The 112,931-nt window shown below is 38.5% G+C and overlaps 8 protein-coding genes across 16 annotated transcripts; 3 read left to right on the forward strand and 5 right to left on the reverse strand.

Annotated features, from left to right (window-relative positions):
- The first annotated feature begins 22,930 nt into the window (after positions 1-22,930).
- On the forward strand, positions 22,931-68,967 carry LOC125233764 (glutamate-gated chloride channel). Of its 8 annotated transcripts, none has more exons than XM_048140318.1 (12): positions 22,931-23,000; positions 44,120-44,197; positions 48,340-48,452; positions 54,602-54,672; positions 57,975-58,044; positions 58,486-58,722; positions 60,482-60,616; positions 60,936-61,088; positions 61,570-61,744; positions 64,413-64,515; positions 65,608-65,783; positions 66,065-68,967. In XM_048140318.1, exons 2-12 carry the CDS (start codon positions 44,127-44,129, stop codon positions 66,102-66,104), a joined length of 1,344 nt encoding a protein of 447 aa, XP_047996275.1. In that variant the 5' UTR covers positions 22,931-23,000; positions 44,120-44,126; the 3' UTR covers positions 66,105-68,967. The 8 variants fall into 8 exon arrangements, with proteins under 8 accessions (XP_047996275.1, XP_047996207.1, XP_047995996.1 ...); XM_048140250.1 differs by lacking the exon at positions 22,931-23,000 and adding an exon at positions 26,861-27,081; XM_048140039.1 differs by lacking the exons at positions 22,931-23,000; positions 54,602-54,672 and adding exons at positions 32,626-33,350; positions 51,191-51,258.
- A 940-nt stretch (positions 68,968-69,907) lies between these two features.
- On the reverse strand, positions 69,908-73,843 carry LOC125234223 (adipokinetic prohormone type 1). The gene is made up of 2 exons (XM_048140453.1): positions 73,572-73,843; positions 69,908-70,044 (listed from the first exon to the last, which is right to left on the reverse strand). The coding sequence occupies exons 1-2, from the start codon at positions 73,722-73,724 to the stop codon at positions 70,009-70,011; spliced, it is 189 nt and encodes a 62-aa protein (XP_047996410.1). The 5' UTR covers positions 73,725-73,843; the 3' UTR covers positions 69,908-70,008.
- A 5,505-nt stretch (positions 73,844-79,348) lies between these two features.
- On the forward strand, positions 79,349-81,241 carry LOC125232008 (adipokinetic prohormone type 1-like). The gene is made up of 2 exons (XM_048137620.1): positions 79,349-79,555; positions 81,068-81,241. The coding sequence occupies exons 1-2, from the start codon at positions 79,394-79,396 to the stop codon at positions 81,104-81,106; spliced, it is 201 nt and encodes a 66-aa protein (XP_047993577.1). The 5' UTR covers positions 79,349-79,393; the 3' UTR covers positions 81,107-81,241.
- A 3,827-nt stretch (positions 81,242-85,068) lies between these two features.
- Positions 85,069-86,469, reverse strand: LOC125228208 (cyclin-H). Its single transcript, XM_048132687.1, has one exon. The coding sequence runs from the start codon at positions 86,361-86,363 to the stop codon at positions 85,386-85,388; it is 978 nt and encodes a 325-aa protein (XP_047988644.1). The 5' UTR covers positions 86,364-86,469; the 3' UTR covers positions 85,069-85,385.
- A 292-nt stretch (positions 86,470-86,761) lies between these two features.
- Positions 86,762-88,009, forward strand: LOC125229892 (probable 28S ribosomal protein S26, mitochondrial). Its single transcript, XM_048134834.1, is given in 3 exon segments — positions 86,762-87,326; positions 87,703-87,721; positions 87,724-88,009. Coding segments are annotated over 3 exon segments (636 nt in total). The 5' UTR covers positions 86,762-86,858; the 3' UTR covers positions 87,873-88,009.
- Positions 88,010-88,908: 899 nt separating this feature from the next.
- Positions 88,909-99,736, reverse strand: LOC125227093 (DNA-directed RNA polymerase III subunit RPC4). 2 transcript variants are annotated; one of them, XM_048131290.1, is made up of 9 exons: positions 99,489-99,736; positions 99,200-99,327; positions 98,867-98,985; positions 98,189-98,321; positions 95,761-95,841; positions 93,341-93,441; positions 91,826-91,915; positions 90,903-91,013; positions 88,909-89,359 (listed from the first exon to the last, which is right to left on the reverse strand). In XM_048131290.1, the coding sequence occupies exons 1-9, from the start codon at positions 99,653-99,655 to the stop codon at positions 89,201-89,203; spliced, it is 1,089 nt and encodes a 362-aa protein (XP_047987247.1). In that variant the 5' UTR covers positions 99,656-99,736; the 3' UTR covers positions 88,909-89,200. The 2 variants fall into 2 exon arrangements, with proteins under 2 accessions (XP_047987247.1, XP_047987257.1); XM_048131300.1 differs by lacking the exon at positions 95,761-95,841 and having other exon boundaries at positions 99,489-99,733.
- Positions 99,737-101,817: 2,081 nt separating this feature from the next.
- Positions 101,818-105,773, reverse strand: LOC125233078. The gene is made up of 5 exons (XM_048138940.1): positions 105,571-105,773; positions 104,581-104,813; positions 103,441-103,507; positions 102,664-103,052; positions 101,818-101,850 (listed from the first exon to the last, which is right to left on the reverse strand). Exons 1-5 carry the CDS (start codon positions 105,725-105,727, stop codon positions 101,818-101,820), a joined length of 879 nt encoding a protein of 292 aa, XP_047994897.1. The 5' UTR covers positions 105,728-105,773.
- Positions 105,774-105,778: 5 nt separating this feature from the next.
- On the reverse strand, positions 105,779-112,298 carry LOC125233086. The gene is made up of 7 exons (XM_048138952.1): positions 111,890-112,298; positions 110,953-111,099; positions 110,225-110,296; positions 109,200-109,286; positions 107,189-107,272; positions 106,319-106,800; positions 105,779-105,964 (listed from the first exon to the last, which is right to left on the reverse strand). The coding sequence occupies exons 1-7, from the start codon at positions 112,188-112,190 to the stop codon at positions 105,779-105,781; spliced, it is 1,359 nt and encodes a 452-aa protein (XP_047994909.1). The 5' UTR covers positions 112,191-112,298.
- Between the last annotated feature and the right edge of the window lie 633 nt (positions 112,299-112,931).

Raw genomic sequence — 112,931 nt, forward strand, 5'->3', positions numbered from 1 at the left:
ATTCAAGGACATTGATGACTTATTGAGATGCAAAGGTCGTATGAAAAACGCAAACTGGTCGTTCGACAAACGATACCCTATACTCATACCAAAAGAGTCAGATTTCACGAAGGAAATAATAATGAAAACTCATCAAGAGAACAAACATGTAGGTGTCAGCCACACGCTTGATAAAATAAGAGAAAAATATTGGATTCCTCAAGGAAGAAGTAAAGTTCAAAAGATATTAAAGGGATGCCCTGAATGTATGAAACATGATGGAGGGCCTTATAGACTACCAGAAACCCCTGCTCTTCCTAAAGAGAGAGTCAATTACAGCTCTCCTTTTACGTACGTTGGAACAGACTACCTGGGACCACTTCTAGTTAACAACGGGAATGGCAGTTGTAAAAGATGGATTAGCCTTTATACATGTTTAGCGGTAAGAGCCATTCACCTGGAAGTGGTAAAGGATCTAACAGCGGAAGAAGGTCTTCTGGCCTAAAAAAGGATGATATCAGCGAGAGGCGTGCCTACCTTAATTACATCTGACAACGCAGCTCATTACAAGTTACTTTCTGAAATTCTTCAAGACCCATATTGCATAGAAAAGGAGATTAAATGGAAATTCATACCACAACTAGCCCCATGGCATGGAGGATTTTACGAAAGGTTGATTGGCTTAACCAAGAATTGTATGAAGAAAACCTTACAAAAACACTTATTGAATGACAGCCAGCTGGCAACAACAGTTAAGGAAATAGAAGCAGTACTTAACACAAGACCTTTAACCTACGTGGATTCAGAACCTGACCACGTATTAAAACCCTCAGACTTTCTTACCATGGGTAAATGTATCGTAATGGAAACGTCGAGCATGGATCCTAGTACGTCACACGGGACAGTAACCAAAGACAATCTAATTAAAGGTTGGAAGAAAGCGCTCATCATTCTAAGAGAATTCAAAGAGATGTTTGAGAACAGGTATCTCCTAAATTTGAGAGAAAGATACTCCCATCATCCTAAGGAGCCTAGAGTGACTTCAAAATTAACGCCAAAAATAGGTCAGATAGTGCAAATAAAAGGCGACACGAAGAATAGGATCAATTGGAAAGTTGGGAAAATAGTATCTTTAAAGGAAGGCGCCGATGGTTTATGTAGAGTAGCCACGGTCCAAGTAGGAGATACAATATATACAAGATCTATCGCGCATCTCTACCCGTTAGAGATCGAAGATGGAGAGGAACAGTGTAAACAAACGTCACACGAAGAAAGCGTAGAAGAATCTGTACAGGTTCCTGACGTCCCACATCCAACAAGAAGGGACGACGTGATGAAAGAATCCACTAACGACGTTCTTAAGACTTCTGAGCAGAAATCTTATCAATTAACAAAATTAAACGAGTCAGAAGAAATACCGTCTGATTCATCATTATTAGAGCCTGCATCTAGTCAGTTACACGAGCCTGAGCCTAAGTCCATACCCGAACCAGACCCACTCGCAGTCAAAGACATGACGTTCTGCGAGAACACTGATCCTGAAACGCACCACCTAGAGAACATCACGTCGACTGAACATCACGACGAGTCCAGACCTAAGAGAGCAGCGGCGCTTCGTGCTCTTGAGAAGATTAAGGAGTGGACACAGATCAATACAACAAGATGGCCCTTACAGGGCGACTCGCGGTCACCAAGCATACGACAAATCAGGTTTATAAAAGTTTGAACGCGTGCGACACCGATCAGTAGCGCCCAAGTATACGACCCGCTAACAGTGTCCGTGTCCGCTCGGGAAAAAATCTTAAATAATCAATTTTGGTTGCAAACAATGGTCTCTTACAGCATAAAGTGGTGTGGCAAGTCTTCTAACACTTCTACATGTAAAAAAGATGGAACAACATTCCACAGTTAAGTCAAATTAATTATTTTGTTGAATATTGTTTATTGTCCGCGGAGTTCATTTATACTGGTCAATATGGTTGTGCTGAGCGGCGCCGAGGCGCGTCCATCCCTCTTTACCGAGTTAACAATGTGATATGCTATCCCTTTCACGTAAACGACTAGGCATGGGGCCATGTTAGTTTATGTCTGTTGCGGGAACTTCGTACTGCCGTTCGTACCATGTGCTACCATTTTATGAAATATAAAAGAAAGCAGATTTGTAATAGTGAATAATTATCTAGAATCTGTAGTCTGTAGTGTTATTTCGTTGATTGATTAGTTTAGAATATTTAGTTGGTAATTTAACTTAGTAAACGTAAGTAAAAATGCACAGTTTAGTTATTAGTTACTAGAACGATTTTTATTGAGGTGCTATCACAATCATCATCCTCCTTGCGTTATCCCGGCATCGGCATTCGCCACGGCTCATGGGAGCCTGGGGTCCGTTTTGGAAACTAATCCCAAGATTTGGCGTAGGCACTAGTTTTATGAAAGCGACTGCCATCTGACCTTCCAACCCGAAGGGTAACTAGGCCTTATTATAATTTAATTATAATATTATAATTTGTTGCAAAACAAATTCACCACAGTACTGGTACCGGTACCATTGTCTATAATAGACATGTCTCATTCCCATCCCTACTGCTAATCATAAAGGCGCGCCATTATTTGAAACGACCAATGGCAGCACCGTGCGCGCCCGCCTCACCCCGCAAGGATTGGTGATTTGCGTCTCAAACAATATCGCTTGCATTTGGCTTCTAGTGGGGTGTTCTGTGGGAGTGGACCAGCAACTTAGTCGCAGTTTTGCTGCCTGTAGTGGGGAGTGTCGCGACCAACGCGAAACTGTAGAGCCCAAGAATATTCCCCTGCGGCAACACTGGCGGCGCCCTCTGGGTGGAGCCATAGTAAGTATCTCAAAGTTGTCAAACTACGTGCCACGTAGACATTCCACGAGGCGCGAGAAACGCGCCAGTACTTAAAAGTGTAACACAGTGAAGTGATCCACGTGCTATCCAGATATTGCAGAGACGACTAAAGCTAAGTATTTATTTATACTTGGTGGCTCGCAGTGGTGTAATGGTATCTCTTACAATTGTTTCCATATCTAACTAAAGGCTATTACCTCGATTATCTTAGTAACAGACAAGGCGCACTAAAGGTGCCACTAGGTGCCAAGTTGTCTATCTAAATAGTAAGTATGGTACTCAATCCTGGAAGACTAGTTCTCCAGAGGCGCAGCAGACAAGGCACGCTAAAGGTGCCGGTAAGTGACAGGTAGACACACTTAGAATAAGCATGCATGCTCAATCCTGGTGAGACCGCGGCGTGCTCAGCTCAGCCCGGAGAGACGAGGTCGCCGGGGGTCGAGGGGCACGTCGGCGGCGTACCTAGCTCAGCCCGGAAAGACGAGGTCGCCGGGGGTCGAGAGGTACGTCGACGGCTCACTGTTCTCAATCCTGGTAAGACTAGATCGCCAGAGGGTGAGGTGCAAGTCCGCGGCGTGCTCAGCTCAGCCCGGAGAGACGAGGTCGCCGGGGGTCGAGGGGCACGTCGGCAGCGTACCTGGCTCAGCCCGGAAAGACGAGGTCGCCGGGGGTCGAGAGGTACGCCGACGGCCCTCACTGTTATCAATCCTGGAAGACGAGTTCTCCAGAAGAGTCGGTATGATAGGTACGAGGGTGTTGACAGTTCAGCACGTCCTCACACCCGCCGAGCTCCAGACAGACGTGCCGTAGTGTAGCGGTGCGTCTCGACTATCCACTTGGGCGTGCAGGCGTCCGAGGACTTTGTATTTGGTGTACCCTGTCTGGTTGAATAAGATCAATCCTTAGTATGAGTAGTATGACGATGATGTATGTTCTAGGGATGGTTGTTAGGAGAATACCATATTCATGAGTACTTAAAACCCACAGATCACGGAGTGACAATCAGCCGCCGTAACATAAAAGCAAGCGAAGCAGATTAGAGGCTCACCTGGCCCCGAGAAAGTTGGGACAGCGTGAGCGTGGATGAGGAATCATCTATAGAAAAGTCAGGTATGTATACCATGCATTCTGTTTGGTGGTCAGTATATATATTGACCACACACACACACAAATAAGTTGCCATCCTTCTCCTTTACGGACTCGTAAATGTACCGTAGGCGGCTAGGAGAAGGGTGGCGACACCTATGACGACTGCTACCTACATTGAGTGATAAATTACCTTATTAGATCACTAGTTTACACTGCAAAAATATTGTTTGTGCTCTGCAGTCACAGGCATAGTTGTTCAGAGTGGTTAGTCTGTGGTCAGAGGACACACAAAAATTATGAAACCTTTACCTCCGGGTAAACCGTCCGTAGTTTTGTAACGTTTTCAAGAATCGGGCATTTTGTGCAATACGGCCGCGGGATTTTACATCTTGAGTTACAGAGACAAACTCATATATATATTTTCCCTGAACCTTGACATCAATAATTTTTAGTTTTGATGTTTGTAATGGATTACTCATCGTCATAATTGAGACTTTCTGGAAGTAAAGAAGTGCGGGTTTTTAATATACATAAATTGTTTACGAGTAGGTACAATATTTATTTTAGTACATAGTTTACTTGAAACTAAATACTAAAAGAAATAAACTAAAAACTCTCATTGCACACACCTTAATTTTCATTTTTCTGTTGCTATGATTGCCTGGTAAAGAATGCCATGACGAATTAAGTCCGCCAAATATACCTTTTAAAATGTGTAATAACTTAAAAAAAATACTCTGGCACGGCTAGTTTGCTAGTAAAAAAAAGACAGAATTAAAATAAAATACGGAAGGATCACCCTTAGTGCGTTTTCACATTATCCGATCCGATATCGGATGTCGGAAGGATTTCAATAGAAAAAATCCAAGATGGCGCCTGTAATGTATGGGATATCGGTCCGACATCCGATATCGGATCGGATAGTGTGAAAACGTACTTAAGGCATAAAGTTCTGTATACCTATTTTTGACACTTTGTCTGAACTCTGAATTCACAACTGTGTTGTTGACTGTACATATTGTTTCAATTTCCGCTGTAGTCTAACTGACAAACACACTCTGCCACAGTAAATATATTTGTATTTTTTGTTTTATTTTAGGATGGTTAAATGTCACACACATGTGACCTTATTTCGCGAGATTTGAGATCGGAGCAGATTTTTGAATGTCGACTAAAATCGCTGTCAGTAGAAATTGCCAACAATGTAAACAAACCATTATACAAAATATCAATATTTTAGCACAATTTTATTATTTCGTTGAGGAGATTTGATATGAATTGATTAAATAACACATGGATTTAGCCAGTATCTGATGAGTTAGAATGAAAATTAAAGACATTTTGACTACAAGGTTTGTTTACATTGTTCACAAATTCTATTGACGGCGACTTTATTCGATTTCGTGAAATTTGTTCAATAATATCTCCCCTGTTAACTATTTAAATTCTACTAACAGAATCAAGAACCACTGGATTTAAAATTACTAGCCGTCCTTTTTCAAAAATAGTATTTCGTCGTTTTTCACTTACTTTCGAACGGCGAAATCTTGCGTTCAAAATTCAAAAATCGGTCCCCCTAGCAGATATGACAATCGTTGTCACCTACAGTCGGTTCATCTTTACTTGTCCTATCATGTAAACAAACGAAACGTCTCATATGATTAAAGACAATTACTAGTGATTGGAAATGTCGATAAAATGATGTATTAACGATAATTTGTAAATAAACGCCGCTAACGTCATCAGAGGATTTTCAATTTTACGTCACACAACATCTATGTAAAAACGAAAATTGATTTAGGTTTCGTCACATTTGCAACAATCCTATGGAAAAGGCTAGTACAGTATTCATTTTATAGTACCTGACATTAACATTAATACAACAAAAAATATACTGATAGTAAAATATTTATTGTAAAGAGGTAGGAAATAAAACGTAACGAAGTCGGTTAATAAATCTGATAAATTATTGCAATTAATATCAACGCATTTTTTCCAAGCTATACAAACTCAAACGTTAATATCGATCGTTCATAACGATAAGTTGTCATCCCAACATTACGACTCATAGACAATCTAGACTTCGTAATGTCAGGAGTTTTTAATGTCATCCGTTCGTAATTATAATTATTGATGAAAATCGTTTTAGAAATGATATTTTTCAGTGTTTTTTTTTTATTGATTTCAATACTTTGTGAGTTTATTGAAGTGTATAATAACATTTTAAGTGATGGTTAATGTGCAATTCCAGAGAAAAGTGAGATAATGTTTTCCAGCAGTGTTTGTTTACATGATTGGACAAGTAATTTAAGGTTGAACTGAGTGTAGACGCCGATCGCAACGCAGTCTGGCTCTGTCGCGCCAATATGGAGAAGCGATAGAGAGTTACTTAGAAGCGTTTGTGCATTTAGCCAAGTATTATTTACTTATATAGGATTTACAATCTTCATACTAAGAATCGTACCTCGATTTTTAGCGCCACCTATTAATTACTATTATAACTATTTTGATAATGAGCCTACAAGTAAAAAATAAAAATACGAAAAAATATTAGGGGAAAATATGATTTTGGCCACTTCCAGGCTGCGAATTTTTAAGCCTAAAAAGCCCATGCATTTCAGGGGCACGCTTTTTTGTATGGGCTTTGTCAGTCCAGCACGGGAAGCATGGTCGCGCGATAGACGATCAGACGATAAAATATCGTCCTGCTATTTTATCGTCTATCGCGCGACCATGCTTCCCGTGCAGTATTAGGTATATGGTTCTTGATTTAGCTAAGTATCCTGGGTACGTAGCCGAATGGCACAAACGTTCACGAAACGAAACGCTCGTAGATATATATCTCTATCGCTCGTGCGTATTGGCGCGACAGAGCCATATACTACCTTCGCGGCGTTTCGTTTTCGTTTCGCGGCAGAGAAATGTCATTCGGCTACGGCACCTGGTCTAACCACTGAAAATGTAAAAAGCGTGAAAGTAAAACACAGTCTGGCGCGTGTCGCCCACTTTATCTGGAATAATGGAGCTCATCCGGTGCCGGATCCATTGTGCTGTCGGGCGCCGGCGTCCGGCCCGGGAGGACACCGATTTGGCGGCCGAAGTTTATCTTCAAAGACAAATGAACAATCTTGTACAAAAAAGGTGTAGAGCTCTTATAGCCCACTTACTCAAATTAGATGTTTGGCTTATAAAATAAATAAGATTTAAAAAAGGTGTAGAGCTCCATTTTGATGATCATCACTTTTTAAATGTTTAATTTATTTAGGAAAATTTAAGGGATTTCTTTTAATTATGTTTTTTTAGATAAAAATGGGACGAATCTTGATATATGTATAAATGTAACGCGTTGTTGTTTCTCAATAAAAAAAAAAACGTTTTCCATTTTGTACTAATAAATAATAATATACGTAACTAATAAGCCAGCCAAATTAAAAAGAGAATATTTCCACTAATCACCCCAATTTGTACGAACGTCACGCCTCTTTAAATGTTGGCAACACAATCACGTTTCACCCGCAAAGCGCCTGAAACTTTTATGCGAGCAATACTGCTATTCAGCACCTTACAATCTTTTGTGCAGGCGTCGAAATATGAATGCGATATGAAAGGTTGAAGAGGAACCGCAGGCAATATGAGTGAAGCACCGATTTACATTTTTATTCAAATTGCTTCGGTATTTACTTGCTTTCGATCTTAATATAAAAGGCGTGGAGGGTTTCTCGAGCACTGTTTGCTGCCAACTCTGTTTTAAATGCCATCTTTTTGGAACGCGGTTAACCGTTGAAAATGTAATTTGAATAGAAAGGTCAAATTTGTTTTCGTGCTTTCAGCGGTTTTCAGGGTCGCAAACAAAGTTTAGTACCTACCTTCGTTTTGAATTGAATTTCACTTAAAAAAAAAATTGGTCATTTTTCGAAAGTTGCCAATTTTCATTTCGTAGTAGGTATACTTACAATTTTTTTTAATTTAGTTAACTGTCATAATTACAATTTATTTGTGATTCCTGTTTTTACAAATAAATCCTACTTATAAAATCGATTTAGTCGTCCTTATTTATTATTACGATGACCTAATGAAAATCTTTCATTCATGGAGAAATACTAACTTTTGGATTAATAGTACCGCACAGGGTAAGATCATATTTCAAGTACACTATGATCTATGATAGACATTAAAATCGCAACTTCCGTCATTATTTTTTTCTCGATTTTAAAATGCATGCCAATTTCAGATGTCAACTTGAATCAAATATAATTTCTCTTGCCATTCAAAATTGTATCTAAAAATCATACAGTATTCCAATTTCAGTTTTAGGTGGTTAATCTCACGAAACGAAGCCTGCCTCAAGCGAGGCGAGGCAAGGCAACTCAATTTGTCGGTGACGCCGCCTGGCGTCAACACGTGGCAACTTTTTGTAATTGAGCACGGCTGCCGTGTGCGAGGTGCCAGGATTAGGGGGATAAGTGATCAGCTTACGCAGGATAAGTAAACAAGAAAAACAATTGTAGTGAAAAAAATATACTTTTGAGTTTTTTCGCTATATTTGCAGCATAAGGCCATATTAGCCAAAGTTTTAGGTCTACAAAGTCTACAATCAATAGTTATTTGTTATACAAGGGGGCAAAGTTGTATTTTAACGCCGAGTGTGGAATTGAAAAACGAGCAAGTAAAAGGATTCTATAGTTGAAGCACGAGCGAAGCGAGTGGTTCGAGAATAGAATCCTGAACTTGCGAGTTTTTTAATACACGAGAAGTAAAATACATTTGCACCCGAGTGTAACACAAAACTTTTCCCCTCACTATAGCGAGGAAACTACAATGCAAAAAATGCGTTTATCACTGCTTCCAGTAGTTCCACAGGTGGTAAATCATCTTTATTACTAGATTCACCTACTTTTATCAATTTTAAAGCAGTTAATTTGACTTTATTCAAGGTCAAATTACTTTACCCACTAGTGGATAAATTTATTTATTTATTACTTTTAACTTACACATTTTAGTTTCCGTTTACGTTTTTTGTGGCACCAACTTCTGTTCTCAATATTTTAACATGAATTTAGAAACTAGATTTTTACAACAAGAGACTGTAAACGTGAGTATTTTACGTGGTAAATCTCCTGCCTCAGGCGAGACGAGGCAATAGGCAATGCAACTCAATTTGCCGGTGACGCCGCCTGGCGGCAGCACGTGGCAAATTTTTGTAATTGAGCACGGCTGCCGCGTGCGAGGTGTGAGAGGGTTAAGTGATCAACTTACGCGGGATAAGGAAACAGGAAACAATCGGATAAAGTAATAAAGTTGCAGTAATACTAGCCAAATTAGGGGCAAAAAGTAAGGTTTTTAACTCCTTATGCTTCGTTTGTAATAAGCTCATACAGCTATGCGAGAAGCTCCTGAATAACTGAAGATCTTAGGATCGTAGGGGATCGTGCACAAAAGATCCCGATGGGTCGAAGTGTATCCGTAACGGCCCCCGCAGATTTAAGATAAGACCTATGCGATATTCTGACGAAAGGGTCCTTTTTGCATATGAAGCATTTCAACTCGACGCCAAACCTCGGACACTGGCGATCAAATATATGAAAGAGGCGCGTTCTAGCACACAGTCTAAGCTCGTGTAGGTGAACGCGTACCATGCTTGTATGAGTGACATATGACAGGTCGACTGTTCGCGTTTTTGACAGGCGGTAACTGTGAGGTAACCGAGAGGCACTTTTAGCGAGGAGCGGGAGTGGCCATACTGTACGATAGTACTCTTTATTATACTGTGTCGACGCCTTTCTTAAGATATATTATGATACACACTAATAAGTTTTATCCGCTCGCGTCTGTTTCTTGCGCCGTGCGGGCGAGGCGTCGAACTCGTCACCACGCCACACCGCCTTCTTACCTACCGAGCTATACCGACTTTATATTACTCTATTCACGTCCATTTCATAAACTTTTATCTTTTTCATCTAAAGAAAACTGGAAAATTCATACCCTTTTGGAATATCTATCTAATTTCAAAAATTCTGTAGGTGTTATTACTTGTAAACTATGTGAGGTGTGCAATAATGAGTATTGCATTGTATTGTATCACGGAAGGTACAAAATTATTCTACTCTTACGTGCCTGCCTAGTAATTCTCATTATAGACTTGGGTACCCAGATCATAAATAAATAAATAAATATTATAGGACATTCTTACACAGATTGACTGAGGCCCACGGTAAGCTCAAGAACCTCAGACAACGATATATATAATATATAAATACTTATATACATAGAAAACATCCATGACTCAGGAACAAATATCTGTGCTCATCACACAAATAAATGCCCTTACCGGACCATGACTATGTTAGATCATGACTTCAAACATCGTTATTTCGTTATTTTTGTTTGAACATTTTAACCTTAAACTACTTCGGATATGTTCTTTTTATTTTACAACGAACACAAAAACCGTAATCTACTTATTTTTAAAGTTGTTTTTTTTTTCAGTGTAATTTCATTTACAATTATGAATTCTGGTAATAATGTTTCCGAAAGGCAAAAATAGCAGAAGCGCGTCATAAAGCTTCAAAAAACTTTTCTGCCCTTTATTTATGTAATGAAGGGTTAAATGATCACCCTCATATTTTAAAGTGGGTTAATAATGTCTTTCGTCCCTGTCATCCGAAAACTGCAACTTTTTCAATTAGTTCCGTAACGAGGAGGCCGATTCGCATTTAGCATATTGTTGGAATTCATATTTTAATTTGATACGACTTTACAGATCGTCTATACTGATTGGAGAATAAATAAATAAATAAATAAATAAATATTATAGGACATTCTTACACAGATTGACTGAGGCCCACGGTAAGCTCAAGAAGGCTTGTGCTGTGGGTACTCAGACAACGATATATATAATATATAAATACTTATATACATAGAAAACATCCATGACTCAGGAACAAATATCTGTGTAATAAATGCCCTTACCGGGATTCGAAATGCGAGAATGAAAACATTGCAAAGATTTTTAGGTCTAAAAATTGCTACCAACTGGACTTGATATGACTCTAGTTTTTAACCCCCGTCGCAAAAACGACGGGCTGTTATAAATTTGACGTATCTGTCTGTCTTTCTGTGCGTGTGTCTGTCTGTGGCATAGTAGCTCCCAAACGGATGAACGGATTTAGATTTAGCTTTTTTGTTTGAAAGCTGAATTAGTCGGGAGTGTTCTTGAAATCGGTAGCTGTGTAGAGTTTTTATCGAAATTTAAATTTTGTGGTTTTAAGGATCCCTTCCAAAACGGTACTAAGGGAAGGGAACCCTTAAAGCGCGACGCGGTGAGTCCGATCGTCTGTCACACTGTTTATATCGAGAATAATCAGTGCCATCCTTAGTGCGTTTTCACATTATCCGATCAGATATCGGATGTAGGATCGATATGCTGTATACTATGCGCCATCCTTCCGGATATTCCTCGAGTCGGCTTGAGGCCGCGGACACGCCCACTGCTGGCCGTGCCGGTGTAATATTCTGACCCTATAAATACCTAACTAACATCAATTACCTATTTAGTTAACCTACATAACCATACAAAAATTAAAACTCTAAAATTTATTAAATAAAATTAATTACCATGAAACGAAATCAAACAATTAAGTTAATATCTTAAATTGGATCAGTATTTTGACCTAGTGATCGTTTAGTGTCTATGTAGAACCCATTGTTGTAGCCGCAAATAGTAACCAGTCCTTTTCACATATTATGAAACAGTAATGTCCTATTACGCCCTAATAACCCTAAAAAGTCAATAACCAAAATAGATGGAATAAGTCCACAACAAAAAAACAGAATAAATAATAAGTTGTAATTAAAATATGAGATTTAATCAAATATAATCAGATTGTTATAGTTAAATAGAACATAAACAAATGAGCATAATTATGTCAAAATTAAAATAACTAATGTTTGTCAGTAAATAATCTAAAATGTCACTATATTATTAGAAATAGAAAACCAATAGTAAATGTAATAAATTTTAAATATTTTATTTTTGGGGTTATAGATGTCGCTCCGCCTCCGCGACAGTCCATGGCCATCATCCAGTTACGGGTCAGACCCCTGCCCCAGTTCTGAAGGAACTATTTTGTGGTCCTGAAGGGACATCTTTTCATAATGACAGGACTACTTTCATTTGCCCGAGCCATTATGTTGTGACACTTTCATCACCATAGAGAGGATTTTCAAAGGGACAATTTAAAATATCAAATGCTGGTAGTAGAGCAGTGTATCTGACCACTCCAAATCTCCAGAATTCTGTAATTTTGTACATCATTGTTTTTTTGTAGGTATTTATCAAAATAATATTATCCAAACTGTTAATGTAGTCATTTTGTATCACCTTTCGGACCAAAATAAACCACGATCTTGCAACTTTCTGCCTCGATCCAGTCTAGACAAATCATTTATGATAGGTATTTGGAATAATATGACTTTATATTTGAAAGCCATTATGTAAAAATCACAGGTTCATAGATAACAGAATAGACAGACAAACTGCTGAGGGACAAGCTAATTAAAAATAATCATTTTTATTTTAAAACAAAATGAATTTACAATCTTACATTATATTGTGAGTTGTTTAATTTTATTATTCCCACAATATATTTATTTACTACCAGTAGGTATACAAGGGATCAAAAATATATATAAAGTCATAAATGTATATGTCGAGTTTGTCAATTGTCATAAATAAACATAGTTAATATAAATTCCTATAAGCCCTACTAATCCCAATTCAATAATTGAACATCATTAAACGCAAGCCTTCCTGAGCCTACCGTGGGATTCACTCAATCTATGCACAAATGTACAACATTCATTTATTTATTTATTTATAAATTCACTCACACAGTTAAAGTCTAACATATTAAGTAACCAAATCCCGTGTTAAAAATGTATAATTGAACTTTCTAGAAAATGAATAAAGACTTGAAAAGGAGAAAACAATTTTAATTCTAATATTTCCTATACCAAACAAAATCCTAGCCCTAACAGCTAAACTAACCATCTACTCTACCGACATATTAGCAAACTAGCGATCCGAATCGCACATTTAATTTACTCGCGTGATTTTCCGAAAGTGCAATGGAAAATCTCTAGCTAAAGCTAACTAAGACGGGCGAAGAATAACCCTTAGACCTGACTCCCTATTTCTTCACGTGGGCTGGTTCTCACACTAGGGATTGGGACAGCAAGAAGTCAGCCAGACGGGTAAATTAAAATAGGAAAGTTGGACAAGAACCTGGCAAATTTAAGAAGTTTAGATAACAACTCAAATCGTCCAGATTCCAGGAGCAAAATCCTGTCTTAATAAACGCAGGAAACTGCCAAGAGCTCACTTGGACTCTACTAAAATAACCCCAGAAATGTCCCTTGGTTGACTAGGGCTGTAGTTGAACACCGTTAGGTTACCCGCCCTATCCCTCCAAAAGACAGCAAAATATCAGACCAGTTCATCCTACTAAAATCATCTACCCCAATATTTATTTACAAAAGTTATTAATTAACTAACAGAACTAAGTAATATATGAAATCCTTCAACAAAGATTATTCTAGCGTAAAATAACACTAAAGCAATCCAAGCTAAAACATTTCACACATTAAAACACAATTAACTCTTTAACTAATAAGAAACACTCACAAATCTAACAAAACTTTAAAACTTTAGCAACACTATTGTTCTACAACTCTAAACTCTACTAGTACACTTTATAATACTAGCAGTGATCGAGCTCCAAAACAATAACAATTAAGACACTTAAATTTTACACCAATTAAACACTGAAATATACGCTTTTAACACAAAACTCTATATTATCCTCCAACCCCAACTATACCAGTATCATGAAATACTAGCAAAATCTAGGCTAGGGCATAATATAGGTAATCTAGATTTACCCAAATAAACCTAAATAGAACCAGTCTGACGGTCGAGCGGAAGGCTCTCTAATCCCCGAATGCCAATGAATGAATCCCATGCAATGCCTTGCATCCCATTTCAAACATCCCTTCCAAGACTCTGAAATCCCCACTAGCTCTCACTTCCTCACTCCTGATTGGTATTTCTTAACCAACGCTGAAATTCATAACTTCATACTATTTTTAAATAAAATATGTTTTATTTCCTGATTAGAATAAGGTCCAATTTGATCTACTCATTGGGTGGTGGTGTGGCCGAACTAGTTTTTTCCACATGTTAGGATTGGCTTACTAAACTTTTTTCTATTTGCACATGTTTTACAAATTGTCTCAATTAACGCTCTTTGTAATATGGTTCAATATGGCTTAAATTTGTTTTTATTGGCTAGTAACATTTATTTGTACAGTTTGAAATTTGACACAACTTTTTGTAGATTTGAATTTGACCAGGCAACATTTTCTTAAAACCCCTACTGCAAAACCTTTATGACTTTGAAACAAGGCTCAAATTGGGCTACAAATAAGCATCTAAATATTTTGGTTCACTATAAATCTCCAAGCTCTCCATCTCGTATTTCTAAAATATGATCTACTTGAGACAAACAAAATTTTAATTATCGTGAGACCGAAACAGGAATTTAATCAACTAAACAAAAATATAATTATTATGCTTGCATATGATGAAACATGGAAGCAAGTTTCTGACATGTTACACCGGCAGCGCGCACTGTATCTCACAGAAACTCGCCTTTACTTCGCGCATTATCGCTGCTTAATGCACTCTTGACATCAGCACCGGAGTGTGACTTGTTTGCATGCAGATGGGCGAATGTGTGCCGAGAGTGTCTGAGGTTTTGTGAGAAGATGGACGATAGGATTCCCAGCACTTGCATGTAAATTGTCTGAGGTTTTATTTATTACTTAGTTTAATACATATTCTGTAATTATAGTTGTAATTAGTTTAATTATTCGGTGTATTGGCTTAAGCTGTGATTGACATTTGCCTTTGACATCCTTCCTACATCCGATATCGGATCGGGATAATGTGAAAACGCTCTTAAAAGAGCCCGCACGGCGCGAAAACTAGTATGCAATTTTAGTTACATTGCGGACTGTTGGGATACATAATAATCATAATATACGGCAATGATATGAAAATCTCAAACGTTGTATCAAAACTAATTCAAAAAAAAACATTCAGTCGAATTGAGAACCTCCTCCTTTTTTGAAGTCGGTTAATTAAACCCAATTGATATAACAGAATCAGGTTCAGGTCTTTTGACACCGATTACAGCATGATTAAAGACTTGAGAAGCGGTTAGGAAGTTCTGAGTGATTAAATGCCTTTTGGGATAATGTAATAAAAATAACTAGGTTAATAGATTACTGAGGATTACTTTGAAGCTAACTGAGAGTTCTTAAAAGTTTTGATTTTCATACGGGTAATGCCAGAGAGAGGTTTGGCTGAGTACCAGCGCCAAGTTGGCTTAGTTTTAATAAGAAAGTAAAGTTTCTTAGTCGGCCGTATTTATAGAGAAGTAGGGAAATAATCAAATGTAATTTTACATAGTTGAGTCTGGTTGCAATATTCAAAATTGGCAACAGGGAGGGAGTGATTTTTAACCCCAACACAAAAACGACGGGGTGTTATAAGTTTGACGTGTCTGTATGTGTCTGTCTGTCTGTCTGTCTGTCTGTGTGTGTCTGTCTGTGGCATTGTAGCTCCCAAACGGATAAACCGATTTGGATTTAGTTTTTTTTGTCTGAAAGCTGAGTAAGTCGGGAGTGTTCTTAGCCATGTTTCATGAAAATCGGCCCTCTATGTCGCGGTCGGGGGTTTTTTCAAAATTTTAATTTTGAAGATTTTATTTTGTTGAAGTAGATGGCGGGTGGGCCTAATAAGTACTATGCCCAACAACATACTAAAATTCATAGCGGTTTACGGATCTGAACTTCCCATTCGATCATTTCCCATAAGACAGAGCAAACACTGCAACCTTGTCATCCAATTACAACCGACTAGCTTTTGCCCGCGGCTTCGCTCCCGTAAGAAAGAGACAAACTAGCCTATGTCACTTTCCATCCCTTCAACTATCTCCACTTAAAAAATCACGTCAATTCGTCGCTCCGTTTTGCCGTGAAAGACAAACAAACAGACACACACTTTCCCATTTACCTATAATATTAGTATGGATAACATGCCTTATGACTGGATGACATTTACAGTCTGACACAAATTGCTTGCAGCGGCAGACTCGCAGGAAATTCGATATGTTCACTTTAATACCCCACTCAGAGCCACTTAATGGTAACAACTCTCAATATGATGCTCAAAATGTCACAGGTCACGTTTGGAAAGCCAAGAACGATTTAATACTGACAAAACCCATACAAAAAAGCGTATACCCCTGAAATGTATGGTTTTAGGCTTAAAACTAGATGACGCTGTTCGCAGCCTGGAAGTGGCCAAAATCACATTTTCCCAAATATTTTTGCCTGTATTTATTTTTTATAAGAACAAATGACATATTTCTTTATTTTAAAATCATGATATCACGTCAATACACATTTTGAAAAAAATTGTAGGTATACTTAACATAACATACAATCACGCCTGTAGGTATCCCATAACGGGGTAGGCAGAGCACATGAACTACTCAAGTTTCAGTGCCACTCTTGGCAAAAAGGGGTTGAAAAAAAACGAAAATTGTGACATTGCAGTGACAGGTTGCCAGCCTCTCGCCTACGCCACAATTTAACCCGTATCCCACAGTCACAGTATAATAAAGAGTAGGTACTATCGTACAGTATGGCCACTCCCGCTCCCCGCTGAAAGCGCCGCCAACCCCCTCTCGGTTACCTCACAGTTACCGCCTGTCAACAACGCGAACAGTCGACCTGTCATATTTCACTCATACAAACATAGTACGCGTTCACCTACACGAGCTTAGACTGTATGCTAGGAACGCGCCTCTTTCATATATTTGATCGCCAGTGTCCGAGGTGTGCCACAGTCGACAGTCACAGTGTAGTTATGATAGTATTTAATAGGCGGCGCTAAAAGATCAAGGTACGAAGTATGTAAATCCTATATAAATATTATAAATAATCCTTGGGAAAGGTATAAAATACATATATCGTGTATGTGTACAAAATATTATTGCATCCGACCTAGTCGAAATGACAATCGTTGCCGCTAGAGGCCGATCGAAACATTTTAAACGCAGCCTGGCTCTGTCACACCTATACGGAAAAGCGATATAGATAGATAAAAGTTTTATTTTTACACATAATTAAAAATACAACACAAATATAACAAAAATAGTTGGCTACGATATAGTACATTTACGATACGAGCGCGAAAAAAAGGAAGTTCGAAACGAGTGGCGATAAATTAAAACACGATCAAAGGGAGTGTTTTAAATCGACACGAGGTTCGAATTTCCTTTTTTCACGTGTATCGTACGACGTTTTTCAGTACAGATGGCCCTCAAGTTTCGACCTGACAAGAAATGAATCACTTCTCGCACTAGTGCGTAAAAAACGCACCATCTGTACTGAAAACGATAGTATCGTTAGCGTTTGTGCATTCGGCTACGCACATTCAGGCCCCGTAGCCGAATGGCATTTCTCCAACGCCAAACGAAAACGAAACGTAGTCCGGCTCTGTCGCGCCAATACGCAAGAGCGATAGGGATAGATATCTACTAGCGTTTCGTTTCGTGAGCGTTTCGTGAGCGTTTGTGCCATTCGGCTACGCACCCAGGTATTTAAAGCGTATCGCTCCTGGGGGCCGGTTTTTGAGTCTCACGGCGTTCGAATTCAGAAAATTGTCACTGAAAATAATAGGCAATTCACCGTTTTCAACCGGTATTTTAGTGACAGTGAGACTCAAAAATCGGCCCCCTGATCCGTAGTCAACACTGACATATTTTCGATTTCTTAATCATCTTTCGATCCGGAGGTCGCGGGTTCAAATCCAAGCTCGTACCAATGAGTTTTTCGGAACTTATGTGCGAAATGTCATTTGATATTTGCCAGTCGCTTTTCGGTGAAGGAAAACATCGTGAGGAAACCGGACTAATCCCAACAAGGCTAGGCCTAATTCCAATAAGGTCTATTTACCCTTCGGGTTGGAAGTTCAGATGGCAGTCGCTTTCGTAAAAACTAGTGCCTACGCTAAATCTTGGGATTAGTTGTCAAAGCGGACCCCAGGCTCCCATGAGCCGTGGCAAACGCAAGGAGGATGATGAATCAGTTGTGAACCAAATACATATGACGACCGATCTGGCCTAGCGCGTAATAGTGACCCTGCCAGCCGCGATCCCGGGTTCAAATCCCGGCAAGGGCATTTATTTGTGTGATGAGCACAGATATTTACTCCTGAGTCGTGGATATTTTCTATGTATTTAAGTATATGTATATTATATATATATATCGTTGTCCTGAGTACCCACAACACAAGCCTTCTTGGGCTTACCGTGGGACTCAGTCAATCTGTGTAATAATGTCTTATAATATTTATTGGTGTGGTGACGCCCCCGCGTCACAGTATAATAAAGAGTACTATCGTACAGTATGGCCACTCCCGCTCCCCGCTGAAAGTGCCGCCCACCCCCTCTCGGTTACCTGACAGTTACCGCCTGTCAAAAACGCGAACAGTCGACCTGTCATATTTCACTTACAAGCACAGTACGCGTTTTTAGACTGTATGCACGCGCTTCTTTCATATATTTGATCGCCAGTGTCCGTGGGTGTGCCCGCGTGGTGACGGGAAATCGACGTGGGTGTTGTAGAAATCGACTGTGGGACATATCGCCACAATTTAACTCATAAGTTAAATTGTGGCGTAGGTGAGAGGCTGGCAACCTGTCACTGCAATGGCACAATTTCGATTTCTATCAACCCCTTTTTGCCAAGAGTGGCACTGAAACTTTAGTAGTTCATGTGCTCTACCTACCCCTTTATGGGATACAGGTGTGATTGTATGTATGTGTGTATTTATATGAAGACAAACCTATAGGTACTCGTGGATAACGGAAACTCTCAGACAAGACATTGTTTCGCAAATAGGTTCGCCTTACATGTGCATTACATTGTACAGGTTGTAATGTAATATACCTGCAATTATTGAAAGTCGAAGGTCGGGCTTTTGTCAGATTAGTTCCCGAACGGTGCACACAACACGTGCACATTTGGCATTTACGCGTAAAGGTCAACAGAGATGGGATCCTGAATAGATTGTATACACTCTAATTCTATTCTAACTGTGTTTCTGTGAAATTTTACCTCATTTTGAATATATATATACTATGTGTAGCAGATCGGGCCGGGTTACTAATACGGGTCACTTTGTATGGAAATATATGGAAAGTGACCCGTTTTCACTGTCCGTGATTGTATATATACGAAAGTACTATATTTACAGTTTATTTACAATACACAGGCACATCAGATAATATTATTTCACGGATAATATTTACAAAAAAGGCTATTTACACATAATCTAATTACAATAAATGTGCAAAATTATACAATTGAGCCTTGTTGACATTAAGAAACTATGAAAAATTAAACTAGTACTTACATAAACCACTGTTTGACAAAGTATATAAACTAAAAAAAGGATGCATATAGTGACAGACTTGTTTGACAAAGTATATAAACAAAAGACGCGCGCTGGCAGCGGCATCCATTGCGGCCAGGCTGCCAGCACGCGCGCACTGAGGTTGGTAGTTCTGTCGCCTACAATATGCTTACAAACTTAGTGCAAATACTCTACCATGTATATATCACTTATATCTTTAATGAAGTGTTCTGAGTCGACGCTGCTAGCGTGCGGGCGATCCCGCACGCTAGTAGCGCATATTTTTTAAACATATGGTTCAAAAGTTAGACCGGCCGTGCGTCTAAGAGTCCGATGGGGGGGACGCAGTGGCGTTTTTTTTCCTTTAGGAGCGATTATTTCCGAACATATTAATAATTATCAAAAAACGATCTTAGTAAACCCTTATTCATTTTTAAATACCTATCCAACAATATATCACACGTTGGGGTTGGAATGATAGCCACAGAGAAAAAAAAATATCAGCCCCACTTTACATGTACTTTCCTTTGCGGGGGGTACCCTAATGAAACATTTTTTTCCATTTTTTATTTTTGCACTTTGTTGGCGTGATTGATATACATATTGGTACCAAATTTCAGCTTTCTAGTGCTTACGGTTACTGAGATTATCCGCTTACGGACGGACGGACGGACGGACGGACGGACGGACACTAGACGGACGGACGGACGGACGAAGGGTTTACATGGCGAAACTATAAGGGTTCCTAGTTGACTACGGAAGTCAAAATCCATCCGGTGAGGTTGTGCAAATGCTCATTAAAAAAAGTGACTTTAATTCAGTGTACAGGTAGAAGCAGTTATAATTACTTCATTTCAATTAAATATTCTAATATTTAGACAGCTATTTATTACATACCGGTAACTTCAGTCACTAAGACAAGAGACGGTACAAATTTGCATCATAAAGACATTCGGCCATTCCTGTAAGATTGATGACATCCCCGAGATGATGGATGGCACTAGTATAAATAGCTCATTAGGTAGACAATAAAAGCTGTCTACTGTTATATCCGGTTTGATATATGAAATAATTTAGAATTTTCATAGATAATTTTAATTTTGTTCATATCCATTTTATACATAATCACAATCATGGTGCATCATACTTCCTATCAAATTACAAAAGTTTAATCGAAAAGGGACGAGTGGCGGGTGGCGGATAGGGAAAGCCAGGCAGGCAAGCATGCTGGTTGCTTACTTACAAATAGTGCGATAGGGACGGCCTGATGTTTTATCATTTATCGCGCGATATAGGTGCAGAGCTCAGCGGGCGTAGCGCACTAGTGGGATAAACTTTATCCACTAGTGCGCATCCCTAGCGCACTTACAAGTAGTCTGAAAAGGAGGGCCAGACGTTATATCGTTTATCACGCGACCGTGCTTGCCTGCCAGGTTGTTGGTTGGAATAAGTACGTGACCAACGCTCACAAGGATGCGAGGAGTAAATTTTTACTATGGGTAGCATATTAATAAACCTAAGCATGGACCTTCATAGTATGAAGTAGTATCAACTATTTATAAAATATTGTGGGACACGTTACACAGATCAACCTAGCCCTAAACTAAGCAAAGGGTGCTAGGCGACGATATACTTATATAGATAAATAAATACTTATATCCATAGAAAACATCCATGACTCAGGAATAAATATCTGTGTACATCAAACAAATAATAATTATTTGTTATACAAGGGGGAAAAGTTGTATTTTAACGCCGAGTGTGGAATTGAAAAACGAGCAAGTGAAAGGATTCTATAGTTGAACCACGAGCGAAGCGAGTGGTTCGAGAATAGAATCCTGAACTTGCGAGTTTTTTAACACACGAAATGAAATGAAATGAAATGAAATATTTATTTTCCAAGTAGGCATATTACAATGTGCTTATGAACGTCAAATAAAGCTACGCCGGCTCTAACCCTACGCCTCAGCCTCGAGAAGATTTCAGTTCCCCCTCAGTTGGAGGGGGGTATCCACTATGGGACCGGCAAGAAACTCGGCGGACCACTTCTTTTCAAAACATTACATCTTATAATTAACATGCATTAAAAAACGAGATACATTTTAATCAGCAAAAGTATTCATCAAAAAAAGAAATATTAAATTAACAGACTAGGTACCTACTCTTATGGAAATTCATTTCAATAAATTATACAAAGTACAAAGCTACTATGATTAATAAGAGATTTTAGAGATGTATAGTCTCTAAGTTTAGTGTTAAAGTACATCTAATAAAAAAGAAAAAATATATATGATGAAAAATATACATGATGAAAAGATGAAAAGAATATACACGAGAAGTAAAATACATTTGCACCCGAGTATAACACAAAACTTTTCCCCTCACTATATAGCGAGGAAATTACAACGCAAAAAATGCGTTTTCCCCTCACCAGCTCGGAAACACGTGTTTTGTCCTTTAATACTAGCGGGTAAAAACGCATTTTATCCACTAGTGGGTAAAGTAATTTGACCTTGAATAAAGTCAAAATAACTGCTTTAAAATTGATAAAAGTAAAGGCGAATCTAGTAATAAAGATGATTTACCACCTGTGGAACTACTGGAAGCAGTGATAAACGCATTTTTTGCGTTGTAGTTTCCTCGCTATAGTGAGGGGAAAAGTTTTGTGTTACACTCGGGTGCAAATGTATTTTACTTCTCGTGTGTTGAAAAACTCGCAAGTTCAGGATTCTATTCTCGAACCACTCGCTTCGCTCGTGGTTCAACTATAGAATCCTTTCACTTGCTCGTTTTTCAATTCCGCACTCGGCGTTAAAATACAACTTTGCCCCCTTGTATAACAAATAACTATTATCACTGCTTCCAGTATTTTAAAGGTGGTAAATCATCTTTATTACTAGATTCACCTACTTTTATCAATTTTAAAGCAGTTAATTTGACTTTATTCAAGGTCAAAGTACTTTACCCACTAGTGGATAAAATGCGTTTTTACCCGCTGGTATTAAAGGACAAAACACGTGTTTCCGAGCTAGTGGGGGGAAAATGCCTTTAGCGGGATTCGGACCCAGGGGGCTGATTTTTGAATCTCACGGCGTTCGAATTCAGAAAATTGTCACCGAAATTGCCTACTATTTTCAGTGACAATTTTCTGAATTCGAACGCCGAGATTCAAAAATCGGCCCCCTAAGCTGCGGCAGCTTAGCAGGCAAGGTGACTACCGACTACGCTAGACTGGTCGTCTATTAAAAAGTGTGTTTTTTTATAATCCTGCTTTAGTGCCCCACTGCTAGGCAATAGCCTCCCCTCATTTCCTCCTCTCAACCCTATCGCTTGCCCTTTCCCAACAATTTATATTTTTTAATAATTTTTCGATTAAAAATGGTACACGGTGAAAGCCTGAGTCCATATGATGGTGATAGGTCTATTTATAGCGGGGTCCAGAGGCTGCGCGGATCAATACGCCAGTACCGCGCCCGGGCCCGAGCGAGACACACGGAACATGGGATCGGGATAAGGTGAGTCTGGACCATAAAGAACCTTTTTTGTAGCCTTTTTAAATTAAATTGTGTTCTAAATTTAAAGTTTGATGGAGAAATTTAAAAAAAAATTGAGGGCGGATCGGGATAAGGTGAGTCTGAACTATAAAGAACCCTTTTGTGTAGTTTTTTTTATTAGATTATGTTTTCTAAATTTAAATTTTCATGGGGAAATTGAAAAAAATGAGGGCGGATTCGGTTAAAGCGTATTTTGAAGGACGAAAGATTTTTGGTCCTGACATTTTTCAATCAAATACGAGTAGCGTTGGATCCAATATCGATTAAGTATTATAATTATATTATATTCTAAAAAATAATCATTCAATTTATAATAATGGTGAAATAATAATGGTTATAAAGACTATGAATTGTGTTACTTATTGCAATCAATGTTTGCACGAAAGAAGGCTAAAAAACAATCCCACTTCAGTGACAAAACGTTCGTTTATTACATTTATATATTTATTTTATATCAAATAATTACAAGTAACAACAATTAATGTATGACGTTATTATATGAACACCCGCAAATTAATTATTCGTAGCTTAAAACATTATATGTAGAATGGCTTCGTTCAATCTCTATAATATTTTTTATAGTAACTATCCAAGATTTAATTTACTTTTCTCTGTCTATTGTTAAATTGTTTGTGTTACAAAACATATAACAAATGACAGAAGATTCCTGTCATATCAGTATGAAAGTTGTAAATCTATACAACGCCCTTAAGCTCCCCGGGCCCTGTCCTGACCTATACCATGATGGTTCGAAAGCCGCTGACAGTTGTATTATTACTTTATGGGTGTGTCAGATGGCTCTCATCGACGTCCATCTCTTTCTGACACGTGTGTAAGACAGAGATGGATGCTTTATGTTGTTTACGGTGTATTTAAGCTGCAAGCACGTCCAACGTCAAACGCCAGGCATTATTTTATGGTGACGATCGGTCTGACGTAGTGGGTAGTACCTGCTAAGCCGCTGGTCCTGGGTTCGGATCCCGGTGAGGGCTTTTGCTTGTGTAATAAGCACAGATTAGTTCCTGAGTATGTGTGTTATCCATGCATTTAAGAATTGTATATATCGTTGTCTGAACACAAGCCTTCTTGAGTTTTTTCTTGATCTGTTTAAGAATGTCCTATAATATTTATTCGTATTTATAACTACAGTATGAAACAGCATCAGTCATTTTCTGATTAATCATTCGTCACGGTGATATTATGTGATTCGGCCGTAATTTTCACAGCGCTTTGTTTTACATAGGAAAGCGCTTTAACTTTTTGCTTGTGTATGAAACTTGAGTTACTTACCTCAGATCGTAATGTACTTTATACATTACGATACAAGTACGGAAAAGAGGAAATTCGAGCGACAAATTGAAACACGGCCGAAGGGAGTGTTTTAAATTGGCACGAGTTACCGACCGTCGACCTGACAATACAATTAAATATACTACTTTGCGAACTAGTGCGGGAAAGAACAACATACTGAAAAAGCACACATGCGTGCGTAATAGGCAGTGCTAGTGCTACGAAACGCGTAGCGGCTACGGAAGGCTACGGCCCGTGAAACGTAGGCTCATAGGCTGAAGTTAACTACCCCGTAGTAGCGGCTATAGCTCCTGTAGTCCCTGTACCCTCTACGCACCTATGATATCGACTAGAGATGCACCGAATATTCGGTTACTGTTCAGTATCCGGCCTATTCGGCCCTTATTTTAATATTCGGCCGGATACCGGATAGTGACGTACTATCCGGCCGGATACCGGATGTGCTATTTTTGAATGAATGATTTTGGGTAAACAAATTAAATGTAAAAAAACAGTTACGGTTTATAATACTTATAATCATAGACCCTTATTATTAAAAAAATAAACATTTTATCAAAAACGGACTCCGCGCGAAATTCACTACGAAACAAGTCAAAGCCTGCACGACGCGCCCGCTCCCTACTTAAATTGTAGGTATTGTAGGTAAAATTCAGATGGCCGAACATTCGGCGGCCGGATACCGAATATTCGGCCGATGGTTGGGCCGAATATCCGGTATCCGGTCTCCGGCCAAACAACTATTCGTTGCATCTCTAATATCGACATATATTTCATACGGTATAACGGTAATACCTACTTCTTGTTCTCTGACTGAAATAGCATGACTTGTTCGTGAATTTCGTGAAAATACGAAGGAAACATTTTTCGTGCCACATCTGTACTTTATGTGTTTCTATGAGACTTATTAAATAGAAATTGAATTTGAAAAGAACTTCTATCCAAGTTTTTCTTATTGAGTTATTTCTTGCATGGTATAAAATATTTTATTTTTCAGTACAGATGGTGTTTTTTTTACGCACTAGTAGTTCATTATATGCCAGGTCGAAACTTCGGATGGCCATCTGTACTGAAAAACGTCGTACGATACACGTGCGAAAAGGAAATTCGTAACTTGTGTCGATTTAAAACACTCCCTTCGGTCGTGTTTTAATTTATCGCCACTCGTTTCGAGCTTCCTTTTTTACGCACTTGTATCGTAATGTACTATTAAGTGCCTACTCGTATGGTCAAGCTCAAGGTATCAAAAACACCTATAAACGACTTTATTGCTTACACGTTAAGGTTATGGATACATATATTTGGCACTTTGCCATCTATATTTAATAGCTTGACTGTACAGTCACCGGCATAAATAAGTGATGATTTCTGTACCTTGTCGCTTTTAATCATTTGACAACTTAGTATGAGATTTCAAACAAGATGTTAATGTGACAAGGTACAGAAATCATTACTTATTTATGCCGGTGTCGTAGAAGGCGACTATGGGATATGGGTTAAATGGTGGCGTAGGCGAGAGGCTGGCAACCTGTCACTGCAATGTCACAGTTTTCGTTTTCTTTCAACCCCTTATCCCTTATTTGCCAAGAGTGGCACTGAAGCTTTAATAGTTTCATGTGTTCTGCCTACCCCTTTATGGGATACAGGCGTGATTGTATGTATGTATGTATGTATTTATGCCGGTGACTGTACAACAGGCAAGTTCCCTATTGTATGTCAAGTGCTTTGTTGAATACTTTTTTGTTGTTGTGTAGAGCTGACACTTGACTCAAGTATCGTGCCAATAATACGATACCTATCAATACTTTTTCGTACTTTGCATGAAAAACGATTGGGCTTTGCTCTCATTGAAGTTAGAATTTATTTTTCTTATTTTTATAGTTAGCAGTTTGGGGAGACACTTTTTATATAATATCTTACATAATTACTTATTTCCAAAAAATTTACTTAAAGATAATCTGTCAAGACAAATTTCCAACACGGGAAAGATAGACGATAAAATATCAGGCCGTCCCTATCGCACTTACAAATAGTTCGATAGGGACGGCCTGCTATTTTATCGTCTATCGCGCGACCATGCTTCCCGTGCAAGTAGATAAAAAGCCATAAAAATGTCAAGGAGGAGGGACACTCTGAATTTTGGCAAATTTGAAAAATGTAGGGCTCTCCGGCCGGCCAATCATCTTCATAAAGCGCGTGCCTTTTATAAACCTTGACTTTGGTGGAACCATCATAGAGCCAAAATTGTTAGAAAAAGGTTTAATTCTCATAGAAAATTTGAATTTCGCGCCCTTTTTAGTGCCAAGATTTCATTGACCGTCTTTAAAAAATATATTCCTTTATATACTGAGAAACTGGGTGCGCTAGAGTATATATCTTTTTAATTATTAAAAAAACGCACAAAATTTGCATTGCGGATGCGCGAGAATTTTTTTCCTGCATCGGGCAAAGGTTGTTCCCATTCTGCCACCGGCGCTCCAACCGGCCAGTAACCGACTAGCTGCCAGCGAGGCGGGTCGCAGCCGTTCCATTTTCAAACTTTACGAAAACTAAATACCATAGACAGCTCTCTATGTTTTTAAATATCTGCATCGGAGTTATTTGAGCTATTTATACGGGTGCATTTGGCACGCTCTTGCATTTCGTTTATTTATAAATTATGCAGCTGGGTTTAGTGCAGTTTTGAAGATTTTCACATGTGTTCAATAGTTTTGGAGTAGCAGTGAAATAAAAGGTAGGTTTCTTTTATTTACCTGACATTTTTATCATTTAATATTTTTTATTTATTTTATCATTAATAAAACAGGAAATTAAACCGGACTAATTCCAATAAGGTCTAGTTACCCTTCGGGTTGGAAGGTCAGATGGCAGTCGCTTTCGTGAAAACTAGTGCCTACGCCAAATCTTGGGATTAGTTGTCAAAAGCGGACCCCAGGCTCCCATGAGCCGTGGCAAATGCCGGGATAACGCAAGGAGGATGAAAACAGGAAATTACTATGAATACTCACATGATTTATAACGTTGTATTGAGCGCAAACAAAGTTTTATGGGTTAACGAACTGAAAGAAACTTATAAATATCAAACTGCTCCAAAAATTGCGTAAACAGTTTTTTACATAGTTGCCAATTTTTACATCACAATCGACAGCGTGTTGACTACCAGACAGTTAACTATAGGCCGATATTATCTACTCTGGCGGATTTCCAATGTAGCTACTTCAAAAACTGTAGCTAGTTTTTTGTTGTAATTGTTGCTCAAGTGAAGCTTTCAATTGTACTTTTTTTTAACCAACTGTTACAATACTTACTTAGTTTTCATAAATTTAAGAAGTATTTTATTTTAATGATAAAATAGTAGGTATTTTTTACGTGACTGTAAATCTTTTGGACAAAGCTAGAAAATAAAACTTTAATATTTTTACAAAATCAGAAAGAATATTGAACAGAAACTCTAATTACTGATCTGAATTTCATCTGCTACATGCTACAGATTACACAGATTTTTCAAATTTTACAAACGCTAATATAAGATATCCTGTAATTATAATTAATTAATAAAAGAAATGCTTATCGAAAATTGCCTCAAAATTCAAGCTTACACTTAGCATTATATAATTTATAATGCTCAAAAAGTTATATAGCTATTTTATTAAAAACTATAGAGCAGAACCATCATTACAAACAGAACACAGGAACTTTTTAATAAGATCATAAATCGGTCCTTATCGTAAATGTAAAATATGTAACACAAATGTCCCACACTGTATATTTTGTTAAACTATATTCTGTCAAACAAGTCTGTCATTAAATAAGAACAAAGAAGACTATAGGTATCCTTTTCTCTAGCACCCTGAAGAAAAGGATGCATATAGTTTTCTTTGTTCTTATTTACTGACAGACTTGTTTGACAGAGTTTAGTATATTAACCCACTGTCCGCGTTGACGTTTGACAAATGGGCTACGTTATTGATGTTAACACCAAAGTGTACGGTAAATAACTAATAAAATAACGGTAAAATACCTGCATCTTCTAATGATATTAGATATTAATATCCGATGTTCCGCATTAAAATTTAGTACATTAAATATTAATAATAATTTATTTATTTATTTAAATTTTATTGCACAATTTTATCAATAAAAAGTACAAATGGCGGACTTAACGCCTTAAGGCATTCTCTACTAGTCAACCATTGAGCAAAACAGAGATAGTTTAGTGCACAAATTTATAAAGCCAGTATGAGATTATAATGATTAAATACGTCGATATAATTTATGTAAAGTTGTTGCTATACTTAAGTAGTTTTTTATGGTGTATGTACCTAACTATAGCTCAAATATATTTCCATGTACAAAAGTGCATGGCGGATTTATCAATGAATTCATTTATAATTTCTCCATAGTAGGTACCTTAATAATTAGAATATTATTTTTCCATTATCATTAAAACTGACTAATCAGGAATCAAAACAAAAATAAGAAAACAGTTTTTAAATAAATTGAAGACAACAAAACTCGAAATGGTCCTGATCTTCCGAGTTAATAATAATAGCGCAGTAGGAAGGTCCCAAGTAAGTTTGGTCGTTTTTTTTAACTCTTTAGTTGTCATTTTGCTTAAATAGGTAAATTAAAAAAACCAGGCCAGCATTATTGTGAAGAAACTCGTGCCAGTAGGTACATAATATCATTTCTTTTTTACTATATTTCTAGGAAGCTACTCGTTAAGGAGTTAAGTATAGTGGGCGAGTCCAAACGGTCATCGTAAAGAAAAGGCAGTAACTTTACATACGTTTCATAATAGTTAGTATATTGTAAATTCAGAGGCAACAATTGGTTCAATACTTTAAGTGGGCAAGTGAATAATTTAATGGTAGGTACAGTTGGCGCCAGTGACAGCGGAAACATCGATGCGCCAAATAAAAAGTTAATTAATTGTTGACTGGTAGAGAATGCCTTGAGGCATTAAGTCCGCCATTTGTACCTTATTTTGTTGAACAATAAAGATTAAATAAATAAAAAGTACAGAGCGTTTCATGAAACCTGTCACGCACGACTATAACTTTGATTGTACGAGTGACAAGTGACACCCGAACCGTACACAGTCGTAAGTGTCGTAACTCTTAACTGGGACTTCCGGTTATTCGAGCGCCATCTTAGCGGTCTCGTGTCGTGAATAATTTATTTTTCTTTTGCTCATTAATATTGTTTAAAGTGCAATATCGACAGATTATTGTGCAGTAAACTAATGTTGTAGTGAGAAACTGATGAAGAATTAATCTCGAAACGCGTTTAGCCACTTTTTTGTCGTCAACGGCCGGTAGTCCACGTGCTCTTGTAAAATATACCTAGTGCTAATTCACCGTACACTGTCGTACTTACCGTACCAAAATTAATAATAATTAGCTCATATCACCTTAACACTGGCGAAATAAACTCAATGGACTGAAGCCATTTGATTTTAAAAACTGAACTCTTAACTGTCAAGAGCTACCAATTTATTGGTTAATCTGTCACATACCGTCGGACATCGAAGCGGTCAAAGTGCTCACAAATATCTCAACAGACCTCTATTGTTAAGGCGATGGCGTGTTCAGATATTTTTACGGCTTCTCAGATATATCTGAGAGTGTGACTGTACTATAAGAGATGATGACTTGGTCTCTCGGCAACCAAAATGTTCGTCGCCACTAGGCGGCGAGTCGCCGAGTCACCTGGCCCCGTAGCCGAATTGAATGGCATTTCTGCGACGCGAAACGCCACTGAAACGCCGCAGAAATGTAGTTTGGCTCTGTCGTGCCAATTGGCAAGAGCGATAGAGATAGATAGCTACAAAAGGTATATTATCGTGAGCGTTTCGTGTGAGCGTTTGTGCGTTCGATTCGGCTACGCACACTGAGCAACCGGCGACCAAGTGTGTAATCATAAACTCAATAGTTTATGAGGGTCACAGTCGCCGGCGACTGTTGCCGGCGCATAGTCGACAGTGCGTAAGGCCTCTTAGAGTACATTTGCTACACATATAACTATAACTTTACTCAAGTGACTCTAAAACAACATTCCACCGTCCCCGAAACCCAGCAACTGCAGGAACTCCTAAAAGCCCGTTGTTTGCGCAGTTTCCAGGCAGGCGGCGCTAATGCTCACTTCCGCCGCTATTTCCGGTGACATGGCGGCCCTGATTCAATTTTCGCGTGCGTCGGGGGCTTAACGTACAAATATTTACGCGTTGTTTAGTGTGTTTAAGGCTTGTTAAGAAATGTAAGTCGTTTGGAACTGAGATTTTGCGGAGAAAGGAAATTATTGTTTTCTGACGACTCATATATATGAGTACGTCCTGATAGTTACCCCAATTACACGTCAAAATACGTCCTGATAGTGACCCCAAAGAGACGTCAGTAAAACGTCATATTTGTGACCAAAAAGGTACGTCCTGATAGTGACCCCAATTAGACGTCAGTAGAACGTCGTATTAGTGACCAAAAAGGTACGTCCTGATAGTGACCCCAATGAGACGTCAGTAAAACGTCGTATTTGTGACCAAAAAGGTACGTACTGATAGTGACCCCAATTAGACGTCAGTAGGACGTCAACTTTGTGACTAAAATGGAACGTCCTAATAGTGACCTTAATTAGACGTCAGTAGAACGTCGTTTTTGTGACCAAAAAGGTACGTCCTGATAATGACCCCAAACAGACGTCAGTAAAACGTCGTATTTGTGACCAAAAAGGTACGTCCTAATAGTGACCGTAAATAGACGTCATTAATGAAATGAAATTATTTATTGCCGGAAATACATTCCATAGATTATTACTAATATTAACATAATAAATTAACTAAATTAAATTTAAATTAATAAAACTAAAACTAAATTAATCTAGTAGGACCCGCGGTTTCGGGTCACCCCGACCCCGATCCCACAGGCCTGTGGTAGGCCCTCCAGCGCTCGTGCAGCGGGCTGGCGTCCCACTCTATGACCGCGGACAGAAGCGTGTTGGAGGAGGCGAAAATTGCCTTTCTGGCGGTGGCGCTCCTCATGCGCAGAAGCGCGTCCCAGCCCGGCGCGCGCCCCTCCGCGAACATCGCGCTCGCGCTGCACCAGCGCGGCAGGCGGAACAACGCCCGCCACGCGTTGTTGTATTGCACGCGCAGGTCTCTCACCGCCGCGCAGGTGTAGTCGGACCATAACTCGACAGTGTACACGCTTGTACAAAAACTGAGGAACAGCTGTCTTTTTACGCTGTCACTACATTTGGCGAATCTTCTAGCCAACATGTTTGCCCTTACTGCGGTGGCTCGCCTCTGCCTTTCTATGTCCTCCTGGTCTTTTAAACTGGACTTGTGTACTCGTGTGCACAAGTCCAGTTTAAAAGACCTTGTGTACTCTCCGCAATTGAACTCCATCAAGCAAAAGAGGTGGTACATGTGTGGGCATATGTGCTGCCTCCATGAGCATAAATTCAGACTTGTCCGGATTGTATCTCATGTTATGCTGGCTGGCGTATCTCTCGCATTCTGCGAGTAACTTACGCATAGCTCCCACAGATGGTGCTAGTAGGACCATATCGTCTGCATATGCGATGTGATTTATCATTTGCCCATTGATGGAGCAGCCAACCTCGGTACTGGTCAAAGCCTGCGACAGCCCATCCATGTACACGCTGAAGAGAGCCGGAGACATACTGCCTCCTTGTCTCACGCCACAGTTTAGCCCGCTGGCCGTGGACAGAGTTGACTTCCATCTTACTACGTTCTTCTGCTGGGAATACCACTTCTCCAGTATCTTAATAATTGGCGTGGGCGCTTTCCGTTCCTGTAGTTTATTCCACAGCAATTGGTGGTCAACTCTGTCAAAAGCTTTACTGAGGTCAAGGAAGCAGGCGTACACGGGTGTCTTTCTAGCTTTATAGTAGCCTACTGTCTGTTTAAAGGCATATATAGCTGAATTCGTTGAGACCTCACTCTTAAAGCCGAATTGGTTGTCGGCACTGTGCAAATATGGAACAGCGAGCAGGTGCAGCACCCTTTCCAGCAGTCTGGCTATTATATTTGCCAAAGCAATCGGTCGGTAATTACTGGCGCTTGCGACATTTTTCCTCCTGTTCTTACATATAGGTACAATGACAGTATGTGTCAAATCCTGCGGTAAATGACCAGTTTTAATTATAGCTGTGAACAGAATACCTAGCATATGCGACAATACTGGGCCGCCATATCTGATGTGTTCGACTGTAAGGCCTATCTAACCCGGGAGACTTGCCGTGCGTCATCTGTTTCTGCTATGTCCCTGTCGTCCGTCCGCCCATCTATATGCGAGGGATAGCTAGATGTGGGTTTTAAAATTTTATTCACCCGTTGCCAGAACTTACCAAAGTATTTATGATTTATTTCACTAGCAATATTATCCATTATTATTTGTTTGTGCTTATTTTGGCAAGTACGTAGTGCAGATTTAAATTCCGCTCGACATTGTTTACGCCGCTCAATCGCTTCACCTGTAGTGGGACAACCGGCTTGGTGCCACAGATATAACGCGCGTCTAGACGCCGCATACTTCTCCGCTACATATTTATTCCAACCCGGAATAGATCTGTTTTTCTTTTTATTTGTGTTCTTACGACTATGCGAAGCCGCTTGAGATCCGTTTTGCATTATTGACACTATATTTCTATAGCAATAGTCGATATTGGTCGGTATACTCATGTCGATTTTTTGTACCATTAATTGATAAATACCGTTGTAGACCGTACTTGTATACTTTTCAACCTGTGCTGCGGTACAAGACTTCCAGCTCCAATTAGGTGGCCTAATATCATGTACGTTATTGGTTACGGTCAATGAGTCCAACTTCAACTCGAGGTATATAGGTCGGTGGTCGGTCCAGTCTACCGATATGTCTACGGACAATGCAGTTATCGCACCGAACGCGCTCTCAGTCGCCAGGCAGTGGTCGAGCCAGCTCGTAGTGTGATGTGCGTCACTGACGTATGTGTATGTGTCTCGCGGTAATAGCAGTTTATCAGCGTATTTGAAGTTATATTCTGAACAAAACATCTCCAATTCGTGCCCAAATCGATGTGCAGGGTCCGCGTTAAAGTCTCCTAACACTAGGCAGTCGGTCGAGTTTCGGTCTTCAATTATTGAGTGTATTTTGCCTAATAGCTCGCAATATTCCGGAAAGTTATCAACACTGGCCGTCGGCATATAGACTGTGATAATAAGTAAAGTGGTTGCATCGGAAGTAGGTACTTATCTCTATAGCGCAGAGTCTCGGCGAGTCGCAGTCTATCGAGACCACTTTTAGTTTGTTATGATATAAAATGCCAACTCCGCCGTACGGTCTGCCGCGAAGTATACCTACTGAGCTGTCTACTGCTGACGTACCCACGCTGTTGTATTCTCCGTGAATAGTGTTTAGGTAGTTGAATATCCGTACACATTAACCACGTTTCTTGTAAAAGTACGATATCATTTTTAGTACATAGATCGTGGACAAATTTTGTTGATCGCCGTACGGATTTACAATTAATGGAGGCTATTTTTAACTTAATAATGATGTTTGCCTGTGATTACTCTTTCGAGTATTATGAAAGTATCTACCAATTATAACTCCCATGGGCCATACATCTGATTTTACAATGTATCAAGCCTGTCCCATGGGACTATTACTTTAAATTCATTGTAGGTAACTTTATAATTTACTGGTAGTTTTTCTACTCTTAACACAGACACGCCGACTTGTTTAAGGTAATCCGCCAGTTGCTGAGTGGTAACCGAGGCTTCCAAGTTCGCGACATAAACACTCGCAGTGCGGGTGGCTGCTCTTATCAAGTTGCTAACTACATTGGTTGCCGATCCAACGATGTTTTTGTTTCGAGACCGCTTTTTTCGAGTAGTAACCATTTTAAAACCGTCGACCGGTTCATCGCAGTCATTAGACTTTTGTAGTAGATCAGGGTTACAGGAAGCTGTTGTTATGACCGTGTTATCCCTGTTAGCGTGAGTTGCCTTCTTATGTCGCTGCCTTTTATTTTTCGGTTTTTTAGTAGTGACCGGCGACTTTTGAACCGTATCTGATTGCTTTGTTTGGGATTGAGTGACACAATGCGCAGAGTCTAAGGTCAGTCCCTCGACATTATTTAATTGTTGAATAGTTGCATTGACTAACTCTAGGGGCTGCGCTGTTTGTGTTGTTGTTAGATTAAAATAATCCTGTGTAGCACTAGCAGGGGGCGCTAATTCCACCCTGTTATCGTTTTCATGGTTGAAATCTTGAATGCCGAAGGGGCCACTGTCCTCTAACGTAGTTTTGAACAAATTAGAACTTTGCCTAGACAGGACCGCAGGAACGCTAGGTGCATGACTATCATTTCTGAGGAGGTTTACTTGTCTTTGAAGTGATTCTAACTGATCAAGTGGAGCATAGTTATGCTGAATATTTGCAATATCTGCTTTGAGTGACACGATGTCTTTTAGCAACCGTGTTACATCGATATGATCGAAGGTCACCGGTGGTAGAATCGAGAGCTTTCATGCGACGAATATAGGGACACTATCAGGATCCGCCGATCTTAGGAATTTAATAATATCTTCTAATTCTCGCTGCGATTTTCCTTCATTTCTTCTGACGGTCCGTCGTTGGTCGTTGGGGACCGCCTCGTAGAGAAGAGTTTTGGCAGTACGAATATCCGCTGCACTGAACCCGCGACTACATATTAGCACTATGCTTTCATCGTCCATCACATCCAACTTATTTTGGACGAAAGCTAATAGCTCGTTAATGATAACGTTACACGAACACTTTGTCATCTTAAAAACCGGCTAACGGTCGTGCGCGTCCGCCTCTCTCGGGGTAGGAGGGTAGACTGATGATAATAATTAAAAGATAGATAATATAAAAGAGTCCCATGGGAATAACAATCTAGGTCAAAAATATTGATGAGAGAGGAAAAACAACTTTTAAGTCCAGATTACTTTTATGCCATAAAGTAGAAGCCTTAAGTTTGGACATTTGAATAGCAATAAATCGGCAAATAGTATAGTAGGTACCTACAGATATGAATAATTTGAAAACATTTTCCGCCATTTTTCGCATTAGCTAGATTGAGATTTATGAACTTGTTACGTTTTTTTCTTATTTAGATACGATGTCTACGCTCACGCTAATTGTATTGTTTCATGCGAAAGAAAGTGCAAGTCGTCCATAAGCTATGCGCCAGTCAGCACGACGATCATTAAATAAATAAATAAATATTATAGGACATTCTTACACAGATTGACTGAGATTGGCAAGCTCAAGAAGGCTTGTGTTGTGGGTACTCAGACAACGATATATATAATATACAAATACTTATATACATAGAAAACAGCCATGACTCAGGAACAAATATCTGTGCTCATCACACAAAAAATGCCCTTACCGGGATTCGAACCCGGGACCGCGGCTTAGCAGGCAGGGTCACTACACGCTAGGCCAGACCGGTCGTCGAAAGATCATTTCACATCAAAACCTATTCTCAAACTATAACAATCAGTAATATTACCGAGTAATATAATCGAGTTCTTGGTCAAAATTAAAATATAATGTTTCCGTTTCTTAGGTCAATGTCTCCAACATTTAAGGCTTTGCATGGGGCAATTAGAGTAGCTCATTAGGAAATGCCCGACCTCTGTCAACGCGTTTTACCTACCCTCATTTAAGGCTGTTCGTTATGTATTACCCCTCCGGCCGTTTTGGCAACCAAGTTTCGCAACCAGTTGAACAGTATATTTAACCCTACCCTAATAATTAACACACTTGACCTAATTGGTAAGTCATTACGAATGATGTTGCTCTAATTATGCTAATTTTAAATTGTAAATGGTCTTATTTGACGTCACGTTCAACAAATAAATGTAGAGAACGGAACATTTACCCACTGAAACTTATTACATTCCCTGGCTGACACAAACGGTTGCTAGCAGGTAAAGCTTTTAGGTTTTAAAGCCTTTAAAGTTTAAACAAATTAAACTAGTTATTTGAGTTAAGAGACTAAGAGTCGCCACTGGTGACCGAAGAGCTGGTAGCTTCCTCGCTCAGCGTATTAGCTTGACAATCCAGCGAGGAAATGCTGCCAGCGTTTTCGGTACCATGCCATAGGGGCCGTTTTTAGATTTATAGTAGTTTAATTTTAGAATAATTTTAGATTTAGGTATTTAGTTTAAAAAGTTTAGTTTAATAATAATATGTCACTTTATTACACATTTAAATTTTATTAAGTTGTTTTCAAATAACCTTTTTACTAACAATGTTAACATTTCGATCATCTGTTTTTTTTTTGTATTTATGACGGACGGACAAATAGAATGACTAACAGGTAGGTGTAGTACTCACACTCAGTAAGATTTAATACTAAATGCCCTACAATTTTTACCTGTTGTTCTTTCATTTTATCCCTCGCGGCGCTTACTGACACTAACGCCACTAGACAGTTGGCACTTAGCACTTGGCACTTGACGCTTGGCACGCGCACACTCCCAGAGGATTCACTGTACTACAGAAAATAACTTCATAATACGAATTAATTCATTTCAAAATTTGATATAAAAACTGGATTGTTTCAATGACGGAGTTATGTAGAAGTTTTAATTAAAATTGTTGGGAGATTACATAATTAAAATTTTAACGTTTGTGTTTTCATCGGATGTGGGTTAAATTGCGTGTTAACATTTCCATTATAATTTTCTGTATTCCTTATAAGTATAAGTACCTATGTTGTATGTATACGAAATAAATATGAGTGTGCACGGGAAACCTCCCACTTTGTCGATTGCTATAAAGCCGCTTTGTCAGTTTATTCATATAAAGATACAAGTAAGTCTCGCCTTAATGGTAACCGGTAAAGTGGGACGTTTTACTAAACACACTCACAAAAGGTATCATACTTTTATTAAACATAGGAAGTTGATAAATTCCAAACTACTTCAATATTAATATGTCAAAACACGACCCACAATGCTTAAATATTCTACGACGGACTATAACTATAGGAATAGCTTCCCAATCAAAGGCATTATTTTCATAGATACACAACCTTTTAGTGCGTTGTCACATTATCCGATCCAATATCGGATGTCGGATGGATTTCAATGGAAAAAATCCAAGATGGCGCCTGTAATGTATGGGATATCGGTCCGACATCCGATATCGGATCGGATAATGTGAAAACGCACTTACAATGATCAAACCGAAATACCTGGAAATATACAATTTATAAAGTTGATTTGACACGAAAAGAGGTAAACAGTTTTTAAGCTAAAAAAATCGTATCTAGAGAACCGTAGCTCCTACGAGTAGAACCAAGATTCAAAGGACAAAAAGGAATTAAAATTACATCACAAACTCCCAAAAATATTTTCCCCTCACTAGCTTGGAAACACGTGTTTTGTCCTTTAATACCAGCGGGTAAAAACGCATTTTATCCACTAGTGGGTAAAGTAATTTGACCTTGAATAAAGTCAAATTAACTGCTTTAAAATTGATAAAAGTAGGTGAATCAAGTAATAAAGATGACTTACCACCTGTGGAACTACTGGAAGCAGTGATAAACGCATTTTTTGCGTTGTAGTTTCCTCGCTATAGTGAGGGGAAAAGTTTTGTGTTACACTCGGGTGCAAATGTATTTTACTTCTCGTACTCTCGTACTCTTCTCTACTCGTGTGTTAAAAAACTCGCAAGTTCAGGATCCTATTCTCGAACCACTCGCTTCGCTCGTGGTTCAACTATAGAATCCTTTCACTTGCTCGTTTTTCAATTCCACACTCGGCGTTAAAATACAACTTTGCCCCCTTGTATAACAAATAACTATTTTCAGGTCATGTAGGTACCAAACACCCTGTATTATAAAACATCTCTATGTCCTGTGAACTTTCTCTTATATTTTTCGATTAGATTCTTACAGGTCGATTTCCCAACGTTTCGGCCAGGTTGCACTGGCCGTGGTCGCGGAAGACTGACGTTAGTTAACCCGAGGCTATCCCACCATTTTATATGGAACTAGCTTTTACCCGCGGCTTCGCCCGCGTAATAAAAGTATTCATTAAGATTTTCATTTGGATCCGTAGGGACCGTAGGTTTCTCTGTAGGTATATTTATCTGCGATTATTTCGATTGCACATAATACTTTTGCTTGCAATGATTGTAGAAATATTACACATCGACCACAGCGTAGGTAATTCTATATACGCTGGGGAAACCTTTATAAACATCCCACATAGCCCGTATTTCGACACTATGATCGGTGGGTAAAAGTACTTTTTTCTATTATCCCTTACAATTTTTTACATTTTGCTTATACTTATCGCAAACGTAATCTTCAAGCAAGCAAACAACGATCGTCTTAGAGCACATTGATTGTAAGAGACCGCCGACCGATTATCCGTATCCCTCTAACGATACCCATATTATCCGTATCCGTATCCGTATCGCTAACTCTATCGCTATCGCTATCGCTATCCCTATCGCTATCCCTATCGCTATCCCTATCGCTATCCCTATCGCTTTCCCTATCGCTATCCCTATCCCTATCCCTATCCCTTATCAAGATGTTTAATGATATAACACTAAGTTCTCGCGCTTTGTACACAAATTTAAAGTCACATACAGGTCGAACGCGATTAATTAACATTATTTTTACCTTTTTTCCCAACGTTTCGGCCAGGTTGCACTGGCAGTGGTCGCGGAAGACTGACGTCCCAGCAAAATGTCACCGGAGATGTAAACAACACAAAACTACCCGATATTAATTTATATAAATGTTCGGGGTAGACAAATAAATATAATCTACCCGCTTTTAGTTAATGTTTATTTCCCACCATGTTTATTTTAAAGGTAAAAATAATGTTAATTAATCGCGTTCGACCTGTATGTGACTTTAAATATATGTTCAATGATTTCTTATCAAGTGCTAAAATATAAAGTTTCATGGTTTTATCATTTAAAATTAAGAAATCCCATACAAACTTTCAACCTCTTTTTCAACCCCTTCATCCCTTTTTTTCGAAATAAAAAGTAGCCTATGTTCTGTCTCAGGGTCTAAAGATTGTCTGTTCCAAATTTCATCAAAATCGGTTGCGTGGTTTAAGCGGGAAAGCGTAACAGACAGACAGACAGACAGACAGACAGACAGACAGACAGAGTTACTTTCGCATGTACAGTATGGATTTGATAGTTGACAGCCCACTAACCTTGAGTTAAGCGGGTGGTGCAAGTGGCCCTTAGTATAGCTGAGATGGTTGAGCACTGGGCTATAGCCATCTAGAGATCGCGGGTTCGTCTCATCTAAGACAGTCATTTCTCATTTTGAATTTTATGTAATTTCCTAAATGCTAATTGGCCAACAAACAATTACCTGAAAAAGGGCGAGCCAACAATTAGTGACACAGTTTTAGCCTTTGCTTTAAATGGCGGCCGTCCATGCGATACGTGTTATGTCGTGACGTGCTGTGATCACAATCGGTCCCCAAGTGGGATGTAATCGTTTCAGTATTTCAGTGATAGCAGATTGTTATTTAAGTCATTGGAATATATATTTTTATTGATAACACTTAAACTAGAATATACAGGGTGTTCGCGAGGAATCCGCATAACTTTAACCAGGCGTTTCTGAGGCCAATAGAAAGAAAAAATATAAATTTGATTTTTTTTTGCTTTTTTAGACGTACTTTCACATCAAAAGTAAATATTATTCATTCATTGTTTTTTTTATTTTTTTATAAAAACCTCATTTTTTAAAAGGTTTTTCTTGTCACTTCTTGGCATCTATGAATGAGGACTTTAACCCCCTTAGGATTCATAAACTTACACTAAAGTTATCAAGTCGATAAAGTTCGTTTCTCAATTTCCGACATATTGGTGTGATAAAATAAGGGACAAACGAATTTTATCGGCTTGATAACTTTAGTGAACGTTTATTTTAGCGCATTAACGCCGTTAAAAAGGCCTTTTGTACTGAGTATTTAACAATAAGAAGATGTTTTATTTGAATTGGCAATACCTACCTAACTCTAAAACTAGGCGAAATCCAGAGAAGTTTACATGACATTTTAGTCTTAAAATGTGATCACAATATTTGCGTCCTTGTTCATAAACTCTACATGTCGTTGGTGTGTCGGTGGTGTTTGACGACCGGTCTGGCTCAGTCGGTAGTAGCCTGCTAAGCCGCGGTCCTGGGTTCGAATTCCGGTAAGGGCATTTATTTGTGTGATGAGCACAGATATTTGTTCCTGTCATGGATGTTTTATATATATATATAATATAGTATGTATATCGTCGCTTAGCACTCATAGTACAAGCTTTGCTTAGTTTGGGGCTAAGTTGATCTGTGTAAGGTGTCCCCAATATTTATTATTATTATTTATTTATTACATATTCACATACCACATAATCATCATACCTACACATATTTACGCATGTTTCCTTATTACGCAACCCACTTACAATGGGAAAAGCTTAGGCACGTGTAACTCCACCTTTAATAACTCGTTAACGACGCAACTCTGCAATTAATACTACCCTTGATATGACCAAATTGAGTAACAAGGAAGTTATATCTACATCATGACACAAATATTAAGGTCTCTCTCTCTCTCTCTCTCTCTCACTCACTCGCAATATACACCGCGTTTTTTTGTTTTCCGTTAATTCGACATGCAGTTAGTATCATATCAGGAACCACTCGGTATAGTCGGTATATTGCTTTTTGTAGACGACCGGTCTGGCCTAGCGCGTAGTGACCCTGCCTGCTAAGCCACGGTCCCGGGTTCGAATCCCGGTAAGGGCATTTATTTGTGTGATGAGCACAGATATTTGTTCCTGAGTGATGGATGTTTTCTGATGTGTATATAAGTATTTGTATATTATATATATCGTTGTCTGAGTACCCACAACACAAGCCTTCTTGAGCTTACCGTGGGACGGACGCAGCAGTCAATCTGTGTAATGTCCTATAATAATATTTATTTATTTGTTAATTTCGAAAAAAGATATTTTTTCGTTTTCATACATAATAAATGAATTAAATTAGTCTGTCGTGTTAAAGTTAGTGTCAAGTGTCTGACATCACATATCAAAGCAAATAAAATTAGGAAGTGGTAATGGATGTCACACGTATGAGTTAAGATGATAGTTTCTTAGATAAATTAATTGTATTTGACCTAAAGAACCTTCTGCTAAAGTTAACGGAAAGTAATAAAAACACGTTGTATACTCGTAAAGCTACCAGGCTATCACCCTGCCGCTCGTTTTTCTTCATTAAAGGTATATGATATTTACGAACGGTGGAATAATATTGTAAATGATGGCAGGTGGTCGAGGCAGTGAGTAATTACCGCTCTGACATGTAGATGTCGCTTTAATCATTCTTGGCAGATGTGTAATTGTTCTACATATGCTATTTATCATTGTAAGTATACTCGAGGATAGTAATGTGTTGCTCGTTGTAGCTACAATACAACTAGTAGCTCTGGGAGCTGTAGACCTTTGCGTCTTGCCTAGAAAATGTAAATGTGATTTTTTTGTAAAAAATTCATTTTTGTCACATGCTTTTATCGCCGACTGTACCTTTCTTTCAACAGTAATCTACTGCTCTCCGAGACGTTTCTAAAAACCCCTTACTCGAGGGGGATACGACGTTTCATAACAGAGTTCCTATGACCACCTTTCTGCTCCATCATCAGATCAGCTCCATGATACCATAATATTGCATTATCACGTGGTTTATATATGTGTGCAATATTTTAGCTCAATCGGAATAGAATAGAATAGAATAGAATAGAATAGAATTTTATTGTATAACTGTGTACATGCATAGGTGTTTTTTTATACAAGAATTATCAACAGTTGCCTGCTAGGGCGTACAACCGAAACCGAAGTGACACCGAAACCGGGTGGAAACCGGGAAGTGGGTCAAATTTAGCTTCTACGTTTTGACGCACACTAACATACTAACAAGGCAAGTTGAATAAAAGCTTGTAAAAATATTTTGAAAGTCATTATGACAGTCAAGCCACGATAGTCTTAAGCGCCATAATTACACGCTCTTGACACTTAAGCACTTTTTGACAATTTTTCCATTTTACAAAATTTAAAAAAAAAAAAATTGGTTCGGTATAATTATAGAATCTGGTTACAAAATTTCATGAGAACCGGTTGAAAATTGCGACCTGTATGAACATCCGGACATACAAAAAGCATATCGTCACTACTTTAAAAAAAACTTGTATCTTCGTCTGTCAATGAAAAGAAAATTGTAGTAAGTATGTATGGAATGTATATAGACTTACTGCGTTTTAACTTTGAGGAACAGCGTGAGATACGAGATTTTTTAAAAGTAGTGACGAAATCGAGTTTAAACGCAGACCTACGCTGTGTTGTGTCGCTGCGGTCAATAATAATTAATATCACAAATAAGGTGACTTTTGAATCAAAGGTAGCAGACCTAAAGCCTTGGCTACTTCCACCCTTATAATTTCATTCATTTAAATTTTTGAAGTCTGTTTTCGAGAAAACTTTGTTGTATTGTATAGATTGTTACAGTTTTCTTGGCTACGGCGCAAAAGATTGGCCTCTAAGGCCCTCAGGCCTTCTTCCTTGGAATTACATGAACCTTTCACCCCCCAATCACCTGTTAACCCTAATTCTCGGTATCCTCATCAGCTATTAGGTCGAAGCCCGCTCTGCATTATAAATAAAGTGCAGCGGTCATCGACTGTCGGTCAGCTTTGACCGCATTCTCTATCTCCACTATTACGTATCACAATGATAAAGAAATCGTATTGATTACCACCTGTTCCTTCATACAAGCAAAGGAGTAGTCTTTACTTGTCTTCTTAGGCACTGAAGTATTGAATGAATTGGAATGATATTGGCATCGTTTGCGAATTACGTTTTTGGACGGGCGCCATATACATTAGACATGTTGTCTACGAGAGAAAAACACGTGGAATTTCCCTGGTAACTTTCTACAAGCACATACATTATACCTATTCTAGGTTATAAATTATTATTTGCAAGCATGATACGTCTTTCCTATACGCTTGTACGATAGTGAATACTAGAGCCTCTTGAGTCCTGGTGCCGTATCCGAATGGCATTTCTGCGACGCGAAACGAAAACGAAACGCCGCGAAAGTTAGTCTGGCTCTGTCGCGCCAATACGCAAGAGCGATAGAGATAGATATCTACGAGCGTTTCGTTTCGTGAGCGTTTGTGCCAGTCGGCTACGTACCCTGGAATTATTTGTTTTGTTTTTCAATTTGGAATATGCACAAAAAATTGTACACGAGGATTGAGAAAATATTGAGATCTCCTAACTAGATAAGAAACGGCGTGTGTGCTGTTTCCAGCTTAGGAGCTTTTAAGGGTTCCACACCCAGTCCCTTAGTCCCTTTGTTAGGCGCTGTCGCTTCTTACTTCTGACACGCCGTTACCGTTACCAATCTGATAGGCCTTTTATGCCGTGTGTGGGTAGGGTAAAGCAAATAAAATGTATGATCCGCATACACTCGGCCGAGCGAGATCTACTTTTTATCATATGCAGAAGAGGGGGAGAAATGTATTAGTGCTTTCCTTATACGCCGTGGCTTGCGTGGGCGACGGTCGCGCGACGGCGATGCGACGCATACGAAATCAAACCTTATCGATATGGAAGTATGAGATGCGACGGCGACGGTCGCGCGACCGTCGCCCACGCAAGACACGGCGTTAGTATCTTAATGGTGTGTATTGTTTGTTCCAGACGGAGGATGGACGTGTTGCGGCCATCATGCGCCGCCTTCTTCTGCCTACTACTCCTGTGCTTCACACAATTTACAGAGTGAGTACCTACACTCAAACTGCTGGCAAACACTTTCTCTATTTTATATGTTAATCGGAGCGGTGTTGAGCGGCAGATAACTTACACGAAGCTTACTTATGTACTCACTGATGTGACGGCGCAGCGACCCAAACAAATCTTGGTCTCTGAAACGAGTGATCAAGATACAAGGCCACGAAGACTCGTAAGAAACGCATCATAGTGGGAGAGACCTCATACCTACATTACAACTCCCATCAGTACCTACATGACTAGATATTTATTCTAATATTGTATTCGCGTCTACTTGACGAAATTAGTGCGTTTTCACATTATCCGATTCGATATCGAATGTAGTTAGGAGCGATATATACATTACAGGCGCCATCCTGGATTTATTCCATTGAAATCCTTCCGACATCGACATCCGACATTCCGATAATGTGACAACGGACTTAGGGTACGGCGTGTTTAACGCTAAGACATTTACTGACTAAAGTTATCTACATGTACTAGTTGTATTATACTCATTGCATTTGAGACTTTTCACAAATGGATAAGGTCACAAATTGCATTAATCTGAATATTTTCATGAACTCCTTTTATCAAATGTAGCAATCAGTTCAAAGAACACATTTGAAAGTGAATACGTAAATAACATTTTTTGTATCCGCCGCGACGAGATTATAGTTTAGTCTGCAATTCAGTCTCAGAGGAATTCGCAAAAATAGTTCTGATTTCACAAAACCTCGATGAATTCAGTGACACAAATATTTTTATTACAAACAGCACGGGTGCGATACGATCGACAATTAGGGTTAATTCGGGGTACAATCAACCCTTCATTTTACTTTCATGTTAACAATCGGGTTTCCCTTCGTTGATGTTTCCGTCCCGAGGTGAACAATAGTTTGTTATTTGCAGTAAGTAATACAATTAAAGGGGTTACTGAAACTCATACACGATGTAACATGGTGTAACATGAGATTCAGATAACCGAATAATTTCAACAGCATATTCCTGATCACATTTTAAGACTTAAAATATCATATGTATAGTTTTTCAAGATTCCTCGGATAAAACTTTTTTTTCCGTTGAAATTTACTTAAAGCTATATAGCATTTTTTTCCTTATTTAGACCTCAGAAACGCGTGGTTAAAATCTTTTGGGCTTTTAATGTTAGACTTCTTTTGATGTTAGAGGACGTGTCATACGGGCACTAACTGGTGATGACCTGATGAGATACGCTCTCTTCGCTAGCTCGTAATCACATGTGTTGATTCAGTTAGGAGGTCGAACTAGTTTCGGTTCTACCTCAGAGATGGCGGGGGGGCGCCAAGCCTTCAGTAATTGTGTCATTATACTTGGAAATTTCGACCCTTGCTTTCGTGATCCGATGGCCGAGTGGTTTTACAGGCATCCGTCCGGTTAACGGAGTACGCTGGTTCGATTCCAGCTCGGAACACTTGGAGGCCTTGGTCACTTTTTCTTTGTATATGACATTTATTTAATGTTTCTGATGAGATACATTCATTGACTCCTTTGTGCACGAATGCGAATTGCGAACCAAGCGTGCAAGCCAAGCATGTTATAGTCTATGAGACCAATCGTGCGTACGCCGTACGCTACAACCAATCGCATTGAAGCTTTTCACCAGGACGCATAAAACGAGAATTTTCAGTCGAAATTGTATGAATTGCCTTACGCCTTACCTTTGATATCTTTGCTTTGAAAAATGAATAGAATGTTTATGGGGAGGGAGGAGGAAGGGGAAAGATCTTCGGGGTTTTATTGATTGTAGTTTTGATAGGTGATGTTATGTACATTCACTTGCAAAAACTAAAATTATTTTCTACAAACAGTCAAATAAATCATATCAGTAAACTCTTACCTACTCTCTCATGTCATAAAATGTAAAAAATATCGTTGCGGACGCTCGGGGCATTTCAGCAGGCCTAGACAAATGGCGCGAGCATGCGTTTGACTTAAACTATAGACATAGACCAAAGACCTATATAACCTCGTATAGACAGATAAAGTCTAAGAAAAAAACGTACCCCAAAACCATACAGAAAAAGGTACAGTGAGCTAGATGGCGATACACCTTTGGGGTACGCTCGGCTAGATAGCGCTAATATTAATATTTGACATTTTAAAACATATCAAGCTAAGAATATGGGCCAAATTGTCAAAACTGAGGTTCAAAAGTTTTAAGCCTGTGTCGAGAGATGGCAGTCTATGCACTGTGATTACACATTTTACTTTGACAGTAACTCTCTTTAATACTCGATCCTCTTTGCATAGAACGACTCGCCAGAATCCAGCCACTAAGCACCGGATATATTGAGTTATCTTTGAATTTATACTAGATGTTCATCTACAGGAAGTTTTAACGTGGTGTTGACTGAAAGATAATGATTAAGATGTATCTCGGGATCAGTTTTGTGACACAAGACTTATACATTACGCGTTTGATACTTAATAATTACCACTTTATGACCACATGCAAAACTAGGTCGTTGAAGTGATTGTGATATCAATCGATAGCTGGACAACCTTCATGGGTACACGGGCCATTTTTTCAAAGTTGCCCAGCCCACTTTTTTGTAACGTGGGTATTTTTTACGTGATTAATATTCAGAGTTCTTTCGATCCTGATAGGAGAAAAAAAATGTCCCAAGATTTCTCATGCCATTTTTTCGAACCTTCCATTCCATTCCGTTACCGCCATACAAAATATATGAAAAAATGGTAACGGAATGGGGAAAAAACCTTGGGACCCTTTTTCTCGTGTCAGAATTGAAAGAGCTCGCGATTCTGAGTGGAAAACACATAAAAAATTCCAAATCCAAAAAAAGTGGGGTGGACAACTTTGAAAAAAAAATGGCCGTACACTACTCGTACTTCGGGAATCAACGGGAAAGTAAAAATATATTTATAGTAAAATAAGAATAATGTCAGGCTTGACTAACCCGTACTTGATAACACTGAAGTGTAGAATTGTTATCACGTTAAACTAGTAACTATAATAACAATTCGTTATTTCTGTCCACGTTCACACTCGCACCGCATTTCAGTCATGAACTAGACAGCATGCCAAAACATTTACAAGATTACTCACTATTTATTGTTTTATCGTTTAGTTGTTCATTTGTAACGTAATTATTTAACGTTTACACTTAAACAGTTGACGAATCCAGTTATTCTTTTTTTAATGTTTTTTACACCGATTAACTAAGCCCCACGCCCCATGGTAAGCTCAATAAAGCTTGTGTTGTGGATACCTTACCTAATACTTACATTAGGTCCATGAAAGACACAAAATAAGAACACACATTAACCTATATCCCATGCATTATGATGTTTATCGGCAGTTCAAATATACCTAAAACCTATGCCTAAAACGTTTAAGCAGTTCAATGAATTCCTCCGTTATAAAAATTAGACCAATTTAAATCTTTATGCCTACTATTCAATGAGTGTTTAATTCCAAATTTAATTCCGGCTCTCAAATGGACGAGTTCTAAGGTACCACACACTACACACAATTCATTGCCGGATTACACTCGAATTGATATTGTCCCCTTTTTAAAATCTGTTAAAGACACATTTCATAGGTACCAAGAATGTTTGTGCGTAGTTTTCCCAGCTATAAGTATTTTAACAAATAACTAGTCTAGTTAAAACCTGGAGACATGAGATATTGAACGAGGAGTAAAATAGAAAAAAGCGTTTGTAGTCATTTATCAGTCGCCACGCGCCCAAGATGGCGGCCGTTTCAAACAAAGCTATTTCTATTTGTTACTGCTAGTTATTTCATGATTTAATGTGTTTTTCTAAAGGTAAAGGTGCAAAAAATAACTCTGTACGAGGTAACAATATCAATATGAATCAAAACACCAGCAGATGAATGAAGAAAAGTTGTAGCGAACTTTGAGGTCTTTTATTTTCAATTGTCAGAAGTTTTCCTTTTTCAGGTTTGCATTCGAACGAATTTGATTCTGTATTAGGACTAGCAATGCACGGACGAGAAGTTTCCAAAGTTGCAGAACTTTCCTCGGCAGAACGATCGTAGGGGGTAATTGCACAAAAGATCTCGATGAGTCGAAGTGTTGAAGTTAAATAACCAGAGCATTTTTAACAATATCTTCTCTGTCCCACAGATGCGTGAACGCGAAGATAAACTTCAGGGAGAAGGAGAAACAGATTCTGGACCAGATCCTCGGGCCGGGGCGGTACGACGCGCGGATCCGGCCCTCCGGCATCAACGGCACTGGTAGGTGTCTTCTCTTGTTGCCTGAACTGTGTGGTACCACTACTACACCTAGCCAAGTGGACGCTCTAAACTTTGTGCGTGAAACACGCGCGGAAGCGAAGCGCGAATCGTGAAACGCTCATATAACCCGGAAACCTTCAAATTAAGGGTGGGCAGGCATCTTCTGGGCGAGCTCACTCCATTGTAGGCCCCGTCTTTTCCTTTGGGTAGTCTGTGGCCAAGAGTAAGCCCATTTATAATATAAAAACGTGAAATGTAAAGAGGGGTAATGCTGTCATAGCGCAAAAAATAGTTACACATTTTCATGCAATAGCTTCACGCCGTGATTTACACACAAATTTGGAGTGTTTACTGTCGTTGATAGAAAACTTCAATCAAAAACATAATAAAATAAACTATTTCAATAACGGTGGTAATTTGGCTATGAGAGAAACGGGTAAAAAAATCCGTTTGTGCACACGGTTATAATTTATTTACTACAATTAACAACTGTTTAAATACAAATTTATCTACCTATCATTTTAACAGTCTTCAATACAGAACCTCAAATTTTAAGTTGTACGTTATGAAAATGAATTTTAGGTAACAAAATATCTAAATTAAAAGGGCTTTTAAAACGGCTGACAATGCATGGGTACCTACTAATAAATATTTGTTCCCTTCTTGGAACTAGAAATGTATTTATAGAACATTTCTATAGCCCAACGCTCAACATCTGGAATAATAATACTGTTGCTAGTGACTATTTATACTGATTCAATGTCATAGGAGTAATTTAGAGATAGCTGAAATAGATTACAGTAATATATTCCTACAATTTCCGCTAGATAGGTACTACAATTATCTATGAACCTGAAAGTGAATCTAATGCCTAAAGTTACGTCAATTATAGTACTTAACCAAAATAAAATTCGATGACAAAAAAGTTGTTCTTAAATCTGTGTCATATATTTTTACTTTTATACCGAGACACAAAGATTTTAAATATACGCAACCGTCTGTACATAATACCTTCCGCAACATATCGGCACAAGAATCAAAGCGGAGAGGTGTCTTCCGCAATAACCTTTTAGTGGAGCGACAGGAAGCTACGCGGGAAGGCATTACCTTAAGTACCACGTGAAGGAACGTGAAAAATGCCTTCGTTCATTTTTTAGGTGCGGCTTTCATGTGCGTGTATCGACCTCTTTTTGTAAAGTAAATACTTCGATGAGACTAATAGACTTGATTTTTACCCTTCCTTGATATTCGAATGTGAAATATGAATTTCCTTTAATCCGGTATCTTAACTTTTTGTTTTCATACAATATTCGTGACGTTACTGACCTGAAAAGTTAATATTTTTATTGAAATATGTTCGTAAAGATTCCAATCACACGCACGACCTTGTGAAATACGTATTAGGCAAATAAATAAGGTATAAAGTGCTGTTTCGCTACCGTATTCAACTAGTTCACGGCAATTTATTACACTATACAAATTAATAAATACTCCAGGTACAATATAAAAGATGAAATACACCAAACAATTTGTCACTTTAATAATATCGCAAAAAAGATTGTAAGAAACTTTTCACGGCTGAAACGCTTTTCATAACTTAGTACTTATTTTCAGCCCCGTCATGTACCGACAAAAGCATTCCTTGAAGCAAGAGCTCTTTAGCAGAACTGCTTGTCATGGCGTCTGGTTATTTTTAGATTAATATGAGTGTTAGAGGATATCCTACACTTTACTTAAATAATGGATGCCAAGATGGATTGAAAAGATTTTTAGGTGTTGCGGAATTTCTTAGAAATAAAGCAGCCTTTTAGATGGAAAATGGTGGTTTTTTATATTACTAAGGTAATAAAATCAAAGTAATCTAGCTCAACCTGGCATTTGCTTGAGGAAATTTCGAGCTTCTAATACATGTTATTAAAAATGTTAAAAGTTAGATAACATCCTGGCCAGAACATGAAACATGTAGAAAAATAGACAGTCTATGATTCTCTTAGAACAAATCAAATTATCTTAATAGAAAATATTTAATTTGTATTTTTAGTAGTCACACTATTTACTATTTAATTATGATTCTCTTGAAATCATTCAATTATTAAAGTCAAAAAAGATGAATAGGTATGTAGTTATCACTACACCTATATCTTGTTATATTAAAAGAGTTAAGAAATTGCTAGTTAAATTGAGACCTAGTTAATCACAAATGGGTTTTAGTAAATTGATTCAGGTGGTTACTATTAACGCCGGTCGGGACCATTTGTCACGCCAAATGTCTTCATAATGCCCGCGTTGGTGCGTATCGATCAACCGCTTTTACTACGGAATTTATGACGAGACACTATTAGTTACATTGTGGTTTGGTTGTAAACGGTTTGTATGTTTTACATTTTTGACGGAGTTCAATAACAGAATCTTTCATGACATAGTTAAAGTGCAATGAATGCTTGGAGTTAACAATGTGTAGTACCTGACGGCTCACTCTAGGGTGGCAAGAGAGCACATCGCAAATATCGCAATACGGATGCTATAGGTACGCATATTTCTAGCGACGTACCACCGAACTCTCGCCGTCCTTACTCAATGGGCCGACGCCGTCCTAGGTACTATCAGCTGCAAAAGTGCATGGAGAAATTATGAATGAATTCATTGATGAATTCGCCATGTACTTTTGTTGCTGATAGTACTATTAATAAGGAACATTCTAAAAATACATTTTGCTGTTGTACTATGTTTATCGCCAGATGGACCCGCTGTCGTTAACATAAATATCTTCGTACGAACAATTACTACCATAAGCGACATAAAGATGGTTAGTAAGACGACATAATCGTTGTTCGTAGTCGGTAGAGCTTCACGAGAACTCGATAAATTGTCACCGAAACGTGATACATTCGGAAAGGTTTTGTAAGGAAAATTTAATGTTTAGGTGATATTTTGTAGAAATTTTTCGAGTTTTTCGTGCCTTAGTTCCGCACCGCTCCGGGCGAATGTCGGGGTGATTCAACCCAACAGGGACTGTTCAATAAATATTGACGAAAGGACTAGCCATTCAATCCATTCTACCGCAAAAAATACTCTGCGTTTCAGTTTTCTATGAAAGGTACGAGATGTACTTTAACACTATTTATCATATTTTGGAACTAATCCAACTTAAGTACAGACACATTTGAACACAGGTCATTATGAGTATTTCGTCAATATTGGGATGAACAGGCGGCTGGTTGAACCACTAGAGCATTGGTCGGGCGGTGCTACCGGTTGTGGTTGCCGCTCGGCGTCAAACACAACTGTATTTAGTAGTACGGGTTTCGATTTTCTGTGTTTTTCATCTTTCTGTGTGCTAGGAACACGGACTTTCAAGATGAGCGTTTGACCCATCGCTTATAAAATCATCTTGATCGTCTGCCTATTACATGATGTTTTTTTACAGATATTAACATTAGTTTTCACATTTAGTCAGCCTGTGAGAACTCTTGTTATTTGTAATTAGATATAAATAGGTATTTTAATTTTTTGTTGCTACGAACCGCTCGAGTGCGGGCGAGCCTGAAACACCAGAGAGCAAAATTGTATTTTCATTAAATCACAGAGACTCGGTGAAAAAATAAAAATATTTTAACGGATAACAGTCGTTTCTTTTGTTTTTCGTTCGAGTCAGCGAGCGAGTTCCCGGGGTTGTAAAAATTTAATTGAGAAAAACGGAAAAGACCGTTGTAATAAAAGGGGTTGTTTGTTTTTTCTCTGGCATTTAAATAAGCTTATTTTAGTTTCCTTGGGGTCTGTGATTTGGTATTTAAGGAAAAATAAAATAAAATAGATTGTAGTATTGGGTACTCGAGCGTAAAATGAAATAATGAGTTTTATGTAATCCGCTTAAACATTTCTATTTAATTCAGCCAAATGATTGTACTGACGATGCCACACGCTAAGTGACGTTCTGTAAACCTACTGAGAAACCCGATTCTAATGTAACCATTTGTTATGGATTTATGTTACACAAAGTAGATGAACACTACCTCTGATTGCTAAGATAAAATCTGGCGTGAAACACGTGTCAATTACAAAGACGACTGTCATAGTCGTGTCGAAATCTTTTCAAACCCATAACAAATTAGTCAACTAGAATCGACGTCAATGTCTACTAAGTACTAATATTTACTTGGGCATTGTGCATCGTCTGTACATAATAATCTGATACGAGTTCATAATATTCATTTTGTCATAATTAGTCTATTATTACAAAATACTTATTATTTCTATTCATGCAAACATTTCAAAATGATTGTTGCAATTAAATGTCCATGTCCAAACACTATCTGCTTCAAAACGATAAAAATGCAGTGCTATTAAAAAATCAATGTCAGGTTGTAAACACGCGACTTTTATCGAGTTCTATCCATATTCAGGTCCCTGTCACGTCATGGGTTGATATTAATATTCCAAAGTTCTGCCCTTAAACCGTGGAAAATGTCGGCTAATCCCGCCTGAGCCGTGTTATTCGTACTCGCGCGGCACGGGAACAGTAATTTCCGTTTCATGTCAATCTGGTTCATATCCGGATTCCGTGGAGTTTTCTTGACACGAGGCATCGGATACATAACACGAAACAGCCAATAACATAGGTGTTTGTTTACTCAAATGGAGCCGGAACAGAAATGTGTTTGATGAAATCGTAACTGTAAATGTAGCGCTTACTCGTTGCCTGATATTTTAACTGATAAGGCTTATTATACTCTAAGAATTTGTAGGATTACAGCGATTGACTCGGTTAGCGTGTACGGCTTTTTGATCCCTTTAAAGCTTTTCGTGATGTTGTAAATTTGCTGACAGCCCTACATTTTTCAATCTGAAGCCAGCGCACAGCTAAACTTGTGTAAATATGCCTCCGACAGCGCTCAGCTAGATGAAAATTTCTTTTCAATTTTAAGATTAAATTTCTGCTCTATTTATTACACTAACACAAATTCCTATAAACAAGCAAAGTCCGTCGATCGCTTCTTTATCCCGGTGTCCACCCGTCCACGTCCTGTTTTGTTTGAATTCACAGATTGAGTTCCGTTTCGATGTTTTGTTTCCATCAGTTCGTCTAGCCGAATGGCACAATCGCTCACGAAACGAAGCGCTAGTAGATATCTATCTCTATCGCGCTTGCGTAGTGGCGCGACAGAGCCAGCGGCGTATCGCTTTCGTTTGGCGTCGGAGAAATGCCATTCGGCTACGGGGCCAGGTGAGTCGTGGCTAACATGTTATTTTCAGAGCGACATCACGCAGGGCACATACAATCATTATCGTTTCTTTAGGGCTAGCTCCATTAGTCTGATAATTATTTATCAACCGATATATTTTGCTTGGTACTTAGATGGGCCTGCGGTTGTGAGCGTCAATATATTTGTCCGAAGTATATCAAAGATCGATGACGTCACGATGGTAAGTCTCCCGAGCGGACACACTCGTACTTAGCCTAAGATACCTGACCGGGTCGCGAGGTTACAAGTCAAATGAATGGGCAACTCTCTCCGCCTGAGGAGAGGCTTACCCGCGTTATGTGTAATGTTCATTTTTATATTTATTATTTTTATTCTTCTAATGAATCCCGTTTGGTGTTAACGACCAAAATCGTTTTTTGACACGCGTTAACTGTTCCGCGATCGGCTCCGTGGTCTCGGTCGGCGACCGGTCCGCTTTTCACCCTTGAGACCGTTCGAAGGGATTTTATCTTCTAGAACATAGATTTTTTGTTTATTTTAGATTGGCTGGTTGTCCTTATGGTTTCATATCAAGAGGCATTTAGCTCGATGAAATGGACTGAATATGTTCGGAGTTAGAGAATACGTTGGGTCCATTTTATGAAGGTGTGATGTAGCAGTTGGTTTTGATGTAAACCTACTTATAAAATTGTTGTACAAACTTACTATATTTAATTTACCACTAAAAATCGAAGCATTATACATAACTTTGACTGAAACCACCTGGTAAGATTGCACCCATATTTTTTAGCATCTGACATTAACTCATCACCCCTCAAAATCTAATTTTCCTTGACTGGTAGCGTAGGCGCCTAGGGCATACTACATGTCGCGTCGTGCTGGAGGCTAGGGCTAGGCTAACACAACCCCTATAAAGTCTAAGTTTGATATTTTTTGTCACTAAAGGCGAAGCTCCCACGTTAGTGCGAGTCAACCTGTATCTTCGATCCATCAGCAAAATAGATGATTATAAAATGGTGAGTGACCGCACATACCCAAACGATTTTAATTGACACTTTTATTATTAAACAAAGTCGATGAAAACTCGTCATCTATTAAAAGGCACTGCTTACAAACTAATGAACCGGTGTAAAATAACAGCATTGTGTCACGATAGGGATGGGTGACGATATTGTAACTTTGTTTATAATAAAACTGTAATGTTCTTTGGATATTTGGCAATTGCACTTTGCTGAACATTATCAAGCTACCGTGTTTGGATATGTGATTGTGTTTTGTTATTTTATTTACTTTCTTTGATTTCTTTTTGTTTCATGGATGTTTTGAGTTTTGCACTGTCTTTTTTGTTTGAAACTATCATACTGTACGTATTTAACAAAGAAGCGTTGTTGAACCTGCTGATAATTTCCTTGCAATTCAGTCCCCAAACTTTCGAAACTCGTGTTGAAGTCCCCGTCTGTAACCAGAACGTGTCGAGGCTCGGAAAGGGGCTAATTCGTCATTGTCACTTACAGTTTTCTGTTAAATAAAACTCGTTGAAAGTTGTAAGCGAAGGATGGAGTGGCCAATTTTCCACCGACGCACCAGCAGACATTTTATTTTGATTTCACGGTGCGGTGCCGTTCACCCTTTTGTTTATATCTCAAGTAACCTTTAAAACATTACTTAAATTCATTCTAAAATCACGACCGGCTTTCAATACAAACTCCGTTTCAACTGTTTTGGTTCGATTAAGTTTTTTTAGATTTATTTTTATTTATTTCCAAGTCACTTAGGAAATACACATGAATACAAAATTTTGTAAAAACACAAACTGATGGACAATTGGCACAGGTAGTGAGCACTGAGAGCTGAAATTTTATAGATAAATTTGAATAACGTGAGTTAAGGTTCGCACTTACCGGTTGGCAGGACCAATCCGGGCCGCACCTCGGGCTGGGGGCGTACAGTACCTATGTAGTTCACGTTGCTGCAGCCGCAGCCGGCACACGCACGCCGCTCGCAGGCGGGACTCCGCCAGGAGCGACCGCCGGGAGGAATCAATATCAATACACGGCTTGGGGAGCAACGCGGCCCCGCACCTTTCATCTCATGCTTTTATTTCCCTTATATTATTTTCGTATCATGCTTTATTTAACACCTTTCTGTTGTCATGCATTTGAAAAGGATATAAAAACTATTTTGGTCGTATAATATGTACGTGCCGTTGTTACTATTGTCTTGTTCATGTGAATTTGTGTTGTGTAAAAATCGGGATGTACGCCGCGCCCGCACTCGGCAGCTTGTGTCGACCGTCCGACGCTATGTGCCCCGCCCCAACGACCGCTAGACGTATCGTAGCTCTAGTTAAGCTGGCAGATAACCTGCATGCAGGTAACACGATTGACAAGCATTCCTTCGACGAGTGCTCGAGACGGTGAGTAGGTGCGCTTCGCTTCGTCGCACTACCACCCGCTAGCACACTTAAAGCATTTCTCCTTGGCTAGCTCCATTTAGATTGATTTAGCGACTTGTACAAGTCAGCGCACTAAACACTCTCTTGCCTGCTCAATACTTCCACCGACTGTGCAGGAAAGTGTTTACTGTAGCTTACAATGATTGCTACAATATCAACTTAAAGAATGTTTTTACTTACAAAAGGATAAATGCTTTCAAAAACACTTACCTTTTAGTGTGCTACAGGGTGACTCTTACACCTCAACACGCGGGCTGATCTGTCTTTTTTACACAAACTACACCCTCAATGTGCGAAAAGGATGCGATAAAACCGAGTGTTCGGTTTAAGAGCAAACACGGCGGCTTTAATTGATCCGGAGTGGCACTCACAGACGACACAATGCACTCGTAACACAATTACTCTGTGAACATCAACAGTAGAGCTAATGGCACTCGAGAACTGCCTTCCTCGTCAATTAAACGTTGACTTAAGATTCGAAACTACATCTATTAGACCTCTTGCTAAGTTGATGCGTTTGCCATTTGCATATATGAGAGAAACGTTGCTGCGGTGAGATTGTCATCGACATTTAGTCGTTTACCCAATCCATCTGGCAAAAGGGGTCAATGTAAACAAGGCATCAATAAAGATGTAACAATAGAGGTAGCTTTATGCAACGTATAAGCAGTACTTATTTGAACGTTTCGATTCTTCTTTCGTGATCCTTGATTCGATTTTGTCAGGTCTTAACCCTCTTTTCTAGCTTATGAAATATATACTCGTATACCTGTGTACCGATGTGGGAATTAATTGTGCTGCAAAATCAGAATGAAGGAGCACCGCCTGTGTAATGGCGCGCCAGGTACAGCCGTGCGACCAGCTGTAGCCTGGTGGTCACCGCTAGCTCGGCGTATGCACGGTATGAGCATGTGTTTGTGTGTGTATTGACAGTATAATGCCCTCGACCAGCCGTAGATTAGATGAAGGAAAGGCGAACGTAAAGGCCTCGCTGGCAACGCGCCAAATTGACTAATACATTCATGATCCCAAATTCATCAATGTCTACGATAGCATCGTCATGCCTCCTCCTTCCTATGAAAGCATAATCATCTACCTTCATTTGTTTACGTCGCTTGACCAACTTTTTTTTCTCGAATCGAGACGGAAAAGTGAGTCAAGTTTCGGTTATAGCATGACGTAGCCGTTGATTTTGCAAGCTTCGTTTCGTTGTAAAACTAATTCATTTGACTTGCTCCTGACGTGAGGGACGTGTCCTTGACGTCAGACTAAATTGTTGAGAGAACCTCCGGCATCCCTCCTCCCATTCTAGTGTCTGAAAATATGTGTTTATGTAACATTTGTGTCAATACGCGCCTCGCACTAAATTGTACATTGGCTATTAGGTGCGTTGCTCTTATAACATACTTTGAACGTATCTTAAATATCTGAATTGAATTATAAATATTAAAAATTTAATGAGAAACGCGCATAATAGTTGCACATATTATTTCATCTTAGATTAACTAGCTTGTCCATTGGCAACACATTTCAGTAGGCATATTATTGGCACAAATAACATCACCAGTGAAAGCTTTGCGAAAAGTGTACAAAAGTAGACATACATTTGGTATGTAATAGCTTTCTGCATAAACAACAATTAAAAAAGAATAAAAAGATAAAAGCTTCTAGACATTTGCACAATAAAGCTGAGAGATAATAGCGTTTAGTAAAGAAGAATGACTTAAGAAGTAGGTCAACATAGATCTAGACGAAACAAGATACCTTCAAGGAGCGCTTTAAAGTCCATTTGCTATTCGCCTTGAGGGTGTGTTGTTGTTTATTTTACTAAGAGCAACTGCTATATCTGTTTATGTGTTTTAGGAATACTCCGTTCAGCTGACGTTCAGAGAACAATGGTTAGACGAAAGGCTGAAATTCAACAACTTGGGTGGTAAGTCTCATAATGGATCGTTGTGTTTATATTGTACCAAAAGGTCGTCTCAAAAGATCTCGATATTTATCTTTAGTTTTTCATAGTTATGGCTGTTTTTGTTAATTTATCTTGTGATCTATATTTTTGTTTAAAAAACGTATATGTGAGTAGAATTTTTGTCTACTGTCATAGAAATAGGTATAGGGAACTTTATGTATTTTGTATTTGTTCTTTATTTGCTTTTCATTCATTTTGGGTTATCTGACGTTGACATTATCGATACTTTTGGGTTGGACTCAAAAAAGTTCCATTCTAATCGTAAATTTTTGCAAGTGACCCTGTAGTGGCACTAATAAATACATAGATCGAAAGAAGAAATTACCACAACTCTCGACCCCAAATTCTAGTAGCTTCAATTAACATAAGATTATGTAAATAATCTAACCGAGTTTCCCACAGGCCGGCTCAAATACCTAACCCTCACGGAAGCCAACCGCGTGTGGATGCCCGATCTCTTCTTCTCGAACGAGAAGGAGGGACACTTCCACAACATCATCATGCCGAACGTCTACATCCGGATCTTCCCCAACGGCAACGTGCTCTACAGCATCCGAATCTCGCTGACGCTGTCCTGCCCCATGAATCTGAAGCTGTATCCATTGGACAAGCAGACCTGCTCGCTCAGGATGGCCAGTTGTAAGTATACCATAGACTAACACATTCTGAACGAGTACTACTGGATCTTCCCAACGGCAACGTGCTCTACAGCATCCGAATCTCGCTGACGCTGTCCTGTCCTATGAATCTGAAGCTGTATCCATTGGACAAGCAGACCTGCTCGCTCAGGATGGCCAGTTGTAAGTATACCATAGACTAACACATTCTGAACGAGTACTACTGGATCTTCCCCAACGGCAACGTGCTGTACAGCATCCGAATCTCGCTGACGCTGTCCTTTCCTATGAATCTGAAGCTGTATCCATTGGACAAGCAGACCTGCTCGCTCAGGATGGCCAGTTGTAAGTATACCATAGACTAACATATGCTGAACGAGTACTACTGGATCTTCCCCAATGGCAACGTGCTCTACAGCATCCGAATCTCGCTGACTCTGTCCTGCCCTATGAACCTGAAGCTGTATCCATTGGACAAGCAGACCTGTTCGCTCAGGATGGCCAGTTGTGGGTATACCATAGACTAACACATTCTGAACGAGTACTACTGGATCTTCCCCAACGGCAACGTGCTCTACAGCATCCGAATCTCGCTGACGCTGTCCTGCCCTATGAACCTGAAGCTGTATCCATTGGACAAGCAGACCTGGCCCCGTAGCCGAATGGCATTTCTCCGACGCCAAACGAAAGCGATACGCCGCTGGCTCTGTCGCGCCAATACGCAAGCGCGATAGAGATAGATATCTACTAGCGCTTCGTTTCGTGAGCGTTTCGTGAGCGATTGTGCCATTCGGCTAGCCACCCTGTTCGCTCAGGATGGTCAGTTGTAAGTATACCATAGACTAACACAAGCTGAACGAGTACTGCTGGGTCTTCCCCAATGGCAACGTGCTCTACAGCATCTGAATCTCGCTGACACTGTCCTGTCCAAGAAACCTGAATCTATACCCGTTGGACAAGTAGAGTTGTGAGTACAGTCAACCAATTTGAATCCTAGGCCACTCTAGAACCCTCTCTCATTTAAGTCGTGTTCTATTTGCCATAAGAAGTCACATTGACGTTTAATGTACAAAGGTTCTACAGTGGCCTATGATTCAAATTGGTTGACTGTACATCATAACCTAAACCGATCCCTTTTTTAATTCCGAAGTCTCCCAACACAAAAATTGAAAATAAACCAAGTATTGTAAATACTTACCTTACTTTGGCCAGCATCTGCTAGTTCTTCTACACAATATAAGAACATGACTCTGTCAAAATTATCATAACTCGTGGTTATCAAAACCTGAAATCTTTTGTATTAATCATTCTATGGCATCATTTATGTTGATATCTTTCAGTTGGTGATTTATGCCGTAATAATTTGACAAATACCGGCTGTATTTTAAATAAAACGTTTACGACGATGCCGTGAATGCCGGGATGCCATATGGTGCCAGTGCCAGCCAGTTATTGCATCATTTGATTTACGAGTTTATTGCTCACCAGTTAAACAATCAGCTTTTAGAATACTAGTAAATATACAATCGTAAACAATGACAATGCAATAAGAAGTATAGAATTCCTGGTATTAGATACGACAAAAGTAAAAAGCAGGTATTAAAAAAATAACATTAGCGCCTGTATTTATTAAATTAAAACGGCACTTAATCTCGTAAAACTTACGTTTATATTTAACCCGATCCGATTTAGTTTTAATTTAATAATATGAGTGAAGATCGTGTTAGTTTAAATCAATATATTAGTGCCTTTTATAATATAAAATTGTTTTCGTATTTCAGATGGCTGGACGACAGATGACCTAGTGTTCCTATGGAAGGAAGGTGACCCCGTGCAAGTCGTCAAGAACTTACACCTACCACGCTTCACGCTCGAGAAGTTCCTCACTGATTACTGCAACAGCAAAACTAATACTGGTAAGTGTTATGGACAATTGTCTACTAATGTTAGTCCATTGAACCTTAATGTTACTTACTGGAATAAAGTTTACTATTTTTTTATAACGATTTACTGCAGAAACTTTACAGGATTTCCGAAACATCTTGTTAAGGTTTGGTTTCATCTACATCTTTGCCATCTTATATTTACTCGTAGATCCTCGCTTTACATAGTATACTTATATTTTTATTAAAAACTAGATGTAGATTTACAGATTTTGGGTACATCGTCTTTCCATAACCATGTGTCTTTTTGGGGTTTTCTTATGCTTCTTTATGTGTTGGTCCGCTATTCCAGGTGAATACAGTTGCCTGAAGGTAGACTTGCTGTTCAAGCGCGAGTTCAGTTACTACCTGATCCAGATCTATATCCCCTGCTGCATGCTGGTCATCGTATCCTGGGTGTCCTTCTGGCTAGACCAGGGCGCGGTCCCTGCCAGGGTGTCGCTAGGTAAGTCACACCAGACTCAGATCAGGCCTACTAATCGTGCTGCCCAATCGATGTTAGCCGTTTTCCACCCCTGGAGAGGAGCTTCTGCTAGTATAAACTAACCCTAACCCTTTGTTATGAAAATTTCTCGTTATTATTTTAAATTCTGCATTTTCTGGCTCTTTATTATTTTTCCCCGCTACAATCCCCAATCCTAAGCCGCTAAAGTATTCGCGTCTGCAAATTTGAGTTGCATATTAAATTATATCAATATTTAACCTGTAAGGAGTAACAACGCTCCTGACGATGGCGACCCAGTCGTCAGGCATCAACGCCTCCCTGCCTCCCGTCTCCTACACGAAGGCCATCGACGTCTGGACGGGCGTCTGTCTCACCTTCGTCTTCGGAGCGTTGCTAGAATTCGCTCTAGTGAACTATGCGTCCCGCTCCGATATGCACAGGTATGGTTCGGATGTAAAATGAACATATATTGTACAAACAGGAGTGACAACGCTCCTGACGATGGCCACCCAGACGTCAGGCATCAACGCTTCCCTGCCGCCCGTCTCCTACACCAAGGCCATCGACGTCTGGACCGGCGTCTGTCTGACATTCGTCTTCGGGGCCTTACTGGAGTTCGCTCTGGTCAACTATGCGTCTCGCTCCAACAAGCACAGGTATCGCTTGTACATATCAAATGACATGATAGTGCACTAAACAGGAGTGACAGCACTCCTCTAGTGACCCATTTAGACGGCATCGGCGCCTTAGCCTTTCCACGTAGAAAACCATAAATGTCTGGACTAATGCAGAAAATTATTCGTCAAATTACTTTTAAAATCTGGATTACCATACTATTCGAACGAATTCATTTATTAGCAATTTATGGTAATGTTTCTTGAGAATATATGCACAATCAAAAAACAAAAAGGTAATCGGCAAATACAAAATAATCATTAGTCTAGATCTCTACTAGACGGGAACTTTTTTTAAATTGCAATTTTTCGGTATCATTTAGTAAACGCTGGCTTGAAGTAGAGTCGCTCGATTGAGATTGGATAAAGCATAAGGCCATACTGACCAAAAATAAATATTTACACAATCAGTAATTGCATCGAAAACAACCCTCAAATTAGTCTTCCTTATTTATGCTGAAAATCAACGCATGATGGTAAAGACATCTATAGATTTAGAATAGCATTGCTAGACTAGAGAATTAGAGATATTCTGCCTTTTATCTGGCTTCTCATCATACCACAATTTTATTGTAGTATAGATTAGGTACATGATTTCATAGGGAAATCCGGCAGATACAGAAACCAAAACTCATACGCATTCAAAAACTGTATTGTCTCCGTTGTAGGGTATTTGCAGGTAAGTTTATATCGTAGTCATTGAAGTTTCTAAGAGAAATAATTAATGAACAGTTGAAACGAGGCCTCGGAGCCCCACCCTTCTTGAGAATAATATGAAGTGTTTATGAATAAATAGCAACTCCATCCGTAGTTCTAATACTACCCTAATTTCGAAATACACGTATCTCTATCTGTTTTATCTTACAATGCTTAATACTAGCATAGATACATTAGAAGTACAAATTTAAACTAGTCAAAGTTCCCATTTTGTCGCTTATCATAATTACGAGATTTGCTTGTATTTTCGTTGAATAACTTTGATACTAGTTGGGAAGCAAAACGTGGGAATTTTTGCTCGGAAATGACATAATTATAGGTATACAGTAGAAACATTTTGATGTGGATGACTTGTTTTGATCATCAACATCATGTCACTAGCTATTGTAGGTGCTATTTATTGAATACTCTGTTTGACTTTGACAAAATATTTGTAAAAAAACTTTCGTTTAATGAAATATTGATCAAATTTTCGGAAAAAATTGAAGAATAAAATATTGATCAAGAATTATTTAATAAAATATTAGTAAAATTTTCGGAATCTCACATTGTTAAAGTAATACTGATATCTGGTAGTCTATTTACCTACCAAAATCCGAAATCCAGCAGGTAAACGGTGGAATACAGATTAAATTAAATCTTTCTTAGAAGGAATTTTTTGTATGCCATTTCTACACAAACGAAAATTGAAGCGTAAATAGAATTTAACCTGGCATTTGTTTCTAACATAAGCATACATTGTAAATTTCTACTCAATTTCGGCATGTTGGAAATAAAGGAGAATATACAAATATTTTCTTGGTAGGCGATTAATAAAGGTTCATGTTACTGTTATTAAACCTAACTACCTATTCCACCTAGATTTGGGCATACATAATGCAATAATACTGCATCGAAATTGCTGGAAAATGTACAATGTCTGATTATAGATTATTTCAACTTCTTTCTTCTAGATAATTTAGTGGTTCTTATACAGATTTAAGGTTCTACGTTATCTTCCTTGGTTTTAATTGTTAATGACATGAGGAGTATTACTTTTAAATTCCCGTAGTTAATATACCTTTATGATATGTGCAATTTCTTAAAAATCAAGATTCGTGTCCTAAACAATTAAGATTAGGGGAAACTTTAACTTTGTGCACGACCTAGCTTTCAAAGAGTGCATGCTTCTGCCTTTGAACTAGCTAGCTGCAATCATAATCACGGGCGGATCCAGGGAAGGTATACTCTGTACTTTTAGGTATTTAAAAGAACGTAAACAAATAATTTGCATATTTTCGGATACTTACAACATTGATAAGATAAAAAGATAAAGATAAAAATCATTTATTGTATAAACCATTCTACATATGGCGCCTTAACCTACGTTACAAGAACAACTTACTCTCTAAACATTTAAGGTACTAGATACTGATTACACCTAAAACCAGTTACACAAAGATAAACGCAAAAATAGATGGTGCATCAGTAGAACAAAAAATAAAAATAAACAGGGATTGTGGAAGAAACATTGGCGCCTGTGTAGTGGCAACAAAAGGACGCCACTCAGCATATGCTATTATATGAATACCACAGCGCTGGTCTTCCGTAGCGCCCCGGGTTGAGGGGTAGCTTTAGAACTATTACCTAGGTAATGGCAAATCTATAATTGGTCGATTAATCAACCAAATACAAAAAATAAGTGGATCTCTCACTGAGCAACCTGTCTTTACCCTTTTTATTTGGTCGTGTAATGTTTTAAATTACCCTCAACTGGCATAAGGAGTATTTTGAGGATAGATTTTGTTTACATTTATTGAAATACCTAAAGGTACAGACTATAGAATTTCACCACTTGTTGATTTTGAGACTACAGTTTGAGTACAAAGTTGGATCCGCCCTTGATGATCCTAGGACCTAGGGTCCCGTAGTACGCTCTTGTAACTATGTGCAGGGAGAACATGAAGAAGACGCGTAGAGAGATGGAGGCAGCCACCGCGAACCTGGACGCCGCGTCAGACCTGCTGGACACCGACAGCAACGCCACCTTCGCGATGGTGAGATCGCATTTGATTTGAATAATAAAATATATTATGTAACCTCTTTGAGTAGCTGAACTTCAAACTCGGATAGGTATCTATGGGGCAGGATTTGGTCACACCTCGGTCAATGACGATCAAATATATGAAGTGTCGTGTAAGTGAACGCGTACCATGCTTCAGGCCCGGATTCAGGGGGGAGCGAGCCGGGGCCCTTGCCACAGGCGTCAAGTCATAAAGGGGTGCCAAATTCGAACTTCGTCAAGTCCAAGGGGCGCCACATTTGACATTTTTTAGTTTTTACCCCTCTTCGAAAAAAGTCTAGATCCGGTACTGCCATGTTGTGAAATATGACAGGTCAACTGGTCGCATTCTTGACAGGCGGTAATTGTAAGGTAACCGAGAGCAGGTGGGCGGCACTTTCAGCGAGGAGCGGGAGTGGCCATACTGTACGATAATACCTACACTTTATTAATACTGTGATTCGGTAGTAAGAATTCCTCAGGATAGATTTATCCAGGAGAGAGTTATCCGAGTTTGTATTTAAGCTTCTCAATATAAACTTATATTTGACATCAAAACTATGTAATGTCCAATTTCCCTGCGTCTCACACGCGTGAGGCATGTTCAGCAATTTAATGTAATAAATAAATAAAAATGGTTTTGATGTCAAGGTTTAAGTACATACGTTCGAATTGGCCACATACATAAACCTACTGATCAGATTACATAATATAATTATTAGTATACATAAATGTGAATAATATGATTTTTACCTTTCTTTTTTCTTTTCGTCATATCAAACATGATTTTGAAAGACAAAAAAAATTAAAAATTTTCTTCCTATTAAGTATGTACCTAATCTCTAATATATCATCGCATCTTCATCATTATAATTAGCTGCGAAAATTTGTCATTCGCCTCAAGCAAAGTATTAGGGTTAGTTGCACCAAACGCAAAACCAGCAAAGTAGCAAAATACAAATTTTCCCATAAAATAATCCTTTCAATGATAAAAACTAGTGCAACCGACCCATAGCCATGAGTAGTTCCTAACATACCGGTACCAAATGCACCCCGTCCGTCCTCCCTGACTGGTCTGCAACTACAGAAACCGCTGCGCGGCGGCGAACCGAAGATGCGGCAGTGCGAGGTGCACATGAACCCCGCGCGCAAGAACTGCTGCCGGCTGTGGATGTCCAAGTTCCCCACGCGCTCCAAGAGGATAGACGTCATCTCCAGGATCACCTTCCCGCTGGTCTTCGCCCTCTTCAACCTGGCCTATTGGTGAGTTGAGCCGCAGCTTCCACTCTCTCGGTCAGATACAGAATTGGGACAAAACCAATGGCGTCGTTGTCTATTGCTCAGTCGTATTATCTTTGGAACCACACAGTGACCAACACCAATAATCCAGTACCAATTTAGCAATGACTTTTTACTTGTTATTCCGATTTTCCAATATATAGCAAAATCCACTAATAGAAATGGAACGTCGGTGCTACTTCCTTATACTTATTTAGTTTAGGTTACTCCTACGTACACGTCACTAACTGATTATATTTCCCCAGGTCAACCTACTTATTCCGCGACGAGGACGAAGAGAACTGATTCGCGCGCGACGCCGCCGCGGCCCCGCAGCACGCGAAGCTCGCCTTCGCCGTGCTCGCGCCCTACGCGCTCTTCGCGCTCGCCTACGCGCTCTTCCTCCGCCAGCGGCCGCTCGCGGAGACCTTCTGTCCCTGCTACCGCCCTGGTACAGACTGGCCGAGCAAGCGCGGCTCCTCCCCCGGCTCCAGTATCATGCTCACTGTCAGGACGGAGAACGATGAGCGAGGGCGCAGGTCTTAAGGCTGTTAGACTCATAGATTATGACTTGCTGATGAACCTTCTCTCCCTGCTACCGCCCTGGTACCGGTTGGCGAAGCAAGCGTGGCTTTTCTCCGGGATCCAGCATCACGGGATGGCGAACGACGAGCGAGGGCGCAGGTCTTAAGGCTGCTAGACTTATAGATTATGACTTGCTGCACCTTCCCTCCCTGCTACCGCCCTGGTACCGACTGGCGAAGCAAGCGTGGCTTTTCTCCGGGATCCAGCATCATGCTCACGGGATGGCGAACGATGAACGAGGGCATTGTTCTTAAAGCTCGTGAAAGCTGTAGATTATGACGCGAATGTGCGGAGCAAACGAAGATTGTCTCCGGGCGCCAGTGTGATAACCACAACTGATAAACGAAGACAGAGGAAAGTTCGACTTGCTGAAAAATTAGTACACGGCCAAGATAAAGTTTTCATGATCAACTGGTGCTCTCTGCCCTGATTACTTTCATCTACGTACATAACCTAATTCCTAAAATGTTTACAGTCATGATATGAGCGAGCGAAAAAGTCGTAAATACAGACTTTTACGGTTTATATCTTTTTTTGGGGCTGTGCCAATGCCGATAGGTAGGTAGCTATTTCAGTTCAGCATCTAATTCAATGGGTAATTTGTAGCAAGCCTGTAAATACGAAATTATATGTTGCTTGACGAACTGAAAAGTTCCATCTTGAAATTGAAGGTTATGAGATTGATAGGATAGAGCGGGGATAAAATTAATGAGTCTACCTAGACTGCCAAGAAGAAAAGCCTGCCTAGTTCCAGTTTACAAAAGAAAATGTTTATAATCCTAGCTCGAGATCTCTCGAGGTTGATATGATAATAAAATCATGATAACCATTATGAGTAACCTAAGCAAGTCATAAACTATAGACGAAATGAAATATTTGTTGTGATAATAGTAATAACACCAACAGTTTTCGTTCTTTTGTTAAAACAAGAAACAACTTCACAACAACACATGTTTAAATTAACACAAATAGGTATGTCTTCATTTTGAGTCTAAAAGAATCCATTTTAAAATTGGATGTAAATACGACAAGCTTAAAACTAAGGCAGGCGTCAGGCGCGGGATATAATAGCCTAAACATAACCTCACATTTACAAATTTTGTTCACTGCGTTAGCGATAGGTCACTTATACATTTACAATGTATAAATAAGATATCTAGTAATAATGTAGATAGAATTTTAGATTAACCAAAAAGAAAGCTTTTGTTTCCTCAAACGGCGCTCGCGGCGGAATGTGTGACATCTGAACTAGTTATAGGTTCAAAACATTTTCGTTTCAGAAAAGTTTTCGATAATTTTACCAAAACTCCATGAACGGAGACTTACTCACGTAAGTAGGATACATGATTCGGTTTGCCAGACACACGAGGTTTGAATCCGTATCCTGTTTGAAATACCGTTCAAAGTCGTGTGGCCTACGGTGACCGCCCTATAAGAGCGTGCATGAATGTGTGAATGTAGGAGTATATTAAGGGTCAGTATGTTAACTTATTGATACCGATGAAACTACAATATGAACTCGACTCTATATCATATAGCGTAGAGTCAAATATACATCTCTCGGGAGTAGTTGGAGAACATATTATTATAAGGAGGCCTAGTACCGGTAGGTTTCATTCATAATCTATACTAAGTTCTCGTCTATAAGACAAAAGGAATTTATAAAACAATTTAATCATTACCTATATATAGAGAATAGATAAATAAGGGTCGAGCATTTCTTATTAAAACCTAAATCCGGCTCGAAGGACCATCGTCTAAATAAATATCATTCGAGGTAGCCGTTTATGATTTAGTGAGAAACGCGAGAGGTATGGTGTAAATAGTTGGGCCTACAAATTTCTACACCTGTGTCGCTCAGTGTACAGAACTCTGTTATCTAAGATGTTTATTAAATTACTAAAATACTCGTAAAATATGTTAAGGTATTTCGATATTAATTTATAGTCATCTATACTTCGTGTCACTGTAAATAATTTAGGATACGTTAGCGACTCTACTCAATGTTTCCTACGTATCGATGTTTTAAATACACTTCTTCACGTTTAAAGTATGAACACATTGTCACTGTACGATATATTGTGAAAGTATCACTAAAGCTGTGTTCGTGCCATGTCGACGGCGCTCGGGGCCGCTCGGGGCCGCTCGGGGCCGCTCGGGGCCGCTCGGAGCCGCTCGGGGCCGCTCGGCGCACATCGGTCGCTTCCGCGATTCACTCGCTTCTGTTCCATTTACATAAATCGAATTACAGAATAAATATACTATTTGCTCATCTTTCTATTTCCGTCCCTTTTTATTTCCATGGTCTTGAAGTTTGGGTTGTACGAGTAACATGGTTATACTAGTTGATATAAGTAGCCGATACTGATAATCTAGCATGTATTCTTATTTACTTAGATATGTCCCTTATTAGATATTCTTGGGCTGTGATGGCAACCTTAAAATTTTCAATATACTAGTACTTGCCTAATAAAAAACTTATGATTTATATGGCCTGGCAACACATGTTTTGATACCAATTTGAATTTATCCGTTAAGTCAATTAAAGTTTTCGAAAACACATCTACATATCGATACTACAAAGGCAAATATAAATTTAACCACATATGAATGAAATACCAGAAAAATTGTTAATATTTAATGGGTGAATACTTTACTAATCAAAAACAAATGCCAGGAATCAAACAAGTTTACAAAATTTTAGTTTCGGTAGTAATTATAAAGTCTGTGTTCTTTGTGTTTTAAGTTTCCAGTAGCTAATTAAAATTATCGATTTATGAAAACCATGAATTTTAGAACAGAAATGATGATGATGAAATTACAAAGGTAGTGAAAAACAACCCACATAAACAAATATGTATAATCAGAAAAATACAGAAAAGTATAAACTTGGACTGCTACATAATATGGTCGTATTATACTAAAGAAATACTTATAAAGATATCGAACAATAAATATAAATTGTAGGTATTAATAGTTAGAAATGAGTATGAAGTAATTGTCGTACCTAAATACAAAATATACAATAAACTATTGTATTGATCTTAAAATTCAGAGAACCAGACTATCCACAGGTTTTGGAACAAATAAATTATTAATAATTTATAAATAAGCTTTTCGAAATAATTCAAGTGATGTAAAATGAAGTGTGGTACAAATATCCAGCCAATATCCGTTACGTCATACGATTCGACCAATCAGCGACCGTAAAAAAATCGTTGACCAATCATGATCGTCCGATGACTAGCACCTCAATTCACGTCACTTTAATGACCATGAATATAGTAGTATATTATCCTTGTATCTGTGGTTAGTGTAATGGAAGACGAGAGTTATTAAAACACTATAAAAGTTGATTAAAAATAATACTTCGCTCTAGAGAGAGTTGGAGACATACACGAGAAAGAGAAACCAATAGATCCAATGGATAATATACAAAGTTAATTGTTACTTTAGCCCTTTAAGTTATAAAGGACGGCGTAATGAAATGCGAATTTCAAAAAGTGATTTTTAATAAATGTATACCCATCTAAAGTGTGTTTTATTTCTAAGTGGTACCTAAACTATTTTCTAGACCTAGGTATAAACAGCGTGCGTCGTCGTGTGTGCGGGCGTGGTCGGAGAGTTATTTTTGACATGCTAGCAGCCTTTCTGCTTCATTCTGAAAAAGATAAAAATACCGACTTAAGTTGTAAATTCTGACAATGATAAGAAGAGTGCGGCGCTCCATAGTAAAACTTATGGGAACGCGTGAGGGTTGATATTGGGTCGTAACCTTGCCCGTGAGTTGCCGAATTTAGTTATCAATTAAATAAAACCCTAAGCGCGGTTTCAGTGTTTCACATTATCCGATCCGATATCGGATGTAAGACCGATACATTATATATTATCGATCCAATACATCCGATACATTAAAGGCGCCATATAAATTATCGATACATCTGATATCGGATCGGATAAATGTGAAAACACACTAAGGTAAAATTAACTTTTAGGGCTTTGATATAAAGTGCCCATGTCGAATACCATGTCGAGTGCCCGTGACGACCGGTCTGGCGCAGTCCGGTAAGGCCTTTTTATTTGTGTGATGAGCACAGATATTTGTTCCTGAGTCATGGATGTTTTCTATGTATATAAGCAGGGCCGGATTAAGGGTAGAGCGAGTGGAGCGGCCGCTCTAGGCGCCGAATGGTAAGGGGGCGCCAAAATCGTCATTGCGTGGGCGCACACATAGCCCAAAATGGCGAGAGGAGCCGGAAATTAATTTTATTCAGATATTGAAAATCTAGATTTGTGATTGTGATTAAGATTATCTGAAAAGTTGCACCACAATGCCACCATGTACAACATGCATATAAGGTGGCAGCTGTTGCTACTGTTGCTATAGGGCGCCGCGAAAGATGTTTCTAGCTCTTAACGAACCACGTTGTTGCGAGGCCGAACGACAAAGACAATGTTACGTGTCGCTATCCAAACGCTCAGTGTTTATCCGCAATTCAAAGTGGAGTTCCTCTTAAAGCCAAAGGCGCAAAACGTCTCACAGAGGCGCAATTTTGTATGAGTCCTTTGACTCATACAAAATTGCGCCTCTTTGCTTTTGCGATCCTTTGATCGTAAGCGTGATGATAAACGCACTTCTAATAACCCAAATGTAAATACCCCAAAATATGCCAAAGGCCGAATAACATGAGATGATTAACCTATTTAATTCCAAGCTTTGCTCTTCTGCAGTTCGGCAATTAGAGTCGAACTTCTCGACTTCTCAATATCTGTCCAAGTTGCTGCAATTTGCTTTTCTCTCCCATGCCTTGCCTTGGCTTTGAACTAGCGTTTCTGATTTCTCGACCTATTTGAAGTCTCGAGTTTCGAGAAATCTCGAGCCCAAAGTCTCGAGTCTTCTCGAGTCTCGAGTCTTTTTTTATAAACTGTAAAATTTCGATAAAATAGTAAACAACAATGTGACTAGTACTTTTTATCGCACCGCGCTATGATAAAAGATGCGTAGGAACAATAAAAATGTTCTTTTAAATAAATATAAATCAGATTTTAACAAGAAAACTACAATTATAGTCCTGATAATAATACCTAATCCTTGGCAACGACTGTAACTGCCCCGCCTGTGCAGGAGTGAAGTAAATTAAAATGTCATGTATTAACTCATAATGTCACTGAAATTAAACGTTTATAATAACTTCTTCCTTGTTTCCTCAATGCCGAGGATCGTGACCACAAGTAGCGTATCACCATTGAACGCGGTCACAAGCCATGTGACTGACTGGACGCGGTGCATGGTATACGCTGCCGCCACTTTCTTCATACAGTCAGACCATCTCTAACGAGCCCCACACAAATTCGCCAATTTATGCAATTCGTGATCTCATAATATGTCCGGATAATCTATGGGCCACTTCTGGCATATTTTGGAAAGCCGTGTGGTGATATTCAGTTCTTGCAAAATATAGATGTCAGTTCTTCTGGCTTTCCAAGTTAGCAGTCTTCGCCAGCACCACATCTCAAGAGCTTCAATGTTAGCCACGTCAAAGCTTTTCAAGGTCCAAGTTTTGGCACCATACACAAATTTAATATCGAGATTATAGACAAGACAAGAATTCGAACCAATCCCACTTTAGTGTTACGTGTGATTCCTCTGTTCTTTTAAATCTTGTCGAGGTTATTAGGCATAGCAGTCTCCGCTATACCGGCTTTACGGCGTATGCCGTCAGTGCCACCACCGTCGCAGTTTATTAACGACCGACGAACGAAGGTACATGAACGCGCTGACTTTTTCGTACTGCGCTTTCGCTTTTAAATAACACGAGGCTGTCAAAACTAGCCAAAATCTCTGCCAGCTTACGTTGGAACGAGAGGTTAGATTGCTTTATCTCGTCCCAATTTATGACCGCCGTTCGGCACCGTCCCCACCGCCTCGCGATGAGACCGGACCGGGCAGAAGGTAGAATGTTGCATTTCCCTCCAGTTCGTACTTTACATTCGGAACTCGAGACTCTCGAGTACCTGTCATTTTTTTCTCGTCTCGAATGCCGAAATTCTCGAGAATTCTCGAGTTCGAGACTCTCGAGCAGAAACCCTATCCTGAACTAAAGCTCAAATCTGACTGTTATCAGTTTGGTTTCTTGGTCTGCCAGAGTTTGGTCTTTGGCCTCTTTTGTTTCATCACAGCCATTTGTTCTTGTCCTAGTGAACTCCTCAATGAACACGCCGCACAGGAAAGCATTAACCTCGCGTACGTTTGTCCTATGAAAGACAGAAGCTTTTATAGAATCAAGCCCCCCCCCCCCCATAAATAATAGGAAAAATTTTCTTTGTAATTTAATCTGTGTAAAGAATGTCCTATAATATTTATTTTTATTTATTTATTATTATTTAATACTAGTTCAGCGTCGAGCACTAGTACTTTCACCTTATCTTAATACAACATTGTATTATAATATCGCGTTATTGTCATCAACTATAAATTGAAAGAGGATTAATCGTGAGGATGGCTTCAAACTATCAAATGTATGGAATCCAGTGATTTGTTTGTGTAAAAAACTGGTGAAGTCAGAATTGAACAAACGTAGTGACACTGTGAGTGTAGTGTGTTTAGACCTTATAACACATAATTGATTGAAAATGTAGGGGGCGAAGGTTTGATTTCCATAGAAATTTTTAATTTCACCCATTTTTTAGTGCCAAGCTTGGGTTTGACAGTCTATAAAAGGATCATTAATAAAAATACCGACTATAACTTAAATTTAGGCGTTCAGTCAACTTTAATTAACCCTTAAATGCATGGTGATGTATATATGCATCATATATTTGATGGCCTATGACTCAATATGTAGCTATCCAAAATCACATTTATAGCTTAATTATTATTTAGTATTTATTATTATTTAATAAATAATCAAATAAATTAAATAATATAATGATTTACTATTTATTATTTAAGGATAAAGATGAAATGTTAAATATTTTTTTCATTATTTTTCCAAGAGTCAGAAAACCATTGTCTATCACATATATTAATATCTCGTTAAAAGAAACGAGATATTTAGGAATGTGACAGACGGACAGAGTCGCACCATAAGGGTTCCTGTTTGTACCTTTTTGGTACGGAACCCTAAATCTTGCATTTAAGGGTTACGTATACAATATGAACAATTTGAAAAACGAACTTAAACCTACCTCAATCAGCTTATAGATGGCCAGTAACGTCTCCCCAGGTTTACATCCATCGTCTCTTCCAACGGACCGTTTTCCCCAGTTGGGCGTGAACGTCAACTGCGCATGCGTCATGACCAGCATGGCCGCGAGCACCAATAGGAACACTCCACGCATCCTACCAGAGACAATTTAAAAAAAATCCCGCGCGCTCGAGGAGACAACTTTTTTCCACCAGTCCAGACTTCAGAATGAGCGCTTTCAGCCACACGCGGGGTTTTATATGCCGTTTGGTCAAGAAGTTTTTATCCGGCTTCGCAAATCAAGTGAAGCCTATGTCCAAGTTTTAATTGGGATGCAATAACGTGGGTTGGGACATTATCGTAATTACATTTCTTATTTAGGTCTTCAGTGGTGGAATGCTGGATGTGATAAATAGCTGTAAAAGGAAAGAAACGAGGCTGTAAAACATAGAGGCATTTATTCACCCATATTTACTTTTGCTGATTGTGTTTAAGCTTAGAAGTCATATCAGTCTTCATGTGTTATCCGAGTAGAGCTGGAGAAAGAAACAAATATTCTATGGGGGTATATATACCTATTTGTACACAACTCTACCAAAGGAATTTAATAACTCATCGTCTAGCATACGCCAAAACACTCATAACTCTCTCATTTACGAATACGACATTGCCCTTGCTTAACTCAGTACTTTCGTACCTATTTACATACTGCTTAATGTACCCACAGACAGACTCAACCCCTCACGGCCCTCGGTGCATAGAAAAGATGCCAACCGTCTACAATATGGCAGTCTCCATTTCACTTATATGGAAAAATGATATATTACACTTATGACTGAGATATAGACCGTGATTACCTTTTTGATTTTTATTGAGGTCCCGATATTTCGACGCAGTTGCATGCATCATGATTATGGGAAACTCAACTCGGAGTTTATATCCCGGTCAATATAGGTAAGTCTAATCTAATGAAACTAACCGTGAATCATTTAAAACTCTTATGATATATATTATATATGTCTTTAATAAATTGAAACAATCCATACGAGCTACTCACAAATCATAATCAGCACAGACTTCGTCACAATTGCAAATTGCATATTATATTATATTACAGAGACATCTACGGTACCTACGCGACGAAGCGTATTTTGTCACGTTGGCTAGGCGTGGGGTTGATTCTGATCATAAGTTTGTGATGCTTTCTAAGTAATTTTAGAGCGACCTTGATTATCTTATAGATATCTCACGCATGACTACTTAAATTAGTTCATGTCAAAACCGAAAGAAATTAGTATGTACCTAATTCAGAATCGGTCTCTTGGTATGAGACGACATAATTCACCCATAAATGTAAATGTAAGCACTACACAAGTACTTACACAGTGTAAGATAAAGTAGAAGTAAACTTGGGACTAATTGGCTACATCACGTCACCCGTAATTTGAAATAAATAACTGGAAATAGAGACCCCTAACCACTCTAGCGTAAACTAGTAATGTAGAAATTGCAGAACATTCCCAAAAAGCGGAAACATTCTTGAGAATGTTCGCAGAACATTCCCGCAACATGCAATTTATTATTTAAACGAGAGAATATACTTGAAATAATGTTTAAATGGGCATAATATAAAACTATATATAATATTGTCTATTACAGTTAGCTATTTTGTTGATAAGTGATAAGTTACCAATAAGTTGCTTAAATTCTCACTATAAGTTCAGGGAACATTTCGACTTTCAGACTTCACAGTTTTAGTCCTAACTTTTTTAAATTAGGTACCGATCTATTATTTCTTGATGCCTGTTTTTGGTCATGCCAATATATGTATACACAAAAAAAAAAAAAAAAAAAAAAAAAAACAAAAAGGTCGCTGTCAGGATCGAACCTGAGAACATCGGCATACGAAGCCAGCGCACTACCACGGGACTACGTCTTGACTTGCTGAGTTCGACGAAATTATGGTATAAACTACGAAGTTACTAAGTATTCTGATAAATTCTCGTTCTCGAGAACATTCTCAGAAGTTACCGAAAATTCTGCAACTTTGGAAACTTCTCGTCCGTGCATTGCTAGCGTAAACATATATTTGGTTCTCAACCCAACCCTTACTAATATTAAAGATATAAAAATAACGGTGACCGCTTTCTATCAAGCGGACCGTATACCTGTTTCCACCGACATGGTATTAAAAAAATACAGATAAAAAAAAACTTTCATTACTTACACGTGTATTCTACAGCTCATTAACAGTTAAAATGCTATTAATATAATATAAGTATATAAAATCGACAATCTACCTACGCATATCTTTAGTAATACCAAAGAGAATATAGTCTAAGCTATATAGGTCTTTGGTAATACGTAGTATCTTCTTAGTAGTTTGTGGTAATAGGTTAGCATCGATATTTTTAATTAAGTAATTAGGTATGTCTAACTACAATAAGAATTCGTATATGTACTTGTTAATATCTTCTCAAATCATGTAACATATTTCCATTTTCAGATTATCCAACACATTAGTTCTATTAAAGTAGCTTTTGTAATAATAAAAACCATATTTTATGAGTGGGATGGACCTTTCTAATAAAGTAATACTTCCCCGACGAATTTTGGCGACCCCGGCTATTTTATTAGATATTTTCGGTAACTAATTAATTACGGACCAAGATTTTAATGGAGAGCTTCGTAAAAAATAATCACCGATCATTTGAAACTGGTTAGATAGGTACTGATATCACCCATCCCATTAAACCTAATCACTAATCAGGCGATAAACTACAGTGCTCCTTAATTTTTAGTGTTATCGAGTTAGGTAAAAGTCAAGGCCAGTTTTGGAAAAAGTGTGCAAAAAGGAAAAAATAACATCAACCTTTTGAACGCCAGCAACATCAATGTTGTTATTTTGCATCTACGAAACGTTTTGGCTACATACCGGGATCGTAGCTCGGTGAGACAAGGTAGATAGGTACATCGTTTATTTTGGATAGACTTTCATTTTATACACTCTTTTCTTGTTTCTTTGTCACGGACATTAGACCAGTTAGGCCCACTTGCACCAGCCACTTAACTCAGGGTTAGTGGGCTGTCATCTGTCAAATTCCATATAAAATGGTGCAAAGGGCTTACACGTGTATTTTTGCATAAATTTTATCCCGTGACACCTGGTGGCTGCTGATTATGTTATCATCCGACTCACTGACAGCTACCGATTAGAAATGCACACCCAATCAAATTAAGTAGGTATTTTAGCATAATACCAGGGGCGGCTCACTCCGCGATTCTATCGCCGCGCTACAAGTACATGCTGGCCGCGAGTTCGCGGCCTAATCAGGGGTGGCGCGCGTTCTCACGGAACGCACGTTTGCACTTTCTATTGTTACTTTACTTGAGAGTTTTTTTAAAGTTTTATATGCGATGTCCGCGTGTAAATGGCTAATTAAATAGACATCATTAATAAAATAGGACAATCTTACACAGATCTACTATTGATTAAGTCCCACGGAAAAGTTCAATAAGGCTTACGATGTTGGGACTTACATAAAAAATATAAATACTGTATATATAGCTAGAAAGTACCCAAGACTGGAATATAATAGTATAACATTTTATCTGACCGGTGACGATTAACGTTTCCCAAAGTTTCACATCCCAAACTACCAAAAAATATTTAGTCAAAGGTATTGTTTGGCAAAATTTCCATTTCCCAATATATTTTAATTAAATGGCGCACTAGAAATTTGTTTGTTGATTTTATACTTTGTGTCCAAGATTTGTGTGAAATAATGTGTATGTCGTACTTTTTTCCTCCTGCTGAAAATGTCAAGCTAGGAACACACTACGCGGACGTCCGTCGTAAATCGACCGCGGACGGGAATCTGGACAATGGAAATACACATAACCGTGCAAACTATCGGTCGACGGACGCGGACGTGGCCTTGAGCGCACGGACGTCCGATCGAAATCTGGCTCGCTGGATCTTTTGTTCCGTGCACACTGATAGGTCGCGGTCGCGGTCGTTTTACGACGGACGTCCGCGTAGTGTGTTCCTAGCTTCAAGGATGACATTTTCACTTACATGTTCGGATATATTTTATTAAACGAAACCTGATGTTTTCAAGACCATTATGTTCTATTAATTTTTAATTACTTTCAAAAGTCATTTCTGGTTTGCTCACTGTCAACCTAACACGCTCCTCCTCGCTTAGCTCGTCGTCGCACCTAAACTGACTCTGTCACACACGAGTTTTCTGTTACAATACTAATAGAATCATTACATTTCATTTATGCCTGGTAATATTTATTCTCAAACGTGGTTTTGCATGGTGTAATTTGTAGAAACATTTTTTGACAAAAAAATAGTCGACAAAATAATTTCGTCCAGTAATCAATTTGACAAAAATAAAGTTGAGAAAACTTTTCTTGTCCAACTGAAGCACTTGGGAATAAAACTGAAATTATCATTTGACAGATTTTAAGTTAAATGCAAAAAATCTTCGGTACATGAAATCACAGTATAAGGATATATCAGTAGTTAATCTCCGGCAGCGGCGGCGCGGTCGTTACTACTGCGCAAGGTCACGCAGGGTTGTACATGTACAACGTTACTATAATCGACTTCGTACAATGTAAGTTGTTGTAAATCTAATAGGTACTATTAACTGTAAGTAGGTTTTAGTATAACAATACCACGTCATGACACCACATTAGTCAGTATTGAAGACACAAAAAATCATTATAAATATATTACTCTCATACGCGCAATAGTAGATTGTGTAACAATAATTGCAAAAGCGTTAATTTAAGTGTTCATTTTATATGTTTTCTCTAGAATACACCCAATCCATCACAATAAAAAAAAGATTCGTTTGAACTAGAAACGTAGGTACCTACTGTCCTACTCGTATTAGTAACTGTGTATGGCGCTATGCTAGTACCAACGCTCTTTCTACCTTTTTATCTAATAAAGATTCAAGTACGTATTTGTTTCTTAAATACTGACGAAATCATATTTACATAAAATGTTTGAATAGATGTTTGCACAATATTTAAGTAGGTACCAAACTTTCGAGCTAGATAGATCGCAGCATCTACCTAAATGTCGTTACAGATAAATCCTTATTGATTTTAATGTGTCATTCTAGCTTTAAATCTCACTGCCGTTTTAACGCATAGGCTTTGGGAAATGAAACCCTATCGTCCGACGCTGCGCACGTGCGGCTCGTTTCTTTGTTAGAATTTTGTAGGCATTTAAAAAGCGGCATTTCGTGAACATCAAAGCAGTGGGCCTTCTGTACTTGTACTATTATATATTCTGTGATAATACTCGTATCTCGAACCACCTCGAACCGTCTATAGAGGGGATTACGACTTGCGAGTGACTTTTGTCCAGCAAAGAATGCCGTGGGCTGATATGATGATGATTATTATTAATCGTATTTATAGAATCTTTTTAGCGCGTTCAGGCTTGTACAAATACATTCTGGGGTTTAGGAAAAAAATATGCAGTGTTACTCAAATTATTTTGGGTTAAATTTTTTATCCGGTTACCGGTAGCTTTGCAGAAAAAAACTTAATGACCAACTTTTCATCAAATACCACGGCAAATTACCACGCGGAAAATTACATACTTTGCTACGTATACTTATCTAAAAATCTGACCACTGGTCCAATCTCATCCAATAATTAATTGGCCACAATATACGGCTTGACCATGCGTCACACCCGCGTATAAAACCCGTGTCTCCCGTCCCGAGTCCATCACAGTTACCTCTTCGCTTCCGTTACGCGGTCGTGCGCCATCTTGAAAAAAAAATTGAAAAAATGTACAAGTTTTGTCTACTGCTCGTGTTGGTGGCCTGTGCGCTGGTAGTGACGGAGGCTCAGCTGACTTTTACTTCGAGTTGGGGGGGCGGAAAGAGGTCCGCGGCGCCGAACCCTTGTAGGAGTGATGAGGCTGTTGGACAGATTTACAGAATGATACAGGTAATTACATATTTTATTATTCATATTTACAACCCACGGAAAATTGAAAAAAAACCGGCCAAGAGCGTGTCGGGCCACGCTCGGTGTAGGGTTCCGTAGTTTTTCGTATTTTTCTCAAAAACTACTGAACCTATCAAGTTCAAAACAATTTTCCTAGAAAGTCTTTATAAAGTTCTACTTTTGTGATTTTTTTCATATTTTTTAAACATATGGTTCAAAAGTTAGAGGGGGGGGGACGCACTTTTTTTTCCTTTAGGAGTGATTATTTCCGAAAATATTAATATTATCAAAAAACGGTCTTAGTAAACCCTTATATTTTTAAATACCTATCCAACAATATATCACACGTTGGGGTTGGAATGAAAAAAAATATCAGCCCCCACTTTACATGTAGGGGGGGTACCCTAATAAAACATTTTTTTCCATTTTTTATTTTTGCACTTTGTTGGCGAGATTGATATACGTATTGGTACCAAATTTCAGCTTTCTAGTGCTTACGGTTACTGAGATTATCCGCGGACGGACGGACGGACGGACGGACGGACGGACGGACGGACGGACGGACGGACGGACGGACGGACAGACAGACATGGCGAAACTATAAGGGTTCCTAGTTGACTACGGAACCCTAAAAAACGGGTTTAGTGAGAATCAGTCTCGGTGAGAATCAGCCTCGACCACAGTTAAAATTTTCTTCAAATATTTTTTATCAATATTGTTTTTTTTTATTTTTTTTTTCTTAAAATGAATTTCTACAATTGAAAATAAAATATTTAATTTGGCGTAACGCAATATTAAACAAGTCTCCATGTGCTACGGCGGCGTAGCCCGTAGAACAATTTCCTGCTACGACATACCGGTGCAGCTAGCACGGAGAACTGAGAAATAGAAGAGCTGAACTAACTTAATTAACTTTTCTTTCGGGACATCTGTGGGTCGAATTCCGAGTTTATAACTTCAGCTGTAAAAAAAAACATTGAGATGGATCTAAAGCGTACTAAGCACACTATGCGCAAGTGCTAATATGCATTTTTTTTTTTTCCAGAGGTGGAGGTAATCCTCATTGGATACTGCCGACCCGGTGTTCGACAGCATGCCCGACTCGGCTAAATATGCATACCTAGTAGATATATTATGTACAAAGTTTGGTCATGCGCGGATCCAGAGGGGGGGGGTTCATGGGGGCCATGACCCCCCCTGGAGCCTAGGCTGGCCATACAAAAAACCGCCATCTGTACTGAAATAGTACATTACGATACAAGTGCGTAAAAAAGGAAGTTCGAAACGAGTGGCGATAAATTAAAACACGACCGAAGGGAGTGTTTTAAATCGACACGAGTTACGAATTACCTTTTCGCACGTGTATCGTACGACGTTTTTCAGTACAGATGAGCCTTCAAAGTTTCGATCTGGCATATAATGAACCACTTCTCGCACTAGTGCGTAAAAAATACACCATCTGTACTGAAAAGATGATTATGTATTTATAACGAAAATTGTTTTTTTTTTCAGGCGGAAGCAGAAAGACTACTCCTCTGTCAGAAGCCCTGAACCCACAACCGCGACCGCTAACTTTAACCTTTACCAGTATTTAGTTAAGTGTTTATACGACTACGAGCAGTTAGAGCCAAACTGTGTTCCTTACGCATATTTTATATCATGTTTATAAATATATGATGTAGTTTTCGTTGTGTATTATTTGTGACCCATAAGTCCCATAATACCTACCCTACCGAAAAGCTTACCAACATAGGCGATCTATTAATTTTCTTTGCTAAAAATCATACATAATACTAATAGTAATAAACCAAAGTCAGTATCTACTTTAAAATTCATAAATAGGTACCTACTTGCCAGCAATCACAGTACCGTGATATACATCACGGTGTAACATGAAGAAACCGAAAGATTTTAACTACGCATTTCTGAAGGGAAAATAAGCACCCTGGGCCCTGTGAAGTCTAAATCTAAATAAGGTGCATTAGAGTAATTCCGAATCACAGAAATGCTCGGGTAATTTCGAAAGGGGAATCTTGATATGATGGAAATAATGGTGTTTTTTATACGATTTTCGAAATTAGACGACTTTCGAAATAACTCTAATGCACCTTACAACAAAATATGACAAAGGCCAAACAACATGAGAACATAATTAACATAGGTATTTATTTTCGAATCTTTGCTCTTCTGCAAACTTCTCGACTTTTCAATGACTGTCCAAGATGACCATTGCTGCAATTTGCTTTTCCCCTCACTAGCTCGGAAACACGTGTTTTGTCCTTTAATACCAGCGGGTAAAAACGCATTTTATCCACTAGTGGGTAAAGTAATTTGACCTTGAATAAAGTTAAATTGACTGCTTTAAAATTGATAAAAGTAGGTGAATCTAGTAATAAATATGATTTACCACCTGTGGAACTACTGGAAACAGTGATAAACGCATTTTTTGCGTTTTAGTTTCCTCGCTATAGTGAGGGGAAAAGTTTTGTGTTACACTCGGGTGCAAATGTATTTTACTTCTCGTGTGTTAAAAAACTCGCAAGTTCAGGATTCTACTCTCGAACCACTCGCTTCGCTCGTGGTTCAACTATAGAATCCTTTCACTTGCTCGTTTTTCAATTCCACACTCGGCGTTAAAATACAACTTTGCCCCCTTGTATAAAAAATAACTATTTCTCTCCCACGCCTTGCCTTGGCCCAGAACTGAAGCTCAAATCTGACTGTTATCAGTTCTTGGTCTACCAGAGCTTGGGCTTTGGCCTCTTTTGTTTCATCACAGCTTACTTTCTAACTAATTTTGTAGTCTACTTTGTAACTACACTAACTACGGAGTACAGCCCCTAGGAAATTGTTCCTTATAGCCCTCATTAATAAAATATAAGATACAAAAGCGGAATGTAAGATTTTAGTTACAATAAATAAAATTGAGGTTTCATTTACATAGAAAATTTACACATAGTGGCACTTCCACATTATCACATCTCGGACACTGGCGATCATTTGATCGAGGCGCGCGATGAAAGAGGCCCGTTCCTAGCACACAATCTCGTGTAGATCAACGCGTACCATGCTTGTATGAGTGAGATATCTGTATCTCACCCATACAAGCGTGAGTGTGTGAATGTGTGTGTGTATCTGTTCGCGTTTTTGACAGACGATAACTGTGAGGTAACCGAGAGGGGGTAGGCGGCACTTTCAGCGGAGAGCGGGAGTGGCCATACTGTACGATAGTACTCTTTATTATACTGTGACATTATTCACTTCAAAAGTAATGTTTTACAACTATACCTTGTACTTTTGGCTGTTGAAAAAAGTGTAGGTAAACAAACCCGAGCTGTCAATTTTGAGGGTTGTTTATTAGGTAACGTTTAGTTCCTAATTTTTTTTCCTTATTTAAAAATAATTGAGCTCACTACTATTTTCCATTTCATTCCACTATCATGTAATTTCGTTTGATTTGACGAAACATGTACACCTTCACAAATACAAACATATCTTCATTGCATTTAATGAATATTATTCTATTCTTCTGGGAATCATCTACCAAAAAGTACCCAATTTTGCAGAGGTTTGAAACTCATGGTTGCATTTTAATTTGGGTGTAACACTACTAAAATATAAAGGTACTAACCATTGTACGCGATTTTTAATTTTATCTGTTTGATGCTTGGTTTTGATTGTTTATGAATAAATCAAATCTGAATCGATCATCATCATCATCTTTTTAACTATAAAACTCCGATAATCGTGAGACTTCGTTAATCGTTAAAGCGATACATATTTAAAAATAACACGTCATTTTTAAATATCACGGTAAAAAACCGAAATTACGGTCTCTTCGGGCTTTTACCGCCGTTGGTTGGCTAAATCCTAGGTTTTTTAAATATCATTATCATCATCAGATTGATTTTGACAACGATGCTGTGGGCCACGATCGATAATTTGTGACTTTAACTTTCGGTTGCACGAGTCTGTCATGCCGATGATTGCACTCTATTCCCAGGTTAGTGATCGATGACGATGGTAAATCTTTAGAAGATTATTATCGCCAATTGGTCTTTAGACTGTTTATAACCGACGGATTGCTTTTACCGATTATACTAGCTTTTACATGCAGTAAGAAGTTTTCGCGGCGCAGCGAGCCGCTTGGGGTGCTGGATTGATTCGGTAAAATTTAATAACGGTAACCTTAAAGTTAATCCGTTAATCGAAAAATATTTAACGGATTAAGGTTACAGCGATTATCACATCTGTTCCGAGTTAGATAACTTGTTTACCTACACTACACCAAATATTTAATAGGTACCGACCTATTAGAAACTTGTACCTACACTACACTCCTTTTGTTGGCAAAATTAGGCGGAAGTATATGGTTTTAGGATGGAACGGACTATAGTAGTGACCTTAATTATTTTTAAATACGAAAAATTGAACAGGAACTAAACCTTACTTTATAAACAACCCCTTTGACGGTTGGTTCACAGTTTTTTAAATACCTAAAAATACATACAGAAAAGAAAAAATCGCATTGTTACCGGGAATCGAACCCGGGTCTTGCCATTTACGCGTTTATAATCATTAAAAATGGCTCACCATCACCATAAATAAAAAGTTCCAACTCTAAGGGCGAGCAATTAGCCACCTATAATTTTGTTCATCAATCTGGCGAGAAAGGTTCATCTACCCCTGGATCTGTCAAATTTTATTGAATATTTTTCGATTTGTTACAGTAGTCACACTACTATATATAAATTATAAATTTAAATAGATATTACACTTTCTTCAACAGCCGAAAAGTCTCAAGGTTATAGCTGATAAGGCTAGGCGCCTTTGACCAACTCTAAGGGCGACAGTGCTCGAAAAATATCAACATTTTTTGCCTAGTTGATAGATTAAACCATCTTCTCGCTATATCGTAATCCTGAAAGTCGATAGTATCAGACTAAGCTCGCCCTTAGAAACGGTCCACATCAGAGAGGGCATTGTTTGGGCTGGTGTCCCTCTCGCACGTGTTGCCAGTGTTAATGAGGTTCCCATATTAGTAGTATTTTTATCTGTATATTACCTGACTTTATAACTTCTTATTTTATTTTAATGTTATATTCAAACTAGGGTTTCGATACATTTCAAAAAATTTGAAAATAATTATAATGTGATTATTTTGATGCCTGTAAATCAAAGATTTGTATAAATAAAAAATACTTTCAATTGGGTGTTAGTAGATTTTAGTAACTTTGAAAATTGACTGGTATACCCAATTTATGATCAGTAAAAATGACGTCACTGAATAATGTAAACATTGCCAGCAAGTAGCCAGATACCATTTTGCCCATCAATCTACCTCTAAAATGTGGACACACTTTTGGACCTAATTAAACAATCTAGTTTAATAATTCTAAATCTACAAGGTTATAGTTCATCACAAAGAAAATTATGATGATAATTACTACCTCTTTGATTTAATACTCTTAGTGGTGTATGGTTTAATTAGGTAAATAAGAAAAGTACTATGCTTGGTTTTAAGTTGTTTATTGATAAAACTATTTCTTTTGTCATATTACATACCTAAAATAAAATATAAAAGAATAAGTCAATTCTATTTATATCTAACTCTAGTAAATATAGTCACTCATGGTGGTTCAGGTTGCCTGTCTATGAGGTCAATACAAATAATTATTCTTATAAATCCATCATAAATGAACATATTTTATGATGTTGTATATTACAAAGCCAAAAGAGAGCTAAGAAATAAAGTCCCGCTTTGTAGAGCCTCAAAGATTTTACATTCTGTATTATACAACATCATACTTTAAGAAACATAGTCCATAACCTAAGAAGCAGAAGGTGAAAGCACTTGTGTCACTCCGCTTGTATCTAGAGACATCCTTGTGTGTCCTGTGTACACCAAGTCATCTTCATCCAGCGCCTCCCGCATCCTTCTCTTGTATATCTCACTGTCCGGGTTGTTCTCCTCATTCCGACACCTGTCCAGCTTCTTGTCAATGACTCGCACGCGCTCCCGGGCCGGACTCTCCACCATTTTTACCATGGACCTTATTTTACGTACCGCTTCAATCAAGATAGCCAACTTATCTGGCCCTGCATCTCTGAAGAGCATGTCGGTAACATAACTGTCCAAGTTTTCCTGCTCCTTAGAGGCTGCGTGGAGCACTGCTGCTAAAGCTATCTGGGATGGCGCATATAATAGACAAGCATCAGTCAAAAAAACTTTTTCCAAGAACTCATCAATACCGCTCCGAAGGCGCTCTGGATTAGCAAGACTGCACCTCGTTTTGATGTCAATCAAGAAGCCTTCCACTGGTCTGAACGGATTATGTATGGTTAAGTGATAGTTTAACTGCTGCATCAGTAACAGTTCATTATTTAAGATAATATCTGACGCTTTATCCCTGTCTCCCTTGATATTAGCCACAAACTGTCCAATAGAAACATTGAATTCTTCAACTTTGCACGATAAATACACGCAAGTAGCCAGGATTTCCTTAGGGTGGTAGTCCATTGCTGAATTGTAGAGATAAAAACGTTTGAAGTAGTGAAACGCAGTGCCTACAACGCCTTTGGGCATTGGCGGGCTGAATCTCTTGCAGAACTCTTTGAGATGTAACTCATACTGCCTAAGAAGCAGTCTTTCTTCATCTGGAGACAGGAACACGTTGTATCGCTGGTATTCGTCTACGTGCGCGCCGTGCTTTGCGATGAACTCCAAATTATGCTTCTCCCGCAAATGTGCAAGTTCGTTCTCATCGTTAAACGTCCAGAACTTCCTTTGGGAACTCGTGGAAAACATTTTTATGTTATTTATCTATCTTAAATCTAGTAAAACAGTCAATATTTATATTTTAACGGACAACAAGAGAAGCACATCACAGAAGAAACGCTTTCGTATTTTTTATGAAAGTGACAGGTGACTGACAAGACATCACGATTTTTAGTACGTTCGAATACAATAGGTGCACATTGAATTATTTGAAACTTGTTGTCGAACACCAAAACCAATTTTGTTGGTAACACAAGAAATAATAACTAAATGAAGTAAATAAATTACGCTATTAGATAACATTTATTTATGGCCTATAATAAGTTTGGAGGTTCCGTAAGAATAACATTGTTTTAAGAGGGTTCCATAAAGAGAACAGGGTTAAGTGATCTTCTGCTTATCTGCGCCTGCGAACTGTCAAAAAAAGTAGAATCTGTCATAGAGAGAGGTTATGTTATGAGATTATTTTAGTAAAATTGAACAGAACACGGAATAAGTATACCTTTGGGTACCAACAGATTTAAAATGCTTCCCCACAATTCTCTTTTAAAACGCACACTTCCAATAGTGGTACAATGCGCAGGTGCTCATCGAAAGCCCCGCTGGCTTCCTGTCGCAAAAAGCAAAGTTTACCGAATCCCAAAGCGCCCAGAAATATCAGAGGAGGAACGTATAGAGTTGCTGCGAATTAACAACAATTATCACACACAAATGCGGGCCATTCGACGTTTTTATCACGAAGAAATGATCAAAGAGAAGTCTACATTGGAGAGTGCCAGTTCAGAGATGTCTATCAGAGTGGAGGCTGAGGAATGGGAGCGGTGCATCAAGGTGAACGAGGAGTGGAACGCGAAGGTGGCCGCGGAGCGCGAGGAGCGCCGCAGGCAAGAGCTGGCCGAGCGGGAGGAGTATATCCTCTCCCGGATACAGAAAAAGGACGAACTGATGAGACAACGCATTGAAAAGGCGTCACAGGAAATTAGGAAACAGAAGGTAATTTTAATTAAGTTAGAATCCTTGTATAGCAAATAGCTACTCCTGTGTATGTAGCCGAATGGCACAAACGCTTACGAAACGAAACGCTCGTAGATATCTATCTCTATCGCTCGTGCGTATTTGGCGCATTGGCGCGACAGAGCCAGACTACCTTTCGTGGCGTTTCGTGTCGCAGAAATGCCATTCGGCTACGGCTCCTGTTCCTTATTCAAGGCACCATCTTCAGGATCTTTTATACAATTTGGAAAACACCCACCTGTTCCACTTAATAATTATTAATCATCTTTTTTTATTATTTTATTATTTATTTGATACACTAGCAGCTCTTCGAGCTGATGCGTGTATATCACTGCACTTGTGTTTATTTTTCCAGGAACTCAGTGTCACATTCATCACCCGGAGACCCTGGACGAGGCCATCGACAGAGCCCTGGCCAACCCTCTGGACTACAACTTTGCTATTGACCTGCAGGGCAACCAAATACCCGGCCGAGAAACACCAGTACCTCCTAAGGAAAAAGCAAAAGCTGCTACCACATCATAATAATTGTCTTATCTTCCATTTTGCAAGCATAAAATATATGTGGTAATGTTAATAACATTACAGTAGGAAGAATTCAACAAAATGTAAATATGTTATGAAACACTCAAAGAAAGAATGAGCTTTTAAGTCTGTGAATGTTTCAAAACAGATCCAGTGGGTTGGCTTTTATGTCCTAAACATTGCAACATGTTTGCCGGAGTGCAGGATTTTTGTAAATTACAACGTTTGCTGACAAAGTGGGGACCAAAGTGGGGTTCAAAATTATATATAAACAGACATGCTTTGACCCTTTTACTATGATCCTTCTTTATTATCAGTAAAGCTCAACATCATTCAATCAACATTGATGTAAAAATAAAAAGGCACCTTTTATAGCAAAGAAAATATTTGTCAGGTTACAAACATTAGGTTAATGGAGTTAAAATAAAATATGTAAATAATAACTCAACATTTGTTTTATTATTCATACAAAAGTATCACTTACAACAACACTTAATTATATTTACATATATAAACATACTGTTTAACATTATGTACAACATTTATTTTGAGAAATGGACTCACAAGTGACAAAACGTGTATATAACGTCTTAGGGCCGGTTATAACGTCTTAGTCGTAAATAGTAGATAGTCGATGATAGCCAAAGTCCACACTGGCCCTTAGTCGTATAGTAATAGTCATAGCCAGTCCACACAGAGTGAGGTACGGTCAACCAATTTAAATCCTAGTCCACTCTCTAGAACCCTGTCTAATTGACACCGTGCATATTTGGCCGTAGAAGTCAATTTTGATGTTGACTGTGAAATGGTTCTACAGTGGCCTAGGATTCAAGTTGGTTGACTGTACGTCGCAAGCCAATGAAGAGGCACACTCAAAGGTTAGGACAGATGGCGCCACCTTATTAGTCCATTGCACAGATAAAGAATTTCATACATGAGAGTGAGAAGATGATATGTTTTTCTCTCTCTCACATATGAATGACAGTGACATGCCTAGGCACTTGCACAGGCGCCGCCTGGCGGGATAAAATGTGCCTCCTCATTGCCTCACGCGACAAACGTGCTATTTAGACGTGGCTCGGCCGAGCTACCTGCCTCGTTAGACCATTGCCGCGGGAGCATATTGCCTTGCGACGTAACCTGGCTATAGCCAGAGGCACGTAGGTCGACCCGCGTCGCGAGGCAAACGTGCCTCGGCCGAGGCACGCCTGCATTTTGCTCGGCCGAGGCACGTCTACATTGGCCGTTTGCCTCGTGAGCACCTTGCCTCGCTCTGTGTGGACCTGGCTAATATAAGACAAGCACTGTATTAAGTTTAGAAAAGTAGTTTAAACTGGCATATCTTGGAACATGGCTTCCCAATCCGGTGTGAGGTTAAGTTTGTGTAGTAGCGGTCCCAAAGAGATCAGGTTAGCGGAGCGCGAGGAGTCGTCCGTAGCCACGGACACCGCTTCCTGGTAGAACGCTGCCTTTGTGCCCGTGCTGACCTGTGATTTATGCTGGATTAGACAAATGCTGGAGGCTGACAGTATAAGAGACTAGTTTCCTACTAGTGACATCAGCTTCTTTTTAAGAACTGTCAAAACTATTGCTAATCTGGAATTACTATGAAATACTGAGGAGTGACGTCACGGTCAATTCTTTTACTTTATGTCTTTCTCTTTGACTTATTAAATAGAAATTATGTTACATACATAACTACTGTCCATACTTTTCTACAAATTATGTGGTGCTTTATTTCGTGCACTGCATAAAATATTTTATTTTAAGTATAGGAAACTAGCCTATTGTAAGTCAAGGCGAAAGAGAAACAGAAATAAGGCAAGGACTTATGGAATTGATTCCAAAATTCATACACAAATGAGATTCACACACAGATGTTTAAAAGTAGGATTGTGTTGTTATAACCACAGAATATATAACAATATATTTAGTGCAAGTACAGAAGGCTCACTCCTTTGATGTTCACAAAACGCCGCCATTCTAAATTCTTACCTACCAAACGGACCGCACGCGAGCAGCCGACATTGAATTCTATTGCGCCGCGCAAAGGTCGTCGCCACTGAACGGGCCGCGAACTCGTAGCGCGGCAATAGAATCGCGGAGTGAGCCGCCCCATAATTCCATAATTTCTTTATTGCATCCATGGTTACATCTAGGTGTTACATATTTAACTCACAAATCGGCGGGAACTGGTTGTGTAGCCAACGTTCCAATTACTTACGCTCCGCGGCGAACGAAACTTTATTGCCATTGGTATTAAAATAGGTGTAATATAAAGACACAAAGCGTTTCGTAATCCAATCGCAAATGTTAGTAACCTCGGCTAGGCTGTGAGAAACTATTCCCACTTGCACACAGATGAGAATACTTAGTTTAGTTTCCATCCGTAATGTCGTCACTACTTTAAAAAAAACTTGTACCTTCGTCTGTCAATGAAATAGTTATTTGTTATACAAGGGGGCAAAGTTGTATTTTAACGCCGAGTGTGGAATTGAAAAACGAGCAAATGAAAGGATTCTATAGTTGAACCACAAGCGAAGCGAGTGGTTCGAGAATAGAATCCTGAACTTGCGAGTTTTTTAACACACGAGAAGTAAAATACATCTGCACCCGAGTGTAACACAAAACTTTTCCCCTCACTATAGCGAGGAAACTACAACGCAAAAAATGCGTTGATCACTGCTTCCAGTAGTTCCACAGGTGGTAAATTATCTTTATTACTAGATTTACCTACTTTTATCAATTTTAAAGCAGTTAATTTGACTTTATTCAAGGTCAAATTACTTTACCCACTAGTGGATAAAATGCGTTTTTACCCGCTGGTATTAAAGGACAAAACACGTGTTTCCGAGCTAGTGAGGGGAAAAGAAAATTGTAGTAAGTATGTATGGAATGCATATAGACTTACTGCGTTTTAACTATGAGGAACACCGTGAGATACGAGATTTTTTAAAAGTAGTGACGATATGGAAAAAACATGGGCTAAAAAACTATAGTGATCTACCTATACAATAGCTTGTTACTGACCTCAAAGATCGTGTCTCCCAATGCCAGCGTGACGCGGCCAGACGCGTGCACTCGCAGTTTTCCAACGCGGCCCTCCTCCAGGTCGCTCATGCGACATCTACCGTCGGTTGGCTGCAATAACGATATACATATTAAGGCTTCTAGGTGTCGGCTTTGGCTCCGTGCACGGCTCCCAAAGACTCACGACGTCATTTTTAAGGAAAAGACATACATATTAATTTTATATCAAGCAGAAACGCCCGCGAACTTACGAGCCGCGGTTCTGGGTTCGAATCCCGGTAAGGGTATTTATTTGGGTGATGAGCACAGATATTTGTTCCTGATCACAGATGTACAGATGACAGAGCACAGATGTTTCCTATGTACCATGGGACTCAGTCAATCTGTGTATTTTTTTTCATGTGTATTTGAAGCTAACAGTCGAAATTTTAGAAGAAAGAAAGAAAGAAAGAAAGAAAAAATATTTATTTGGTATAAGAACAGTATAGGTACAACACAATACAAATAGAGTGAACCGGTATACCAAATAGGATGCCGCTCAGCGTAGACCATGTCTAAGAGACACAGCACTGATTTTCAGGGCACCCATAATTAAAACTAAACTTAAAACTACTTATGACAAGATCAAAACAGACCATACATGGAACATACAGATCAATAACAGAGAGAGAAGAAAAATCAAGTATCAGGACTCATTCATAAAGAAAGAGAGAAATATAGTAATAATAGATAATTTAGTTATGAATGTGGCCGCTTAGTCCTATTGTTGTTGGATTTCGAGTAAATACTTTTTAAAGTTACACCTAAAAGAGTTTATCGACTTAGAGTTTCTTATTGGTGGCGGTTTACTGTCTTGGGTGGTACTTGAACCCACGAGGGTCAATGCCCGTCATCGTCAGATCAGTGGTAAAGATAAAACTTACTGTCACTTCTTCCTTGTTGTCTCCAGATCCTGAGGTGGAGGGTTCCGGCTCCCCGCCGCCACTGCCACGGCCCGGAAGAGAGTCTGGTAACTGAAGGGAAGAGATTCCTTTAGTTTAGCTGTCGGAAAACTTAGGGTTGCTTGCACCAAGCCGATTATCATCGTTAACCCATACGTGTCCAACACTTATGTTTTTTTCCCGACGCAAAAACGACGGGGGGAAAAAAGGGAGGGGGGGAAGTTTGACGTGTCTGTCTGTCTGTCTGTCTGTCTGTATGTATGTCTGTTTGTCTGTCTGTCTGTGTGTGTGTACCTATGTATGTGGCATCGTAACTCCCGAACGGATGACCCGATTTAAATTTAGTTTTTTACTATGTCGCGGTCGGGGGTTTTTTCAAAATTTTAATTTTGTGGTTAGGTTAGTTTGAGGTGACAACCTCATTCTCCTACTTATTTTAATGAGTAGTGGCGTGTTTTCAGCAGTGGGTCGAAAACGACCCTGTGGGCATATATGAGTTAGAGTATGGAAAATTTTATGGCATGAGTTTTCATTTTATAAAATTTCATTGCACGAGTTTTCATAGTTCTCTGCTGATTGATGTTGATCAATCTGCCAAATACGGTCCTCAAATGATCCATCTGTTCAGTGTTATTGACACAACTTCTTTATGAATATGTTTTAGGCCATTTCTGGCGCCTCAACAACCTTTGCGCCATAGTAGTAGTAGTAGTAGTAGTAATCACTTTATTGTGTACAACAGTTCATATATAATTTGTAGGAATAGAGATACAAAGGCGAGCTTATCACTATAAGGGATCTCTTCCAGCTAACCTTACCACACGGCACTACATATAATACTTATGTATATAATTCTGTTTACCAAAAAAAAAAGCGTCAAAGCTATAGACAGTCAACCAAATCTTGGCACTAAAATAAAAACTGGCGCTAAATTCAAATTTTCTATGGGAACTAAGCCTTCGCCCTTACATTTTCAATCAATTTTTAAGTGTTGTGGTTAGTCGATGATTCCGCCAAGGTCAAGTTTAAGGAAGGCACGCGTTTTATAAAGACAATAGGCTAGTTTCCTGCTAGTCAAATCAGCTTCTTTTTAACCCTTAAATGCATGACCTTGACAAAGATTTATTCAAATTTAAACTTTGACATGCTGTTAATAGAGTCAAAAATGCACGATGTATATATACATCACATCACTATGCATTTAAGGGTAAAGAACTGTCAAAACGATTTGCTAATATGGAATTACTATGAAATACTGAGGAGTGACGTCACGGTCAATTCATTGACTTTATGTCTTTCTCTTTGACTTATTAGAAATTATGTTTAAACATAACTACTGTCTATGTTTTTCTTCTAATTGTGTGGTGCTTTATTTCGAGCACGGCATAAAATATTTTATTTTAAGTATAGGAAACTACCGGTAAGCCCTGCATTTTTCAATTTCGCCTCCTTTTTAAGTGCCGAGATTTGGTTGTCCGTCTAAAACTAACTACTGACCTGCAACAATATCAGCGTGGGCTGGTCATTCTTGAGCAGGTTGACGACGTCATTCTCTTCGAACACTTCTTTCTTCACGATCGGGGCGGGCACGGTCGCCACTGAAAACATTATTTTGTGAGACAAACTGGGAGTAAGGAACCGGGTAAATGAAGCCCCCTTTATTAGCTAAGTTAATGTAGTTATGATACAAATTATAGCTAAGATACGCGACCATTATGTTTACCGCTGTATCGAACCGTGACCTATAAATCATGGAGAGTGGTACCGCCCGCAAAGCTTTTAGCTTACCACTCCTGAATACAAGTATTTACCTACACACACACAGTGCAAGGGTGCTAAGTTAATTGATTTTTTGACTGTACTTTGAATGTCTTTGCTTAAAGGTCTCAAACCAGGCCATAAAATCCTAAAAAAAAATCGGCTTAACCCTTAATAAGACACGGGGAATATATTTACCGATTCCCACCATCATTTGATCATACAAGTTCACTGGTTCAATTTCAATTAATTTTGAACACCTGTATATCCGATTAAGGGTTAAAAAATACGTGTTTGGTTGATGGTATGCATTTGACCAAGAAATGTTAGGCAAGGTAAGCTATGTTGAGCAAAGTTCCGTATAATTTAACTTTGTTAATATAATAATAGATTAAGGAAGGTTACAGCACAGCGGTAAACGTAATATTCGAAGTAAGCAACTTGCATAGACACACCCATTTTGTTAGTAAAAAAGTTACGAACTTCAAATTCTCTATGGAAAGTTAAACCTTCACGTTACATTTTTCAAACTTTGCCGCCTCTTTCTACTAACGAAGTGAGTATGTCTTAGTATAAAATTTAAAGCCAGGTTCCGAATACACAATATGATGCATCGAAGGCCCCTAAATATACAAGAACATTATTCTGCGTCTGCTATAGCGGTTCCCGTCAGCCGACGCCATCTTGGTTCCGGCCCTCCTAGGAACTGCAGTGTTACCTACCGTGTACTGAGGAGGGAAATGCTCAAACTGGGCAGGTTGATGTTAGATTCAAATAACGAATGTCACAAAAGAAATAACGAATTTACAGAACTTTCACCACAGTAAGACTGTATTATAGAGAACAGCCAAATATACGAGAAATATTTTTGAATACTACACCTAATACTTATTGGGATTTGGGATAATTTAAATAGATAACACCAAACACAAGTTTGCATTGCTTTTCCATGGCTACCTACTCTCTCCATCATCAGATCAGCTCTAACAAACCATTTTTTAGGGTTCCGTAGCCAAAATGGCAAAAACGGAACCCTTATAGTTTCGTCATGTCCGTCTGTCCGTCTGTCCGTCTGTCCGTCTGTCCGTCTGTCACAGCCGATTTACTCGGAAACTATAAGTACTACAGTGATGAAATTTGATGGGAATATGTGTTGTATGAACCGCTACAAAATTATGACACTAAATAGTAAAAAAAAAGAATTGGGGGTGGGGCCCCCATACATGTAACTGAGGGATGAAAATTTTTTTTTTCGATGTACATACCCGTGTGGGGTATCAATGGAAAGGTCTTTTAAAATGATATAAAGTTTTCTAAAAAACATTTTTCTTAAAGTGAACGGTTTTTGAGATATCAGCTCTCAAAGTCGTAAAAAGTATGTCCCCCCCCCTCTATTTTTATAACTACGGGGTATAAAATTCTAAAAAAAATAGAGGTGATGCATGCTAATTAACTCTTTCAACGATTTTTGGTTTGATCAAAGTATCTCTTATAGTTTTTGAGATAGGTTGATTTAACTGTAATTTTGGTTAAGTTATTGGTTTATTATATTTGCTGCTACGGAACCCTTTGTGCGCGAGCCCGACTCGCACTTGGCCGGTTTTTTTTTTCATGGAGAACCAACAGCTTTAAGCGACCTCGGCCAGGACCTTTAACCGTCAGATCACATGTAATTGGCGCTCGAAATTTGACGCTTTCCGGCCGGAGGATAAAAAATATTTTGTATGTATGCAAAATTTCAGCTCAATTAGAAATCATAAAGTGGCTCAAGATTTTACCAGCAACAAGCTAATAAAATAAAATATTGTAACAATTCACGCTATTTCGATCAAAAACTATGTATAACGTTTTCCTAGCCCCAGTGCACGCATTTACCCTAAGTGCGTTTACACAATTCGATCCGATATCAGATTTAGGAAGGATATCAGAGGCTAATATCAAAGATGGCGCCTTTAACCCTTAAATGCATAGTGATGTATGTATGCATCATGCATTTTTGACTTTATTGACAGCATGTCAAAGTTTAAATTTGAATAAATCTTTGTCAAGGTCATGCATTTAAGGGTTAACGTGTATAAGATTTCGTTTCTACATCCGATATCGGATCGGATAATGTGAAAACGCTCTAAAGCTCAGTCCGGCTACAACAGGGCTCTTACTGGTGCGCGGCGCCTCCTCGCCGGGTTCCGCCTTCACGACCACCTCCTGTTTAACCTGCACCGGCTTTGGGCGGGCCCACGCTATAAATATTCAGTTAGGTTAACATATGCCCCTATAGTTTGAAAAAAAAAAGGACAAAGGTAGTATAAATATACCTACTGGTTTAAAAGGGTCTAAGTACTGATGTGCCGACTGAAAGTTTCCAAAATTCTGAAATTTTCACGTAGGAAAACTTCGGAAACTTTCCATACTTTGTAAATTCCCTTTATTTTTCGTGAAAGTTTCGTGAATTTATCAAGAAATTTAAGATTTTTTTGGAAAGTTGCACATCACTAGGTCTAAGTACCTACCTGCTGAATCTACATTCATCTTTCGTCTGTGACAAGATCAGAATCGGGTGTCTATTATTGTTCAATTTTTTTTTTGTTTTACCATAAGGTCGTAATTTTAATAAACATTTTTGACACGCCACCGATAAGTGGATATGTATGTAGTTTTACTTATTCAACAATGTCATCAGATATGTTCACTAGGGGTTGAAAAATTGGACAAAAAATATTAAAAAGAATCTTATGATAACGTGATTATATTAGTAAGTACATATGGTGTTTTTCCCTTGGTAAGTAGGACATTTCTTGTCAGGTCAAAACTTTAAAGGGCCATATGTATTGAAAAACGCCGTGCAAAGAGGGAATTCCTCTTTTCCGCACTTGTATCATAATGCACTATTTTGTAATTACTGGTGTCTGTACAACGTTTAGGGCCACTTGCACGGAACAAGGGGTTAACTAAATAAATAGTGGGTTAATAAACCCGGGGTTAACTCGTTAAAATTTTAACCCCGATCTTTTGTTGCACCATTGAAAACTAACTTAGGGTTAGCTAACCCGACAGTTTTTTTATTTTAAGCAGGCAACATTATTACTATTTCAATCCGTTCTATAAACCAGCCAAATATTAAAGAACGAATGATGAATGGAAATGTATGTCTATCTCTTTTACGCCACGACATGGGGCGTAATACTATCTTTCTTTAAAGGAACACGGCATGATATTTCGTCTAGGCGTATTATATTTGTGTCATGAGATGCCGCTGTGTAAGTACCTATTGTTTACTGTTTTTATCAGCTCTGATGACGAACGGTTGCACTCCTGCCTGTTTTCAAAGTTTGTGTCTCTGCAGTTTCTCCTCCTAAAATAATTAATAACAAATTTCAACTCTAGTTTTAAGTACCTGTCCATCATAATATATGTAATGTCTAAACTTTTATATGGGCGATTGAAGTAGAGAATAGAGGTAAATACCTGGAGATTTCGTTCGTACATGAGTGCAGTCTACAGCTCCAATAGCACGTGGAAACCGAGCAATTTGATAAAATTTCATTGCAGCTTGTCTTAGCTCTTCTTCTGTGCGAGGCATAACTATGAATTCTGGGTACAACCGGGCTATGGCATCTGTTACTTTATGAATTGTTCTACATGCGGTCGATTCGTGCACACCAATGAAATCCCCGCAAGTCACAAGTTGACTTCCAGTGGCAAAATATCGTAGTGTGCATAGTAATTGATTCATAGGTGACAAGGCTTCACTGATAATAAAATAGTAGGTTTGTATTTTATCTACTCATAACAAACATACGAGTAGGTACATATATTCAATATGGTAGGTTCCAGAAAACAATAGTTATTTGTTTTACAAGGGGCCAAAATTGTTGTTTAACCGAACGTGCCAATATTGATAACCGAGCAGGCGAAACACAAAATATAGGTAGTAGAGAAACACAAAATTTCTCACCACACCAACACGAACAAAATACTGACTATACCTAAAACATCAAATTAAATGAAATCAGCAAAGTAGTTTACCAGTTGGTGTGGTGAAAACGTCTTTACTTACCTGATATGTATTGGGATTTACGTATTGCAATCTGTGTTTGATTTTATTCAATAAAAATGCGACATTGTGTTTTTCTAATCGAAACCTTCTGTGAAACTCTTTATCTCTATGTGTATTAAAGTAATCGGTACGTTCTGCGATTCTTCGGTCGTAAAAATCCGTGCTGATGTATTCTATGATTTCTTCATCGTCGTCAGAAAATAATAATAAGTCGTTGATCATATTTATTTGTTCTCTCCGACGACACGTCAAAGAAATTTCCAAATTGTGCGCCATTTTACTAGTACTAACCCAGAGTTAGCGATTTAACCCTGCGTCGTCGGCGGGTTAAATATTTAACAATTTAACCCAGAGTTAAACCCTAAACTTTAATGGTGCAACACAAATTATTAGTTTAACCCCGTGTTAGCGGTTAACCCGGTGTTAGTTGGCTTAACCCTAGTTGGTGCAAGTGGCCCTTACTGGGATAATTTGAGTTGTATACTAGCACATTCCAGGAACTTTATTTATTTTTTATTTGTATTCTTTACCTCCGGTGTCCATAGGCAGTTTGATGGGCGCATCTTTCTCAGCGACCTGCTTCAAGTCCTCGTATTCATCGTCCTCGGGACTGTCCTGGCCCATCACCCTTCTTATTTTCTGCTCTTCCAGGTCTTTGTCTACCTGAGGAGTTATATTGGAGAATTAAATTTATATTGGGCCTCAGTCAATCTGTGTAAGAATGTCCTATAATATTTATTTATTTATTTTTATTTATTTACCTAATTTTTACTAACCCTTTGCATGATTTTCTTTCTTTTAACAAAAATTTATATATGTGGATAATGTTTTCTGCCAAAAAAATTATAATATCGATTTTAATACTAAATCAGTGTTAGAAGTTAAATAGGCTAAATCTTATTTATATATTAATATATCATTATTGGTAAATTTTACACCTAAGCCACACCTCGGACACTGGCAATCAAATATATGAAAGAGGCGCATTCCTAGCACACATTCTAAGCTTGTTTAGGTGAACGCGTACCATGCTATTATGAGTGAGATATGGCGGTAACTGTGAGGTAACCGAGAGCGAGTGGGCGGCACTTTCAGCGGAGAGCGGGAGTGGCCATACTTACGATAGTACTCTTTATTATACTGTGCTTAAGCTAACCTTTAGGTATATAATTAGTGTCCTTATGCGTCGGGGGTTAAAAAGAACCTACCTTGACAAAGTCTCTGACTCTAAGAGTAGGTTTCTGAAGAGTGGCGGCTGGCGCACCTCCGCCGTCCCGGCCGCCGTAGGACCCGAAGCGCCCTGACTGCCTCTCCACTGCTCCCAATCCTGATCACAAGGAAGGATTAAAAAAATAATTTTGATGAAATCTAAGTTTCAAATCTTATGGTGTCCAATGTCTCTATTTATAATCATTTGTTTTGTCTCCACTGTATCTTTTGCCGAGGTGTGCCAATAAAGAGTATTCTATCTATCTCGAATTAAAAATATAGGCATTAAACATAATAGTTTATTTTACATGCTAGAAAAGGAAAATAAATACCTTCAGAGAAGACACCAGAGGATTTGATAACATTTGGCCCATTCTTAATATTCCTGTTTTTGTCGTTTTTACGATCCCTCTTGCCTTTGTCGTCTCGTTTTTGGTCTCTAGCTGAGTTTAAGTTTGGTCTGTAAGCATTTCACACAGTTATCCATACACAAACAGTTCATTTCGCAGAAAATAAAGATTACATGTACAGCATATCTACAAGTCCGTATAGTATGAAGAGTTAAAAAACATACATTTAACTATTCATTTTTACGTCTTTTAAAGTTTTAACCATACTTACCCCTTGTTTTTGTTCCTAGCCACGTTCAAATTCGGTGTGAACACTTTTTTGTTAGGTTTTACTCCGCCCAAGGTAAGGTCTCGCGTTGGTTTTAATGAAGCCAGCCTCTGCTGTGGATCTGGAGCTAAGCCGTTTGTTGTGGAAGACTTTTCCCCATTATTAGACATTTTTGCAGTTAAATAAAATAAATGTAAATAGTTTTTACAACAGCATGCACTAATGTTTAGAAAATGGAGCTGTCACTGTCAGTCAGTGAACAGAGCTGTCATGTCAGGACAAAGGATGCATTCAAAATTATGACGAGCATTGTTATAGTACTATCACACGACCGAGCCGTACCAACGTTATTCCATGAGTGAGAGCGAGAAAAAAATAATATATGATCAAACGAGCTTCGCAAGCGAAGTTCGATCGATATTATATGACTCGCTTCATTGGAAGATATAATTATTAAGTTTACATTATTGTAGTTTATTTAATCTACTGGCAACATATTGCACGCTTATTTTAGAGATTTATAAAAAATAAGTATTTCAATTGGCTCTAAGAGCGTGCGCAGACAGAGAGCGGTCTGCGTTCTGTCAGAGTTCCGCGTTCTGGTGACCGTTGACCGCTCAAGAGCTCCAACGCACACAGGCGGCGTTCAAATTCTCGCGTTCTAGTTTCGTTTGCTCTTTGTACATGCAACATGTCACTGAAAAGTTCGTTTTCTATGAAGAATTATTGCTCAAAAATTCCACCTATTAAATTCTCCTTTCAGATGAACAGCGATTCGATATTTTTGAATTGTATGAATAGTTTCATTAATTGAGAAAAATAAAGGCTGGCTGTATTTTTAGGACATTGTAATTATTTATTAAGGATATAATAAACATAATAGCATTTCGTCGTGTAGGTACTATCCGTAGATTCGACCTCAGAAATTCTTCTTTTTCCTAACCAATTCATTATTTTTTCCGTGTTTGCAACCTCGGACATCCCGCGTTCCGGCGTTCTCTGTCTCGGCGGGAAAAGAACGCTAGAACGCGGCGTTCCGCTTCGACCGCCGCGGGCAGTCTGCCCGCTGTGTGCGTTGCTGCTACTGACTCGGTACATTCTAAAGAACGCAGAACTCTGAACGCGGAACGCAGAACTCCAGACCGCTCTCTGTCTGCGCACGCTCTAAACCTTCCCCCCCCACCCTCAGGTCGGTGTCAACCGGCGGTGGGATCCTCATTATTTTCAGAGATTATTCTAAGCAAAACTTTGGAATCTGGGTGTATCGGGAGGGAGGGTAATTATATCTTCCAATGAAGCGAGTCATATAATATCGATCGAACTTCGCTTGCGAAGCTCGTTTGATCATATATTATATTTCCTCGCTTCATTGTTCGATATAATTATTAAGTTTACATTATTGTAGTTGTTTAGAGACAAAGTTTTGCGGATGCCAATTGTGAAAACAAAATTAAATATTTATCATTAAATTTTGTTACATAATTATTACTAAACAACTAGCAATTACATAATTATGTAATTTATACACAAGATCAGTCTTATTCAGTAACACAGTTCATAATTAATTATAGCAAACTGATCTTGCAAATAGGTCTTCGTCAACTATTTGACGATGGCAGAATTTAGGAAATATTTGCGAGGTTGAGGTCCAACCCGCAGTTTTTCTGATAATGTCAAACATTGACCCATGCCGAAACGGCAGTAGACGTGGTAGTATGGCGAGTGCCTGTGTGCACTAAATGTTGCCACGTCCATTCCGATCTCCGCTAGTACTTGTTTTATCCACCTGCTTATTGACTGTGCCATCGCGTCCCTGTGAGGGCGCTTCGCAGTTAATAAGAGGTGTTCTGAGTTCGGAGGCCTTTTATCGCTTGTTAGAGTGAGATACTCGCGAAGGACCGAAGTCGCGCGACACGTTTTTTTTTAAGGTACGAAAGGAACAGTATAAGTATGTCGGGGCAGATGGTTATATCTGACACGATAATTTTTACCCCATTTGGGTAGTGTATATTCACTCATTTAATCAGTAAGAATGTTGGCACGCGATGGGCAGTGCATAATGCCAATAATACGACAAGCTTTTTAGTACCTAGCACAAACTACTAAGAAGATACTACGTATCAGACAAACATCTTCCATACTTGAACTTTAGTCGTTAAGTATCTGTGGTCGTGCTATGTCGATACTGACGTTTGTTTTTTTTTTTTAATGAAAATGGCGGGAATAATCGTGAAATTTGAATTGTTTGCTCACCAGAAAGCGGGAAATTCAAAGTTCAATTCTGCTCAAATTTCAATATCAGGCTACTTTCAAAGGGGAAAGCTATTTAAGTTCACCCAGAATACTTCCAGATAAACTTAAACAACTTTTGAAATGAAAACACCACATATAAACACAATCATTTATTTCTAAACCTTTTTTTATATTTTCTGAAAGCCTGTGCTTGCATTTGAGGCAAGTTTTTCATGGTCAGTCGTGACACATCAGTGCCTTTTAAAATTTTATTTATAGTATTGCACCAGTTGAAGATCGACAATGTCAGAGATACATATAAAAACGTCTGCCCTGCCAAAACACGGTGCATTTCGCATTTGACAAAATCGAATGAATATTTGGAAAGTACAACTTGAGTAATTTGTTTTTTGATGTTTGCTTTATGGGCATTGTGTTCCAAATATTCATTCGATTCGTCTACAATGTTCCCAAAAAACCTCACAGCATGTTCCGAGGGATAGGTCAATTTATTCTTTTTGATGACATTGTATTCTCTTTTGGATATCCATTTATGGATATCCGTTTCTTCAGTTGTTAAGTCTTTCTCACAATCGTTACATTTCAATATTTTTAATACTTTTCTTGTGACCCATCCCGCGGTATATGCCCGTGAGTGTACATCCAGACGCTCCCGTGTGGCTTGCACGATTAGTTGTTCTGCGCCGTCTTCACGATCGGTGAAGGTTGATAATGATGAAGGCGCAGAATCAACCAATATGGTACTATCCTCGATCATTGCATTGTCTTCTTCAGTGTGAGCAAACAACGACTGAATTTTAATAACTTCCTCAGCACAGTCTTCCTCACAATTAAATGTATTTTGGTGAAATTTTATTAAATTAGTTACTAATAGTGACTTAAAAGTGCACTCAAAAGCGTGGCAGGTCGGGTCGTTATTTCTGACGTTGTACGCTCGCACTCTTCCGAAAAATTTTTCTATTGCGTCGGAGTTAAAATACCGCGGGCGCATTATCTTGATATTTTTTTCTTTCATAACCTGCCACAGCCTTTGATAGCTTTTTAAAGTTGTCAACCAATTTTTCAACGTCGGAACTGTTGTCAATTTTCCGTTGATATCACGGAATTTAATTTTTTCTATTATTTCTATCGCCTTCACCCAGAAATCGTGATGTTTTGAGTTTTCAGTTACGGCAGTCCGCAGTTGCTTTCCCTTTGTGTGCTTGTGGTGGGTGCTGGCGCCGTTGACGCTGTCGAACAGGTCATCGAGGAAGGCCACCAGTTCTGCCGTGTTGGACAGCGTAGCGCTCACAGGCGTGCCGTCCGCGTAGTGCGCTGGAAAAATATTACAAACGTCGTTATGTAACTGCACACTAACAATATTACACAGATCCACCCACACAAACTAAGCACAGCGTATATCGAAGATAAAGTAAACTTTATTTTTCTTATATGGAATTATATTAGTAGTAGTAGTGACTCTTTATTGTACAAAAACAGATTAATAGTACATTACGATACAAGTGCGTAAAAAAGGAAGTTCGAAACGATTGGCGAAAAATTAAAACACGACCGAAGGGAGGATTCTAGGCAGGATTCCTTCTGATTGTGTTACACATTGTGATGAAACTGCGCTAGTCCTAAGTCCCAAGAAATCTGCTTAGTAGAAATATAATTAAGTATTATGGTCATTGATAGACATTCCAAATAGATAGATACTCACAAAATGAAGCTGTGTAAGATAAAGCTGCTGCCATGGTTTGACTGAAAACACGCACACAGTTTTTCACCTGTAACAAGACAATAGCAAATATAAATAAATATTATATCGTCATGTCTAACGGGAATAAACGGGGGAAAAGATCAATAATATACATATGCCGCGATATAATTTAATTAATTTTACTCTGAAACCATAGATTAAATATAAGGAGATATACATTAAAATGTAACAATGTAAATGTAATGTGTGTCTCAAACTCTCCCTCAAATGCTCAAAGGTTAACTGGAAGAGATCCCTTAAAGGGATAAGTTCGCCTTTGTACTGAAACTTTTTATTTTAAATATTATGTGCTGTATTATTTTCCTGTACAATAAAGTGTTTACTTACTTAATTAAAATGTGTTTACCTGTAATAAGTTATACATTAGCATGTACTTAATTTTAGTATAAACTACATAAGATTCATTGTAATATAACTGTTGGTAAACCTTTAATTAAATAAATAAATAAAATGCGACCGCCTAAGAACGTGCAAAAAGTAGATGGCTTTTGTAAATCCATACTAATATTATAAATGGGAAAGTGTGTATGTCTGTTTGTTTGTCCGTCTTTCACGGCGAAACGAAGCGACGAATTGACGTGATATTTTAAATGGAGATAGTTGAAGGGATGAAGAGTGACATAGGCTACTTTTTATCTCTTTCTTACCCGCCACTTCCCTATACAGGGGGAGGGGGGGGGGGTGGAAGTTTGTATGGAGTATTCCGCAATTTTCGAATTTGACGCGAGCGCAGCCGCGGGAAAAAGCTAGTAAATAATAAAATTAAGCTTTTTTACTCTCGTACCGTACTATTAGGCGTACTCAGCAAGCTTCGTGGCCTAAACATGGTACGCGTCTGAAAAGCTCTGTATTATATCACGATTATATATAATACTATTGAATGTAGATAAATATACTTAAGTAATCGAGTAGATTTATTAAATGGGGTGAAAGCTACAAATACTAATGGTTTGTTCTTTTTTATCGATCACTAAGTCCGATTTAGCGCTTTATTTCTTTAATCTGAAATAAGTTATAGCAAAAAAGAGAGATAAACAACAAGTTTGCTTTGTCCTTTATCATGTAAATAATTAGGTATACCTTCATTTTCTTGATTTTCTCCGGGAGTATGTGCTCGTCGTTGAGCTTGTGCAGCAGGCGAGCTTGCGCGTGGCGGCAGTCCGTGCGGTACACGTCCACCAAGTCTTGCCACTTCGACACTTTGCCGTCCATTATAATATGCTTCGTCAAGAAGTTATTCCTCACTCCTTTGATTAAATGTGGCGGGTCATACACTACACTAAGACTATGGCCATTTAAGTGTATAGTGTCGTCTGGAAATATAAAAAAAAACTATTAATTTAAATCTTACTTTGATAGAACAGTAAGAGTCAGTTACCTAGCAATAAGAGCAAGGGACGTTCAATCGCGGCGGCTGCCGTTTCCAACCCCGGTTTGGAGATGGCTACCGTATGGCCGATATAACATTTGATGTGGACCAGTTGATTTCCGGTGAAGATAAACATCGTGAGGAAACTGGTCAAATTTCAATAAGGCCTAGGGTACCTAGCGTCAGTTCTGAGTTGGACTAGAAAGCAACTTTTTGTAAACCGCCAATATCCAAGAATAAATTGACAAGCGGATCCCAGCTTTTTAGTACTTTGTGGGAGATCAGTCAAGCAGCCATGAACCGGGGCAAGAAGCCGGGATAATGCAAGGAAGATATTGATGATGAACACAACACAGCAAGTTCACAATATTTATAAAACGAATTTCACATTGAACCCGTCATCATCATCACACAGGCTATTGAAAATAATTAATTTTATATTACGTGCGAAATTAAAAGAATATAAAGGCTCGCGTATGATTTATATCCATATCTATCATTATAAATACATAGTTATTGTCTGACACTTTTTTATAAAAATACTATACAAGATAGCAAATCTTGTCACTAAATACTAGCCGCAAATTTGAAAAATGTAGAGGCGAAGGTTTAACGTCGAATAAAAAATTTGAATTTCCCATTTTTTTTAAGTAACAAGATTTGCTTGACCGTGTATACCTATAGTATAAGATAATACTTACCGGTATTCTGGCCTGCTAAGATTTGTGATCTTTTAGTTTCCTCTTGAAGGCTTTTAAAGGCGCTTTGAAATGAAGTCCCCTGGTCGCTTATCAAAGCGATAGGCTGAAGCCCCGTCTCGCACACGGCGGCCACTATGTCCTTGATGATGGCCTTCATCTGCGGACCCGACGCGGCACCTTCGGAGAAGTAATACGCCACCGGCTGTTGCTACTTATGAACCGCGCCTTTAATCATAAATGCTAGAGCGTGGTCGGCCAAGTGGTTGGTCTTTTCAGACAATTCTACGAATCCAGTGATATTGTCACGTTTCCTAGAGTAATGGATGCCAGCGTCCAACTTCATCTCATCAAATATTATGGAACACATTTTTTTGGCCTCATTCCATTCGCTGACCTGAAAAGAAAAAAATGTTAGAGGTTTCCAATATAAAGCACAATTCAACATAAAGAGTCGTCCCACTTGCAACTCATAGCACCTTAAGTTTCAATACTTTCAATCCTCAGTGTATCTCAGTGATAGGAGTACACCAGGGGAATTAATAGCTTGCTCTTAATTATCCCTTTCATACCCATACATACATACTTCTTCCATCCGGCCTTCGCCACTGGTGATGCTCGTCATTTTTTCTTTAATATATGACATCTTATTACGATTTTTAATTTATATATAGTAGTGTAACTACTTAAAAAACACAAAACAAAATATGTGTTAAAATAATTTGATTTGTTCCCATAGTTGCATACATACCTCTTGTTTAATGACATCAAACACTTGGGTATTGATGCCAGCTTCGATGTTCACATTCTGCAACAACGTATTTAATGTCGTTTTGGACGGCAGAATAAATATTCTCTGTAAGAATCGATAGCATTTCGGGCTTTGTTTCATTATTGAGAGGCCAATTACTTTTTCCTCTAGGCTAAACCTTCTGCCTTTTTTACTCTTAGTACAGAGTTTAACCTGCATCCACAGAAATTTTCTTGCTACCGAGTTCATTCCTGCCACTAATTTTTTAAAAGAATCCTCTTGTGATAGCTTAGACGCCATCTTAGCTCGTCTGAAGTAATCTGCTTGTTTTGTCGCTTTCTTATAATGTGCGTACAACACTTCGCACTCTGGCGACAGTTGCTCGGTGTTTGATACAACTCGTAGTCGTTTGCGACAAGACCATTTCGCTGTTCGTTGTTTTGGCCTGTTTTTTTCTTTAACACCCGATGCTCGTGCAGGCTCTGAAAAAAATATGATATTATTGCAATAGTTCACTTTAATTGGGATAAAGCCTCAAATACGAACGCTATAACCCGTTAAATATAGTACCTAGCCACCTTAATTAATAATCTAATTTCTTGCTTCAACTTGCTTTAACCCTTCGAGTCCCAGCGACATCATATGATGTCAGTAAAATATAAGTAAATACATATAGATGCTTGGGGCTCGAAGGGTTAAGGTATTATAAAACCTTAAGTAAGTACATCTAGAAATCATAGCAGTCCGCCGGGGCATTTTACGCTCATATTCATTTCCTTTATATTTTTTAAACAAATGAGAATTGCATTGGCTTCGAAATGAAAAGCCTTTATTGAATATAGTATTAGGAATGTTATTGTAATTTGTCACCTGTTTTTTCCGCATTTGAATCAACAGATGGCCCCGGAGTTGTGATGCAAGCCTGAGCCGCATTAGTCTTTGATGAGTCCACCACTGAAAATTATAAACATATTTGGTTTAATTACATACTTAATTACGATAGACACGGTCCTGTGGGGTCATTAGATGTTATAGACTTTGTAAATAGTAGTCTTTAGAGTTAAGTATATGAGAAACATGAGATTATTTTGACTATTGACAGTTTGTACGGATACGGAACCCTCGCCTCGGTGGGCGAGTCCGACTCGCACTTAGTCGGTTTTTTATTCTTAATGATTGTCAATTTGTAAAAATTGTATGTAACCTGACTACCTAAAATACAGTTTATACAGTCTGAGCAAAAAGAGTAGAAATTAAAAAGTGGCAACATCGTAGTGTCGTCCCGTTTTATCACACATTGATTTGAAAGGGATATTGATGTATGAAGTTGCCACTATTTAATTTCTACTCTTTTTGGTCAGACTGTAACTATTGCACTTAAGCCTGGCGTCCACTATGGCAGAATCGAGCCGCGTCGAATAGAGTCCTCATACATTTTAAATGCGATTCGACGAGGCTCGATTTCGCATTGATTCCAAAATGAAATTAGTCCTTTTCTGCAATAACTTGTCACTCTTGCTCACTCGGCATAAGTGGATTTCTTATTGTTACTATTTAAACCGAGCGAGCCGTGTATGCCTCATTGATTTAGTATTAGATAATTTTTAAGAAAAAAAAACCGTCGCCTTTCGGGTTCTGGTGAAAGCTACTTGCGAATGTTGGATTATGTAGAAATGTGTAAGTATTTTTTTAAACTGCTTTTAATGCTTTAATTACTAGATGGCAACACAAATGAATATACGTATAACGTTAAGATTTGAGGAGTTTCCTCAATTCCTCATGAATCCGATTATATTGTAAAAAATCGAAGCTTGACAAACTTTGACTTGAAAACTCAATATGCTTAACAAACATAACTAAATAAATGTCACTGTTCTGAACTTAAATGCATGCTTTTCTTACAAAAATACCAAAGTCACTATGAGTGTGCCGTTCAGATTTGAGGAGTTCGGTTTTGACCATCATCAGCAGTTCCACTGTACCAAATGTCACAGTTCTAGACGTAAGCGCATGCTGTTCTTATAAAAATGGCAAAGTCACTATAGTTTAGTTTAGTTTTATTTATTTCATAATGATAAATTACATTATAAATTATGCTATGTTAACCTATACGAATAAACATTATGATCGTCAATATAATTATTTCACATGCATTCATTCAATTGTATAATATCAATAATAATAATCAAAACAAAAAGAGTTAACATAAAAACGAATTCAAACTAAAAAAATTAATACATTATAAGCGTGCCGTTCAGATTTGAGGAGTTTGGTTCTGGCCATCATCAGCAGTTCCACTGCACCAAATGTCACTGTTCTGGACGAAAGTGCATGCTGTTCTTATAAAAATACCAAAGTCACTATAAGCGTGCCGTTCTGATTTGAGGAGTTCGGTTCTGACCATCATCAGCAATTCCACTGCACCAAATGTCACTGTTCTGGACGAAAGTGCATGCTGTTCTTATAAAAATACCAAAGTCACTATAAGCGTGCCGTTCAGATTTGAAGAGTTCCGTTCTGGCCATCATCAGCAGTTCCACTGCACCAAATGTCACTGTTCCGTACCTAAATGCATGCTGTTCCTTTAAAAACACAAAAATCACCAAATGTATGCCTTTCAGATTTGAGGAGTTCCCTCGATTTCTCCAGGATCCCATCATCAGAACTGGGTTCTGAGAAAAATGGGACTAATCTGTACGCATATACATTCAATCAAAAAAAAAAAAATTTCAAAATCGGTCCAGTAACGACGGAGATATCGAGGAACAAACATAAAAAAAAAACATACAGACGACTTGATAACCGTCCTTCTTGAGAGATATGAGGCCGACGGTTAAAAAGTAGCCCTTTAATTCGATTATCCAATGTATGTTATTGCTACCTGTTTGTGGTGAAGTTGGCTCAAACGACGACATCACAGCCGTGACGAGCGACGAGCAGGCTTGATCTGCGCTGGATTGGACGCACTCTGAAAATGATAAATATAAAATATCTTTATAATCTAAGTAAATGTATAATAACTTAAATTATTAATATAAATATTTTTTTAGTAAAACGATATGAATTCGCAACACTGGTCCTTATATTCATGTATTTTTCATTTGTATTAGGGTATGCGGCCACGGAATTTTTTTGTCGCTGAATTTTTTTTTACCTACTTTATCTCTCACATCCAGACTATGGGCTAGTAGCGGAGCGGCTCGCCCTACACACTCTACACTGCACGTTTTCCACGCGAAGAGATTTGAGGCGAATCGCTCTGAATGGGCTTGGCTTGGATATTTTTTAATTCAGGGTTCGAAAATATCCGATATTTATAATAAATATCAAAATATCGGATATTTATGATATATATCGGATATATATCCTTTGATATATATCCATTTTGTATGGAATGCATATTATTATTTTGTTGCATTATTTATGAATACTACTTTAGATTAGGAAAAATCTACTAAAAAACATATCATATAGTAGAAAAAAAGTAACAAACACATAAAAACTATATTTTAAACAAAGTTACATTTTTTTTACCATTTTTGTATTGCAATAATTATACAAAAAATGATATTATATCGGATATTTATATTCATTGATATATATCGTCGAACCCAGCTGGATATATATCTGATATATATATCCTCGAACCCTGTTTTTTATACAATATACATTTATATAATTGTATTAATTCCATGTAGTTTTAAAACAATATTGTTTATTGCACCAATAAATTGTTCTGATATTTAGAATAAGATGAATATTGTACATTGTTGACTATTTAAAAGTGCTTATTGTAAGCCTATTTGAATAAAAAATATTTTGACTTTCACTTTGATAGATCAAGAAATGAACATACTTAATATAAATTATGTTTGTATACACTAACAAATTATTTGTAATATTTACCTGAATTAAGACAGGATGACGGCTCAATAGACAGTTCTACGCTCGGTGTAATATGTTCCAGTGTAACTCCACCTGAAAACGTAAAATAGTACCTACATGAATAAATTATTTAAAGTTAATAGGTAATTAAATGGGATATGGACACTTTCTAAGTTTCTATGAAGTCTGGTAGATCACTAACAAATGCATGTTCAGCACACCAACTTGTAAAGGCAAAAACTGATGAGAAAGTTGCAAGAATGCAAAATAATTTCATACAAATTTTAACTTGGTGCCCACAGCTAGCAGGTAAACTGAAGGTTGAGGTAAAGGAAGGAATAGACATTTATATGATGATTATGAAACCTAAATGTATGATTAATGTATAGATTTGATCTAGTTTGTTGTTCTACAGTCAATATTTTCTCCTTGTTGGTTTGGGAGAAAATGTTGTTTTTCACTCGGTGGCAAAATTTGTTAAACCTTCGTGCCTTGAAATCCTCGCAACGCTCAAGATTCCACATTCTCAACCACTTGCTACACTCACAGTTAAATATTGGAATATTTAGCTTGCTCGGGTATCAATATTGGCATGTGGTTAAACAACAACTTTGCCCCCTTGTATGTCATCGGGAAAAGATATAGCCTTCCACTGTTTCCAAGATGGAAATACAAAAACAGATTTGCAGTCACTTTTTGAAGCCTAAACACATGACATGAGACAGGACATTAAATTATTATGAAATTACCTGAATCAGCTCCAGTTGTGATGTGTGGCGGTAAACCAGCAGCATCATCTGAATTATTTGTTGGTGCGCTCATGGCATAAGTGTGGTCAATATGACATCTCCTTGCATACGAGTGGTCAGAGTTCCTCATTTCAAGTTCAATGAATCCTGGTAAAAAAGGCCCAATTTTATATTTTGATAATAAATAAATAAATAAATATTGGAGGACACCTTACACAAATCAACCTAGACCCAAACTAAGCAAAGCTTCTACTATGGGTGCTAGGCGACGATATACATACTTATATAGATAAATACATACTTATATACATAGAAAACATCCATGACTCAGGAACAAATATCTGTGCTAATCACACAAGTAAATGCCTTTACCGGGATTCAAACCCGGGACCGCGGCTTAGCAGGCAGGGTCACTACCGACTATGCCAGACCGGTCGTCAATTACACAACAATTTGACTATAGAAATATATACACATTTATTCAAAATTATTTACACCAAAGCAAATTACCTAAATATTTGTCTGTCTGAATATTACAAATTATTTGGACATAATAAACTAAATGTTGATTTATAATAAAGTATGTGTATAGTTATGATTAATTAAATACTAGGCTACACAATCAGCTAAGCTCAATTAAGGCCTTTGTGGTAGGTACTTAGACAATAATAACTTGACATTTAAAATATTGTACTACTGAAATACATAAGAAACACCCATTACTCAGGAACCAATACCCATGGCTATAAGACCCATGTAAGTTTTCTCTAGAATTTGAACCTGGAACACTCTCCACTAGGCCAAAACACCACTCAATCAACATAATCTTATCCTATTGGAAACATTTATAAATACACTGAACATGAATTTGATTCAATTTTAAAAATGCGGCGTAAATACCACGTGCGATGAAAAGTTACATATAATTACTACCTACCTCGTTCAACCGAAGGGTGAGCCGGCGTTCCCGTGGTGATTTCTTCTTCAGTAAATAATGTTGGACACGCGTTTGGCCGTAAGCGCAACTTTGAAGAGATGTATCTGGCTTCGAAGTGTTTGTGGCAAACGTACAGTTTGCCGATTTCATCTGATGCCAAACCTTCGAACAAGTTGAATACTGCTGACATAGTTTTCTTCCACATTATCACTTTTTCACTCGCTGCTGGCATTTTGTGCAGCATAACGTCCTTTCGTTTACTACTGCTATCACAGCCGGGTATACAGCACTTGCGAAGCATTTTGAAGATCAAAATGCCAAGTAGCACTGAATATCACAATTATCACGGAGAAATAAAGGTACGGAAATTAATCAACGCAAACACTTCACTACTCGACGCAAAAATTGTAATGATTAGAGATGTGTCAACCCGGTTTGCCAACCCGGTTCAAACCGAGTTAGGCTCAACTCGGCCCGACTCGGTTTGACAGTTCACCAAACCGGTTCCAACGAGCAGACGGAACGCAGCCGAACGAACGTACCGATCGGTCCCACTCCCACATGACTCGACTCGAAAATGTTGATAACGAAACCGGCAATATTTGGCTTCCCACAGACAGTCTTAAAAATTCATAATCTTAAAAAAAAATTGTATGCAATCTGACAGTTCAAACTGACACTGACAAGACACTGGCAGATTTGTCAGTGTCAATTTGCATACAAATTTTTTTTAAGATTATGAATTTTTAAGACTGTCTGTGGGAAGCCAATATCGGCATCGGAACTGCAAGCCAGCGAGTGCAAGCAGGACAGCTGTACTTTCGCGCGGAAGTGGTGCCACGGCCAGAATCTGAAACACGCTCGCGGTCCGCACGGCCGTGCGCGCTTTAGTTTGAAATCAATTATAACAGATGGTGCTCTTTTTCCTAATAATAAATGGGAAAATATAACAGTTTACAACTATAATTAAATGCTCCCGCTATTCTGCCGTTGCCGATATTCTGTGAATTCTGTCTCCATTACGAATATTTTGATGAAATGA

The sequence above is a fragment of the Leguminivora glycinivorella genome, chromosome 1 (assembly GCF_023078275.1).
Source record: "Leguminivora glycinivorella isolate SPB_JAAS2020 chromosome 1, LegGlyc_1.1, whole genome shotgun sequence".
In the NCBI taxonomy this organism is placed as follows: Eukaryota; Metazoa; Arthropoda; class Insecta; order Lepidoptera; family Tortricidae; genus Leguminivora; species Leguminivora glycinivorella.

Excerpts from the sequence above, each read along its gene's own strand:
- LOC125228208 (XM_048132687.1), bottom strand. The coding sequence starts at position 86,363 with ATGTTTTCCACGAGTTCCCAAAGGAAGTTCTGGACGTTTAACGATGAG.
- LOC125234223 (XM_048140453.1), bottom strand. The coding sequence starts at position 73,724 with ATGCGTGGAGTGTTCCTATTGGTGCTCGCGGCCATGCTGGTCATGACG. Across the intron at positions 70,045-73,571 it reads CCATCTATAAGCTGATTGAG|AATGAAGCAGAAAGGCTGCT; the intron begins GTAGGTTTAAGT and ends TATCTTTTTCAG.
- LOC125233764 (XM_048139887.1), top strand. The coding sequence starts at position 33,316 with ATGTGCGTCACTGACGTATGTGTATGTGTCTCGCG. Across the intron at positions 58,045-58,485 it reads GAAATTCAACAACTTGGGTG|GCCGGCTCAAATACCTAACC; the intron begins GTAAGTCTCATA and ends AGTTTCCCACAG. Across the intron at positions 65,784-66,064 it reads CTCTTCAACCTGGCCTATTG|GTCAACCTACTTATTCCGCG; the intron begins GTGAGTTGAGCC and ends ATATTTCCCCAG.
- LOC125227093 (XM_048131290.1), bottom strand. The coding sequence starts at position 99,655 with ATGTCTAATAATGGGGAAAAGTCTTCCACAACAAACGGCTTAGCTCCA. Across the intron at positions 98,986-99,199 it reads CTCTGGTGTCTTCTCTGAAG|GATTGGGAGCAGTGGAGAGG; the intron begins GTATTTATTTTC and ends CCTTGTGATCAG. Across the intron at positions 98,322-98,866 it reads GAGTCAGAGACTTTGTCAAG|GTAGACAAAGACCTGGAAGA; the intron begins GTAGGTTCTTTT and ends ATAACTCCTCAG.
- LOC125233086 (XM_048138952.1), bottom strand. The coding sequence starts at position 112,190 with ATGCTTCGCAAGTGCTGTATACCCGGCTGTGATAGCAGTAGTAAACGA. Across the intron at positions 111,100-111,889 it reads TCACCCTTCGGTTGAACGAG|GATTCATTGAACTTGAAATG; the intron begins GTAGGTAGTAAT and ends CTTTTTTACCAG. Across the intron at positions 109,287-110,224 it reads GTCATCCTGTCTTAATTCAG|AGTGCGTCCAATCCAGCGCA; the intron begins GTAAATATTACA and ends TATCATTTTCAG.
- LOC125233078 (XM_048138940.1), bottom strand. The coding sequence starts at position 105,727 with ATGAAGGCCATCATCAAGGACATAGTGGCCGCCGTGTGCGAGACGGGG. Across the intron at positions 103,508-104,580 it reads AGAAAATCAAGAAAATGAAG|GTGAAAAACTGTGTGCGTGT; the intron begins GTATACCTAATT and ends GTCTTGTTACAG. Across the intron at positions 103,053-103,440 it reads ATCTTACACAGCTTCATTTT|CGCACTACGCGGACGGCACG; the intron begins GTGAGTATCTAT and ends ATATTTTTCCAG.
- LOC125232008 (XM_048137620.1), top strand. The coding sequence starts at position 79,394 with ATGTACAAGTTTTGTCTACTGCTCGTGTTGGTGGCCTGTGCGCTGGTA. Across the intron at positions 79,556-81,067 it reads AGATTTACAGAATGATACAG|GCGGAAGCAGAAAGACTACT; the intron begins GTAATTACATAT and ends TTTTTTTTTCAG.